Raw genomic sequence first — 133,706 nt, forward strand, 5'->3', positions numbered from 1 at the left:
GGTCAGGAATACATGTTTGTGTTCCTGACCCTATATTGCTCCTCTAAGGGTTACTGGCAAAGAACACCCAAATATGTATTCAGCAACTTCTCCTGAGTACAGTGATACCCCACATGTATAGGTGTGTCGGGTTCTCTGGGGGCTAAAAGACCTTATTTGGACGGTGCGCATTCCAGTTTTTCAACTTGGAATTTTCACAGCTGGTCATCATGCACCCATGTTCTATTTGGGAAATTTTTGAAGCCGTCCAATGTAATTTACCCCATCGAACCATATATTTTTTTAAAGTAGACACCCTAAGGTATTTCAAATGGTGGTATTTTAACACTTTACATCCACTAATTCTTCCACAAGTCTTTGTCAAACATTTTAGGTAGCCATATTTTTTGTGTTATTTTTCTCTCACATTGTACTTTAGGCATGGATTCTAAGTTCCTGTTATGTGTTACTGGCAAAGTAGACCCCAATATGTGTTCAGTAACATCTCCTGAGTACAGTGATACCACCCATGTATAGGTGTGTAGGGTTCTTTGGCGGCTAAAATACCTTATTTGGACGGTGCGCATTCCAGTTTTCCAATTTTCACAGCTGGTCATCATGCACCCATGTCCCCAGTTAGGGTATTTTTGAAGCCAGCCAATGTGATCTACCCCATCAACCCATATATCTTTGAAAAGTAGATATCCTTTTTTTGTGTTATTTTTCGCTCACAGCTGGGTGAGGGTGGATAACCAGGTTTGTTTAAAAGTGCCATTTGTAAAATTATATAAGACACACTCTTCACATATACAGCAGCTCAGCAAGCTAATGTGCTTTAGGTGTTTGGAGTGTTTATTTAAAAAACAAGCAGTTGCTTGCCCAAGAGCTGTTTCACACTTGACATGAGTGGAGTTGAACTCTAACCTGATCGTAACTATATCAAGACTGTTTATAGTTTTCATTTTGGGCAGCTCTTAACAGAGCCACAATCTACAACTCAGCTCTGTCTTCTGGTAGGAAATAGCTCAGTCTCAACTGTGCATGCTGAATGCAATGGCAACCCGAAAATCTTCCTCTGTACTACCTGATTGACTGCTCTAAGGAGAAGGCTTAGAGCTACAGACATTTTCTTTAAGCTGTTGAGCTGAGAGGTAGATTTGAATGTTCTCTGTACCATCAACTTTGAATTTTGGAAAGTTGTGAGGGCACTTCAATGTATAAACTACTCTACATTTGAGATTTTGGAATCTCTCCTGACTTGCTCTTTCAGCAGCACTACAAACAATTTGGGACTTGGGCATACTTTGACAAAGTTGAGAGGTCAGAGTTTACTTGATGTTTGCCACCAGTCGACATCTGGTAGGCAGCAGGGAAGCAAATCATGGATGACAGTGACTACGGGGTCAGTGCCCACACAAACATTCACACTGGTGATCAATGCCATGCATTTATGCAGTGAGCAAAATCCAACCATTTGTTGGCAAGATAAAATCTAAATGTAGAAAAGGGCATGCACCAGCAAAATTCATAAAAGTTTCACAATAAAGACATATATATTGGACACACAATACTCTGGTCAAGAAAATAATTATAAATCTTATTTACATAAGTGATTTACTTGAATTTAAAAAGCATGTAATTTTGTCGCCTAAATCGCAGCCAGAGTGTATATGCAAGAGTTAAGTGAAGTCATGAGAAATTATTTTTACTTCTATTACTTTCCATCATTGGTTGGCAAATAATTTATTGTCATTTCTTTTTTTTTATGTCTTCTCTTTTACAGATTCTCCTCCTTCTCCTTCCATCTTCCTCAACCCATTGTATCCTGTGTATGTGAAGGGGGAGTATGTCAGTATCACATGTACCTTTTCTCAAAAGAATTCTGTCGCAATTCAGTTTTACAAAAAGGAAAGAGAAGTCTACATGCAGGAAACACCTGATAATGTACAAAGTTATGACATTTTGAATATGGCTCTTCAGGATTCTGGGCAATATTCCTGCATGTACTCTGTCAACATATATGGTAGAAATATAACATCGCAAAGAAGCCCTTATGTTATCATTGATGTCATTGGTGAGTTTTTATTTAAAAAAAATATAGGCCCAATCACTCCTTAAAGACCAAGTGTTTTTTGAGAGACTGTTTGCTAGTGTCCAAAACATTTTGGCACTTTCTCTATGTGTTCATGCCATCATTATGTAACACTTTTGTTCATAAGTGCACCAACATACGAGGTCTGTCTGGAAAAAGTCCAGTTGTGTGACAGTTATGTAACCTGGCAGTCAAGGAAAATGTACTGGAATGAAAATAGAGGCATGTTTTTTGTAGTGTAAGGAATACTCACAGCACAGACTGCACTGCAAAGACAAGGTTGGAGACCATATGTGCTCCTCTCTCTCCCTCCCTGTAATGCAAATAATACATTTTCTGTCAACCACCCTCCCTATCCACTGTTAAACCCTTCCCTGTCAGCCAGCCTCAATACCCACTGTTAATCCCTTCCCCATCAGCCAACCTCACTACCCATTGTTAACTCCTTCCCTGCCAGTCATTGTCAGACAATCTCACTACCTACTGTTAATCCCTGTACTGCCAGCCAATCTCACTATCCACTCTTAACCCCTTCCCTTCTAGTCCCTGTCATCCAACAGCCCTACCCACTATTAACCCCTTCCCTGTCAGCCAACCTCCATACCCACTGTTAACCCCTTCCTTGCCAGTCCCTGTCAGTCAACCTCCATACCCACTGTTAACCCCTTCCTTGCCAGTCCCTGTCAGCCAACCTCCATACCCACTGTTAACCCCTTCCTTGCCAGTCCCTGTCAGCCAACCTCACAACCAAGTGTTAACCCCTTTCCTGCTTGTCCTTGTCAGCCAACCTCCCTACCCACTGTAAAGCCCTTATCTGCCAGTTCCTGTCACTGCCACTGTTAACCCCTTACCCTCCAGTCCTTGTTAATCAACCTCCCTAGATGATAGATAGATAGAGATATATAACAAAAATATATAACAAAAAGCAAAGCTCTGTAGGTATTTGTGAGTTTATCTGTCTCTTTATACGTATTTATAATACACATATGACACTACATGATACCTTATGTGGTAACAAAATGTTTGTTTGTGTGTGTATGTATGCATGTGTGTGTGCATGTGCATGGGTGTGTGTAAGTTCTAGTGTCTGAATGCTGTAATTGTAGTGTAACTTAGGTTGAGTACTTCTTGGGCAGGCATTGTGGGCGTGTCATAACAGATTCTCATAGAGAATCACTGGAGCATGGCCATTCACGGACAGTCTGGCTGACATACAGGAAGCAGGAAGAAAGCAAAGGGACAAAATTACATGCAATCACATGCAGAGGCGTGCCTAGGGTCTCCAGCACCCTTGGCGAGGAACTGTATCGGTGCTCCCCCCTCCCCACCCCATCATGAAAAAACCATGTAAAGAGAAGCTAAAGAAATAAATCTAGCATTATATTTTGTTTACTCATCCTCCCTGTCCCATAAAAAAGGAACTGAAGGTTACTGAGGTTTCTGAGTCTTGCCTGTCACCCAAAGCCCTACATACTACATGAAACCACTACAAGGAGAACTCCATCAGCTAGTGCACATGAAATCGCAAATCTTCTTATACAATGCTTTCCCAATAATGCCAATGATAGGGTTTGCTCTAATGAATCTTGTGATCAGCCTCAAATAAAACATATATATTTACACTTTTGTGATGACGGTGATGTGCCAGTGGAATGCTTGTCACCTTATTGCAAATACAACATAGGTAAATCACACCTTTTTACAAGCATAACACAGAGACATCACACTCTATCAGTGCCGGACTAGGGATAAAAACCAGCCCTGAATATAAACGCAGACCCATAGCATTGTGTCATCACACCAGCCCCATCTTATAACATTATCAGATGCGTGCGCACGAGGTGTGCCGGGTGTGCCTGGGCACACCCTAATCACACCTCCGTGCTGCACTACCTTTGGGCAGACTAACATGTCGGGTCCTCGGTCTATGACCGAGGACCCGACACAGGAGGGGGCCGGCGGCGTGCACACAATGCCGCCGGGTGAGAGGCCCCTCCTGTCCGTCTGCCCTGATCCTCAGTCTGCAGCGCCGCCGGGAGTGAGCTGCAGACTGAAGTATCTCGCGATCTCCAGCCTGTCAGAGCGTTGCCACGGCAACGCTCTGCCTGGAGATCGCGAGACTCACCATGTGGTCTGCAGCTCACTCCCGGCGGAGCTGCAGACTGAAGAGAGAGGGCGCCCACTGGACCACCAGGGCAGGTATTTAAACCCCCCTCTGCCCCCTGTCACTCACTGCCCCCCCACCCTGCCTCTGCACCCATACCCCCCCAACCCCTGTCCCTAGCCCTCTAACCCCCTAACCCCTGTCACTCACTGCCCCCCACCCCCCCAACCCCTGTCCCTACCCCTCTAACCCATGTCCCTAACCCCTGTCACTACCCCCCAACCCCTGTCACTACCCCTCTAACCCCCTAACCCCTGTCACTACCCCCTTAACCCCTGTCACTACCCCCTTAACCCCTGTCACTACCCCTCTAACCCCTTTCACTACCCCTCTACCTCCCTAACCCCTGCCACTACCCCCCTAACCCCTGTCACTACCCCTCTAACCCCCTAACCCCTGTCACTACCCCCCTAACCCCGTCACTACCCCCTCTAACCCCTGTCACTACCCCCTCTAACCCCTGTCACTACCCCCAACCCCTGTCACTACCCCCAACCCCTGTCACTACCCCCAACCCCTGTCACTACCCCCAACCCCTGTCACTACCCCCCAACCCCTGTCACTACCCCCCAACCCCTGTCACTACCCCTCTAACCCCCTAACCCTTGTCACTACCCCCCTAACCCCTGTCACTACCCCCTAACTCCTGTCACTATCCCCCCTAACTCCTGTCACTACCCCTAACCCCTGTCACTTTCCCTCTACCCCCCTAACCCATGTCACTGCCTCTCCACCCCCAACCCCTGTCACTGCCCCTCTACCCCCCTAACTCCTGTCTCTATCCCCCCAACCCCTGTCACTACCCCTCTACCCCAACCGCGTTCACTGCCCCTCTAACCCCTAACCCCTGTCACTACCCCCAACCCCTGTCACTACCCCTCTACCCCAACCCCTGTCACACCACTCTACCCCCCTAACCCCTGTCACTGCCCCTTTACCCCCCTAACCCATGTCACTGCCTCTCCACCCCCCAACCCCTGTCACTGCCCCTCTACCCCCCTAACTCCTGTCTCTATCCCCCCAACCCCTGTCACTACCCCTCTACCCCAACCGCGTTCACTGCCCCTCTAACCCCTAACCCCTAACCCCTGTCACTACCCCCAACCCCTGTCACTACCCCTCTACCCCAACCCCTGTCACACCACTCTACCCCCTAACCCCTGTCACTGCCCCTTTACCCCCCTAACCCATGTCACTGCCTCTCCAACCCCCTTAACCCCTGTTACTGCCCATCCACTCCCCCACCCCCTGTCACTGCTCCTCTACCCCAACCCCTGTCATTACCCCTCTATCCCCAACCCCTGTCACTACCCCTCTACCACCCCTAACCCGTCACTACCCCTCTACCACCCCTAACCCCTGTCACTAACCGTCTACCCCGCTACCTCCTGTCACTGCCCCTCCACCCCCCCACCTCCTGTCCCTCTACCCCCCCAACCCCTGTTGCTGCCCCTCCACCCTCCTAACCCCTGTCGCCCACTCAGTGCACCCCTCACAATCATACACACTGTACCCCACACACACACTGAATCCCTCACAATTACACAAACTGTACCCATTACAATTACATACACTGTACCCCTCACAATCACACACACTGCACCCTTCACAATTACACCACACTGTACCCCTCGCAATCACACACACTGCACCCCTTACACGCTGCACCGCTCACAATCACACACACTGCACAGCTCAGCTCACAATCACACATACACTGCACCTACGTATACTTGTATTTGTGTGTGTGTGTGTGTGTATATATATATATATATATATATATACACACACACACACACACACACACACACATATATATATATATATTTGTGTTAAGGGCTCATGATAGTACAGAAGATACAAACACTGATAAGTGTAGGATGGTATTAAAAGAGCAAGTCGGTTGTGGTGTGCCGGAACCGACGATGAGGTAGGCCTGTAAATAAAGAGGGCCCACCAAGAAGAAATGTAAAGAGAAAAGGAGTTAATAATGAGGAGTGGGTGGGAGGGTGATGCAGCGCTGACCTCGAACGATATGGAGCCAGGTAAGGGGTGTCCCTTAAGTAGGGAAGAGGTGTGTCATACGCCCCTCCCACAATTACAGGCCAAAAGGCCTTAATACTTGTGTTAAGGGCTCATGATAGTACAGAAGATACAAACACTGATAAGTGTAGGATGGTATTAAAAGAGCAAGTCGGTTGTGGTGTGCCGGAACCGACGATGAGGTAGGCCTGTAAATAAAGAGGGCAAAAGTAGAAAATCAAATTTATTACATACCAGCAATATACATACTTTAACCAGACATGTCTTGAAAGGCATTTCTTACTTCTTGTACCGGGTTAGGTATGTATCTAGAGTAAGACGATGATTTCCAGCGCCCTAGTGACTTGATAACATGAACTGGAATGTTTGCACTGGATGCTGTGGAGGCCGCTCCTATGCGGAAGGAGTGGCCCGAATAGTTAGCTGATTTGAGGCCCAGCTGTGTAAGTAAAGACCTGACGTGTGTCATAAAGGTGGTGGTAGTGAGTACTGAACCTTGTAGACTGAAAGTGGTTGAGATGGTGGTTCGTTGTTATGCTGGGTATATGAGTCCAGTAGTTTGACGGGGCTCCACCTGTTGTGAGTAGGATAGTACTTAACCTCTACTGAAAGTGCATGTTGACTGGTTTTGGAGTGAGGCAGAGTCAAGATATAATAGTCCATGTGTTTTGTTAAGTGTGAATGAAGTAGGATGTGAGTGGACTGTGTTGTGCTGATGGCGGTAAATTCTCTTGGTCTCAAGACACCATAAACAAGGCTACGTATATGGCGGTTTTAACGATGAGGTTTGTGTTGTTGGCAAAGGGTTTAAATCTAGTGAATTGTATAAGTCTTTAAAAATATGGAAATCTATGGGTAGCCTCTGGGCCGTACGTGGGGGTTCGGATCTCTGAATACCCCTAAGGATGTTCTTAATTGGTAGGAGGACACTTGATTTGTCTGGTTGTAAAGTTAGCATGTGATGTTGGATGCCTGTCAGATATGGTTTGATTGTGTTGTATGATAGTTTGAGGTGGCAAAAAGAAGCAAAGCCCAACCAGGATGTCACGATGAAAGGTTGTAAGATGTTGTGTTCAGAAAGGAATCTTTAAATCAAATGAAAGCTCTATCGTAAGTTTCCCGGGTATTAGTAGACAGTGCTAATTGGGACAATGTTCTGCTATGTTGCATAATAGCATCTAGTCCATTACTAGATGGTGGAATAGTGGGGTGTTCGTGGCTGTGAGTGCGGCTAACGGGAGTATTTGACGAAAAGCCTGGAAATTAAAGCGAGACAAATTGTCAGCAGCAGTGTTACATACACCTGGAACATGAATACAAAACATGAGAAAATTATGACATGCAGCCAGCCAAGTGAGTTTCCTCAAGAATCTCATAATAGTCAGTGATTTGGATCGGCCTTGTTTATAATGTGACAAGTTACTTGGTTGTCTGAGTAGCAACGTACAGACGAACCTGCCCATAAATGCACCCATGCCACGGCAACCGTCACGATGGGATATATCTCAAACAGAGCTGAGGTAGTGGAAAAACCCTCCAGGTCCTGAACTTCTGGAGGCCAGCTGCCCCAAAGCCATTCGTTCCTGAAAAATTGCTGCAAAGCCTGTGGTAGACGCCGCGTCTGACCAAATGGTAGGTGAGGAGTCAGACAATTTTGGAAGGAACATGCTTTTACCATTCAAGGTGGTTTAAAATTTTCTCCACATAATTACGCCTGCCGTGGCTTGGGTATCCAGGGGTGACCTGTGTCCATCATGTCTAAAAGTGGAAAACATGTAAAGGAGTTGTGAGATGAAAGCCCGGCCTTGAGGTATGATGCGAATGGCAAAATTCAGTGACCCAAGCAGAGACTGTAATTCTTGCGGTTGCAAGTACCGAGTTGTATGTAGAGATTATGTTGATCAGAATGTTTTCTACCTTGGGCGTGGCAGGCTAGCTTGCATGGTGGCTGAGTCTAGTATGATACCCAGGAATGTGATGAAGGTATCTGGTCCTTCAGTCTTGGTGGAGGAGACTGGGACACCCACCTGTTCGAATAGACTGATGGTTTCTTTTAGGCTACTGGGAGGGGAAATATTCTCCTCGACCAGTAAGAAATCATCCAGATAATGTATAACTGTAGGGCATTTGGCTATATTTAATAAAACCAGCATAGGGTTTCGGCGAATACGTCGAAAATGGCCGGACTACTTTGGAACCTAAATGTTAAACGTGAGCAAAATAGTAGTTCCCTGCCCACTTGATACCATGCAGGTGACACAGTGTAGGGTGGATAGGCAGTAACTTGAAAGCATTGTGATATCAGTCTTACTGAGCCATGCTCCGGCCCCTGCCTGCATGATAGCCGTAATGGCGTGATCTATGGTGGAATATTGCAGTGAAAATTCCTCAGAGGGTATGAGGGAGTTCAGACTAGGAGTGGCAGAGGTGTGAGGTGTTGATAGATCAATGATAAGTCTCTGTTTGTGAGAAGATTTCCCCGTGACAATACCGATGGGGTTTGTCCGCCATGTGGTGAACGGAGGGGACTGGAAGGGCCCCCATAGGAAGTCCTCTGCCCCTTCCTGGCTATGAGTGTCTCCACCGCTGTAGGGTTTGTTGTGCGGATTGTAAATTAGGACATTCCAGGATTCCGGAAGGCATGTGTATGAGGCCTGTGTGAATCCTTCTGATAGACCCAAGATAATGAATTCCACCAAATGTCTAGATGGATGATGTGGCAGTAATGTCGTAAGTACAGAAATGTTTATTGATGTTAAGTATAGTTTTGGGATACATTTTATTTGGACACAGATTTAGCATGTGCCCTGAAACAGATGGCTGGAGAAAGTGATTGCAACTCAACCAGTGCTGGAGGGGTCGCAGCGGCCGACCCAGCCATGGTAAGGGGTGTAGTGACCGATTCCCCAGGGGTGATACTGGCAGGCTAACTAGGCCTGAAAGGCGAAAAATGTATCTTGTTTTGTGACAGGTGAGGCCCTGCTAGTTGCCAAGTGGCTATGAGAGGCTCTGTCTATGAGTTGGCGCGAGGGGTTATTGAGGCCACACGTCGTAGTGGCAGGAATCGTAGGCCTCTCGGTGATAGTAAAAGAAAACAGGGGGAGGGAGTGACAGGTGAGGCCCTCTCTATAATATTGCGAGGCGGCTAACTCACGTGTGGCCCGAAACGTTGAGGCGGGGTGTTGGCCTCGCGGACCACTAAACGATAGGCAGAAATGCCAAGAAGGGAGGTACCTATTTGGGCCTATACCCCTAACTTGCCAGTACTCTATGGCCTAGAAGAATGAAACGTATGTGAACTACAACGTGAGCAGGCTTACGTACCTGGTAGTATGTATGAAGTTTTGAGATTCGACAGGTATGAAAACCTGGATAAACCTAAAAAGGGATAGAGTGAGAATGGATCCTGTGAGACCTGTGTAATCTGTATAGGCTGGGATTAGGGCTTCTAGCAGTATGTGTGGGAGGTGTAAAATCTATGAGTATGATAGTGACATGACTGCCCATGCTTGGTGACAAGCGTTACGCTGAGTCCGATACCTGGCAGCAGGGGATTGGCCGTGTAATGTGTATATATGGAAGGTGATCAGATGATATGCATGTCACTAAACTGATTTGGGAATGCAAGGGACTTTTTAATGTGAAGTGACAATATGCAGAATCATAAATGTTGCTGTAAAGTGACGTATGAACCAGAACGTGTGATTCAAAAACCGAAAGTCTTGTGAGACGTATATGCCGTGTTCTTGAATACTCGTGTTACGTCGTCTGAGTGTGTCAAGAAAAGGCCTGAGTTTGTAAATGCCATGTGAAATTATGTGAAATGACAATCTATGCAGAAAATGTTGTAACGTGACGTATGAGTGGTTGAACCAATGCGTGTGATTCAACCCGAAACCCTCTGTGGAAGGTAGGACCGTGTTCTTATATACTCGTGGTATATCGTATGAGTATGATAAGAAATGGCCTGAATAGTTAGTGCCATGTAATCGTAATGTACATGGTTGTAATAACATCATATCTCCATTATACTCTTTGAAAATAGGACCGTGTCCTTGAACTCGTGGTATGTCGTACGAGCATGACAGAAAAAGGAGCCGTAATGTAGGCTAACCATAACAGTAATATACATGTAATATCTGCATTGTAAAATAAAATAACTATTATTATTAAAACCATATATATATATATATATATATATATATATATATAAATAATAAGCAAACTGAAACAAAATAGACAACCTAAGATCGTGTAAAATAAGTATTTGAAAGTTTAACCGATTACTGTGCAGGAAACGTATGATTGGTTGGATCCGTACGTGTGATTCAACCCGAGTATGCATGAAAAGGAATTAAATCCTTGTGTCATGGTTAACAACAAAGAAATGAGGCCTGTAACGTAGGCTGATTTAATTGTAATGAAATGGAAAACTCCAGTAAGCGTGGGAGTCCAATGGTCTATACAGAAATGTTAGCTGGTTTCATACCCTGATGTAATAAGTGATACCTTAAAAATAGCATGAAAATGATCTGTCTATTTAACCAAGCAACTTTTTAACCAAATGTAAATACATGAAATGATGAAATGTAACTCACGAAAAAGATCTATGTGAATACATAGCAGAATAACCGAATCTTAGTATGAAGGGAAACAGAAGTTAGCATGAATAGCTTAACCGTATGCATTTTAATGCGAACAGCAATTGTGCATAGAATATACTATGAATAAGTGCCGACCAGAAAACACAAACCGAAATGACAATCGTTTAAATGAAGCAAGGTTGGTTTTTACATGAAATGCAATAATGTCTGAGAAGCCTGTAGTACACTGAATGACCGGTAGGGGTCAGTGTGTAGGCGAAAATGCAGTGGTTCGATGGTTTGTACATGAAATGCAATAATGTCTGAGAAGCCTGTAGTACACCGAATGACCGGTAGGGGTCAGTGTGTAGGCGAAAATGCAGTGGTTCGTTGGTTTGTACATGAAATGCGATAATGTCTAAGAAGCCTGTAGTACACCCAAAGACCGGTAGGGGGTTTAAACGAATTATATGCATGAACATGCAATGGTTTTAGAACAGACTTAGACAAAATGCAGCCGTAAAGTGAGGACCTGACCCGTGCATGGTGCCGTGGGACTGATGCCTGGCATAACGGGTAGGTTGACTTACAGTTTGTGAGTCACTTGGACACCATCCACGGCGATGGATTGAAGAAAGAAGGTGGTAGGCCGGAAAAGCCTTTGGCTGGATTCCTGACACAGCTCTGCTTAAAAAACCTCATGGAGTAATCAGGTAAAATGGCGTCTGGATGACCCGGAAGTGGAAATGATGCAGCGCTGACCTCGAACGATATGGAGCCAGGTAAGGGGTGTCCCTTAAGTAGGGAAGAGGTGTGTCATACGCCCCTCCCACAATTACAGGCCAAAAGGCCTTAATACATATATATATATATATATATATATATATATGTGTGTGTGTGTATATAAAAATACATATACACGCGGCGTGTGTGTTTGTGCTTTAGGGTGCACACCCTAATGCAACAGGCTGCGCACGCCTATGAACATTATATTCTTGTTCACAAATGGGTAACCATCCATTTTAAAGTACATTTGAAGAGTGTATTATTATTTATACATACGACTGATATATATACTCCTTCCCAGGGCAATATATATATCACCAGTATTTACACAAAGTTATTGCCCTCATATATACTCATATATACAGGGCAATATATAGGCCACAGTATGTACACAAGGTTATTTGAATTGCCCTGTGCATGGGTATATATCAGGGCAGTGTGTGAGACATAACCTTGTGTATATACTAGGGGCATATATTGACTTACCTGAGCACACAAATTGCACTCCCAGGACTTACTAGAGCAACCAGGACTTACCCAAGCACTGAGATTGCACTCACAGGACTTGTCTCAGTACCCACCTCAGCACCCAGGACTTACCCCACTGAGATTGCACTCATGGTACTTGCTCCAGCACCCAGGACTTACCCCGGCATTTAGATTGCACTTACAGGACTTGCCCCAGGACTTCAAACAGCCTCTTGCAGAAACCATGCAGGAGGGAGAAGATGCTGGATGAGATTTCCAGTGGCAAGAAAGACATTACATTGGCCGCGAGAGTGCTCTCTCACACTCTTGGTGACTCATCTGCATCCTGCCACAGCTGAATTCTTAAAGGCCGCATCACACAGCGACCCTAGGGCACTACGGCCCTGCACCATATTACAAGCTGGAGTCTTCACTGGTGTTATTTTTTTTCTCCCCCTCCCATGTCTCTCTCCCCCCCATGCCCCCATGTCCCCATCCCACGTCTCTCTCCCCCCATGTCCCCCTCCCATGTCTCTCTTCCCCCATTCCCCCCTCCATTGTCTCTCTCTCTCCTCCATGCCCCGTCCAATGTCTCTCTATCCCCTCCAGCTCCCCTTCAATGTCACTCTCTCCCCCCTGCCCCTCCCCATGTCTCTCCCCCATGCCCCCCTTCACATTTATCTTTCTTCCCATGCACCCCTACCCTCCATGCACTCACCCCCCCTGTCCATGTGTCCACCTCTCTCCTTCCCCAGCATCACAGAGCCAACGGCCTAGGTGTAGCTAGAGCCGGCGGCCTAGGTGTAGGTAGCGCCAGCTCGCTGACGGTGCGCTCTCACACTGAGCTCTCACGTGACACCCGGCGTTCCTACGCAGAAAGGAAGGAAGGGGGAGGAGGTCCCCCTCCTTGTGTGTATCATGCGTGCGGTTCCCTTATGGAGCCACACGCTTCCCTGTCACACTGACATTTGATTTCTGCGCCCCCCCCCTCGGTCTGCGCCCCTGGTGGGTGCCGGTTTCGCCACCCCATGGTACGCCCCTGATCAAATGAGGAGAAGAAAATCTGATTGACTGGCGGTTCCATGTTGAAACCAAGTTTTGGCCTGTGGACGGCTGAGACATGGAGAGGCGGCAGCTCGGGTGGATGTCAGGACCAAGCATGCTCCCACCCCCCCTGGACTGGAGGGTGTAATCCCAGCCCCAATGAGGTGCTGCCCCACTCACCTCGATCAAATCTGTCTGATCCTGCTGAGCTGATTCCATGCCTTCAGCAGGCCAAGATGGACGCCAAAAAGATAACTATAGCTCTCAAAATTCCCACGTCTTGGGTCTTATGGTCGCAATTCTGGAGTAGGTTCCAGAAAAGAGCGAGGAGGTCTGCAGCAACAGCTATACTCCTGCCTGATCCCCGGCAAAGCAGAGCCAAGCCACGACCCATTAGGCGAGACCCTGACACAGTCTCGCTAGCAAAGAAGTGGAGGCATGTACCTCGGAAAGCTGGACTTCAATGACTCGGTCCAGCTTCAGGCTGCTACCTTCCTAGGCATTACATGGGACATTCCCATACCCATCACTCACAGTCTTGGATGACCCTTCTTCATCGAGGGATGAAGAAACCTGGCGGAGGGCCCCGAGGTTGAGCTCAGCTTACACTGCAACATAGGACTTGTGAGACTGGAGTACCTAACTCTATCTCGGCTCAGGGCCGGTGGGGTTTAGGTAGGAGGGACTTTAAAGCACACTAGCTGTGTCTTTAGCAACCATGTGAAGGGTGTAGGCAAGGCTTCTAGACAGCCAAGACAGATTAGTTACTTGTCGAATTTTAGCACACTACTTGAGTTTACTTCACGTCCCCTCTCTCTGGGCTTGGCACCCAGTGGCACCTTTATACGTTTTTTGTTCTTTCATTTGTCACTCACTAGGCACCTACTGTTTAACATCTAACTACATGACATGAAAGTTTAGCTTTTAATACCTACAACGAAAGAAAGAACACGTTTTATCGAATGCTTAGACAAGTATGCCAAGCGTATTATTTATATTTAATTAATGAGGCAACTTTTACCAAGAGTGAGATCTTCTATACTTATGTTTTACTCAAGTCATTTCTCGTGTAATGCTTATTTACATATCCGTTTGTATGCTGTTACTCTGCTTTCATTGTATTGCATTTTTTTCCAATGCCTTAAATAAAAAAATGATTGACAAAAAAAAAAACAGGTACTTCAAAAGCTCTTATTTACACTGTATGGGGGGGGGGGGGGGGGGCATTTAGTGACAGTAGGTTTACTGTTGAGGGTAGGGGAGATATGCATGTTTTACTTATACAGTTCATGTAACCATTTTATCACCACACTCTGAAAAATCTGCTGGTTATATTTCATTTTTGTGTGTTTTTTCATGCATATTTTTTTTCATGGAAAATATAAATGACTGTGAGAGGTGCTCAATTAAATATAGCCCCAGCTGACAGAGGCATTACCTAGGCCAAAAGGAATTTAGCTCAGGTGGTACAGAAAAGACATAATATTTCACATCATCCATGAGCTTAAAAGGCCTGAAAAGCTGGATGGTGGTATGGCCATTAGAACTAGGAAGTTTCATGATGAAATCCATGGACAAATGGGACCACAGAACACTAGGTACGGGAAGTGGGTGTAACAATCCACATGGAAGCTTATGAGGTACCTTAGAAACTGCACAAACAGAACAGGCCTTCACATATTCTTTAACATCTTTCCTGAAAGAATTCCACCAAAATGATCTCATGATCACGGATATGGATTTATTAATGCCCGGGTGTCCAGCAGTCACTTTGTTGTGGAACACCCTCATGACATTTTCCCTTTCACCCAATGGAACAAATAATTTCTCCAGTGATTTATTGCATGGCGCCAAGCAGAGAAGATTACAAGGAAAGGACAGTGGAAGCAATGATACACTCAGATGGAATAATAGGGAATGTGTCTTGTTCCTCTACTGATTCAGTATCAAACTGTCTAGATAAGGCATCCACCTTCACATTTTTGGGACCAGGTCTGTAAGTTATCAGAAAGTTAAAGCGAGAAAGGACATCTAGCCTGTCTAGAAGATAGTCGTTTAGCATCCCCTATATAAGCCAAATTCTTGTGGTCATTAATGATCTAAAGGGGGTCCTTGGAACCCTCTAGAAGATGTTGCCACTCTTTAAGCGCTAGTATAATGGGAAACAATTCTCTGTTGCCAATATCATAATTACGCTCAGCAGGAGACAACTTTCTAGAGAAGTATCCACATGGATGCAAAGGGGCATCCTTACTCTCCCTCTGAGAGAGAACAGCCCCTACCCCAGTTTCGGAGGCATCAACCTCCAGTATGAAGGGTTTGCTGGTGTCGGGATGTATCAATGTATCAGCAGAAGCAAACCTTTGAGAAGTTCAAAAGCTTCTCTAGCCTCCTTAGACCATATCGTACTGCTAGCCCCCTTGCGTGTTATATTGGTGATAGGGGCTATCACAGAAGAGAACCCTTTGATAAATCTCCTGGAATAATTGGCAAACCCAATAAACCTTTGAATGGCTTTTAGTCCATTGGGCGATGACTAATGTAGAACAGCATCTAGTTTATGAGGGTCTATCTGAAAACCAGAGGCAGAAATGTTATACCCCAAAAACTGTACTTCAGTCTGATAAAGATGCATTTTTCCAGTTCACAATAAAGTTGATTTTTGAGTAAAGTTTGCAATACTTGTTTGACATGTTTGTGGTGAGTCTGAAGGTCAGGGGAATAGATAAGGATATCATCCAGATAGACTAGGACAGGTTAATAAATGTAGTCCCTGAGTACATCATTAACCCCTTAAGGACTGGACTTTTTTTGCGATGTTGTACATTTGCGACCAGGCATCTTTTTGACACTTTTGTGGTGTTTGTGTTTAGCTGTAATTTTCCGCTCTCTCATTTACTGTTCCCATACAAATTATATATTGTTTTTTTCAGGACAAAAGGGGCTTTCTTTACATACCATTATTTATATAATCTCATCTAATTTAATTTAAAAAAAATGAAAAAATATGATGAAAAATTGAAAAAAATACACGTTTTTTGAATTTTATGTGAAAAATCTTTTACTCATCTACAAAAGCGAATGAAAAAAACTGCTAAATAGATTCAAAATGTTGTCCTGAGTTCAAAAATACCCAGTGTTTACATGCTTTTTGCTTTTTTTTTGCATGTTATAGGGCTATAAGTACAAGTAGGATATTGCGGTTTCAAAACATACATTTTTAAAATGTATCAATAGTGACATTGTAACACTGTTATCTGTCATAAATTGCTAAATAACACCCCACATGTACATATTTTTTTAAAAGTAGACAACCCAGGGTATTCAATATGGGGTATGTCCAGACTTTTTTAGTAGCCACTTAGTCGCAAACACTGGCCAAAGTTAGCGTTCATATTTGTTTGTGTGTGAAAAAAGTAAAAAACTAAATTGAACGCTAATTTTGGCCAGTGTTTGTGACTAAGTGGTTACTAAAAACGACTGGACTTACCCCATTTGCAATACCTTGGGTTGTCTTCTTTTGCAAATGGTATGCCATCATGGGGGTAATTCTCATTCCTGGGCTACCATATGCTCTCAAAGGCAACGTAACCAACCTGGCCATTTTCAATGTAAAAATATTTGACCTATATATTTGACCCTGTAACTTTCAAAAACGCTATAAAACCTGTACATGGGGGTACTGTTATACTCGGGAGACTTTGCTGAACACAAATATTAGTGTTTCAAAACTGGAAAATGTATCACAACAATTATATCATCAGTAAAAGTGCTGTTTGTGTGTGAAAAATGCAAAAAAAGTCACTTTCACTGACAATATCATCGCTGTGATAGGTTTTACTGTTTTGAATCACTAATATTTGTGTTCAGCGAAGTCTCCCGAGTAAAACAGTACCCCCCATGTACATGTTTTAGGGTGTCGTAGAACGTTACAGGGTAAAATACAGTGATAGCAAATTAAATTCTCTGGTCTTTCGGCCTGGGTTGGCAGGCAGGTCCCTTAAATTGCAATCAATAAAATAACTTAATTATGTAAAAATATTACATAAATAAGCACGTAGAATTTAAATATGTATGCATATTTATATATTTGAAGTCTACGTGTATATTTATATAATTATTTATGTAATTTTGTATATCGACATATGAATAGTTCGCATTCTTTTTATTTATTTAAATATACATAGATATATATACAATTTCATTCTAAGTGTATTTTGATATAAATATATATATATTAATATCAAAATACAGTTAGAATAAAATTTCGTATAGATATATAATTTTTTTTCAATTTTTTATTATTATTTTTAATTTTTTTAATTTAATTAAAATTAATTATTATTCGTATTTTATAATAATATATATATACAATATATATAGTTATTATATATATTATATATATACGTGTGCAAATTAATTATAAGTGTATTTTTATATTAATATATGTACATATTAATATAAAAATACACTTAGCATGACATTATATATATGATATATAGACATATATTATATAGGTATAATATATGTCTATATATCATATATATACACATATATAATAATATTTTTTTTTTTTATTAACTATAACTTTAAATTTTTTTATGATTTTACAGTTGCAGGGAGACTGCCTGTCAGCACAGACAGTCCCCCTGCAGGCAGAGTCTAGGACACCTATTGTGACCATGTGGTCGCCCTGTTGGGCGATCACATGGCCCCAGGGGTCCTAAACCGCCATGGGGAGACTGTCTGGGCTGCAGGCAGTCTCCCCACACCGGGAGCACCGCCGATCGCCGCCGGGGGAACGACGGCGATCGGGTAAGTACATTTTAAATTTAGGACGGTTCAGGACCGTCGTCGGTCGGCAACGCAAAAATGCCGATGACGGTCCTGAACCGTCCTGCGTCCTCAAGGGGTTAATAAAGTCCTGGAACACGGCCGGAGCATTGTATAACCCGAAGGGCATCACAAGGTACTTATAGTGACTTCTGGTGTTAAATGCCATTTTCCACTCATGATTTTACTTAATCCTTACCAAACTGTATGCACCTGAGGTCAAGTTTAGCTAAGACTTTAGCACCCTGGAGTCTGTCAAACAATTCGGAAATGAGGGGAATGAGAAAGGCATTTTTAATGGTGATTTTGTTTAATGCTCTGTAGTCAAAGCATGGACGCAATTCACCATCTTTTTTAGATACAAAAAAGAACCCTGCACCAGCAGGCGAGGATGATTTACATATGTGGCCCTTATTTAGGGAGTCTGTGGAGATAAAGCATATACTGCTCCCTTGGGTGGCATAGCGCCGGGTAGCAGATTTATGGAACAGTCATAGCGCCGGGTAGCATAGCGCCGGGTAGCAGATTTATGGAACAGTCATATGATCTGTCAGGAGGTAGAATATTGGTCTGACTCTTACTGAATACCTCCTTAACATCCCAGTATTGTATGGGAACTTCGGAGGTCTGAGGCGTAGTAGTGGGTAATGTAATTATGCCCACTCTTTTGGTAATGTGCAACATACATCTCTTATTAAGCCATATTAGGCTTAATAAGCCAAGGAAAGCCTAATATGATGGGGCAAGAAGGAGAAGCAATTATTTGAAATGGTATGTCTTCTTTGTGTAAGGCACCAATGGAAATGTTAATGGGCAACGTTTCGTGGGTAATTAAGGATTGAGAGAGAGGTCTCCCGTCAATAGCCTCAACGGCCAGAGGTGATAATCTCTCCTTGATAGGTATAGCATTTTTTTTTTTTATAAAATGTACATCAATGAAGTTTCCTGCTGCACCTGAGTCCATCAGGGCTTTGCAGGAAAAGTTATTTTTGTTACATTTAATCGTAAAATCAAGGAGGAATCGATTTTTGTTATTCCCAGAGGACGTATCCATTACACCTAAGACCTGTCCCCTTGATGTGCTTAAGTGCTGAAGTTTTCCGGACGTATGGGACAAACACTCCTCATATGTCCTTTTCTACTGCAGTATAGGCATAGACCCTCTTTTCTCCTATATTGTCTTTCTGCCTCTGACAGTCTCGTGACCCCCAACTGCATAGGTTCGGGTTTGGACTGTACAGGGAGGTCAGGGACAATAGGTCTGGAAAAACAAGGTGCTAATGACATAGCCATATGTCTGGTTCTATTTCTGGTAGTTTCTCTGATTCTTAGTCTTCTATCAATTTGCATGACAAATGTGATAAACTCATTTTAATTTTTTTAGGTAGATCTTTGGCAGCAATTTCGTCCACAATTGCTTCGATAATCCTTTTTTTAAATGCAGAGATTAACCCGCTATTAGTCCAGTCTACTTCAGAAGCCAAGATGCGAAATTAGGTGGAGGTGACATAGTCAGAGAAACCTCAGGCTGTATATGCGCTGTTCGAGTGAGAAGCATACTGAAAGCCTGGGCAAATTAATCCATACGGTGATCATTCTCCTCTAGCTTTCTCTCGCAAGCTGCGATGTGCTGACACAAATCTACATGACATATGCACCGTCGTTATTCGGCAGGTGCTACTTTTAGTTTTACCTTAAATAAAACAGACACCAAATTTATCTGTTGGATTATAACGTCCACAGCTTTATTAATTATTACAATATATAAATAAATAAATTAACATTTAGGGTCATTGTCCAGCTAACATTATATTACTATCCCCCCGCACAATACCCCTGACAATGACCCTATCTTTTGAACAATAATTGACATTCACTTAACATTTAACTAGTAACACACGGCCTACCAGAGAGGCCCCAAAACCATACTGTTAACTGTAGGGGTGCACCCAGACACCCCTACCCCCTAGGTTCGTAGCCACCGAAGAGCTTGAACCTACCAACACTCTAATCCATCTGGCCTACTCCAGCCTAGGCCTTGGCCTGTCCATTCCCAATTCCAGCTAAATCCTGCCTTTAACACGCCCGGTTCCGCCATAGCACATGACTTGATCCCTTAAGGACATGTGCGCCCCCCACCACCCTGAAACAGGGCCAAGCTAATCCCTTCCTGAAAACCTAGATTGAGTAAGTCACAACCTACGTCGGACAAGTGTACCCCGTCTCTCCTAAAGTATCCTGGTAACATATCTTCCAGTTCCCGATGCCGAACTACAATGCCCCCCACTCGCCGAATAAAGCCCGCCATTGCCCTGTTAACCTTGCCCCTACATCGAGCCACTGCAGCCGGATCCCTGGCGTGCCGCCACGTGAAACGGGGGACCATTTCCGACCAGACCACCATCAACATCTCTCTTCATCCGCCTAACCAACTCCCTTTGCGGAATTAGTCCCAAATCATTCCCTCCCCCGTGTACTAAAACTATGTCTGGTAAGGACCCTTCGGCCAACCTGTGAAACAAAGTGCTACTAAGGCTTTGCCAGCTAAACCCGAACCATGAAATCGACACTTCTCCCTGAAGAAAGCCCAGCTGTGCCCCACTTCTCCGAACAGCAGCTCTCTTCTGAGCCCAATAGACATACGAGTGCCCCCAGATCCACACCTTCCATCCTGCAAAGAAAAGATACGTTAATACCCAATAAGACGGGTTACCCGTCCTTTACAGCATAACACTGCCCCTCTCACACCAACCTATCCGGTCTAACGTATGATCGGAAACGCAAGGATTCCCACCTCCCAATGCGTTTAATCCTCTCGTCCCCCAGTCCCAACCGCGCGGCCTCAGTCGCCGCCCCAATCCTAAAGGAGTGTGTCCCGAATTGCCCAGGCTCCAGGCCAAGCCTCTTTACTCCCATTCGGAACACCCTCACGAACTGGAAACGCGACAGGGCCGAGCTGTCCCCGTGCAGAAAGAAGCAACCGTCACCCACCGGGCGCAACGCCCGGTACTCCGCCCCTCTCTCCACCGGGCACACCCCTGAACCCGGAAACCCAAACAGCACAACAGAACAACCTTTACCAAAAATGTCCGTCTTCGAGCGGCGCAACCGAAGTCGCACCCTGTCCCCACGGACATCCACGTCCGCGAGCTGTAGCCCCCCGACACCCATCTTGTTCGCGCTGACCAACTCCCCAATCCGAAATGCTCCGAAAAAGGCCCACACAAATGCCACTGTGAACAACGTTACCTCGAATGTGGAGCTGCAAATTCCCGGAAGAACACCCACCAGCTCACGCAACAAATCAAAGGAGACCGGCCTACGCGTGTCCACCGATTTCTTCCCCCTCTTGAATCCTTTCACTGCTTGACGGACCAGGAAGTGTTTGGTGTCATCAACCCAGCCATTGAACTTAAACAGGAAAGCCAAGGCGGACAGGTGTCTGTCAACCATGGCAGGCGACGCCTGAGCTGCAAACAATCGACAAAGCAACCACAAAAGCGCATCCAAGCGTTGCCCCTCCGTAGGACTGCTACCAACCTGAGCCACCGTCTCGTCCCACAGCTTCCAAACCTTCACGTAAGATGACCATGTGCTCGGCGCCAGTGACCTCCTTATGCAGTCTCCAAGCAGGCCATCCCGAGTTGCCACATCACACCCGGGCACTCCTGCCCCTGGGCCTGTGCGTCCGGCGCTGCCTCCCGGAAGCGTTCCCACTGAAAACGAGACAGCGCGTCAGCCACCACATTCTGGAGCCCCGGGATGTGCCTAGCCCTGAACATGCGTACTACCGGAGGTGACGATGCGGTCAAACTATTGATCGCTTGTACCACCGCCATGTTATCGGAGTGAAATACCACCTTTTTGTTTGCTAGCTCCGTACCCCATAACACCACCGCGACGACGATGGGAAACAACTCCAAGAATGCCAAGTTCCTCATCAGAGGACTTCAATGGCTCCGGCCACGCCTCCGCACACCACTTACCTGCCAAGTAAGCTCCAAAGCCAATGCTGCTGGAGGCGTCTGTAAACAACTCTATCGCGGCCGACGACACCGTTGGTTCCCGAAAGAACACTTTCCCGTTAAAGTTGACCAAAAACTGTTCCCAAACCCCCAAATCGTCTTTCATCTCGGCAGACACCCGAATGTAGTGAGACGGCCGCCGCACACCACTGGTCGCTTGGGCCAACCTCCGACAGAAAACCCTCCCCATGGGGATCACCCTGCACGCAAAATTAAGGCTCCCCACGAGAGACTGGAGCCCCTGTAAGGTCACTTTCCTCGCCCCCTTGACCATTTCCACCAACTGTCGCAGATGCCGCAGCTTGTCACTAGGCAACCTGCTCTCCCCGTGCTCGGAATCAATCTCAAGCCCCAAGAAGCTAAGGCACGTGGTGGGGCCCACCATCTTGTCCTCAGCCAACGGCACCCCGAAAGCATGTGCCACCCGTTGGAACACCCTCAGTACCTGAGCGCACCGCTCAGAGTCCCGTGGGCCGACACACAGAAAATCGTCCAAGTAGTGCACTATGGCACCCCCCGCCGATTCCATGCGCACCACCTACTCCAAGAAGGTACTAAACCTCTCGAAGTAGGCACAAGAGATGGAACAACCCATAGGCAGACACAAGTCCACGAAAATTTCTCCCTCAAAGTGACACCCCAGCAGGTGGTGACAATCCGGGTGTATGGGCAGCAGCCGAAAAGCCGCCTCCACGTCCACCTTGGCCATCAGCGCCCCGCGCCCCGATCTCCTAACCAGCTCAACGGCTTTGTCGAATGATGTGTAGGAGACCGAGCACAGGCCGGCATCGATGTCATCATTCACCGAAGACCCTTTCGGGTGCGATAAATGATGAATCAAACGGAACTTGCCCGCCTCCTTCTTAGGGACCACCCCCAATGGTGACAACCTCAAGTTCGCCAAGGGTGGGGCCGGAAATGGCCCCGCCATCCTCCCTAATTGGACTTCTTTGGCCAATTTTTCCCGCACAATCCCCGGGTGTTCCCTGACCGATCTGAGGTTATCACAAGGCGCACCCGGCCCTGTAGCTTTGAAGGGGATTTTAAAACCCCCCGCAAAGCTAGCCCGAAGGAATTCTGCTACTGCTTGATCAGCATATTGCCTTAGCCAAGGCAACATCGCGCCTACCTTCACCGGCGACAACCCCAGCAGGAGCTGAGGGGGCAATTGCCCCTGTTGCTCCTCCCCCCGCGGCCGGCTTACTCTTCTTGAAACACCTGTTGACCCCGTGGTTCCCGCCGCACCCCGAACATTCATGCCGGAATCTACATGCGGTTCCCCACTTACACTGTCCCTCGTTGTAAGCCCAGCAGCTTCCTTTCTTTTGACCTGCCGCCACTGCCCCGCCGGTAGCGGTGCCGGCAGTCCCTGGAAAGGGCGCATTCTTCTGCGCCATCATTAGCCGCATCCACAACGGCAGGTCCATTTGGTCCCAGCACATAGGTGCGGTACGCATCCCCAATACCGTCAAGGTAACAGAACTCCGGGCGCTTCTCCCCAATAACACTAGCTAATATACAAAAGGCCCGCAGCCAATTGCCGAAGGTCTTCGGTATCTTCCGATGCCTCTGCCTTTTCTCCTCCTCCTCTTTTTTGGCATCCTTCTTGTCTTCCTCCTTTAAATCCAAAAATTCCTCCAGGGGAAGAAGGGAAAATATTTCCACGAATTCCCCCTTCGCAATCTTTTCCTTAACCTCCCCTTTCAAATGGCAACCCAACGGCCCCGCGAGCGACACATGTACATTTTGACGCGCGGCTTCCGTAATGTCCCCGCCCGCCACGTCAAGTACCCCGTCCCCTGCTGATGACCCATCGGGCTTAGCCATGCTCCTTGTCTCCTCCCCACTACCACCTGTCACTCCTGAGGTCACCCTCTCTAACCCAGGCCCGTTGTCGTCCCCAGATGACCAGACCCTATCGAACCTAAGTGGGTCCCCTTCCCCTGCCCACGAATCTATGAATGACTTCAAACAATGTATGAATGTCCCAGGGTGTGGTGTAGAGGAAGACTCACCGCTAATGCCCCTGGCCGCTGCAGGCCGCGGGGTTGCTGTCCCTCCATCCGCCTTTTCAGACACTGGAGCTTCCAATAGCCGCCGACTCCTGCCCGCCTGGTCCCGCCTCGGAACCGCCGGTGAGTTACTCCGTGACCTGTAAGGAGAAGACAACCTGGGTAGTCTGCTCGAGTAGCTCCCTACCCGCCCTTCCTCCCTACGCTCTTCTCCGGCTGCCCGGGTTCCTCTCCTCTGAGCCATCCGACTTCCCTTGCTGTGTCCTCCCCGCCGCTGCTCCCTGAAGCTCCTCTCGGAAGATCCTGATGCACTTCGCCTCCTGCTCCTCCTCCCCTCCTCTGAACCGGACCTCCTCCTCCTCTCCCTGCCACTGAACCTTGACTCGCTGCGGCCCAGCCGTGAATGGCTCCTGTCCCTGCTTTCCTGTCTTCTTGACCAGCTCCTGTCACTGCTGTACCTGGCGCCGCTATTGCGCCGCTCGCCGCCACGGTCCCTCACTGCCGCTTCCTTGTCGATTGGCCGCACCTGGGGGCAGCCGGATGGGCCCCCCGCTCTATACTGCCACCCCTTGCTTCCCTGGACCGCGCCGATCCCACTGGCTCTCTTACAGCCGCAGCGCCTGGCCTCTCTCCGGCCGCCCTGTCTGACTCCGCCACAACCCCAGGGGCTAGGCCGCCTTTCCCCTTCCTAGCTCCAGATACCCTCTGAGCTGTCTGACCCGCTCCGCTGCCCTCTCCTACCCTTCCACTGTGCGCCGCTCTGGCCTTCCCTACGGCCGCCCCCTCGGATCCCCTGCTGACCTGGTCCCCCCTTACTGCCTGGGGGACCGCTTGTGCTGTGGGGGCCCCGCTAGCGTTCCCCCTTAGCCCCTCAGTGGTACCCCTGGAGGTTGACTCACCGGGACGCTCTTTCTGTTGCCCACTGGCCACGTGGGTGATGCCATCCGCGGCCGCATAGTCCGCTGGTGCTGCAGCACTTCCCCTTCCTGCTGTCCCGCCGGCCGCCATTACGCGGGGCGCCCTCAGACCTCGTGGGCTCCGCTTTGCGCTCGCTGTCGCCTGCCCGGCAGGTCCGCCCGACGGCACCTGCCGCACTCCTTCCTCCGCCGCAGTACCCGGTCCGGCAGCCGACCCGCCGACCGCGGAAGGGCTCCTCCGCTGCCGGGCCGCAGGGGCCTCCCCCGGGCTCAACCTCTGCGGCGGTCTGGTCCTCCGCGCCGACCTCCTCTCCGGTCCCTCCGCATGGGTGGCAGCTGCACCGAGCTGCTCATGGAGCCACGCCAGTCCCCTGTCACAAACCGCCGCCCGAACTCCGTCCAGAATCTCCTCCAGCGACGCCATTACCTGCAGAGGGAGAAAAAGGAAAAGAACTCCGCTGACCAGCCACAAGTAACAGGTCAGTGAAATTCATATTAATTGGCCCCTCTCTTAAGATGGCCGCCTATTTAAACTACCTATCTCCTCCCCTTCTTAGCCCTGCCCTAACCCATCCCATAATTTTTCCACCTGCCCACTTCCTAGCCTTGTCAAGGCCCACTCCCCTGTTTCACTGTTCCATGGGCTTCAGGATCTATGGCCATGTCATAATGTCAGGATTACTAGTTGATCCAGCACATAGAATTGTATCACACCTAGGACTAAAAGGTAACGTCTTACCGGGCCTTAGAATGGCCGGACTTAACATACCAAAGAATACTTGCCGAGGTCGGGGACACAGAATTGGACACAACGATAAGGGAAAGCTAAAAGTCAGGGATACCAGAATACAGGGAAGTCAAAATGAAGTGAAAATTAAAGGGACACTCCAGGCACCCAGACCACTTCTGCTCATTGGAGTGGTCTGGGTGCAAACTCCCACTACCCTTAACCCTGCAAGTGTAATTATTGCAGTTTTTCATAAACTGCAATAATTACATTGCAGGGTTAACTCCACCTCTAGTGGCTGTCTACTAGACAGCCACTAGAGGTCACTTCCTAGTTTCTAGAGCGTCGCTCAAAACCCCATAGGAAAGCATTGAAATGATTTTTCAATGCTTTCCTATGGGGAGACGTAATGCGCATGCGCGGCATTTCCGCGCATGCGCATTAGGTCTCCTCGGCCGGTGGGCGAGATAAGTCTCACCCACCGGCCGACGTAATCACAAGGAGGAGCGTCGCGGAGGCGGAGACAGCGGCGAGGGACATCGCCGCTGTCCCAGGTAAGTCACTGAAGGGGTTTTCACCCCTTCAGTAACCGGGGATTGGGGGGTGGGAGGGAGAGGGACCCTCCAGTGCCAGAAAAACTGATCGTTTTTCTGGCACTGGAGTTTCCCATTAATAACCAGAAATAAACGCTCAGGAACACACTTTCGGACAACCACTAAGGGAAACCACGACAGGATAATGAAGAGATGTAAAAATGCATTTAAATAACCCCTTTATAAATCTGATTGGCCTTTGATCCTAGAACATGTGCGCGTGTCTCTAGCGTGACGTCACACGCACACCGAGGTCGTCATCAACGTGGGCGGACATGGGGCTATAATTTGGCGTGGATCCACGGTGGCCGACATCCATCAACATGTTGCAGGAGTCAGGTAAACTGACGCACGGCTGCTGAGTGCAGATACCACGAGGTGAGGATGAATATGTTACATTCGGATAACCAATTAAAAGGGTGAGGGTGTGTGTGTAATGCTTTTATGAATGAATGAAATACAAGTTAGTCCATCATAGGGAAAAGACTATACATACTTAGAGTATTTAGTGGTATACCTTTGATTCCATCTAACAATGAAAGTATGTCTTGATGTGAATATGTATGCTATCTGTAGTGGTATAATGGGAAATACCACATAAACCTGCACAAAGAGTTACAATGGGGGATCAATCAGCTTGTTGTAATTACGATTTTAAATTAGACCTCAAGCAAATCGCGATATACCAGAAACTAGTTTGAAGGACATCAGATTTAATCTGATAGAGGGATGATCTTCCCATAATTGATCTAGGGCATCTAAAGGATGTGATTACTAACTCCTCTATCTGTCATCCGTGATAGGCAGCTAGTCATGTGGGTCGATCTACTACTTAAAAAATAATAGGGATCTGCGAAAAATCGATACATCATATAGTGGAGAAATCAACTTCTACAAGAATATTAAGAATCTACAGTCAACACCCCACCGATTCTTCCATATTAAATATCAAGGTGGTAGTGGTACATACATATACTCTGTAGACAGGTATCAAAGGACAGTTAGGAGAGGGGTATATATCACCCGAGTCCAGGGAGGTCCAGAGGGTTGCAGGTTCTCCTGGTGAGTATCTTGGGGTCCTGGCTGTGCCTTGTGCTGATCGGTGTTGTCGCTGGCCTTTGCCGGTTCGCTGTGGCAGTGTAGTGGTATCTGCTAGTTTAGGCTCGGCAACCAACCGTCTACCCGGACTGTCTGGATGGGCCTTACCCCTCCTGAGTCTGCTTTGGGTTGTTGCTTTCCGGCGGGGCTGCCTGTGATGTTGTGCCACGGGAGTCCCCTCATTTTTATGAGCTTTGTGCAGACCTTGTGCAGTCGCAGCGTTGCTCCGTGTGGGCACTGTTGGGTTGGGCCGTGTCTTATAAGTGTCCATACGGGGAGGGGGGTTTATCCCATCCTTCGCTTTGCCTTTATGCTGAGATCCCTGCAGCACACTGCCGGTTGAAGATTCTGCTTGTGGGAGCCACAGTAGAGCCTTTAGCTTCTTCCAGGCAGCCCTGAATATGCGGTCGTACCTGAGTTCCGTTTCCATCTCGATTGTGTGCACGGCATTGGAGCATGGGTCGAACGCCATCTTGTGGGCTCCGCCCGTGGCCCCTGGGCTTTGTGGTCTTGTCGCTTGGGCCTTGCGTGGCTGGTTAGTCACATGAGCTAGGACCGGGATATCCCCCGCCGGTCCAGAGGGGGGGAGGGGGCGGGGGCTCCGAGTCTGTGTTCTCCTATTGTGATACTATTCTGCGTGCTGGACCAATGTAATCCTGACAGGTATCCCTTGGCTTTAAATTGTTGCCAGAGAACTTTGGCTTTAGATTTAAAGTCATCAGACGATGAGTAGTTCTGCCTAAGGTGGAGGTACTGCCCAACTGGTATCCCTTTCTTCAGTGCCAGTGGGTGGTGGCTTTCCCAGTTAAGGAAATTATTAGCGGCCGTGGGTCTACGGGAAAGGGTGGTTGCTAGTTTTTCATCCTTTGTCACACTGATGGTGGCGTCAAGGAAGTGACGTTTTTTGTCCTCAATTTCGGACATATGTTTGAGATTGATGTCATTGCAATTCAGTGTATCTATGAATTCCTGAAATGTTTCCTCGGTACCTGTCCAGATCACCAAAATATTGTCTATAGCGTTTCCACATAAATTTAGTGTATCTCTCAAGTCTTCCATCAAATACAGTCAATTTTTCCCACCAACCCAGGTGGAGGTTGGCATATGAGGGGGCACAAGCCATCCTCGTTCCTCTCACTTGGTGGTAATACTTTCTTTGAAAGAGAAAGTAATTGTATGTCAGAATAAAGTATAGTAATTTTCTGACAAACTCGTTATGTGCAGCCAATGAAAGGTTATGTGTTTGTAAGAAGGACATTACATGTGTGAGGCCTGCATGATGTGGGATTGAACTATAGAGATGTGTCTATAGCTGTATACTTCCTACCACTGACTCTCTTTTTCTTTCTTGTTTGTATTACCCCCTCCCTCACCGTATTACCCCCTCCCTCACACCCTCACTCCCTTCTCTCACAGTATTACCCCCTCCATTACCACCTCCCACACAACATTACCCTACTCCCTCACACCATCATCCCCCTCCTTCACAGTATTACCCCCTCCCACACACCATCACACCCCTCTCACACTCCATCACTCACAGTATTAACCCCCTCTCTCACAGTATCACCCCCTCCCTTACAGTATTATCCCTCTCACACACCATCACCCCCCTCCTTCACAGTATCACCAGCTCACTCATAATATCAGCCCACTCATATATAGAAACAGGGCCGGACTGGGAAAAAAATTAGGCCCGGGCATTTTTCAATCAGAGCGGCCCCCTAAGAAGGGGGCGGGGCCAGAGAGGGTTTGTTTTGTCATCACTAATGACAAGCACGCCCCCTCTCAAAGTAAGCATGTTAGTTCAATGTGCAGAGCCCCGCTGAAGAGCTCTGGCATTAGAAAAAAGCCCTGAATTTGTTCTGCGCAGCGCAAGCAAATTTAATAACATGCTTGCGCTGTGTTTGCTTTTAAATTGCCTCTGGTGTCTCCACAAGTGGGATACCAGAGGACAAAAGGGCCAGGAAAGTGCATGGTGCATATGTTTGGAGCCTGCTTGTGGGATTGCGTGTCTGTAGAGTGTGGTGTGGTATTGTGTAAATAGGTCAATTTCATTTGTGTTTGTGGTGTAATATGTGTGGCTAGGGGCTGTAGAGAGTGTGTGTATATGGGGCATAGTGTTATAGGGGATGTAGCGAGTGTGTGCATACGGGCTGTAGTGTGTGTGTATAGGTGACGTAGTGTGTGTAGGGGTTGTAGAGAGGGTGTGTAGGAGATCTACTGTGTAAAGGACCCAGAGTGTGTATAGGAGATTGTGTGTGTGTGTGTGTGTGTAGAGGATTAAGAGTGCATATAGGGTAAGGGATCTTGTGTCTGAGGGTGCTGTGTGTGTTTGGGTGCTGTGTGTGTCTGAGGGTGCTGTGTGTGTTTGGGTGCTGTGTGTGTCTGGGTGCTGTGTGTGTATGAGGGTGCTGTGTGTGTTTGGGTGCTGTGTGTGTCTGAGGGTGCTGTGTGTGTGAGTGTGAATATATATTTTATTTAAATATATTTTTTATTAATTAAAAAAAAAGTTATATCCCCCCCTCCCTTATTACCTTTAGCCTGGGTGGAGGGGGGGGGGGGGCGTTCTGCCTGGGGGGAGGCGGGGTGCCGTGCTGTCATCCTTCCCTAGTGGTTCTACAGGGAGTGCAGAATTATTAGGCAAATGAGTATTTTGACCACATCATCCTCTTTATGCATGTTGTCTTACTCCAAGCTGTATAGGCTCGAAAGCCTACTACCAATTATGCATATTAGGTGATGTGCATCTCTGTAATGAGAAGGGGTGTGGTCTAATGACATTGACACCCTATATCAGGTGTGCATAATTATTAGGCAACTTCCTTTCCTTTGGCAAAATGGGTCAAAAGAAGGACTTGACAGGCTCAGAAAAGTCAAAAATAGTGAGATATCTTGCAGAGGGATGCAGCACTCTTAAAATTGCAAAGCTTCTGAAGCGTGATCATCGAACAATCAAGCGTTTCATTCAAAATAGTCAACAGGGTCGCAAGAAGCGTGTGGAGAAACCAAGGCGCAAAATAACTGCCCATGAACTGAGAAAAGTCAAGCGTGCAGCTGCCAAGATGCCACTTGCCACCAGTTTGGCCATATTTCAGAGCTGAAACATCACTGGAGTGCCCAAAAGCACAAGGTATGCAATACTCAGAGACATGGCCAAGGTAAGAAAGGCTGAAAGACGACCACCACTGAACAAGACAAGCTGAAACGTCAAGACTGGGCCAAGAAATATCTTAAGACTGATTTTTCTAAGGTTTTATGGACTGATGAAATGAGAGTGAGTCTTGATGGGCCAGATGGATGGGCCCGTGGCTGGATTGGTAAAGGGCAGAGAGCTCCAGTCCGACTCAGACGCCAGCAAGGTGGCGGTGGAGTACTGGTTTGGGCTGGTATCATCAAAGATGAGCTTGTGGGGCCTTTTCGGGTTGAGGATGGAGTCAAGCTCAACTCCCAGTCCTACTGCCAGTTTCTGGAAGACACCTTCTTCAAGCAGTGGTACAGGAAGAAGTCTGCATCCTTCAAGAAAAACATAATTTTCATGCAGGACAATGCTCCATCACACGCGTCCAAGTACTCCACAGCGTGGCTGGCAAGAAAGTGTATAAAAGAAGAAAATCTAATGACATGGCCTCCTTGTTCACCTGATCTGAACCCCATTGAGAACCTGTGGTCCATCATCAAATGTGAGATTTACAAGGAGGGAAAACAGTACACCTCTCTGAACAGTGTATGGGAGGCTGTGGTTGCTGCTGCACGCAATGTTGATGGTGAACAGATCAAAACACTGACAGAATCCATGGATGGCAGGCTTTTGAGTGTCCTTGCAAAGAAAGGTGGCTATATTGGTCACTGATTTGTTTTTGTTATGTTTTTGAATGTCAGAAATGTATATTTGTGAATGTTGAGATGTTATATTGGTTTCACTGGTAAAAATAAATAATTGAAATGGGTATATATTTGTTTTTTGTTAAGTTGCCTAATAATTATGCACAGTAATAGTCACCTGCACACACAGATATCCCCCTAAAATAGCTATAACTAAAAACAAACTAAAAACTACTTCCAAAAATATTCAGCTTTGATATTAATGCGTTTTTTGGGTTCATTGAGAACATGGTTGTTGTTCAATAATAAAATTAATCCTCAAAAATACAACTTGCCTAATAATTCTGCACTCCCTGTAGTGGTTCTAGTGAACTCTAACCTGCAGGCTAGAGTTCACTCTCGCGAGAACTGAGCGTTGCCGCGCTTATCGCAGCAACGCTCAGACCTCGCGAGAGGATCTGGCGGAGCTGCTGGCTAGAGCTCCACCGGTCCTCTCTCCTGCCTCCCTCCCTCACACCCTCTCCAGCTGGCGGCCGCCTGGAAGTGTCTCTGGGCCGATAAGGGAGATCTTTGATCTCCCCACCGGCCCATGGAGGCACTATGCAGGGCCGGCGCTCGGATAGCGCTGGCCCTGCAGGGGCTGGCAGGGGAGATCTGTTCATTTCAATTTATTTATGTAAATGCACTTCAAACTATTAGCTCTGACACTGTACCATAATATGATAAACTCTGGTAGTGTACTTTCACGCCATGACCTTAATCACTTCACTCTTATTCCATAAATTCTGCTACTGCACCTCCATACTATGAGCTCTGTCATTGTAACTATACTCATTGTACTCAGTACTATGAACTCTATTACTGTACATCAATAATATATGCTTTGATTATGTCACTATCTCAATACTATCAGCTTTGTCACTACATATAAATACATTACAAACTCTGAAAACTACCTTTCACACCAACCTCTTAGTGATCTAATTACATGAGGCTCAACTAAATTGTTGCATCATAGGCTCACATTAGCAGCAAATACAGGTTTTAATATTACGTCACATATCCAGGACACATGCCACAGAAGCACAGACATCATGCTACCTTCCAATTCCATCAGGGATTTGGCGTAATGGAGATTGATGTAATGATAATGTTTTATCTTGCCTTTGCAGGATTAAAAATGCTTGTCAGTATACATAACAATGCATAAGAGTCATTATAAAAATATATATAATGCTATATATGTCCCTAATTGTCCTTCTGTATAATTTTTTTTAGATCCCCCAAGTTCCCCAATTTTGTTGCCACATCCAAACCACTCGATATATATCATTGGAGAAACAATACAAATGCTGTGTAAGACTGAATCGCCTGATGTTTCATATACTTTATACAAGATCGGAAACCTACCAGTGCCCATGGAATCTAACTTACTACTAAGAATACAAAATGATTCCAATGGGTCTTATACTTGCACCTACAAGAAAAATATTAAAGGACGTCTAGTTGAGTCTGTTAGGAGTGCCCCAGTAATAATAACCGTGATCGGTAAGTGACCACCAGTATTACATCAAAATTCTGAATTTAATATAAATCTCACAATAGTCCCAAATCTAAATCTGAAAACTCCACACTGATAATAAAAGTCCACATTGATCATTGACAAACACTGTTCATAGTATGTCAGCCAACTTATATAGACTCCTGGTATTAAATAAACTGGAGTCACTATAAATGGGCTAAAGATAATCTAGTACTAAGAGACCACTCAAGATATAATAGTACAGAGGACTCCAAATATAATAATAGTACAATAGTACCTGTACTATTATATCTTGAGTGATCTCTTAGTACTAGATTATCTGTTGCCCATTCATAGTGACTCCAGTGAGTCTATATATATTGTCTGACATATGATGAATAGTGCATGTCTATTATCAACATGTACTTTTATTATTTGTGTGAAATGTTATGATTACATTTATGTTAGGGACTATAGTGAGATTTATATTGTATCCAGTTTAGTGCCAATATACCTGTTCATTGTTGGTTAGCATTTATTTGGATTTTCACTGTTACCTACTCAGATTTTGTATTTCTGATAAACATTTTTTATTTTTCCTATCCCTCTAATTACCATCTCCTGAGATACTATAGGATTGTTTACTCTATAGAGTTTTGTGAATGCAACCCAAAAATTGACACTACAAAACTATAAAAATGTGGGTCTGTGACGTAGTTATTTGTTTCATGTATATAAACCTAGGTGTTCATCTAAATAAGTGTCAGGTGTGGTCTTTGAATCTGGTCCAGTACCTATAGGTTTGACTGAGACATTGTTGGCAATTGTATTGTTGATATTGCTACATGCGAAACGAATACATTAAAATATAACATTGCTTTTTCCTTTTCATACAAAAATATAGGTTATGACTGTTAGTGTAATGTTATTTGGAAGTAGTGCAGACCAATTCTTTACGTTATCTTTTGGTCACCTTATTCACATTAAAAATCCTAGCTGTAGTTACAAGGATTCGACTGCTAGCATAATTCCAGGATCCCTTACAGACCCCACAGTTATACATCCACTCCACAGACAAGCATGCACTCACCCACATCATATACATACTCACAGAAACATATACAGATCAACACACATTCCCAGACAGGCATTTGCCAACATAACAGAAAGGTTTTCATTAAATCCTTGAAAATGAAAAATGGAAATGAAAAAAGGGAGCAAAAAAAAAAAAGGCAAATTTTAACTGTGGCTGAATTGGAGAATTTTTCCAGGGTGGCTATCATGTAATTTTTTAAATTCATATTTTTCTTTTGTGTGTGCGTGTATTTTGGTAATTACCTGGGTGGGAATGTGTTTTGGGTTTGTTTTTTGAGTATGTATCTGTATGTGAGTGTATGTTTGTTGTGATGGGAGAACCTGATGTAACATCACATCCTCCAGGCACAGGCACACGAATGTTCAAAGGGAGCAGATACTGCAGTTAAGTAAAGCACCCAACTCCATAGGAGATCCACAGTGCAGTTCATACTTTTATTTCACCAATGAGATCGGTAAGCTCCCATGCTGGAATAAGCCACTTATTTCACTGCTGCATGTAAATCCCTGATGACAGACATGGCTTACAGGACATATAGCATATCCCGTTGCGTTGCTTGGGGGGGGGGCAGAGGGGGCCATGCCCCCCCCCCCCCCCCCACATCATGCAGTGCCACCCCCTTGTGCCTCCCAAATTGAAATTGAAGTCGGGAGCACGGAGTCTCCCTTCACAAGCTGCACAGTACTGTCACTGTGGAACTGTGTTTCACCCTTTTCCCACAAGCGGCCAGAGGGTGCACTGTGCTGGGAGGATGTCCTCCTGGGTAATAGAGAGCAGCGCTGGGGAGAGATAGGGAGAGGAAGCTCAGCTCTGCACAGAGGCATCCAGACAGCTAATGGTTAGTGTGAATCAGTGTGTGTGGTTCAGTCTGTGTGTGTGTTTGGGGGAGGGAGGTCAGTGTGTGTGTGTGTGGTCAGTCTGTGTGTGTTTGTGTGTGGGGGACTCAGCTTGTGTGGGTGTGGGTGAGGGTCAGTCTGTGAGTGGGGGTGGGATTCAGTTTGTGTGGGGTGGGTCAGTCTGTGTGTGTGTGGGGTGAGTCAGTCCGTGTGTGTGTGGCGGGGGGGGGGGGGGTCAGTCTGCATGTGTGTGTGTATGGGTCAGTATGTGTGTTTATGGATCAGTCTGTTTGTGTTGGGGGGTCAGTCTGTATGTGTGTGGGTCAGTTTGCATGTGTGTGTATGGGTCACTCTGTGTGTGTGTATAGGCCAGTCTGCGTGGGGTGAGTCAGTCTGTGTGTTGGGGGGGGGGGTCAGTATGTGTCAGCCTGTGTGTGGGGGGGCAGTCTGTGTATGTATGAGTCAGTCTGTGTGGAGTAGCATTCTGTATGTGTGTGTATGGTTCCATCTGTGTGGGGAGGTAGTCTGTGTGTGTGTATGGGTCAGTCTGTGTAAGAGCTTGAGCTCCAAGAGAGATACCTCTCATCTCGTGACCTCCCTTATACCCGATGGATAGGCAGCCTTCTCAGCCACCACGGATCTGATTGTGCCACCCCCTCCCTGCAAGGTTTAAAAAAAATAAAAAGTTATTAAAGTAAAAATTGTAAAGCTCTTCCCTATCCCACTCTCTACACACAATTAATATATTTGCGGCCCGGCGAGGTGTAAGTGTGCCATGATTACTAAGGCAGAGTAGGCACCTGCTCTCTTACATTGCAGGTGCCTACTCTGCTCAAATTTACCCGGTACCGGCTTCCTGCTTCTCACTGCTCCCTTGTGCGCCCTCTGAAGTGATGCCGGGTACCAGAATATAATGTCATTTCGGCACCCGGCATTACTAAACTGCGTGAGGAGCAGGAAGATTGAGCTCCCAAGTGAAGAGGCCCCACACAAGCTCCCAAAGGTAGTAAGCAATAAATCAAATGATGTTAGTGTGTGCAAGAATGAGGAAATGTGTGTGTGTGTGTCTCTCTGTCTGTCTGTCTGTCTGTCTGTCAGTTTGTGTGTGTCTGTCAGTGAGTGTTTCTGTCAGTGAGTGTTTCTGTCATTGAGTGTGTCTGTTAGTGTGTGTGCCTGTCTATCAGAGAGTGTGCGTGTGTGTGTGTTTGTCAGAGAGTGTGTGTGTGTTTGTGTGTGTGTCTGTCTGAGAATGTGTGTGTCTATCTGTCAGAGTGAGTGTGTGTGTGTCGGTGTGTGTGTGTGTCAGTCTGTGTGTGGGGGGGCAGTCTGTCTATGTATGAGTCAGTCTGTGTGGGGTAGCATTCTGTATGTGTGTGTATCTGTGTGGGGAGGCAGTCTGTGTGTGTTTGTCAGAGAGCGTGTGTGTGTGTGTGTGTGTCTGTCGTAGTGTGTGTCTGTCTGAGAATGTGTGTGTCTGTCTCTCTGTCTGTCAGAGTGAGTGTGCATGTGTCAGTCTGTGTGTGGGGGGAGCAGTCTGTCTATGTATGAGTCAGTCTGTGTGGGGTAGCATTCTGTATGTGTGTGTATGGTTCCGTCCGTGTGGGAAGACAGTCTGTGTGTGTGTGTATGGGTCAGTCTGTGTAAGTGCTTGAGCTCCAAGAGAGATACCTCTCATCTCGTGACCTCCCCTGTACCCGATGGATAGGCAGCCTTCTCAACCACCACGGATCTGATTGTGCAACCCCTTCCCTGCAAGGTTTTTTTTAAAAAACAATTATTAAAGTAAAAATTGTAAAGCTCTTCCCTATCCCACTCTCTACACACAATGAATATATTTGCGGCCCGGCGAGCTGCAAGTTTGCCATGATTACTAAGGCAGAGTAGGCACCTGCTCTATTTACATTGCAGGTGCCTACTCTGTTCAAATTTACATGGTACTGGCCTCCTGCTTCTCACTGCTCTCTCGTGCGCCCTCTGTAGTGATACCGGGTGCCAGAATATGATGTCATTTCGGCACCCGGCATTACTAAACTGTGTGTGAGAGAGCAGTGAGGAGCAGGAAGATTGAGCTCCCGAGTGAAGAGGCCCCAAACAAGCTTCAAAAGGTAGGAAGCAATAAATCAGATGAATGAGGAAAGAATGAGGAAATGTGCGTGTGTGTATGTCTGTCTGTCTGTCAGTTTGTGTGTGTCTGTCAGTGCAGTGGCGTACACACAACCCATGGGGCCCCGGTGCGAAAACTGATCCGTGGGCCCCCCCGCGCGCGCGCTTACGCTGCACGGGCAGGGGCCGCAACACATGGCGGCGGGCACCGGGTCGCAGGGCTGCGACCTGTGTGACCGCGGTATGTACGCCAGTGCATGCATAAACACATACACTTTAAGGACCACTACAGACACCCAGATCACATCAGCTCAATGAAGTGGTCTGGGTGCCAGGTCTCTAGTTTTAACCCTGCAGCTGAAAACATAGCCGTTTCAGAGAAACGGCTATGTTTCACTGAGGGTTAATCCAGCCTCTAGTGGCTGTCTCATTGACAGCCGCTAGAGGATTTTCTGCGATTCTCACAGTGAGAAGACGCTGAACGTCCATAGGAAAGCATTGAATAATGCTTTCCTATGGGCGGTTTGAATGCGCGCGTGGCTCTTGCCACGCATGCGTATTCGGAGCTGAGAGGCGGAGAGATTCCCAGCGCCAAGGGAGTCCGGCGCTGGAGAAAGGTAAGTGCTTAAGACACACACACACAGACTCTCATGAACAGACGCACACATTTACTGACAGACACACACTCAGTGACAGACATACATACACACTCACTAACAGATGCACACAAACATACTCAGTAACAGACACACACACTAACACACACTCTAACACACACACACACACACACACTAACATACACTCACACACACACTCTAAGACTAACACACACGCTAACACACACTCACACACACTAACATACACTCACACACACTAACATACACTCACACACACTAACATACACTCACAAACACACACTCGCTAACACTAACATACACTCACACTCACAAACACACACTAACATACACTCACTAACACTAACATACACTCACAAACACACACTCACTAACATACACTCACACTCACAAACACACACACACTCACACTCTAACACACACTCACTAACACTAACATAAACTCACACTCACAAACACACACTCACACCCTAACACACACTCACTAACACTAACACACTCTAACACACACTCACACTCTAACACATACTCACTAACACTAACATACACTCACACTCACAAACACACACTCACACTCTAACACACACTCACTAACACTAACATACACTCACAAACACACACTAACATACACTCACACTCTAACACACACTCACTAACACTAACACTCACAAACACATTTTTTTTAAAATCCCCCCAGCCTCCTTACCAGGGGAGGGCTGGCAGCCTTTGGCCTGGGGGGCAAATCCAGTCAAGTGGCCCATTGCACCAAGAGGAGAGTAAAAACACCTTTCACATGTGATTGAAAGGGGGGCCGGGGGGGAGCAGTCACCTAAACAGACACTCAATGACAAGCACACACACACTTGCTGATTTGGCGCACACTAAAAAACACAAACTCACTGACAGGCACACGCACACACTCACTGACAGGCACACAGACACACACAGAAAGACACACTGACACACACACACACAGGCATACTGGCTGACATACACACACACAAACTGGCGCACACACACACACAGACATACTGACACACACATACACCCAAACTTTACACGTTTAAAACCAGTAGACAGTGTCTGAGTAAAGGGACAGGGCTGTAGTGGGGGGTATAAACTGTAATTGGGGGGTTTAGGAAATGTAGGGGGGGATAGGGGCTTAAGTAGGTTGATGGCTACAATTTGGGAAAGGGGTTGTGGTGTGGGTGATATGGGTTGCAATTGGGGGAAGAGGAGCTGTAGTGGGGATGTTATGGGGCTGTAGTGGGAGGCATGGGGCTGAGAAAGGGGGCAGGAGCTGATAGGGGGGGAAAAAGGAGCAGGGAAAGGGTGGGACAGAGCCTTACTAAGGGACCAGAGCCTGACTAAGGGACAGGGGATTGCTGAGGAGGGGGACAGGGATTGAGGAGGGGGGGAAGGGGCTGAGGAGGGGGACTGGGGCTGAGTTGGGGGACAGGGGCTGAGGAGGGGATGGGGGGCAGGGCTGAGGGGGGGACAGGGGGCTGAGGAGGGGGAGTAGGGGCTGAGGAGGGGACAGGGGCTGAGGAGGGGGCGTAGGGGCTGAGGAGGGGACAGGGGCTGAGGAGGGTGGGCAGGGCTGAGGAGGGAGGAAGAGAGGGGGCAGGGCTGAGGAGGGAGGAAGAGAGGGGGCAGGGCTGAGGAGGGGGGAAGAGAGGGGGCAGGGCTGAGGAGGGGACAGGGGCTGAGGAGGGGGGAAGAGAAGGGGCAGGGCTGAGGAGGGGACAGGGGCTTAGGAGGGGTGGCAGGGCTGAGGAGGGGGGAAGAGAGGGGGCAGGGCTGAGGAGGGGACAGGGGCTGAGGAGGGGGGAGAGAGGGGACAGGGGCTGAGGGGGGGGGCAGGGCTGAGGAGGGGGGGAGAGAGGGGGAGGGGACAGGGGCTGAGGAGGGGGGAAGAGAGGGGGCAGGGCTGAGGAGGGGACAGGGGCTGAGGAGGGGGGAAGAGAGGGGGCAGGGCTGAGGAGGGGACAGGGGCTGAGGAGGGGGGAAGAGAGGGGGCAGGGCTGAGGAGGGGACAGGGGCTGAGGAGGGGGGAAGAGAGGGGGCAGGGCTGAGGAGGGGACAGGGGCTGAGGAGGGGGGAAGAGAGGGGGCAGGGCTGAGGAGGGGGGAAGAGAGGGGGCAGGGCTGAGGAGGGCTAAGAGAGGGGGCAGGGCTGAGGAGGGGACAGGGGCTGAGGAGGGGGGAGGTAGGGCTGAGGAGGGGAATAAAAAAAAAACCTAAAGTGTATTTCCCCCTCCCTGAGTCTTACCTTAGGCCAGGGAGGGGTGGGCAGCAGCCAGCATACAGCAACAGTCAGTGAAGTCTGGAGCCTGCAGTCAGTGGAGTCGGCCCGCCTCTCCTGATGATGTCAGGATGAGGGGGCGTGGCTTCCTCTGCTCTTCTCCTAGACTCCCCAGCGGTCCTGGGAGAAGAGCAGTGAAAGTCACGCCCCCTCCTCCTGACATCATCAGGAGAGGCCGGCCGACTTCACTGACTGCAGGCTGCAGGGAGAGTGAGGTAAGTTCAAAAATCTGAGTCCTCAGCCAGAGGCAGGGGATTCAGATTTTCCTTTTTTTGCTGGATGTGGGCAGCCCTGGCCCCTGGGTGTAGGGCGGCCTGGGGGGCAATTGCCTCCCTGCCCCCCTTCCCAGCCCGCCCCTGCTCCTTACCTGTGGGAGAGCTGAGGGGATTCCCTGGGGTCCAGTGGTGCTGCTGGGCTCCTGGGGGGCCGGTCACCCGGTGGGCAGGCAGGCTGGCGGGCGCGCGAGGGAGCACTGTCTCCTGAGTGCTTCCTCTTCAGCTCCCTCGCGCGCCGCGTACTGATGCCGGAGCCGGAAGATGACGTCATCTTCCGGCTCCGGTATCAGTGCGGTGCGCGAGGGAGCTGAAGAGGAAGCACCCAGGAGACAGTGCTCCCTCGCGTGCCCGCAGTACCGGCCAGCCGGATGACAGCAGGGCCAGCCTCGGGGGGCCCTGAGGTGGCCGGCTCCTGGGCCCCCCAGGAGAAGAGGCTGGCCCAGTGACATACATACCGGGTCGCAGGGCGGTCGGGCCCCCTGGTGGGCCGGGCCCGGTCGCAGCCGCGACCCCTGCGACCCCGGTATGTACGCCACTGTGTCAGTGTGTGTGCCTGTCAGTGTGTGTGCCTGTCTATCAGAGAGTGTGCGTGTGTGTGTCTGTCAGAGAGAGTGTGTGTGTGTGTGGTCAGAGTTGTGGCAACTGACATTTAATGTGGATAAGTGCAAGACAATGCATCTTGGACATACAAACCCAAGCAGAGTACAGAATATTTTATAGAATCCTAAACTCAACATCTAAGGAAAGGGATTTAGGGGTGATTATTTCTGATGACTTAAAGGTAGGCAGACAATGTAATAGAGCAGCAGGAAATGCTAGCAGAATGCTTGGTTGTATAGGGAGAGGTATTAGCAGTAGAAAGAGGGAAGTGCTCATGCCGTTGTACAGAACAATGCTGAGCCCTCACTTGGAGTATTGTACGCAGGAGACCGTATCTCTAGAAGGATATTGATACTTTAGAGAGAGTTCAGAGAAGGGCTTCTAAACTGGTTCATGGATTGCAGGATAAAACTTACAAGGAAAGGTTAAAGGAACTTAATATGTATAGCTTGGAGGAAAGACGAGACAGGGGGAATATGGTAGAAACATTTAAATACACTAGAAAAGCTAAAATTTCTGGGGAAATTGTGTGAAGTGTTCTTATACTGTTATTATATATTTATATAGCACATTTAATTGCAACGTTGTTGCCCAAAGTGCTTCACAGTTAGATTAAAACATACATTTATAAAAGCATTAGCAGGTGTACAAAAGGCCCTGTCTATGACATCACTTGCTCCTCCAGCCTGGCACAGGTCAGAGTATTTCAGCGGTTGCCATCTTCAAACGGTCATATTTTAAAAAACTATACATTCTTATATTGTGAGAATCACAGACCTACATTTTGATGCATAGTATGTCTCTGAAATATTATAAATGAAGGCACAGTCGCAGTTTAGAAATTGCCCTTCAAATTTGAGCGGTCTAGAGTGGAGTTTCAATGAATGTCAATGGACGGCTTGAGTTGCAAACAAATGGTCATATTGTGAAAACTATCAGGACTATGGCTTAGCCGTGGACATTTTTAGTGACAGCAGAGATAGCTGAACGTTTTGATATTAAATTTGTGTAGGTGGGCTTGAAAATGTTTTGATATGAGATTTGTGTAGGTGGGCTTGAAAATGAGGGAGTGGTGGCAGTTTAGAAATCATGTCCTGATTTTTCAGCTTTTGCCAGCTCCCACTCTAGTTTTGAACATTTTGCCATTCATTCCTATGGGACCAATTTCACCACAAGAACAACGATATTCTGTGAACCATTCGGCAAAACGTTCCACAAAGTAATAGCAATCCAATCGGGAACAATCCGCACGTTTCGTTATATTCCTGTTTATGTAGTGTAAAAACTGTGGGAGGAGTTAGGGTGGTAAATTTAGCTATAATAATAATAATAATAATAATATACATGTGAGATAGGAAGTATTACTTGTCAGGATTACAGTATGATCCAGCACGTAGAATTGTGTAACACAGAGGACTGATAGGTAACGTATACCGGACCTTAGAATGGCTGGACTAACATACCAAAGAATAGTCAGGAATAGCCAAGGTCAAGGGACACAGAAAGAGACACAGTGAGAAGGAGAAGCCAGGGGTCAGGGATGCCAGAAAACAGGGAAGTCAAAATCAATGCCAAAGTCAAATTACCAGAATAACCAGAATCAGTAACGCGCTCTCGGACAACCACAAGGGAAACCACGACAGGGCACTTATCAGGATGAGAACTGGGCCTGAATACCCCTCCTCTAGATCTGGAAGGGTGTAATCTGCCTTTGACCCCAAATGCAGTTACCAGGTTCCCATTTGCATAATTGCTGCTCAGCACAAACCATGCTGTGGATTTGATTGCTGATCGGCACAACTTTTCCAGTCAAGACAGTAATGTTGTTTGGCACAACTTTTCCTGTCTGAACAGTAAATTCCATTAATCACATTTTTCTAAGCGGATGAATATGTGACATTACTTTACTGAGAGGGTTGTGGATGCATGGAATAGCCTTCCAACTGAAGTGGTAGAGGTTAACACAGTAAAGGAGTTTAAGCATGCATATTGTAAGGCTATCCTAACAATAAGATAAGGCCAGGGACTAATGAAAGTATTTAGAAAATTGGGTAGACTAGATGGGCGGAATGGTTCTTATCTGTCATCACATTCTATGTTTCCTAAAAAGGTTTTCCAGTTTACGTGAAAAGGTGTCTGTAATAAGGAAGGCGCAGCGGTGCACCTACAGGGAGTTCTGGTTTTGCGGTTGCACCGGGGCCTATCGAGTGGCCTGTGCAATTATGGCCACCCGATGGGCATGTGTCTTCAGGAGCCCAAAACAGTTTTTGCACCAGTGCCCACTCTACGTTAGTTCTGCCACTGTGCAGCAGATTCCCTGGCACACAAGCTCTGCCCCTGCATGGAAGATCGCCTCTCCATACGCAAGCTCCTCCCTCAATCTCTGACTGAGACACACACTGATGGACATACACACATTATGACAGACATATACTGACAGACACACATTCTCTGACTGAGACACACACTGACTAAGACAGACACACACACACACAGTTTTTCACACACTCACAAATTGCAATTTTTATTTTTATTTAAATCCACCCAGCCTCCCTACTTTTGGGAGAGCTGAGTGGATCTTTCCCTGGCGTCCAGTGTGTCTCGTCTCAATCTTCCTGCAGTTTCTCTCTGCTCCCCTGCTCACTCTCTGTAGTGATGCCGGGGCCAGAGTGACATCATGTCACTAAACAGTGTGCAAGGGAGCAGAGAGGAACTGCAAGAAGGTTACTGCTCTCTTGCGCGCCGCCTCCATGCTCCCCGCAGCGGCGGCTTTAATGTTTCCTGCAAGGTTTAGCAAAGGGCTGACAAATGCCAGGCGCCAGGGCTCCCCGCAGCAGCCGGCTTTAATGTTTCCTGCGCGGCTTAGCAAAGGGCTAACAAATGCCAGGCGCCAGGGCGAAATGTCTATTCGTCATGGTGACCTGGTGCCTGGAATTTGTCGAGCCCTGTGTATGTATGTATGTATGTATGTATGTGTGTGTGTGTGTGTGTGTGCATTGTCAAACTACGACATGGATAATCAAATGACAAACAATTTAGCAATAACTTTATTGATATACGCACATTAAAAAAAAGAATGTTCTTATTAACAATGCTCCCATTAGCATAACAAACAAAATTTATTTGTTGATAGGGGTGTAGAAGCCACCCCTAAATTATGTTGCAAATGTAATACATGTAACCGAATTAATCCAAACTTAGTGTACACCTCTGAATATTGCAAGAAGCAAATTACATATAGCTAAACCTTACAAACTTTAAGAGTAGTCAAAGATTTTAAAGCATATATTTTTAGAAAGTAGATTGCTCAGGGTGTTCAATAGCATTCATTTAACCATGTTATCTCTGTGCTCACACTAACATCCACACTAGTGAAGTTGATCAATGCCATACATTTATGCAGTGAGCAAAATAAAACCTTTTTTGGGGCAAAAAAAATTCTAAATGTGGTAAAGGGAATGCAGCAGCAAATCCATGGAAGTCTCACAATTAAGACACAGATAATGGAAAAACAATACTCTGGCCAAACAAATAATTTTGAATCTCCTTTATTTTACATGAGTGATTTACTTGAATTTAAAAAGCATAAATTGCTCCCAGACTTAAATCACAGCCAATGTGTATATGCAATAGCTAAGTAAAGCCATGAGAAATTATTTTACTTGCATTACTTTCCATCATTGGTTGTCTTTCTCCATTACAGATTCTCCTCCTTCTCCTTCCATCTTCCTCAACCCATTGTATCCTGTGTATGTGAAGGGGGAGTATGTCAGTATCACATGTACCTTTTCTCAAAAGAATTCTGTTGCAATTCAGTTTTACAAAAATGAAAGAGAAGTCTACATGCAGGAAACACCTGATAATGTACGAAGTTATGGCATTTTGAATATGACTCGCAAGGATTCTGGGCAATATTCCTGCATTTACTATATCAACGTTTATGGGAGAAATATAACATCGCAAAGAAGCCCTTATGTTATCATTGATGTCATTGGTGAGTTTTTATTTAAAAAATATAGGCCCAATCACTCCTTAAAGACCACGTGTTTCTTGAGAGATAATGTGCTAGTGGCTAAAAAAGAAATGCACTTTCTGGTCAGTCCATCATAATTTAACACTTTCTTTAAAAGTGCACCAACAAATTATATTGTGTACTATAGTTAATAATAATACATTATATTATTTTTTAGAAGACAGACAGTACTTTCTTCTGATACCGTATATGTATACTTAACACTATTAAGAATGAATAACATGTTAAAAAAGAAAAAAAACACAATTTACTGATTTTGCTTAAATGGACACTGTAGTCACCAGAACAACTACAGCTTACTGTATTTGTTCTGGTGAGTATAATATGACCCTTCAGGCTTTTTGCAGTAAACACTGTGTTTTCAGAGAAAAGGCAATATTTATATTACAGACTAGGGATACCTCCACTGGCCATTTCTCATATGGCTGCTAGAGGTGCTTCCTAGGGCAGTGCTGCACACTGTGCATCACTAACATTCAGTCTCTTCACCCTCTGCATGTAGACAACTTTCATCATAGAGATGCATTGATTCAGTGCATCTTTTGAGGAGATTCTGATTGGCCAGAGCTATGTTTGGATTGTGCTGGCCATGCCCTAGATCTGCCTCCTTGATAAACTCAGCCAATCCAAAGCATAGTGATTGACTTAGATTACCACTTCTGATGATGTCAGCCAAGAAGCCAGATCAGGAGCAGAGCCAGCAGCAGCAGAAACAAATACAAATAAGATTTTACTATATTTAGGAGTGCCGGGAGGGGGGGGGGACACTAGATGGTGTTTTAACACTATAGGATCAGGAATACGTTTGTGTTCCTGACTCTATAGTGTTCCTTTAAAACATTTATAAACGTCAAGTGCAACTAAAGACAAATAACTCAAAATAGATTAACTTATTAGTTCTAATTGTTAAAATGTCTAATATAGATTTGATTCATTTTTGGCTTTGAAGTTGCAACGAATATTGCGAGAAGTGAATTTGTTTTTTAAAGCAGACGTGTTGGTCTGCTGAGATGAAAACTTTAAGATTAGCCAAATAATCCAAAACTGCTACACAAAAGCATATATTTGTAGAAAGTAAACCACTGAGGGTATTAAAGAGCATTCCTTTAACCATCTTATCACCAATCTCTGACAAATCTGCTGGTTATATTTATTTATTTTTTTGTATTTTTCATGCACATGCTTTTTTTTCCATGGAAGATTTTATAGACTCTGTTTGACATGCCTCTTTATTTACTTCTAGAGATGCTCTTTGGTCAAGTGACACAATATGTCATCACAATAAAGAGCATTAAACCATATCGCCATCCATAACATCAACCTTACTCCAACATAAGCTTCAACCCTAACCATATATCCACTTTACCTTTACACTGACCCTGTCTCTAACACTGCATGGTTAGAACTAATACCAGCCCTAACCCTAATGCCAACCTTAAAGCAGACGGATTACCCCAGCTGATGTCACTGCTGACAGTGATCCCCCTACTTACACAGAACAGAGAGCTCTATGAGTATTCTTTACTGTGTGATCACAGCATAGGTGAGAAAGATCTCTCTCAGCATATACAGCCAAGCACTGAAGCATGTACAGTGACCTTATCAAGGTCCTTTCAAAGCCCATGGGTCTTCCTATCTCTCACGGATATAGGAATTCCTCTGGATACTGAGAGCATTACTGTGGCTGTTCAGTCATGTGATTTTAAAGGGCTGTGAGAGGTGGTCAATATGAGCACTGGACACAACTCATCAGTTAGTGTGGGCCTACCTGGTACCAAAAGGGATTTAGCTCAGCTGGTACCTGAAAGACATGATATTTCATGACGTCATCCATGGGCGTAAAAGCTCTGAACAGCATGACAAAACAGGATTAAAGGATCACTATAGGTTCAGGAACACAAACATGTATTCCTGACCCTATAGTGTTAAAACCACCATCTAGCCCCCCTGGGCCCCTCATGCCTCCATAAATATAGCCAAATCTTACTGTATTCAAGCCAGAAGCTGTAGATCTGCATGTTGTTTGCCTAAAAATAAAACAAGCAGTCTGCAGACATCATCAGAAGTGGTAGCCTGATACAATCACAATGCTTCCACATAGGATTGGCTGAGACTGACAAGGATCAGGGGCAGAGCCAGCATGATTCAAACACAGCCCTGACCAATCAGCATCTCCTCATAGAGATGAATTGAATCAATGCATCTCTATGAGGAAAGTTCAGTGTCTGCATACAGAGGGAGGAGCAGAGGCGGCTCTCTAATTAGGCGGTTTAGGCGGCCGCCTAAGGCCTCGCGCTGGCGGGGGCCTCGCGGCCGCCTAAACCGCCTGTTGGCAGAGTGTGTCAGGTCCTCGGTCAGTGACCGAGGACCTGACACCAGGAGGGGGCCCGGCGGCTTGCCCGGTATGCCGCCGGGTGCGAGGCCCCTCCTGGCTGCCCGGCCAGCCACCGCAGACACTGGTCTGCAGCTCCGCAGTGTGCAGAGCTGCAGACCATGTGACTCGCGAGAATTGGCCAATCAGAGCTTTGCCGCGGGTTACCACGGCAACGCTCTGAAATCTCGCGAGATTACACAGTCTGCAGCTCTGAGGAGCTGCAGACCGTGAGCAGTGGCCACCGGACCACCAGGGAGCCCACTGGACCACCAGGGAAAGGTAGGCTCTCCCTCCCCATCATCCCCCACCCCCCTCAGGCTCACCCCCACCACCCTAAGCATCACCCCCCACCACCATCACCCCCACCACCCTCAGCCTCACCCCCACCACCCCTCCCCACCCTCACCATCACCCCCACCACCCTCAGCCTCACCCCCCACCACCACCATCACCCCCACCACCCTCAGCTTCACCCCCCACCACCATCACCCCCACCACCCTCAGCCTCACCCCCCACCACCACCATCACCCCCACCACCCTCAGCCTCACCACCCACCACCATCACCCCCCCACCATCCTCAGCCTCACCACCCACCACCACCATCACCCCCCACCACCCTCAGCCTCACCCCCACCACCACCATCACCCCCACCACCCTCAGCCTCACCCCCACCACCACCATCACCCCCACCACCCTCAGCCTCACCACCCACCACCATCACCCCCCCACCATCCTCAGCCTCACCACCCACCACCACCATCACCCCCCACCACCCTCAGCTTCACCCCCACCACCATCACCCCCAACCACCCTCAGCCTCACCACCCACCACCATCACCCCCACCATCCTCAGCCTCACCACCCACCAGCACCATCACCCCCACCACCCTCAGCCTCACCCCCACTACCACCATCACCCCCCACCACCATCACCCCCACCACCCTCAGCCTCACCCCCACCACCCCTCCCCACCCTCACCATCACCCCCACCACCCTCAGCCTCACCCCCCACCACCACCATCACCCCCACCACCCTCAGCTTCACCCCCCACCACCATCACCCCCACCACCCTCAGCCTCACCCCCCACCACCACCATCACCCCCACCACCCTCAGCCTCACCACCATCACCCCCCACCACCCTCAGCTTCACCCCCACCACCATCACCCCTCCCCACCCTCAGCCTCACCCCCACCACCCTCACCATTACCCCTTCACCCTCAGCCTCACCCCCACCACCCTCAGCCTCACCATCCCCCATAAACCCCCGCCACCCTCAGCCTCACCTCCCACCACCCTCAGCATCACCCCTCACCACCCTCAGCTTCACCACCCACCACCACCCTCAACATCACCCCCCTCAGCCTCACCACCCACCACCCTCAGCCTCACCACCCACCACCCTCAGCGTCGCCCCTCACCACCCTCAGCGTCGCCCCTCACCACCCTCAGCGTCGCCCCTCACCACCCTCAGCGTCGCCCCTCACCACCCTCAGCATCGCCCCTCACCACCCTCAGCATCGCCCCTCACCACCCTCAGCATCGCCCCTCACCACCCTCAGCATCGCCCCTCACCACCCTCAGCATCGCCCCTCACCACCCTCAGCATCGCCCCTCACCACCCTCAGCATCGCCCCTCACCACCCTCAGCATCGCCCCTCACCACCCTCAGCATCGCCCCTCACCACCCTCAGCATCGCCCCTCACCAGCATCGCCCCTCACCACCCTCAGCATCGCCCCTCACCACCCTCAGCATCGCCCCTCACCACCCTCAGCATCGCCCCTCACCACCCTCAGCATCGCCCCTCACCACCCTCAGCATCGCCCCTCACCACCCTCAGCATTACCCCCCACCACCCTCATCATCACCACCCTCAGCATAACCCTCCGTCACCACCCTCAGCCTCCCCCACTCACATTACCCCCCCACTCTCACATTATCCCCAACCTCACATTAGCCCCCCACCCCACTCTCACATTAGCCCCCCACTCTCGCATTAGCCCCCCACTCTCGCATTAGCCCCCCACTCTCGCATTAGCCCCCCACTCTCGCATTAGCCCCTCACTCTCGCATTAGCCCCTCTCACTCTCGCATTACCCCCTCTCACTCTCGCATTACCCCCTCTCACTCTCGCATTACCCCCTCTCACTCTCGCATTACCCCCTCTCACTCTCGCATTACCCCCTCTCACTCTCGCATTACCCCCTCTCACTCTCGCATTACCCCCTCTCACTCTCGCATTACCCCCTCTCACTCTCGCATTACCTCCTCACTCTCACATTACCATCACCCCCGCTCCCGCTCACATTACCATCACCCCCCTGCTCCCTTTCACCATCACCCCCCTGCTCCCTTTCACCATCACCCCCCTGCTCCCTTTCACCATCACCCCCCTGCTCCCTTTCACCATCACCCCCCTGCTCCCTTTCACCATCACCCCCGCTCCCTTTCACCATCACACCCCCCGCTCCCTTTCACCATCACACCCCCCGCTCCCTTTCACCATCACACCCCCCGCTCCCTCTCACCATCACACCCCCCGCTCCCTCTCACCATCACACCCCCCGCTCCCTCTCACCATCACACCCCCCGCTCCCTCTCACCATCACACCCCCCGCTCCCTCTCACCATCACACCCCCCGCTCCCTCTCACCATCACACCCCCCGCTCCCTCTCACCATCACACCCCCCGCTCCCTCTCACCATCAGCTACCCCATACACATACGGTCTCAGACAAAAACGCAAACATGCTCACAGAGACATACATTCGCACACACAAGGATACTCTCTGTCAGACACACTCTCAGGCACATACACAGGTAGACAGTGCATCAATGTGTATATGTGACACTTTTTTGTTAGTGGGGCCTCATGTTTGTGTTTCGCCTAAGGCCTCATAAAGTCTAGAGCCGCCTCTGGGGAGGAGACTGAATGTTTGGATGTATTTTAGGCAGCCATGACCCAGGAAGGATCTCTAACAGCCATCTGAGGAGTGGCCAGTGAAGTTATCCCTAGGCTGTAATGTAAACACAGCATTTTCTCTGAAAAGACAGTGTTTACAGCAAAAAGCATAAAGGGTATGATTCTACTCACCAGAACAAATGCAATAAGCTGTAGTTGTTCTGGTGACTATAATGTCCCTTTAAGAAGTTTAACAAGTAGCAATAGGATTTTGAAATGCTGCATGAAAACAGGTGATTGACAATTGCTTTAGTGAATAGTTACAACAGTTTGTTGTTTCCCACAATTTACTGTAAAATGAATGGAATGTTTTCTTATCACTTGTGAGCTAGGCTCCATAGTGAAAGGAACATACATACATATATATATATATATATATATATATATATATATATATATATATATATATATATATATATAATTTTTAATTACACTGCAATCAAAATCATATAATTAAGTGTTCTTGCATAGCAAGACCACTTAATGTTATCTCACATATATATTTAAGTGTTCTTGCATAGCAAGACCACTTAATGTTATCTCACATATATATTATTATTATTATTCTTATTATTCTTATTATAGCCAAATTTGCCACCCTAACTCCTCCCACAGTTTTTACACTACATAGACAAAAATATACCAAAACGTGCAGATTGTTCCCGATCGGATTGCTATTACTTTGTGGAATGTTTCGCCGAATGGTTCACGGAATATCGTCGTTCTTGTGGCGAAATTTGTCCCATAGGAATGAATGGCAAAGCTAGAGTGGGAGCTGGCAAAAGCTGAAAAATCAGGACATGATTTCTAAACTGCCACCACTCCCTCATTTTCAGGCCCACCTACACAAATCTTATATCAAAACGTTCAGCTATCCCTGCTGCCACTAGAAATGTCCACGGCTAAGCCATAGTCCTGATAGTTTTCACAATATGACCATTTGTTTGGAACTCACGCCTTCCATTGACATTCATTGAAACTCCACTCTGCAAAGCTCACATTTGAAGGGCAATTTCTAAACTGCGACTGTGCCTTCATTGTTAATATCTCAGAGACATACTATACATCAAAATGTAGGTTTGGGTCTTGTGATTCTCACAATATAAAGCTCTTCACTGTAGGATTTATAGTTTTTAAAATACGACCGTTTGAAGATGGCAACCGCCAAAATACTCTGACCTGTGCAAGGCTGCAGCAGCAAGTGATGTCATAGACAAAGCCTTTTACACCTGCTAATTTTTTATAACTGTATGTTTTAATGTAACTGTGAAGCACTTTGGGCAACAACATTGCAATTAAATGTGCTATATAAATAAATACTAACAGTTACTCCGCCCACTCTAGTTGTAGACTACTGATGGAGGCAAGAACACTTCACACAATTTCCCCAGAAATTGTAGCTTTTCTAGTATTAAGTGTTCTTGCATAGCAAGACCACTTAATGTTATCTCACATATATATTATTATAGCCAAATTTGCCACCCTAACTCCTCCCACAGTTTTTACACTACATAGACAAAAATTTACCAAAACGTGCAGATTGTTCCCGATCGGATTGCTATTACTTTGTGGAACGTTTCGCCGAATGGTTCACGGAATATCGTCGTTCTTGTGGTGAAATTTGTCCCATAGGAATTTGAATGGCAAAGCTAGAGTGGGAGCTGGCAAAAGCTGAAAAATCAGGACATGATTTCTAAACTGCCACCACTCCCTCATTTTCAGGCCCACCTACACAAATCTTATATCAAAACGTTCAGCTATCCCTGCTGCCACTAGAAATGTCCACGGCTAAGCCATAGTCCTGATAGTTTTCACAATATGACCATTTGTTTGGAACTCACGCCTTCCATTGACATTCATTGAAACTCCACTCTGCAAAGCTCACATTTGAAGGGCAATTTCTAAACTGCGACTGTGCCTTCATTGTTAATATCTCAGAGACATACTATACATCAAAATGTAGGTTTGGGTCTTGTGATTCTCACAATATAAAGCTCTTCACTGTAGGATTTATAGTTTTTAAAATACGACCGTTTGAAGATGGCAACCGCCAAAATACTCTGACCTGTGCAAGGCTGCAGCAGCAAGTGATGTCATAGACAAAGCCTTTTACACCTGCTAATTTTTTATAACTGTATGTTTTAATGTAACTGTGAAGCACTTTGGGCAACAACATTGCAATTAAATGTGCTATATAAATAAATACTAACAGTTACTCCGCCCACTCTAGTTGTAGACTACTGATGGAGGCAAGAACACTTCACACAATTTCCCCAGAAATTGTAGCTTTTCTAGTATTAAGTGTTCTTGCATAGCAAGACCACTTAATGTTATCTCACATATATATTATTATAGCCAAATTTGCCACCCTAACTCCTCCCACAGTTTTTACACTACATAGACAAAAATTTACCAAAACGTGCAGATTGTTCCCGATCGGATTGCTATTACTTTGTGGAACGTTTCGCCGAATGGTTCACGGAATATCGTCGTTCTTGTGGTGAAATTTGTCCCATAGGAATTTGAATGGCAAAGCTAGAGTGGGAGCTGGCAAAAGCTGAAAAATCAGGACATGATTTCTAAACTGCCACCACTCCCTCATTTTCAGGCCCACCTACACAAATCGTATATCAAAACGTTCAGCTATCCCTGCTGCCACTAAAAATGTCCACAGCTAAGCCATAGTCCTGATAGTTTTCACAATATGACCATTTGTTTGCAACTCACACCGTCCACTGACATTCATTGAAACTCCACTCTGCAAAGCTCACATTTGAAGGGCAATTTCTAAACTGCGACTGTGCCTTCATTGTTAATATCTCAGAGACATACTATACATCAAAATGTAGGTCTGGGTCTTGTGATTCTCACAATATAAAGCTCTTCGCTGTAGGATTTATAGTTTTTAAAATACGACCGTTTGATGATGGCAACCGCAAAAATACTCTAACCTGTGCCAGGCTGCAGCAGCAAGTGATGTCATAGACAGGGCCTTTTGCACCTGCTAATGTTTTTATAACTGTATGTTTTAATGTAACTGTGAAGCACTTTGGGCAACAACGTTGCAATTAAAGGTGCTATATAAATAAATACTAACAGTTACTCCGCCCACTCCAGTTGTAGACTACTGGTGGAGGCAAGAACACTTCACACAATTTCCCCAGAAATTGTAGCTTTTCTAGTTACTCTTACAATTATAGTTTAATATAGTTCATATCTTTACATGAAGCCCTCTTGGTGAAACTTGACTTTTGGAAAGCCACTTCTGAAAAAGTAGCACAGGTTGCATGTATTGTGTAATATTTTAACCTAGTGATCGAATAACTGTTGCGTGCCTAGGGTATTGCTGGTATGGCATGTGCCCCGGGCATCACTGAGCAGTGACTAGGCAGACAGCTTGCCTTGGTTAGAGGGGAATGTGAAGTTGGCAGTGTGAAGCTGGTACTCTCTTTATGGTGCATCGCTCTCTAGTGAGTCCGAACTACAAAATGTTCCCAGGTTGCACTTTGATTGGCTGAGTGCTAAACTGCAAAGGAGCAAATACTAAGATCTCTGCATCCAGGGTATTGAAAACCTTACCCTCCCACACTGGTCCAAGAGGAACTCAGGATTAGAGTTGAGCGAACCGGAACTGGAAAGTTCGCTTTCGTACCGAACATTACGATTTTTGGACCCCGGACCCGAACACGGACATTTCAGTGTATGTTTGGGTTCGAGTTCGGTGTTCAGCGATTTTTTGCGGGGCAGCCAATCAACAAGCGTTTGACTCGTGTGCCCTTAGAAGCCATTGGCCAGTGAAGCATGTGACCCAGCCTCTATATAAGCTGGTTACTTAGAATTGGTAAATTATGCCCCTACTCGCTATACCGTGAGTAGCAGCATGTCTATTAAACAGCCTGTGGCTGCTCACTGTTAAAAAAAAAAAACACATTAAAAAAATTCCCCACGTCGCGGGGTGGGGGCTTTTAAACCTGAGCGGCGGGTAGGGGCCCTAAATATCAATAGGGGGGGACCTATTGTCCTCCCCCCGCCCCCACCCCTGAGCGGCAGGTGGGGGCCCTATATATCAATAAGGGAGGACACACCTATTGTCCTCCCCCCTGGCCCCCACCCCTGAGTGGCGGGTGGGGGCCCTAAATACCTATTGTCCTCCCCCCGGCCCCCACCCTTGAGCGGTGGGTGGGGGCCCTAAATAAATATGTAACTCCCTCCCCAGGTGACTAAGGGTCCCCAACTTAGTGAATTAATTACATTACCTGATCTTGTTATATAACCCTTCCTTATTTTGTAATGAGATGTGTACTTTTTTTTAGTTAGTATATGTACCCCTTTTCCTGAATGGGACCAACGTTTTTTTAAGTTTTTTTTTCTTCCTTCATTCAGAAACCTATAGATTCTTTCCTAAATAGGACTTATCTTCCTAATTTATGATTCTACTTCTATTTTTGGAATAAGATATTTTTTTCCCCTTTAATTAGGATTGGATTGATCATTAGGTCTTTAAGGAGTTCATTTTAAAGATTGTTAACTCATATATTCTTGAGTTATATTTGTAGGTTAAAGGTATATTCATGTGCGTATAAATACCTTCTTGTGAGGGAATTTTTTCATGATTTATATCTGATAGTATAAGGTCTATTCAAAGTTTACTTCAACCTAGTTTCAACTAACATTAGTTAATATTACCATTAAATAAAAGGATAGTTTATGCAACTGTAGCCCAATTATTTGGTGCTTATTTGCAATTGATTTGACCACTTTTAGACCTTATTTATTCAAATAGTTCAAATAACCATTGCTCTCTAATAGTTTAGCCCTTTGTAGATGGAATAATTAAAGTTAATCCCTTGACTATAAATCCCATTAGGGGAGTCTAGTTTACCCTTCTAACTATATATCAATGGATACAAGCATATGGGGAAATTATTTATCCTTTTAATTTTTCAATTGATCTAGTGATCCACACACAGCTCATTTGTCTGAGTCACAGATTTTTAATGGATAATCAAGTTTACACGTTTTAATTAGTGAAGGTCTATAACTATTGCTTCCCTTTGAGGTAATATTGGTTTATTTTGTTTGGAATAAGATGCATTTATCTTAGAGTTACCCCTTGATACCCACCCTATACGACCATATCAGGACTCCTCTATATTTTAGTGGTTATGGTCAATTATTTTTCAATCTCGATTGAAATGCTGCCAACCCATTACTCTCCAATACAGATGATATTGATGGCTCCCTAAGTAATGAGTAGTGAGTGTAAACTTGGAAAACATAATACTCCTTTAGAAATGTTCTCCTTTATCAATTTTAGATATCCAGTTGTACACTTGAATTACCCTTAACAAGGAATGGGTAATATCTAACATGTACTGTTTCACTTTGTGTGTGCTTTCACATTCTCTGGACCAATCAGATAAGGTTAGTGTATCCGACAAGGTTACATGTAGGCTGATGAGGATGCCACACCTCTAACTGAGTGGGCTCTGAAGACTTTATGAATTCTGGCTAGAGCCAGAAGACAGTCATGGAGATGACACTGCATTATGAAGACAAGCATAGGAAATCAGATGTTGGAGTACTTGTCCCATGCGTCCGTTGGTAACAACCAAAATAGATTTCTCCTCGATGTTATGGTCCTGTGTAACAAAAATAACTTTTCATGCAAAGCCCTGATGGTGCGGCAGGAAACTTCATTGACATACATTTTGTTAAAAAACAATTAATACCTGTCAAGGAGAGATCATCACCTCTGGCCGTTGAGGCTATTGACGGGAGACCTCTCTCTCAACCCTTGATTACCCACAAAACCTTCCTATTAACATTTCCATTGGAGCTTTACACAAGGAAGACATAACATTCCAGGTAATAGCTTCTCCTTCTTGTCCCATCATATTAGGATTTCCTTGGCTCATTAAGCACAATCCTCATATTGACTGGGCAAAGGGAGAAATAGTGGAGTTGGCTAAAGACTGTACAGAGAGATGTGTATTACTCATTACCAAAAAAGTGGGCATTGTTACTTTACCCACTACTATGCCTCAGGCCCCACGAAGTTCCCATACAATACTGGGAGGTTTAGGAGGTATTCAGTAAGAGACAGACCAATATTCTACCTCCTCCCAGATCATATGACTGCTCCATAAATCTGCTACCCGGCGCTATGCCACCCAAGGGAAGGTATGCTTTATCGCCACAGGAGAGTAGAATAATGGAAGAGTACGTCACAGATTCCCTAAGTAAGGGCCACATACGTAAATCGTCCTCGCCTGCTGGTGCATTATATGGTGAATTACGCCCATGCATTGATTACAGAGCATTAAACAAGATCACCATAAAGAATGCCTATCCCATTCCTAGCGCTTAAAGAATGGCGACACCTTTTAGAGGGTTCCAAGAATCCCCTTTTGATTATCACTGATCACAAAAATTTGCCATATATTGGTGATGCTAAATGACTGTCTTCTAGACAGGCTAGATGGTATTTGTTCTTATCCCGCTTTAACTTTATTATCACTTACAGACCTGGTCCCAAAAACATTAAAGCTGATGCCCTCTCTGACAGTTTGATATTGAATCAGAACGAGAACAAGAAACGTCCCCTATTGTTCCTCCTGAATGAATCATTGCTTCCACTGTTCTCTCCTTGTCATCTCCTTTGCTTTGTGCTATCATGGAGGCTCAATCCCAGGCACCCTGCAATCAACCTCTGAATAAATTGTTTATTCCATTGTCTGACAGAAAGGAAGTAATGATGGTATTCCACAACAATGTGACTGCGGGGCTTCCGGGTATTAAAAAGACCATTTCCGCTGTCTCTAGATCGTTTTGGTGGAATTCACTCAGGAGTGATATCAAGGAATATGTGGAGGCCTGTTCTGTGTGTGCAGTCTCTAAGGTTCCTCATAAACTTCAATGTGGATTGTTACAGCCACTTCCTGTACCTAGTGTTCCATGGTCCCACTTATCCATGGATTTCATTGCGTAACTTCTAAGTTCTAATGGCTATGTGGCGAAAATGACATCGCCACTGGTTTTTGGAGGGGCCTGTTTGCCAGCCTCCTGCAAAAAGACATGTTAAAAAGTGACTTCCATGGGAAAATGTGCCTCTTCCCCTCCCCCTGTTTCCTGTCCTATTATTTCCCCAGCAAGGCATTGTCCCAGGGACACTGCCAGACCAGTTTAAACTGGCTGCTTTGTCCCTCCTCAATCTCCCATCAGCCCTTGCTATTGTCTGACCCCACCCTTCCTTGTACTATAGTGCTCTATGTAACCTATTGCATTAACAATTCCTGTTTTACCCTCAACATGGAGTCTCTGTCTCATGTGTGGGGGAAAAGGCTGCAGCTACTCAGGGGATTGCTATATCACTATACTCCCCTGGGATTATAATCACTTAGCTCTTTTAAGAGCTGTTCCTGTTACAATCTCTTGGAGGAGAGGTTCACCCACTGGAAGTTGGATCCTGGTCTTGGGTCCAGGGTGGGTGGAGGACAGCAAGTTCCCAGCCAAGCTGTAACGCTGGACGTGGGGACTGCGGTGCTGATGGTGTCTGGGGGAGTGCTTGGAGGCCTCAGGCGAGCACTAGGAGCATCTGTCAGTGTAGGTACCCAACTTCGGTACAGGAAGCTCTGTTACAGGCTATACCACCATCCTTATGGTGGTTGAGTGCTTTTCCTAGATGGCTCACTTTGTTCTGCTAAAATAAATGCCCTCCTCACAAGACCTGGTTCTTATTTTTATATGGGAAATTGTCAGACTACATGGCATTCCTCAAAATATTGTTTCTGACAGAGGTTCTCAGTTTGTGTCTCGGTTTTGGAGAGCTTTCAATAAACAGTTGGGCATTGAATTGTCATTTTCTTTAACATCCCCAAACCAATGGCACGGCTGAAAGGGCTAACCAGTCTTTGGAATTGTATTTGCGTTGTTTTGTTAATAGCACACAAGATAACTGGTCCGTACTACTATCCTGGGCCGAGTTTGCTTCTTTGTTAATAACAGTCGTCATCCTTCTGTGCTGCCCGCTGTTTTCTCTGGCACAGCTATCCCTGCTCTGGATGGTCCCCTCGCTGCTATTCGTGAAACTTGGACCAAAGTTCAGTCTGCTCTCGAAACTGTGGCTGCTCGTTTCAAATTTCATGCTGATAAAAGGCGGGGTGCCAACCTTGTTTACCAAGTAGGTGAGAGGGTATGGTTATCATCGCGCAACGTTAAACTGATTTACAATAGCTATACTGTCTCCAGTATTCCCCCTCCCCCATTGGTTGTTTCTGTACAGGAGGAGTATGAGGTCTCTTCAATAATTGATTCCAGGTTTTCTCGTGGTTCCTTGCAATATTTGGTTGATTGGAGGGGGTATGGGCCTGTTGATCGTTCTTGGGTTCCAGCTTCTGACATTCATACTGGCCGCAAAATTTGCTCTTTCCATGCCAGTTTCCTCTCAAATCTGGCCAAGCCCGCCCGGTGGGCTGTCTTCAGATGGGGGGTAATCCAACATATTCATCCTCACCTTGCGGTATCTGCAATAATTGCCTTCCGGACAAATGCGGAAGTGCCGTTCAGCAGCCATGCGGCAATGTATCTGACTCCTGCAGCATTTTGGTGGACGCCGGACACTGAGGATCCACACCAATTTGTAACACCCCGTCCGCCCATGGTATTGACGATACGCACGTTCTGGGGTCAAAGGCCGGGTACGGCCAATCGGATCTGAAGGAGGTTTATTTAAACTCCTTTTTTCCTTTTCCTCATTGCCCTGTCGTGGTTTCCCTTAGTGGTTGTCCGGCGAGAGTGTGTTCCTGAGTGTTTATTTCTGGATATTGACTTTGGCTTCATTTTGACTTCCCTGTATTATGGTATCCCTGACTTTTGGCTTTCCCTCATCATTGTGTCTCATTCTGTGTCCCCGACCTCGGCAAGTATTCTGACTATTCTGTGGTACGTTAAGTCTGGCCAATCTAAGACCCGATAAGACATTATCTTTAGTCTTAGGTGTGATACAGTTCTGTGTGCTGGATCAACTAGTAATCATGACAGTGAGCAGGAGTCATGGAGCACTGTAGTCAAAAAAGAGGAGGGGAGGTACTGAATGCTAACACACAACCTCACCCAAAGCCAAAATGGCCAGTTAAACTCATGGAAAACACAAGTCTTACAGCCAAGCAATGAAAAGATCAACAACTTAGTGGCAGGGGAGGAGTGGGAGGGACCAAAACACCCTAAGAGAGGAGGGAAAAGCTAAACAAGTGGAGCAGGTGAGAGGCTGGCTTCTGACGCAAGGCCAACATTGAAGTGGTCAGGACTGGCGCCACCGTTAGGCGAACTAGGCATTCGCTGGGATTCCCCCCCCGTGATGTTGCCTGATGGGCTGCCCCGTCTTGGGCAGCAGTGCTGGGCAAGCAGCTCTTGAACCACCCTCAGCACCGGGCAGAGCCACAAGGCACCCGAAAGTGGGGGCGCCCAGAGGAGCCCTGTAACAGGGGGCCCTCAGGGTACCCCTGATTATGTTCTTCTTCAATATGGCAGAGCAGGCACCTGCTTACCTTGATGGCAGGTGCCTGCTCTCTTGAGAAATACCAGAGGAGAGGGGGACAAGAGGCAGGCTGCTGTATTGTGGGCAGCGAAGGAGGCTGTTGTTGCAACTTCTCACTCCTCTCTCTCGCGCCCTCTGTGATGCCGGGAGCCGGAATATGACGTTAGTCCAGCCCCGGCATACTAAACAGTGTGCTGAAGGAGGGAGAAGCTGCCCCACACTGGACCCTAGGGAGGTAGGGAGGCTGAATTTGCCTCAAAAAATAAAATTGTGTGAGTGTGTGTGTTTTGTTAGTGAGTATATGTCTGCCAGTGACAGTGACAGAGTGTATGTCTGTGTGTGTCACTGAGTGTGTGTCTATGAGTTTTGTGTCTGGCAGTGACTGAGTATGTGTCTGACAGTGAGTGAATGTGTGTGTGGGTGTGTCTGTCAGTGAGTGTATGTCAGTGAGTGTGCTCATCTGTCAGTGTGTGTGCTCGTCTGTGCTACAAATGCATTGAATACATAATTTAGCACAGCGGTAAATTATGTATTCAATGTATGTATTAGGCAGGGTGTGTGTATGGATGCATGTGTAAGGCAGTATTTGTATATGGATGTACGCATTAAGCAGTATGTGTGTATGGATGCATGTATTAGGCAGTGTGTGTGTGTGTGTGTGTATGGATGTAGGGATTAAGCAGTGTGTGTTCATGGATGTACGCATTAAGCAGTATGGGTGTATGGATGCATGTATTAGGCAGTGTGTGTGTGTGTGTGTGTGTATGGATGTAGGTATTAAGCAGTGTGTGTTCATGGATGTACGCATTAAGCAGTATGTGTGTATTAGACAGAACTAACTGAAAACAATATGGCAAAATTTAGGCCAAAATAACTGATCTAGAATAATTCTCCAATTTGGCTACAGTCACAGTTCAGCTGTTTTTGCTTAAACTTTGCAATTTGGTTTTCAACTCACTGCAATTCAGAGTTTAGTGAATAAACCTCTGTCAGATTGTATTTGCTTTCATAAGGGGGCGGCAAAATGGATCTTTGCCTAGGGCGGCAGAAATCCTTGCACCAGCCCTGGAAGTGGTGTAGAGGAGTAAAAAAAGGAATAAACAGTGGGGGGAAAACGAGAGAAAACACCAGAAGCAGATATATAATAATGTCCTTGTAGTTTTATATCTTGCTTACTGCTGAAAAGATTTGTTTGTTTGCTACTGGGATGTTTCACTAAAGCAGGATTAAGCAAATATGGATATAAAGTAGGGTTACCATTGGTGACATCAGTACACATACATTTTGCAATATTGACATACATAAATATATTAGCTGAATATGCAGTCAAACTGTGTGACCTTTCATTAACATCATATATTTGATTTCTTCATTCTTGCACTGCACCTCAATACTATAAGCTCTGTCACTGCACCTTCATACCATCTTTGATCTATGTCACTGCATTTGTCACTGTACCTTAATTCCATTCATCTCATTTTTATCACACTAAATGTTGACTAAGCAAATCACAATGACCATAAAAAACACCTTTGTCATGACATGACATCTTGTGTTTGCAGGATTTAAAATGCTTGTCAGTATACACAACAATGCTTAAGATACATTATAAAAAGATTTATTATGAGATATATGTCCCTAATTCTCATTCTGTATACCGGTAATTTATTTTAGATCCTCCAAGTTCTCCAATTTTGTTGCCATATCCAAACCACTCGATATATATCATTGGAGAAACAATACAAATGCTGTGTAAGACTGAATCGCCTGATGTTTCATATACTTTATACAAGATCGGAAACCTACCAGTGCCCATGGAATCTAAATTACCACTGAGAATACAAAATAATTCCAATGGGTCTTATACTTGCACCTACAAGAAAAATATTAAAGGACGTCCAGTTGAGTCTGTTAGGAGTGCTCCAGTAATATTAACCGCGATCGGTAAGTAAACACCAGTATTATATGAAAAATTCAGTTAATGCAACTGTGATGGTACAATCGTTTACTCCGTCAAGCATTCCCTTCTTCCCATAAAATAAAATCACCAAGAGGGGGCGGAGCCAGCACTCAGCCCGAGAGGTCGCATGCCCGCAACGCTCCGGCAATCGGCGGCGTTAAAACAGCGACTACCGCTCGAAACCGGAGACCAACAGCCTCAGACCATCACCAGAGCACCCCAACAACAATGGGGAAAAAAAACAAAAAACTGCGCCCGGATCAGCCGCGGCAATCCGCCGATATCGGCGACCTACTGAGGAGAACGCATGGCGCAACTGGGCCCAAGATGGCGGCCGACTCAGAGGAATTCTCGGATAGCTCGGACGGCTTCCACCAACACTGCCTGGAGACTCTTAGCTCTCAAACGCTGACAAGGCAAGTACAGCCGACAGGGGGCCAACCGGTGACCACAGAGATACTCACCTCCCTCCTAACAGGCCTGCGCCAGTCACTCTCAACGGAGATCTCCCAAGTGAGGGAAGATGTTAGGGAGTTTACCGTCCGCTTAACCACCGTGGAGCAGCTCACTCAAACACAGGCAACCCAGGTGACAGCCCTCCAGACACAGGTGAGGGAACTCACTACAGCCCACACTGCACTGTCCCACCAACTGGCTGCCATGGAAGATAAGCGCAGATGGAAGCACATAAAAATCCGGGGTATCCCTGACACGGTGACCCCAGCAGAGCTACCCCATCTCCTCCGCAGGCTTTTTGCATCCTTGCTACCACTTAGACCAGCAAAAGGGGTTCAGCTAGATGGCATGTTTCGCCTACCCAAACCACCGCAGCTCACTGGCACCACTACCGGGGACCTCCTGGTCAAGCTTCAAAATGGGCAGGACAAAGCGGCACTCATGAGTGCTATCAAAGGGAAGAACCCCTACAGATTTGAGGACATGGACATATCATTTTATTCGGACCTGTCCCGCACTACCCTACAATGGCGGAAATCCCTTCGTCCACTGACGACTCTACTGGCGGCCAGAGGGGTGACGTACCGCTGGGGACCGGCTCACGTGCTCACGATACAACACCAGGACACTAAACACCAAGTGTCTGATATCACAGAGATGGACACTGTACTGGCTAAACTGGGCCTCACAAACCCCCCTCCAACTACAACTACTTGGGACCCAGCAAATGTCGTTCCGTTTATCCCGGACCAGGGGGCGCTTCGGAGAAGACACCCCCAAGAACCGCCACCTCCAGTTTAACATGGACAATAAGTTACATGTCTTTATTTTCTCACACGTTTCAATTTTATGTTCGTAGGGCCCGCGGGCTTATACTATAGACACCGGGTTAGACCCGGGACGCTGGCTCCAGTATACCACCCAACCCCCCCCCAACTCCAATTGGCTCCCAGCCTATCTTAGTTTAACGACCAGGAGTTGTATCACACGCCATTTAAATGCTATGCAACTCTCTACATAATTTACTTACTGACCCCTTTGACGGTCAACCCAAGTTGTGTCCCCAACTCCCCAACGACATACGCACATCTACGCTACTCCTATGGAGGGGACCTTGTTAACACAGTAAAGAACAGCGTAGTAGTGGCATGCGCTAGGCATCCGCCTAGGTACCTGCAGCACCCCCAGTGCCACTACCCTCGTTAACGCCACCGACCAAGTGGAAACTAATCTCTTTTCTACATATTTACAAGCTACTGCATTACCCTAGATTTAGCTAACTTCACTTAGCAAAATGCAACATCTATAACTGCCGTACCGACGCTTTACTAACACACGTTATACTTGTTATAGCTGCCGAGGTTTCGTATAATTGCAAACGGTGGTTATCTTCTATGCTTCACTATTACCAAAAAAAAAAAAATGTGCAGTAAACACAATTGCCATAATGTTGTTATATATGTTACGCATGCGCTTGACCTAGCTGTTGTGGCTAACCAAGCAAAATGTACAACTCGCACAACTAAAATAAAGAATTTAAAAAAATAAAAAATAAAAAAAATAAAAAATCACCAAGTAATCCACAGAGTAATAAATCGCTGGTATCGCCAAATAATCCACACAAGAGCCAAAGCTTAATGCTGGAACAAGACTGATTTTTAATGACACACACACTGCTTTTATGCAATTCTCCCATGCAAGGGAGACGCCCACAGACAATTATACATTAGCCAATCACACACTGGTTACATCCCACACATCTCCTCCCCTTAGCCTGAGAGGTAACCCAATTAGCCGTACAGTTTAAAACATACTTTTTACCCAACTTTCATAACTCTAAAACTATACATCAAATGTTAATAAAAGTCACATATTCTTAATCAGCACATTCCAAATACAAACATACTCAAAAATATTGATATTGCTACATGTGAACGGAATACATGAAACTAAAACATTGCTTTTTCCTTTTAATACAAAAATATAAATTGTGATTGTAAAGTGTAATGTTATTTGGAAGAAGCGCAGACCAATTCTACATGTTCTCTTTTGGTAACCGTTGTAACGAACCGTTTTGCTCACCAGAGGTTAAAAACCGTTTAGGCGATAATCCCCTTCCAGATAGACAAGCAGCTACTGCAATCACCAAACTCCCGAACTGTAAAGGGCACGAATTCACCAACTCCCGAACAAGAGACACACGAACACTGGAAGCAGCCGAACAGGAAAAGCCCTATGAACAGCTTACACTCCTGGCAATCGGCATACAATCAAATTCCCCCCCAAGAATGAGACGACACTTCACTTTGAGGGTTAAGCAGGAACTTATTTACTGGGGCTACTTACCTGGCTTTTATGCAGGTTTCCCACCTGGTGGACACTCCCCTAGGGGACCAGATGGGAAACTGGGAAACATATAGGACACTGACCAATCACATACATACACCTTTAAACAATCCCACAATGCATCACAATCCCTCCTCCCTGGCCTGGAGATAATTGGAGAAGTACCGTATATACTCGAGTATAAGCCGAGTTTTTCAGCACTTTTTTTGTGCTGAAAAACCCCAACTCGGCTTATACTCGAGTCAGTGTCTGTATTATGGCAATTTACATTGCCATAATACAGACAATGGGGCTAGCAGCGTTTACTTACCTCTCCTGCAGCTCCTGCAGCTCCTGTCAGCTCCCTTCTCCTCCGCGCCGGTCCTTTCAGCACCTCGGTCAGCTCCCAGTGTAAGTCTCGCGAGAGCCGTGGGGTCATAGTGCGGCTCTCGCGAGACTTACACTGGGAGCTGACAGAGGAGCTGCACGGACCGGCGCGGAGGAGAAGGCAGCTGACAGGAGCTGCAGGAGAGGTAAGTGCTTCCTGCCAGCCCCCTTCTTCCCCCCACTGAACTGCCAATGCCACTGGACCACCAGGGAAGGAGAGCCCTCCTCCCTGCCATGTATCAAGCAGGGAGGGGGGACGAAAAAAAAATTAAATAATAAAATAATAATATTAAAAAAAAAATAATAATGAAAAATAAAATAATATAACAAAAATAAAAATAAAATAATAATAAAAAAATATATTCAAAATTCCCACCCCCCACCAAGGCTCTGCATCACACACATACACACTGCACTCATACACATGCACACTGCATTCACACACACACACTGCATTCATACACATACTGCACTCATACACACACTGCACTCATACACACACACACACACTGCATTCATACACACACACACTGCACTCATACATACACACTGCACACACTGCACTCATACACACGCACTGCACTCATATACACACACACTGCATGCATGTACACACACACTGCATTCATTGTATACACACACTGTAAATAAATATTCAATTAATATAATTTTTTTAGGATCTACCGTATATACTCGAGTACAAGCCGAGTTTTTTAGCACATTTTTTGTGCTAAAAAACCCCAACTCGGCTTATACTCGAGTCAATAGTCTGTATTATGGCAATTTGCATTGCCATAATACAGACAGGGGCTGTGGGGGCTGTCAGAGCTGTAACTTACCTGTCCTGCAGCTCCTGTCAGCTCCCTCCTCCTCCGCGCCGTCCGTTCAGCACCTCGGTCAGCTCCCAGTGTAAGTCTCGCGAGAGCCCCGGCCCCAGCCCCCCCTTCCCCCCACTGAACTGCCAATGCTGGACCACCAGGGAAGGAGAGCCCCCCTCCCTGCCATGTATCAAGCAGGGAGGGGGGACGGAAAAAAAATAATTAGTAATAATAAAAAAATAAATAATAATACAAAAATAATAATAATTAAATTAAATAAATAAAAATAATAATAAATAATAATAAAAAAAATTAAAATAATAAAAAAAAAATTGCCCACCCCCCACCAAGGCTCTGCAACACATACACACACACTGCACTCATACAAACACTGCACTCATACACACACACTGCACTCATACACACACTGCATTCATATACACACACTGCATTCATATACACACGCTGAACTCATACACACGCTGCACTCATACACACATGCTGCACTCATACACACACGCTGCATTCATACACTCACACTGCATTCATACACTCACTGCATTCATACACTCACTGCATTCATACACACACACTGCATTCATACACACACACTGCATTCATACACACACACTGCATTCATACACACACACTGCATTCACACACACACTGCATTCATACACACACACTGCATTCATTATACACACACTGTAAATAAATATTCAATGAATATATTTTTTTTAGGATCTAATTTTATTTAGAAATTTACCAGTAGCTGCTGCATTTCTCACCCTAGTCTTATACTCGAGTCAATACGTTTTCCTAGTTTTTTTTGGTAAAATTAGGGGCTTCGGCTTATATTCGGGTCGGCTTATACTCGAGTATATATGGTAATTTTATTTAGAAATTTACCAGTAGCTGCTGCATTTCCCACCCTAGTCTTATACTCAAGTCAATAAGTTTTCCCAGTTTTTTGGGGTAAAATTAGGGGCCTTGGCTTATATTCGGGTCGGCTTATACTCGAGTATATACGGTAATCCAATTATCTCCAAGGACAGAGGCAAAACTCCATTACCCACATGGCAGGCAAAAGGACAGTAAAAGACTCAAAATTACCCACTGACACATTTAGTACACAAAACACATACATGCAACATATCCCCAGATAGCTTAGATCTGAACGCACATTATTACCGAATGGCCCTCAGATCACATACATATAGTTCAATCGCCATGGAGCCAAAGTCTTTCACATAGTCTTTTGTTACACGAATAGGCTCCATGGCATGGCTATCTGGGGTGAAGCTGTTCATACGGTCAAACTACCGAATGAACAGCCAGTTGGTTCCACTACCGAATGCCGAGGTAAGGAGGCTGGCGGCTCAGCGGTGTTTGCGCAATAAAGTGTCCGCTGCCACGTGTTCGGCAAACGAACAAAGGCCACCCAGCGTTCATCAATTAAGCTGCGGTTAACCGCAGCTTCTGGGCGGTCAATTGACGGCACACTCCAGCTCCTAGGTGGTCCCTCGTACGGTAGTCCAAAGGGAGCAGGCGAGCAACCAGGCTCCTCCAGTGCACAGTGGTGAGGTTGGTTTCGCCACAACCGTATTCACATTAAAAATCCTATCTTCAATTACAAGGATTCCATTGCTAGCAAAATTCCAGGGTGCCTTTCAGGTCCTGCAGTTATACAACAATAGACAAGCATGCACACACCCACAGATACATACTCACAGAAACATATACAGATTACAACACATTCCCTAACAGGCAATTGCCAACATAACACAGAGCTATTCATTAAATTCCAAAGTTTCGCAAATGAAATCCTGGAAAATGAAAATGGAAAACTGGAGCAAAAATAGCCAAATTTTAACTGTGGCTGAATTTGAGAATTTTCCTGGAGTGGCTATTGCCTCAATTTTTCTATTGAGATTTAATTTGGGAATAGTTCAGTGGATAACCATGTGTGTGGTTTTTTTTTGAGTACCTGGTATCTTCCTGTTTTTTGAGTACCGTATTTATTCGAGTATAACGCGCACCCCTAATTTTCGATTAAAAATCAGTATAAAATTTTATACCGATTTTTAATCTAAAATTAGGGTGCTTGTTATACTCGAATAAATATTCGAGTGGGTGCTCGATAATACCGACCGCCGGGCTCATTACAAGCCCGGCGGTCCTGGGGGGGTGGGCAGCAAGCGTTTACTCACCTCCGTGCAGCTCCTCCAGCTTCCCAGTGTACATCTCGCGAGACCCGCGGCCAGCTCTGACGACGTCAGAGCGTCAGAGCTGGCCGCGGGTCTCGCGAGATTTACACTGGGAAGCTGGAGGAGCTGCACGGAGGGGAGTAAACGCTTGCTGCCCACCCCCCCAGGACCGCCGGGCTTGTAATGAGCCCGGCGGTCCTGGAAGGTATATTTATTCGAGTATAACGCGCACCCTTAATTTTAAATTAAAAATCGGTTAAAAAAAATGCGCGTTATACTCGAATAAATATGGTATGTATTTGTATGTGAGTGTATGTTTGTTGTGTTGGGAGGAACTGATATACCACCACATCATCCAGGCACTGACACACACATGTTTAAAGGGAGCAAATAGTGCAGTTAAGTATTGCACCCTACTCCATAGGAGATCCGCAATGCAGTTCATACTTTTATTTGACCAAGTAGACCACATGCCTTCACAGGCTCCCCTGTTTGAATAGGCAGCTTATTTTGGTGCTGCCTGTACATCCCTGATGACAGGCATGGCTGATAGAACAAATAGCATTTCAAACCACCACATGGATAATCAAATGACAACAAATTTAGCAATTAGACTATGGACCAGCAATACAGGTGTATGTATACTGTGTATGGATAATGGCATAAATAAATAACTTTATTGATATATGCATATTCACAAAAAAATAACTCTTTAATAAACAATGCTCCCATCAGCATAATTAACACAAATTTGATTGCTAGGTGTGTAATAGCCAACCCTAAATTATGTTGCAAATGTAACACATGTGACTGAATTAATCCAAACGTATTGCACACCTCTGAATATTGCAAGAAGCCAATTGCAGTTTTTATAGCTAAACCTTGCAAATTTTGGTCTGCTGAGCAAAAACTTTAAGAGTAGTCAAAGAATCCAAAACTGCTACAAAAAAGCACACATTTGGATAAAGTAGACTGCCCAGGGTGTTCAAGAGCCTGTATTTAACCACTGTATTGCTGTCCTCACACTAACATCCACACTGGAGCAATACACAGTTGAGCAATGCCATGCATTAACGCAGGGGGCAAAATCAAACCTTTTGTGGGGAAAAAAACTCTAAATGTGGCAAAGGGCATGCAGTAGCAAAGTCCAGGAAACCTTCTAATTAAGACACAGATATTGGACACACAATACTCTAGTCAAGAAAATAATTGTGAATCTCCTTTGTTTTACATGAGTGATTTACTTGAATTTAAAAAATTGCATGTAAAATTGCCCTCAAGCCTAAGTCGCAGACAATGTGTATATGTAACAGTTAAGTGAAGCCATGAGGAATAATTTTTACTTCCATTACTTTCAATCATTGGTTGATAAGTAATTTATTGTAATTTCTATATCTCATGTCTTTCTCTATTACAGATTCTCCTCCGTTTCCTTCCATCTTTCTAAACCCACTGTGTCCTGTGTATGTGAAGGGAGAGAATGTCAGTATCACATGCGCCTTTTCTCAAAAGAATTATGTTGCAAGTCAGTTTTACAAAAATAAAAAAGAAGTCTACATGCAGGAAACAGCTGATAATGTTAGAAGTTATGGCATTTTGAATATGACTCGCGAGGATTCTGGCCAATATTCCTGTATGTACTCTATCAACGTATATGGGAGAAATATAACATCACAAAGGAGCCCTTATGTTATCGTTGATGTCATTGGTGAGTTTTTATTTGAAAAAAAAGTAGGCCCAATCACTCCTTAAAGATCAAGTGTTTCTTGAGAGATAATGTGCTAATGGCTAAAAAGAAAAAAATCACTTTCTGGTCAGTCAATCTTAATTTAACACTTTCTTTAAAAGTGCACCAACAAATTATATTGTGTACTATAGTTAATAATAATGCTTTATATTATTTTTCAGAAGACAGATAGGACTTTCTTCTGATACCGTATATGTATACATAACACTATTGTGAATAATATGTTAAAAAAAGAAAAAAACACAATTTACTGATTTTGCTTAAATGGACACTGTAGTCACCAGAACAACTACAGCGTATTGTATTTGTTTTATTATTATTATTATTTTATTATTTATATAGCGCCATCAGATTCCGTAGCACTGTACAATAGGTGGACTAACAGACATGTAATTGTAACCAGACAACTGGACGTACACGAACAGAGAGGTGGAGGGCCCTGCTCTACATTCTAGAGGGAGTGGGGTATAGTGACACAAAGGGTAAAAGTAGGGGTACGAAGTAGGTTGTTAGAAAAGTATTCACTGAGGGCTTAGTAGGTAATTTTTGACAGTTGCAGGAGAGGAGTCATGGGGGGTGGGGGATAAAAACCTGCTAACAGTTTAATTGATATGTTTTCTTCAAGAAAAGAGTTTTCAATGATTTTTTTGAATGAGTGGAGACTTGGTGAAATTCTTGCGGAGAAGAGGTACAGCTCTGGAAAAGTCTTAGAGGCGAGCGTTCGAGGTGGGAGTACGAACAGAGGATTTACGTAGGTCTTTGGCAGAGCATAGGGGCCTCGACGGGACATACTTGTGTGTTAGGGAGGATAGGTAGGTTGGAGCAGCATTATGTAGCGACTTGTAAGCAATCACTAGAATTTTAAATTGAGCCCCATATCTAACTGGAAGCCAATGCAGGGACTGACAGACGGGGAGGCGTGGAAGGGGCGAGCGGACAGGAAAATGATCCTTGCCGTTACATTCATTATAGAGTGCAACGGTGCAATCTGGGAACATGTAAGACCACTGAGAAGAGTACTGCAATAGTCCAGGCGAGAGAGAACAAGAGCATGGACCAGCACCTTAGCCGCATCAGGGATTAAATAGGGGCAGAGGCGCGCTATGTTTTTGAGATGGAAGCGACAGAATTTGGCGATTGATTGGACATGAGGAGTGAAGGAGAGGTTGGAGTCGAAAAGAACACCTAGGCAGCGAGCCTGCGAGGTAGAGGTGATGGTAGGGCTGTTGACTTGGAGGGAGACAGACATGGGAGTAGTAACACTTGAGGGAGGAAAGACCAGAAGTTCTGTTTTAGACAAGTTGAGTTTAAGGAAGTGAGCAGCCATCCATTTGGAAAAAGTTTGTGGTGGACAAGGTGGTAGAAGGAGGGGGATTAGAAGGGCGAAGAAGAGCATCAAAAGTCAAAGTCGAATAACCAGAATAAGGAACGCACTCTAGGACAACCACTAGGGAAACCACGACAGGGCAATGAGGGAAGGTATTTTTAGATTTAAATACCTGCTTTACTATTCTGATTGGCTGAGATCGCTCTTTGACCCCAAAACGTGCATGCACGCCGACATCATCAATCACGTGAGCGGACGTGGGGTATATTTTGCCGTGGATCTGCAGCAGAGACTGCAAGGTGAGGAAGAATATGTTACATCTACTCCGCTACAGTACTATCATTTAATGAGCTCTGTACTTTCATGCCATGACCTTCATCACATCACTCTCATACCTTAAACTCTGCCACAGCACCTCCATGCTATGTGCTCTGTCATTGTAACTATATTATGAGTTCTGAAACTGTACCTCAGTACTCAGAACTCTATTACTGTATCTAAACAATATAAGCTTTGATTCTGTCACTATCTCAATACTAGCAGTTTTGTCACTACATACGAATGCATTGCAGATTCTGAAAAATAAAGAGGACCATCACCTTTCGTGATCTAAGTATATGAGACTCAACTAAATCGTTGTGTCAAAGGTTCAAACTAGCAGCAAGTAAGGGCTCAGATATTATGTCACATCTCCAGGACACATGCCCCAGAAACACAGATTTCATTCTGCCTTCCCATTTCGTTAGCAATTTAGTGTAGTGGGGAAAGGGGCGCCATCAGAAACACTGACTAGGCCCATCAACACACACTACCAGACACACATACATGCACACACACAAATATGCCTTCTCAGACACATACACACATACTAATACATGCACATACACACTGATACACATTGCTAGATGGACAATGCCAAACAGAAGCACACTGCCACTCACATTCAGCCACACATTGACATTTTTGCAGCCAAAGTGATGGGTTCCATGGCGTCCTGTGGGGACTGAACTATGTACAGAGTAAGCGTTGCAGTACATCCTGTGTGGCTTTCTCTACATGCTGGAAGGAAGGGATATCATATTACTTCCTCTCAGTACATCCATGTAGTAGGTTAATGAGGCAGACAGTACTTTGCAATAAGTGACCTAGTCCACTACCAATCTACAATCCAATCAGGTTATGAAGACATTTATATCTCCACAACCAGACCACACAGTATTATAGGGCTCTATGTGGGCCCCAGAGCTCGACCACTTAATGCAGTTCCAGGTAGACCCCCTGATGGTGGCACTAAATGTGGACTAAGCACATCACAAGGACCATAAAAAAACACTCCTGTCATCCTTACATCACATGCTAAGAGAATATTAAATGGAATAACTGTATTTTAATTATTGTTTCTGTGCCTTAATGCGTGTAGCTATATTTCTACATCAGCCAGTTTCTGTACATAAAAAAACTGGCTGTAATGCTGCCTGCAATTTTGGATGACAAATTTGCTCTTTTTAATGATAATGTTTTATCTTGTGTTTGCAGGATTTACTTGTAAGATGTATTAGGTAATATATGTCCCTAATTCTCATTCTGTATAATTTATTTTAGATCCTCCAAGTTCTCCAATTTTGTTGCCACATCCAAACCACTTGGTATATATCATTGGAGAAACAATACAAATGCTGTGTAAGACTGAATCGCCTGATGTTTCATATACTTTATACAAGATTGGAAACCTACCAGTGCCCATGGAATCTAACTTACTACTGAGAATACAAAATAATTCCAATGGGTCTTATACTTGCACCTACAAGAAAAATATTAAAGGACGTCTAGTGGAGTCTGTTAAGAGTGCTCCAGTAATATTCACTGTGATTGGTAAGACACCACTATGCGGTTAATGCAACCCAAAAGTTGATACTAAAAAAAATATAAAAGTATGAGTAGTTATATGTTTTATGTATACAGGCTTAGTATTCATTTAAATAAGTACCAAGTGTGATCTCTGAAACTGGCCCAGAACCCGTAGGTTTAACTGAGGCATTGTTGCAAATGTTATTGATGGTATTGCTACTTGTGAAAGGAATACATGAAAATGTAACTTTGCTTTTTACTTTTAATACAGGTTATGATTATACGCTCACCAACAGATGCATACTCACAGAAACATATAGAGAAACACACACATATCAAGACAGGCATAGGCCAACATAACACATACTGACGACGGAGCCGGAAGATGACGTCATCTTCCGGCTCCGGTATCAGTACGCGGTGCGTGAGGGAGCTAAGGAGGAAGCACTCAGGGGAGAGTGCTCCCTCGCGCGTGCGCCGGACCAGCCAGCCGGGTGACAGCAGGGCCAGCCTCGGGGGGCCCTGCGGTGGCCGGCTCCTGGGTCCCCCAGGAGAAGAGGCTGGCCCAGTGACATAAATACCTGGGTCGCAGGGCGGCCGGGCCCCCTGGTGGGCCGGGCCCAGTCGCAGTCGCGACCCCGGTATGTACGCCACTGATTGTGTTCAGTAATTACCGTATATACTCGAGTATAAGCCGAGTTTTTCAGCAAATTTTTTGTGCTGAAAAACCCCAACCCGGCTTATACTCGAGTCAATAGTCTGTATTATGGCAATTTGCATTGCCATAATACAGACAGGGGCTGTGGGGGCTGTGAGAGAGCGTTACTTACCTCTCCTGCAGCTCCTGTCAGCTCTCTCCTCCTCCGCGCCGTCCGTTCAGCACCTCGGTCAGCTCCCAGTGTAAATCTCGCGAGAGCCACGGCTCTCGCGAGACTTACACTGTGAGCTGACAGAAGAGCTGAACGGACCGGCGGAGGAGGAGAGAGCTGACAGGAGCTGCAGGAAAGGTAAGTAACATCTCTGCAGCCCCCACAGCCCCCTCCTACACAGTGCCCATCCACTGGACCACCAGGGAAGGAGCCCCCCTCCCTGGCCAGCTAGCAAGCAGGGAGGGGGGACGAAACAAAAATAAATTAATAATAAAATAATAATTAAAAAAAAATAACATTACAAATAATAAATAATAATAATAATAATAAAATATGAAAATAATTAAAAAAAAGAATAAGTAAATAAAAAAAATGAAAAAAAATATTAAAATAATGTAAAAAAAAATAATAAAATTGCCCCCCCCAAGGCTCTGCAACACACACATACACACACACACACACACACTGCACTCATACACACTGCACTCATACACACACACACACTGCATTCATGCACACACTGCACTCATACACACACTGCACTCATACACACACTCACTGCATTCATACACACTGCACTCATACACACTGCACTCATACACACTGCACTCATACACACACACTGCATTCATACACACTGCATTCATACACACTGCATTCATACACACTGCACTCATACACACACACACACACTGCATTCATACACACAGCATTCATACACACACTGCACTCATACACACACTGCACTCATACACACTACACTCATACACACTGCACTCATACACACACACACACACACACTGCATTCATACACACACTGCATTCATACACACACACTGCACTCATACACACACGCTGCACTCATACACACACGCTGCACTCATACACACGCTGCACTCATACACACGCTGCACTCATACACACGCTGCACTCATACACACGCTGCACTCATACACACGCTGCACTCATACACACGCTACACTCATATACACACACACTGCATTCATACACACACACTGCATTCATACACACACACACTGCACTCATACACACACACTGCATTCATACACACGCTGCACTCATACACACACTGCATTCATACACACACACACTGCATTCATACACACACACTGCATTCATTATATACACACACTGGAAATAAATATTCAATTAATATAATTTTTTTAGGATCTAATTTTATTTAGAAATTTACCAGTAGCTGCTGCATTTCCCACCCTAGTCTTATACTCGAGTCAATAAGTGTGGCGAAACCGAACTCGCCACGTGTCCTTGGAGGGGGCTGCTTGCCCGCCTCTTGCCTTTGGACTATGGACCAGACTTTATGGGAATGTGATACCCCAGATAGCCATACCATGGAGCCTATCTATATAATGAAAGACTATGGGAAAGACTTTAGCTCCATGGCAATTGTACTGTGTGAGTAGGATCTGCGCGCTATTCGGTAGTTTTGTGCGTGCAGATCCCAGCTATCTGGGGATAGGTGAAATGTCTGTGTGTTATGTGTAAATGTGACTTTATGTATTTTAAAGTGTTTTATGTTGTTTTGCAACCATGTGGTTAATGGAGTCTGCCTTTAGTCCTGGGTAATTGGATTACTTCTCCAATTAACTCCAGGGCAGAAGGGAGGAAACCAGGGTGCATTGTGGGGATGTTTTTTCTGCCAGCCAGAAAGGAACAAAAGATACTTTTAGTAACTTTTTAACCCCTGGTCGGATTCATGCCATTTTTTAATATGTTGTTCCCCTGAATGGATTGATTGTGGATATGTATTTTTATGTGAATATGATGTATGGTTTTAAAGTTATGAAAGTTGTGTAAAAGTATATGTTACACTGTATGCATAATGGGATTATGTGTCACACTAAGGGGAGGGGATGTGTGGGAGGTAACATCTATGTCCTTGGTTCTTTTATGCCTCCCCCTGGGTGTGGCCTGTATGTGTGAGTTGGAAATAAAAGCCAGGCTGGATGAGCCAGTCCAGAGTTCCTGTTTTACCCTCAAAGTGATGTGTCGTCTCATTATTGGGGGAAGGATTTATTGTATGCTGTTCCAGTTGACTGCTAGGAGTGCAAGCCTATTCGTATGGTTCCTATTCAACGGTCTACAGCATTCATATGCTTGGGAGAATTTAAAAGGTTTCTCGGATTCGGTGATTGTGGTGTCTGCCAGAGTGCTTGGAGTCCTCAGGAAGCACTAGGAGCATCCATTAACGGAGGTACCAAGTCGGGGTGCCAGGTGATCCGTTACATTGGTGGCAGCGGTGGGATGGCGTCCTAGTGTGAGGTAAAGCAGCTCGGAGACACAGTTCGTTTGGATTACAAAGGGAGGGCAACGCTAGTACCCGTACAGCGCCCCTATCTACAAAACAAGCAACGTCGGCAGGGCAAGCATGGCGCCCAGTTACAGTCAACAGGAGTTTGACGCTATGATGAAAATGCTGCTGGCTTTCTTTGGACCAGAACCCCCGGAGGAGAAATACATACAGAGCACAAGGAAAGTAGCGGCAGCGTATCTGCAGGGTCTAGCAGACAAAAAAGCAGCTGAAGGTGTCGTCCTTCCTCCCCAGCGGCAGCTTAGCACACCAAGGGGAGATAGTAAGCCCCTCACCAACGCAGATGGGACCGTGGTCTCTGCGGCCAAGCTACAGGGAGCTGAAGTGGCCGTCCTTGCTCCCCAGCGGCAGTCTACGGTTCAGGGAGAGGAGCCTCTTATCCCCTCTCCCCAGCGGCAGCTTAGCACACCAAGGGGAGACAGTAAGCCCCACACCAGCGCAGATGGGACCGTGGTCTCTGTGCCCAAGTTACAGGGAGCTGAAGGGGCCATCCTTGCTCCCCAGCGGCAGGTTACAGTTCAGAGAGAGGAGCTTGTTACACCCTCTCTCCAGCGGCAGCCTAATCCACCAAGGGGAGACCATAAGCCCCACACCAGCGCAGATGGGACCGTGGTCTCTGTGCCCAAGTTACAGGGAGCTGAAGGGGCCATCCTCGCTCCCCAGCGGCAGTGTGATTTGTTGGGAATTGGGAGCCCAGTCTCCATTCCCCAGCGGCAGAGTATCCAGCAGGGAATGGAGAGCCCAGCCTCCTTTCCCCCTCAGCAGGACTCTGTGCTGGGAGGAGAGACAGTCGGTCTCCCTCCGCAGAGACGGGAAGTATGTATGGGAGAGGAGATTGTTACCATCTCTCCCCAGCGGCGGATCATTAATGTACAGGGAATAGAGAGCCCAGTCTCCATTCCCCAGCGGCAGAGTGTTCTAATGGGAGAGGAGCTGGTTACCACCTCTCCCCAGCGGCAGCTTAATGTACCAGGGGGAGACTGTAAGCCCCACACCTGTGCAGACGGGACAGTGGTCTCTGCACTTCCAGCACAGGGGGTAGGGACGGTCGGTCCTGCCCCCCCACGACAGGGCTGTTTAGCCAAAGGGGAGACAGTCTGTCTCCAGCAGCAGAGCTGTGTACCCAGAGGGGAGACGGTCGGTCTCCCCCTCCCACAACCAGGCTCCAATCAGGCTACTTCAGTGGTAGCGCTGGCACCAGGGCAGAGTACCGCTGGTCTCTGCCCACTCAGCAACCCACCAAGGCAGACTACCAGTCCCCCACACAGCCGTGGTGAGGCACCTGGACCTGGACAAAGTTCTCCTCTACCCAGGTGTAGTAACCAGTTATTGTGGGTGGGAGGTACTGCTGTTTGTGCTTCATGGGTGGGTTGCTGGACTAACCAGGGCACGGACCGGCAGGAGGTCAGATACCCTGTTAGTCTGGGGGGTAAAGGGGAGAAGTGTGGCGAAACCGAACTCGCCACGTGTCCTTGGAGGGGGCTGCTTGCCCGCCTCTTGCCTTTGGACTATGGACCAGACTTTATGGGAATGTGATACCCCAGATAGCCATACCATGGAGCCTATCTATATAATGAAAGACTATGGGAAAGACTTTAGCTCCATGGCAATTGTACTGTGTGAGTAGGATCTGCGCGCTATTCGGTAGTTTTGTGCGTGCAGATCCCAGCTATCTGGGGATAGGTGAAATGTCTGTGTGTTATGTGTAAATGTGACTTTATGTATTTTAAAGTGTTTTATGTTGTTTTGCAACCATGTGGTTAATGGAGTCTGCCTTTAGTCCTGGGTAATTGGATTACTTCTCCAATTAACTCCAGGGCAGAAGGGAGGAAACCAGGGTGCATTGTGGGGATGTTTTTTCTGCCAGCCAGAAAGGAACAAAAGATACTTTTAGTAACTTTTTAACCCCTGGTCGGATTCATGCCATTTTTTAATATGTTGTTCCCCTGAATGGATTGATTGTGGATATGTATTTTTATGTGAATATGATGTATGGTTTTAAAGTTATGAAAGTTGTGTAAAAGTATATGTTACACTGTATGCATAATGGGATTATGTGTCACACTAAGGGGAGGGGATGTGTGGGAGGTAACATCTATGTCCTTGGTTCTTTTATGCCTCCCCCTGGGTGTGGCCTGTATGTGTGAGTTGGAAATAAAAGCCAGGCTGGATGAGCCAGTCCAGAGTTCCTGTTTTACCCTCAAAGTGATGTGTCGTCTCATTATTGGGGGAAGGATTTATTGTATGCTGTTCCAGTTGACTGCTAGGAGTGCAAGCCTATTCGTATGGTTTCTATTCAACGGTCTACAGCATTCATATGCTTGGGAGAATTTAAAAGGTTTCTCGGATTCGGTGATTGTGGTGTCTGCCAGAGTGCTTGGAGTCCTCAGGAAGCACTAGGAGCATCCATTAACGGAGGTACCAAGTCGGGGTGCCAGGTGATCCGTTACAATAAGTTTTGCCAGTTTTTTTGGGTAAAATTAGGGGCCTCGGCTTATATTCGGGTCGGCTTATACTCGAGTATATACGGTATATCACAGGCAGAGGGGAGGATTTGTGTGTCATTGATGGGTGTGTTTTTACTGTATGTTACGTGTTTATTGGTTGTTCTGCAAAACCCTGTGGGCGGCCCTGTATGTGTAAGACCTTCATAAAAGAAGGCCCTTTGGTGCCAATTAAAGAGAACTACTTGGCCCTCTAACTTGCAGCCTCGACTCATGTTTGTAGGGGACAGCTATAATCACTACAGGGATTGCTATGCTCTTCATACTCCCTTAGCTACTGAGCTCTTGTAAGAGCTCTTGTTCCTGATCCTGCTTCGCTCTACAGAAGGAAGAGGTTCACCTTCTGGAACCTGGAGCCTGGTCGTAGGTCCAGGGTGGATAGCAGACGGCGAGATCCCAGCCCAGCAACGGTGGTTTGTGGAGTCTGCAGTGCTTATAGTGTCTACAGTGCGGATTGTCCTTTGGTGAGCGCTATGAGCATCCTTTCTACTGTCCAACTTCCAGCCAGCGTGGAGGCAACCATAACAGTAGTCTTCACGGCATTTTCAGATCTGCCTTTTCTTGCCTGTCACAGTTTTTATACACGCCTATGTGGACGTGCTATTCTCCTTCCGTCTATACAATCTCTTAATTATGCAAGTGTATATATAAAGGTAATTACAATCTAATCAGCTTTATTTATACATACATTTTATTTACAAAAAAAAACAGTTGTTATTATAAACCCTATTACACACTTTTATTAATCTTAAAATTTGCAAAGGAAATAGATAACTATTACATGATAACATATATAAAAGAAATTAAAATAATAAAATAAAAAAATCTTAAAACAACCTACTACAAGGAGAGAAAGAGGAAAATATGAATACTCAAAAAACACTCAAAAGTCCAGTATTAATAGAAAACGTAATAAGTGAACTTATAAAAATGTGTAAAAAATTAAATAAATCAAATTCTATATTTAATCCTTTTGGTTTTAAAGTTGTTAGCCTATATACCCATTTCATCTCTTCTTTACAATATCAATAATATGATTAGGGATTATTCTAGCCTCGGTGAGGGAATAATCTAAATTTTATTAAAGACAGGAGGCGAATATTTCCCCCCTGAGGCTAGAATAATCCCTAATTTTATGGCAGGACAGGAGGCTTCATATTTGCAATTTTAACGCCCAAATAGTAGAACCAGAAGCAATATGAGAGAGGACTGAAATAAAAGGAGAATGGAAAAACCCATTCCCTAAACCAAGCAGCGGTGTAGAGACAATGCAGAAGGGACCCAACGGCTTCCAAAGTTGTTGAGGTGACAGCACCCCAAACCAAAAAGTGTCCCAGAGGAACTCTCAAGGTCAGCCAATGAGAGGATCCACCAAATCCGAAGGGCGAGCGAAGATGCAGAAACAGTCCAAAACGGCCGTACGCAGAAATCAACAGCTGTCCATGAGTAGACGGATGAAAGAACCAGATCCTGGATCTACATGGTCGTGTACAACCTGTCAGAACTGTGGCCTATTCGGAGAATAGGGGTACAACACAGAGGACTCATAGAAATGAAATATGTGTGGAGCGGAAGCCGATGTTCTGAACGGCAAGAAGGAAGAAGACACTACGTCTATACCATGTCAGAACGGCATGAAATACAAGATGTACTGGGGAAAACCGTAAGCGGAAAAACTGGCGCAAGGCAAGTCCTTGTCATCAGGTCATTCCTCAAGGAAATGCAGAACACACGATACCACTAGAATTGAGGAATAGTGAGAGATAGGGCTCCCGTAAGGTATACTCCTCTTGGTAGACTGCAGACCAAGAGATCCTTACCAATGCCAGAATCTTGAGAAAACGCACATGAGTCGTCCACTAGCTGACATAGGACATGAATAGCCCCATACGATCCTACCCTGAGAGGGCAACTCAGCCAGACAATGGGGACAGCCATAATAAGGACAGCCATCGGGACCCAAACATCTCTCCAGACACCAGTCGTGGCAGGCTACCCCTGTGGAACCCACACAGGACATTAAGAGACAGGGAGTCGTAGATTGCCTTCCCATGGCAAACTCCAGCAAAAAGGGGAAAGCACAGAGGACTCCTCCGAAGTGGTGTGGCCAGGCGAAACGACACTCCCAGGAATTCGGTCTGAAGCAAAGCCCGAAGTATCCTGGAGGTAAACGGGATGCATACGCCACGAAGGAGACCAAGCTTGGAAAACGCGTCCCTCGCTGAGGGTTCGGCAGCCAGCTGGAGAACCGCTCCGTATGGCGGTTCACACAGAATGTAATCATGCCAGTACTCAAGACTCCGGAGGGTGAGGCAACCAATCATTGGGGTCTCTCCATGGTCGGGTGAAGCCGTCCGCCACATGAGTGTCTCGTCCCGCAGACATTCTGTCACAAATGACGAATACTTGTCCAGACGCTATAGATAGCGATCCGACTGCAGTCCGTAGTGGGCAACCAGTGATAAGTCCACCCCGGAAGGTAGCGAGCAGTACTACTTCCCCTGGGAAAGCTGTGAATGTTGAACAAACCTGCAGGTAGTTCCATGCAGTTGGCACGAAGAGGCCCCTCCTCTGGACTCCAGAGTCCAGGCCGAAGTTGGTTGGGGTCTGAAACTCCTAGGTAGGCCAGGTCCCCCTATGTCTGAGTCATCAATTAAGTTATAGATGAGCTTCGTCCGAGGTCACATGATTCGGTCATACTAGGCCGAAGACCCGAGAAAGCGTCATGTTGGAGCGGCTGATAGTACCGGATCCTGGAGGTATGGCCTCGATGGCGAATAACAACCGGTCAATCGACCGGGTTGGGCCCCTGAGTGTGACCCACGGGTTGCAGAGCATATGCCCGGTATTTTCCTTGAAGATGGACATCTTGGTCCTCAAGAGGCGGAGCACCGCCTGGACCAAATATTCTATGAAAGACCAGAAACTGGGTTGCCTGGGAGTGAGTCAGATTCAATATGTCCATGTTGATGGCGAAATCCATGCGGGTTTCTCTCATGTCTAGTTGAGGGAGAGAACCAATCGTCCACACCGAGCAGCTCTCTGAGGGGATGAGTGCCATCCGTCTAGAAGTGTCCACAGGCGACATGTGCATTGGGAGCATGTAGCGTGGGGATGGGGCGGGAGTTCACTCCGCCACACCCTTCGCCCAGCATGGCAACTTCGGAATGAGTCGGAATGGACGCCTCTTTGGTCATGCGTATCGCTCATGGAACGATCCAGGGTTCCGCAACCTTGATCCTGAGTCCGGGCACGGTCCGAGAGACCTCTGGGGCTAGTTAAGGGGAACCCTATGAATAGAGACGTGTCAGCTCAATTTGTACTTGAGGGTAACTCCGGAGAGCAGGCCCAGCACTTGGATGCCAAATCCATCAGTTTGATGTCCAGTTTGGACAGGGGCCGTTTTTTGCGGTTCTCAGGGGTAGAAACCAACTAGGCGATACCTATAAGTCATATCGGTCCATTCAAAAAAGGGAATTTAGTCTTCTCCGCTTTCCAAGCTGTAACGCGCCGTTTGTCCTGAGGAAACATCTGTGTCCGCGTGTCATCGACATCCAGTGGTTAGTCCCAGATAGAGTGCAAACCCTGTATCAGGTGTTTGCGGGGTCCTTTCCGGACTCGGTCATGAAGACTGATCCTCTTGATGAATACCAGGGGTGCTTGGTGCAGCGTCTAGGGTGGCCGGTGGAGTGTCCCCTGTAGGGTACCGAAGGTTTCTGGCAGTGGGGTCAGCGGGGCGGCATGAGGACAGGCCAAGTGACCTTCTGGACACGGGAGATTTGTCCTTCGGTCTTGATTGCATAACTGCCATAGAGGTAACACTGTCGTAGTGATACCTGGTGCAGCCAGCTGGGGGTCACCCAGCGTGCAAGAGGGGGTCACCCAACAAGCACAAGCATACCATGCAGTATAGGCCAGCAGGGGAGGGGGTCACCCTCAGTCTGAACATAATCGGACACTGTAGGTACAGTAGTGCCGTAGTGGTTAGCCGTATAATAAAGTAACCAGACATTGCCGGTCCAGCAGTGCAGACGGCAGGAGGGAGTCACCCTCATATAACCATAACCGGGCATTGCAGATCCAGCAGTGCTGTAGGTAAGAGGGGTCACCCTCAGTGTGGTATCATAGAGGTCTGTACACCCAGTAGTGCAGTCAGCGAGAGGGGGTCACCCTCATTATGGTTATAACGGGACCCTGTAGGTCCAGCAGAATAGTCCACAGGAGGGGGTCACCCTCAGTATCTGCGTATAGCAGGGAACCGTAAAAACAGTAGCTCAATCAGTGGGAGGGGTACCCTCTTTTACGGGTATACCCGGACGCTGCAGGTCAAGCAGTGCAGACTGTAGGAGGGGTTTCCCCTCGGTATGATAATAACAGGACATTGCCGGAGCATTAGTGTAGGAAGCAGGAGGGGGTCACCCTCAGCATTAATCCTACAGGACACCGTAGAGCTAGCAGGATACTCATTGGTTGTCATGTTGCCAGAGGGAGTGGTCACCCAGCCCACAATGGGGTCATACATCCATTATTATGGTCCAGTAGCGGGTAGAGCCCCAGAAATATGGACGGGGGGGGGGGGGTGGTCACCCCCCGTAATAACAGGGCTGTATGTGGGGCCAGTTAGCTAGAAGCTGACTCACATTTACAGACCACTCAGGTATTATATAAGTCCCTTGCAGGAAGGGCAGCAAATCCTAGGCAGGGGAGCTAGGTGCTGAAAAACAGGCCATTTAATTTTTATGAGAAAAGACTGAGCCTTAAGAGAAAGATTTGATTAGCATATCTCACATGTGGCATAGCCTTGCTAAACAATGATTTTTTTAAACAATGATTTTTATTTGAGCAGTAACATGCCCCTTTAAATCTGAGGTTCACATTTAATTAGTAAAATAAAAACGTGACAAGTCTACTGCTAAGATAGAGAACATAGTCACATTGCATCAGACATCATAGTAAGCTGCAGTTGTGAGAGTGCCTGGGACAGATCCTGCTATCCAGGATCTGTTATATATGCAGCATGTGAGACAGGCACAGTAAATAGGGGGATAGCTGAAAAACTGGGCTATCTCCCCTGATAGAGGCAGCAGGGCAGCTCGGTGGGTGAGACCGGGCTCAGGGCCGGTGGAAGGATTTTTGGCTACACAGGCGAAGATGCATTTTGCTGCCCCCCTCCCTCCCCCCAAACAAAAAAATGCATCTTCACCTTTGAGTCTCGTAGCCCCCTTTTGAATTTCTTACCCTCTTTAGTGCTTCATATCCCCTCTCTTTAATGTCTTGCCCTTTTGTTTCTTACACCCCCTTTAGTGTGTCTCTTACCACCCCTCGTTTATTTCTTACTTCCCCACCAGCCACATTCTATGTCTATTTCTTCCCCAAGCCCCTTTCTGTCTCCCATACAAACATAGATAAATGGGCAAAAATACATATATGCACAAAGACACAAAAATAGAAACACACAATCATACAGACCGTTATTTAGGCACACGGTGACAAAGATATACAGACACACAATCAAACAAACACATGCATACAGACACAGTCAAACAATCTACACTTACAGGTAAATTGTCATATAAATGCAGACAGACTGTCATACAGAGACATACAGACACAGTCATACAGAGACATACAGACACAGACATACAGTCAGAAAGACATAAAGACACAAGCAGTCACACATGCAGTCACAAGTACATATTTACATCTCAGGCCAGCGTTTATGTATTTAAATGTAAGCATGTCTATGTATACAGTATGGAGTATGTTTATGTGAATGTAGGGGTATGTAGTGTTGGCGTTTTACTGCTGAGATGTATGCACATTTACACAAACATTGCCACAAACACTGCGATACACATACACACACTATATATATATATATATATATATATATATATATATATATATAAACTGGTACATATACAGATACACAGATTGACAACATACACACACACACACACACTGACACACACAGACACAGTGACAGACATACACAAACACATACACACAGACAGACATACAGATGCACACAAAGACACACATACAGATACACACACTGACAGACATAAAAATACAGACACACGCACTGACAGACATACAGATAAAGACACACACACAGTCACACACTGACAGACATACAGATACACACAGTCACACACTGACAGACATACCGATACACACACAGTCACACACTGACAGACATACAGATACACACACAGTCACACACTGACAGACATACAGATACACACACAGTCACACACTGACAGACATACAGATACACACACAGTCACACACTGACAGACATACAGATACACACACATACACATGCTAATCATATATACTTTTATAGCCACCCTCCTGTTTCCTACCTTTTGGGTGCAGGAGGGTGGCTTCCCTGGAATCCAATGTGAAGATCTGGCTGAGGTAGTTGGGAGTTATGGGCTGAGCTCCTCTCCCAGCCCCTCCTCTCTGCTCTTCCACGCAGCTCCAACCATGCAGATCCGGAGGGGGCGGTATTTCCAGCTCCTACAAGGAGCCAGCCGGGCTGTGTGCTACGCGGGGAGCAGGGATATGACGTGTTCATATCCCCGCCCCCTGCACACAGTCCACAGCATGATGCAGTAAGGAAGGCTGGTCTGTGGGGATGCTGCCGCCGCCGCTCAGTCAGGCTAAAAGAAGTGACCGGCAGGAGAGGAGTGCTGTGTGCTTCTCTCCTGCCGGTCACCCAGACATTTGCGCCCCTGGGCCGGCCGCCTGTGACACCTTATGGTAGCGCCGGCCCTGACCGGGTTGTTCGCAACGCACGGAGCCGATGCGGCTCAAACAAAATGCCCGCCGCGGCTCCAACAAAATGGCCGCTGCAAAAAACGAGCACGGCACTGCCACAGTTGAAAAAGCTGCTCAGCAAGCGGCCAGGGGCCGCGGGGAGCAGGTGGGGAATAAGGGAGAAAGGGTATGGGCGACAGAGCCCAAGGAGGGAACCTGGGGAGGGGAAACAGATTACAGGCAGAGCCAAAAGCATCATAGCAGGCACACCCATTTCCCATACAGCAGAGAGAGAAAAACTGCATGAAGTAACCCAGAATAACAATAAGTCAATGAGCAGTATCCAGAATCTATCAGATAAATAGCCTGAATACAGCAACAGATGTTAACAAGTGATACAGCAGCTACATAGCATGAAGTGGTATAGGAAATAACACAGAATAACCTGCCTAGATAAACACAGCAATAGACTGCCTAGATCAGGGGTAGGCAACCTTTTAGCAGCACTGTGCCGATATAGGATTGTGATGTCCTGTAGCGTGCCCGTCCTATTTTTTTTATAAATCGAGGTGTGTGTGCTGCCGTATTCTGCTTGTGTTTGTACTGTAATTGCTTTGTATCATTGTATTTGTGCGTATATATGCAGGGCTGTCTTTAATAATGACTGGACCCTGGGCAAAGCATTTGCTTAGGGCCCCCTGGACCTTGTCCCCCCCTTCCCAGGCATGCAATCACGTCCTACACCTCAACACAGTGGTGGACCTAAAGTAGAGAGGTGCAAGAATTCTTGGCGGTCTCCCTGTTGCACGGGTGATTAAAAGGTAGATTCCCATCTGTCGTGCAACTCCAGAAATGCATTGACAGCTGGGGCTCTACCATTTACTCATGTTTGCAGGTCTGTATTTAGCACTAAGCAGTTTTTGTGTGTTTTTGTGGAATATGTTTGTATGTGGTGTTGGCGTGATTGCAAGCACACACACACACACACAGAGACATACTGACATACACACAGACATGCTGTCATACAAACATACTGACACACACACACAGATATACTGACACAGATATACTGACACATAAATAGACATGCTGACATACAAACATATTGACACACACACAGATATACTGACACACACACAGACATACTGACACACACACAGACATAGTGACACATACACATGCTGACACACAAACATACTGACACACACAGATATGACACACACACACACTGACAGACATACTGACACAGACATACACTTTAAAACTCACCCTCCAGTTTCCTACCTTTCCTGTTGGTGGCTGAAGGCGTTGGGAGTTGGGGTCTAGAGCTCTTGGCCAGCCCCCCTCCAATCTGCCTACTCTTCTTTCCTGCGCGCTCCTCTCTTTGTGGGAGGAAGTGATGCGTGGCCGTCATTTCCTCCCAGCCTGCTGCCGAAAAGCAAGGGGCCCACTCGCACTGTTAAAGCACCTCAGCGTGTGCCGGGTCCCTGCTGACCTTTGTGCATGGGCCACCCGGTGGGCCTCCTTAGTGTGCAGATTACCAGCCAGAGGGTTAGAAATAGTTGAGGCCAGCAGGGCTCACGGTGCAGCTGCCCAGTTTGCCCCGCATTAAAGAAGGCCCTGCGTATATGAGCTATTATATTGTTGATGTTCATGAGTAGTTTATGGTATTGTGTATGATACATATGAATGTAAGCTGTGTATGGGTGCTGCTTGTGGTATTGTGTGTGTGTGTGGATGGATATGTGAAAGTGTGCATTTGGTAGTGTGTGGGGGCTGTTTGGGGTATTGCATGTGGGGTTGTGTGCATGTATGTGGATTGTTAGTGGTGTTTCGTTTGTGCGGATTGTGTGTATGTTTGTGTGTGGGCTGTCCGTATTATTTGTATGAGGGGAGGGTTATTCTGCATTTCTGTGTATATCTAGCAGTGTGGGTGGCTTCCCTGGGTTCCAGTAGGGACTAGTCCGGCCAGGTACATGTCAAGGACAGGAGCTGCAACAGCAACTGCGAGCTGCTCTACTGCAGTGTGGCTTCCTATTCACAAGTGCTGGGAGGAAGTGATCTGAGATCACTACCTCTACGTGCTGCAATGCATAAATTGAGGATTGTCCTTCACCACCTTTTCGGATTAGCAGATATCTGAAGTTTTACTGGGACTCCTGATAGGCCAGAGCCTGTTTGACTCTAGCAGCCTTGAGTGCCGTGCAAAGACACCTCGAGTGCCGTGCATGGCACTAGTGCCGTAGGTTGCCTACCCCTGGCCTAGATAAACCCAGCAATAGACTGCCTAGCTAAACCCAGCAATAGGCTGCCTAGATAAACCCAGCAATAGACTGCCTAGATAAACCCAGCAATAGACTGCCTAGATAAACACAGCAGACAAACTGTTAAAACAAATCCAGCAAGAAACCTGCCTAAATAAATCCAGCAATTTAAGCTGCCTAAACAAACCTAGTAAATAGACTGATTAAATAGACTGTTTAAATAAACAAGCAGCATGTAGGATAAAAAACAACCCAGAGCAGAGACAACTCTGAGTTGGTGAGTGCTCACCTGGAGGCAGCAGCAAAGAAAGAGGAAGTGGAAGAGCCTGCTTAGGGGTTTTATACTACTGTTGCTCTGTTCCGATTGGTTGTTTTGAAAAGTTCTGTTAACTGTTTCTTTGCTGCTGGAGGTTTCAGTAAAGAAGGTAAAGCAAATATGAAGCCTCCTGTCCTGCCATAAAATTACCCCAAAACCATGATTTTTTTTACTGTTTCAGTTCCTAAAAATGTAAGACCTCTTGAGTCTTTATTAGTATATTTCTAAAAATGTGCAGAGACACTGTGTTGTTCATATCCCTTAACAATATTGTCCAAATGCAAACAAAGAGAAAATGGGGAAAAAAGACAAAAAGCAGTTCACCTTAAGATTGGAGCGATAAAGTTATAGATTGGACACCTACCCTAAATAACGGTTGTCTGGTCTTATCTTACAATAACACTGATAATTTGGTCCAGTTGGTCTCAATACATATATAAAATGAAACACATAGTATAAATCTGTGTGGTTGACTTATATCATGAGATAATCTTATAAAGTGACAACTAACATGTAAAAGAGCCTAGAATAGGACAGGCTCAAATCTCTTCCGTGATTGCTCACCTTGTCCAGAGCCTAAGTTCCTGGCTCTGGGTTGAATAACTTAGGTGTCTGTATAGAGGACACCACCCTTCTTGGAGCAGTTCGAGAGGACCAGGAATGGACTTAGATGTATAAGAAATGCATTAATACTTTTAAATTTAAAAAACAGCAAATAAAAATACAAATAAATAAGTATAAAATGCCAAGCAGGATTCCTCTCTCCGAGACGCTTTTCACCCTTCTCGAGGGCTTTCTCAATAGGTATGATCTGCTCTGTCTAGTTTCCTGTTTTAAATATGCCAGTCTGGCTTGTCATTGGTGGTTCTTCATCATTGCTAGCCAATCCGGCTCTTTACTATCGTTAAGTCCATACCAAAAGTGACCTCACACACCATGCCGCGACACTTCCGATTTTGAAATCGCCATGTTGTATACGGCAGCTACCTCTTTTGCAGGAAATGACATAGCACCACTAGATGTGCTCGTCATTGCCATGTCGCCTGATATCACCATATTTAAATGGAATTCTGCCAGGTTCATTGAAAGCTGATAGTGTAAATAAATCAATGTTGATTGGTAGCATATTTCATAAATGCTCCAGAAAAGGAGAAAAGGAAATTGTAGATTATGCTAACGTAGTGTACCTATAATCTTAATTTTAATAATGACAGGAGGCGAGTATTTTGCATAACTTTCTTTACCTATGCCTCCAGCAGCACAAGTCAATCATTAAACTTTTAACCATTCATAACAATGCATCATATCCATATATAAAGCCCTGACTGTCACATGACTTCCTCTTTCTTTGGTGTGAAACTAGTCTACATAATGTCAGGGAAAAAAACAGAGTTCGTAATAATATAACAATTCAAACTTGCTCCATGGAGGTCCCAACTTCAATTTAGTCCAACTTCAAACGAAGATCAGAAATGAAACTTGATCCGTAAGATCCAATATCCAATGTGTCCAATCCGGAGCCAATAACAGCAATCACACTGAAAGAACAGAAACAAGTGTAAGAGGATGGAAATGGACTTATGTCTACATGATATCAGTGATACTATATATATCCATATTCTATACAAATAATAACCTATCGTTTATATACTAGCATTAAACAATAATATCACTAAGTACATCATATTCATATATAATCTAGATAAACTATTCAAATTATAATTGAGCAAAACGAAACAGTGAAATAAGATAACCCATAGAAACGGGAGGGAAGGGAGGGGAAATACTCGCCTCCTGTCATACGTTAGCATAATCTACAATTTTATCACATGACAGGAGGCTTCCTATTTTGCAATTTTAAAGCTGAGGTAATAACGAGAAAGATGCGTGTGTGTGGTCTGACGAAAATAATATAATCGGAAAGTGTCTTCTCGTGTCCAGTCTGCGGAACGTAAGATATCAGCTAGAGAAGCTCCCGCCGAGAACGCTCGCGAAGCGGCCGCACCCCAAACCAAGTGAGCCCCGAAACACGTCTCCACTCCTGCTAAGGATAAGATCCAGCGAACCCATCTAGCCAGAGTAGTAGTGGTAACCGGCTTGTAGGGTTTGGTATAAGACACCAGCAGTTGTCCCCTACTAGAAGCTCGAAGGTTTGCAGTGGCCTCTACATATCGATTAAGTGTGGAAACTACACATAAACGGGGAACCGTAGGGAAAAAAGGGTAAGATATAGATGCTGAATTCGTTTTAGTTCTACAAGACACTGTGAAGGTAACTCCTTCTGGTGAAATCGAGTAACCGTCCACGTCGAACGCTCGCACGCCCGAAACTCTTCAAGAGGACACTAAACATAGAAGCAAGGTGAGTTTGGCCGACAGCTGGCGCAGAGACAAATCTGAGTTGTCCGGCCAATTCCGAAGAAAACGGAGGACCACCTCTACGTCCCACAAACGATTATACTTAGGTTCCGGTGGTCTGGACAATTTGATACCTCGTAGCAGGCGACAAACCAAAGGGTCCTGACCGACCGGAGAGCCTTGTACTGGAAAGTGTGCCGCCGAAATCACAGAGCGTGACACATTGATGGAACGATAGGATCTTCCTTCCGTGAAAAGGTGGGACAAAAAATTTACCACCATGGTGATAGGTGCTGTAAAGGGATCACAATTCCTTCCCACACACCAGCGGTTCCATGATTTCCATGCTGATAAGTAACTCCGTCGGGTACCCGGTGCCCATGAATCCCATAAAAGGTCGGTTGCAATAGTCCCTCGACGGACCAGGCTCCCCTGAAAGATTCCAGACCACAAGTTCCAGATTCTCCTGTACCTCTAGGGGATGTGGTTCCCCTTTCAGGTCTGTCAGTAGGAAGGGAAATGATGGAAGAAGTAGAGGACGGTATTGTGTTAGAGCCAATAAATCTGGAAACCGCGCCTGACTTTTCCACAACGGTGTAACGAGAATCATCGAAATCTTGGTAGTTCTGATGCGATGGAATACTCTCGCTATCATCGAGAATGGTGGGAATGCGTACGCTCCCTTCGGAGGCCACGGTTGTAGAAAGGCATCTATCGCCTCGCATTGAGGGTCTGGAAGCCAGCTGTAATATTTTGGTAATTGCGTGTTCGTCCGAGACGCAAACAGGTCCACGACCAATGGGCTCCTGAGGTCCTTCACCACTGAGAATTCTGATGTGTCCCGTCACTGCCATCTCGCCAGTGTCGGGAAAACCAATCCGCCGTGAGGTTGTTGATTCCCGGTAAATATTCCGCCTTGATCGTAATGTTGCGGGGGATACAGAATTGATGTCCCTCATCGCCTCTGTCAAGGCTCTTGATCAGGCTCCTCCCAAGCGATTTATGTATTGGACCGCGGAAATATTGTCCATGCGCAGAAGGATGCAGCAGTTCGACATGTCCTTGGCTAGACTGCGAATCACAAATGATCCAGCAATCAGTTCCAGACAGTTGATGTGGACACCCTGTTCCTCTTCTGACCATGGACCTCCCGTGGATGCGTGGGTGCAGTGAGCTCCCCAGCCCTACAGGCTCGCGTCCAACTCCAATACAAAATCCGGGTTCGTCACGAAAATGGCCTTGCCGTTCCAGGCTTCCATGTGAAGTAGCCACCATCGAAGTTCCGTCCGTGCTTCTGCGGAGACAGGAATCCAGTGGTCGTACGTGTGTCCGGCTAGTAGGTATTGAGCTTTCAATCTCTGCATCGCCTGTATTGATGAGGAGAGCAGACCTACTATCCTCGCTAGTAGTCGGAGAGGTATGGTGTCTCTCCTGAGTATCCATCGAATTTCCTTCCGAGTGGCCGCTAAAATTTGATGCGGGGAGACGTAGTACGCAAGAGTTGGAGTCTTTACTCTCAAACCCGAGGAATTGAACTATTCTGGATGGATTCAACGATGATTTTTCTCTGTTCACTACGAACCCCAATGATTCCAGAAAGTGAATGATAAATCTTGTTTGAGATCGAATTCATGAGTTGGAATCGCAGAAAATCAACAAATCGTCTAGATACACGAGACAGCATATTCCCTTTTCTCTCAGATGGGCCATGACTGGTTTGAGGAGTTTCGTAAAACACCATGGGGCCGAGCTGAGGCCGAATGGCAGACATGTGAATTGGCAGGAGCGATCCTTCCAAGTGAAACGAAGGAAGGATCGGCTTTCTTGTGCCATGGGGACCGACAGGTATGCGTCTTTTAAGTCTAGACGTGTGAACCAGTCGCGTTCGTTCAGTAAGTCTCTCAGAAGGTGAATACCTTCCATCTTGAAATGGCGATAAGCCACAAATCCATTGAGTTCTCATAAATTGATGACCGGACGGTAGTCTCCCGTCTTTTTTCTGACGACGAACATGTTGCTAAAGTAACCTTGATCGTCTGGGGTGAATTCCACCACTCCCTTTGCGAACAGAGCTCGTATCTCCTTGTTTATGAGGCGTATATGGCTCTTTGCCGCCCGGAGAGGCGGTGGTCACGTGGTCTGAATTGGTGTATGGGCAAACTCTATCACGTACCCTCGCACAGTCTGTGGAGATGCGTTCCCACTCCTGTGGAAAAAGTGACAGTCTGCCAGCAGTTATACTTGAGTGACATAACGGAAGACATAACGGAAGACAGTTCATGCTTACCTGAGTTGAATCGTCCTCGTCCTCTGCCTCGAGTGCCCCTTGTACGGAAGGATCCCCTTGTGAAGGAGGCTCTTGCGGATGGGAAGAACTGTTGTGGAGCATATGGACGTCTGGGGCCTGATGGCCAGAAGCGGCTGGTGGCCCGACCCCTCTGCTGCTGGAGGCATAAGTAAAGAAAGTTATGCAAAATAGGAAGCCTCCTGTCATGTGATAAAATTATATTCATCAGCATTAGAGCGAAAAATACACTGAACAGAATTAAGATTTAAAAACTTGAAAAGGGAAAATAATAACTATTGCACAAAAATATTAAAGTATTAAAACTAATTGCATTCCCAGTCTTGAAAATAGTCTAATAAGTACATTATGTTTCTACACAGTATAACATTCTCTATATATTTTGTAGCTAATATTAACATTAAAAGCAAGTGATATAAAAAGGCCTGCTTATGGCTGAACTCTGAAAAAAAAAATCTATACATATCCAATGCAAATGTTGTAGAGAGTGTATTAAAAGTACTAAAATGTATTATAAAAAGTGGCAAATCTCATGTTGCCACCTCTTTTTAATTGGGTCATCTCCTCTCCAGTTTATATGTACTAATTGGATACCCATAAATATAAATTGGGTTGGGTCACAGTTATGATGGTGTTTAAAGTGTGCCGAAAGGCTGTGTTTCTCGAAGGCTTTCCTAATCTTGCAAATGTGTTCTTGTATTCGTACCTGCAAAGTCCTAGTGGTCTGACCTACATATCCCAACCCACATTTGCAAATAATCAAATAAATTACTCTTTTAGAGTGGCAATTTATAAGTTGTTTTATCTTGTTGAGGAATAGAGAATGTAGTAATATGTCTTTTTTTTAACCACTAATTTTGCATGTACCACACATGCCACATCCATAAAAGCCATTTGTTTAATTAAAAGCATTATTTGTACCTACTGGATCTTTAATGTGGTTTCGTACCAAATTGACTTTCAGACTAGGTATTCCCCTATAGGTAATCAGGTGTTTTACTGGTGAAATTTTGTTCAAAAGAGCGTCATTCTGTAGAATGGGCCAATATTTCTTTTAAATTCTCTTTAGTTTATAATATTGACAGTTAAAATTACATATAAAAGCGAAATTATGACCCTCTACCGGGTTCATGGGAGTTTTATACTTTAATAACGAGTTACAATCTTGTAAAGTGACTTCATGCTGGGCTTGATCTAGCAACTGATCTTTGTACCCTTTTTGTTTAAAATCATAAATAATTTTGCAAGACTGCACTTTAAAAACTTCATCATCCGTACAATTCCTTTTTATCCTCATCAATTGTGCTTTAGGGGCATTTGACAACCACGGGGAGAAATGGCAACTTGTCTCTTCAATGCAGCTATTAACGTCTGCTTGTTTAAAGTACGTTTTAGTTTTAATTAGGTCTTCCTCAATGTATACTTGTAAATCTAAAAAAATGACAGAGGTATGACTATAATTACTTTCAAGTTTAATGCCCTATAGGTGTTGTGCAAACCTAGCCACTTCAGATTATATGGCTGTGACTTTAAAGGTTGTCGGGAAAACCGCTGTAATACTATGTTTAAATGTATTCTGCTCACTGTGTTGAAATGTATGCTTGTCTGTGTAACATAGAGCATTCGTATGCTAGCAGCCGAAAGCCGCTAGCATTCACAGGGTCGTTTCACAAACAGCAACTCTACCGGCTGTTCGTGAAACTAACCAAGTACCGAACAAGAGCCCACACACAGAGGGTCGTGTGGCTCCAATTAACGGATTGCAACATTGTGCAACGGCACGAACACCGCTGGACTTCCAGGCCGTTCGGGAGCTCCGGTCTTTTAGCGTTGGGTTCCCCAATCGGTGTTCGGTACTTTTAGGTGAATGTAAGCTACCCCCCCAGCTATCTACCAAACGGTCATTCATAATAATCTCACAAATAAAACAAAAGTTATGGATTTTTATGTTAAAACCCGGTTCTGCTGTACGGAGGGATAACCCAATTGACAGGATATTCTAGTGGGAGTATCCCTCTCGTACAGCAGTGCATGGTGGGAGAAATGCTCTGTAAATTAAGTTTCCCATGTAGTCCACTACTGTAATACCCCTGTAATGTGACTCAGGAAACCCCTTGCATGGGGAATTGCATAAATACTGGAGCATGCGAATAAAGACCTCAGTTGACTCCCAGAACTCTGTTTCTGGGGGATTTGGGATATTGCTTTCCTTTCCAGCGCTTACTTTGGATTACTTTCTTAAGCAGCAGAGATATTGGGATTTCATATTGCAGCTCCGCTACAATTGGTGGCAAGCGACGGGATCCAACCGTACAGCCGAAAAGCGTGGTTCGTGCAATTGAAACCGCTGAACGGGAAAGGGAATGGCAATTCCAATGCAACAAAAGAACCGAACCCAGAAGTGAATGGAGACGGATTATACTACAATAAAACGGCAGACGTTAAAGGAACTGCTGCAAGCCAGGGGTAAGATAGCCAGCAATAAGTCAAAAGCTGTGCTGATTGCCGAACTGATGGAGGGAGACAGAGCTCGCAGCGTTACACCCCCACCAGCCATGGGAGAGACCCCCTTCCAAAAGTAAATGAGGACCCGGATGGAATTTTTTCCCCAGCCGGTACCACTGGAAATAATGACCGTATTAATGGCGGATGTGCAGGAGTATGTGATGGCACACGGACCGCAGGATGCACCCAGAGCAGAACCTAATACGACATCAGTCAGCAACCAGGTAAAGCCTAAGATCCCATACCATGCTTTTAAAATGTTTTGCAAGGATAAAGACGAAATTGATGGGTATCTGCAAGACTTTGAGAGGCTATGTGACTTACATGATTTGGAGCAGACAGTATGGGTGCCGTTACTAGCAGACAAACTGTCAGGTCGGGCAGCAGAGGCCTATCTGGCTGTACCCAGGGAGGACAGCAAAGATTATGCCAGGGTAAAGCAGGCTATACTAGAACGATACGTCATTACCCCGGAGGCATACCAGCGCAGGTTTCGCGGATTGCGCAAACCCAAGAGACTCCCACGCCGAGTGGGCACACAAATTAGACCAAGCCTCCAAGGGGTGGATAGAAGCCAACCAGGCGACCACTATGGAGGAGTTGCGACAATTGATGTTGTTGGAACAATTTTTCAATGGCCTGTCCCCAGAGGCACAGGAATGGGTGAGAGACAGAAAACCCCTCACCCTAACAGAAGCGGCACGATTAGCCGACCAACCCTATGACACCAGGAGGCAGCACGGTAATCTCAACCGATGATATTCCCAACCCAACACTTCACCTCATACCGCTACCCCTACTGCACCCACAGCGGCCCCATTCCGACCAAACCCAGTGGCCCACAATCCACCATCCAGATATAATGGCCGAGCTAATATCCAGTGCCATACATGCAAGCAGTGGGGCCACATGGCGAGAGAGTGCACCCTGAATCGGAGCCGGCAAGCATGGAACCAAGTACGCCAAATCCCGGCACCCAGAGCAGCTGCCCACCACTTCCAAGCGGAGCCAGCAATCCAGGAGATTCTCTTTAATCAGACTGAAGAGCCCCTGGGAATACTACACGATGTGATGTCGGTACAAGCCACAGAAAACAGGCAACATCACCGCCAGCTGGTAACTCTGGAAGGGAAAGAGGTACAAGGGCTCCGGGATTCGGGGGCCACTCTGACTTTGGTAGCCCCTCATTTGGTTCCAGGCTCAGCGCACACCGGAGGATCCGTAGCAGTGCGGGTAGCAGGGGGAGCAGTATACAGATTACCCACTGCCAAAGTACATTTGAATTGGGGCGTTGGGGAGGGGATGGTAGTGGTGGGGATGATGCAGAAACTACCGGCGGATGTTGTATTGGGGAATGACCTGGGTCGGATGACTTCCACCTTTATACCCCAGGCACCCCTCCAAGAGGCCCACCCAGTGACCACCCGGCAACAGGCTCGTACCACGGCTCCATCCGCGCAATCTGAGGCTCAGGCTAGAGACAGTGACATTCATACGACACGTGTTACCTGGGATACCCCGACTGAGTTTGAGGCCGAGGTTAAGATAGATCCCACGTTAAAAGTGTACAGGGTGATAGGGTGATTGCTGACCAGGCCGGATTAGAGGGGGAGCGGTATCTCTGGGAAAAGGGGTTGTTATACCGGATTGCTGAAAGGATAGGGGGGGGGTCTGTAAATGTGACTACGAGGCAGCTGGTAGTACCCCAGAAATATAGACAAGAACTTCTTTGGATCGCTCACGACACCCCCTTGTCTGGGCATCTGGGGATGACGCGCACTCGATACCGCTTGACCCACGCCTTTTTCTGGCCGGGTATGTGGCAAATCCAGCCACTCAGAGATCTTAATTGTAGTTTAAAATGACTGGTGTAATTTCCCTGCTATGTGTTATATTCTGCAATGTATGCGGCATTCGTGTGTTACAGCACACGAATACCGCTAATGTTAAACCTGAACATCCACGAACCACCCATAGACGGTCGTGTGTCTCCAATTAGGTACTTTGCAACATTGTATCGAAGCTAATTGCGGTTTGTTGCGGGTGACCGCCATTCGTGTACTGACCACGAGGATGCGGCCATCTTTGCTCGCGGAAAGCCAGCGGGGTTTTGTCCTCGAGTGCCTGGAACTAAACTCGGCTACTCAAAAACAAAAACCCCGCTGGACTTCCGAGCCGTTCGGGAGTTTACCGTTTTCGGGACTTTCATTCCCTCAGTTCAGGCAATCATTTAAACAAATTGGTCCTGATAAGGAAAACTGAACAGCGTTCATTTATTTGTGCTGGGATCTGGGCGCAAGTTCACTTAACTGTGCATCCAGGTCCCAGCTATGTAATAAATGGTTAAACAGCTGTATTGCATAAGAATTATGTTAGTTACGGATTTTAATATAAAAACTGTATTCCTCTGTACCAAGAGATACTCCCATTAGCAATGCATTCTGGGATAAGTATATCCTTGGTACAGCAATGTATGATGGGTAATGTATGTGTAAAACCCAGTCCCCCATGTAGTCCCCTACTGGACAAACCCTGCATTGGGACTTGGGAAACCCTGTACATCTGTAACCACATAAATACTGTGTCTGTAATTAAAAACCTCAGTTGACCTCCAAGCTATGTGTCGTCTAGTTCTTGGGAGGAAGGGATTGTAACTACGCTACCTGCATTTTGCCTGTTTTGGATCTGTTTATCCTGTCTACCAGCGGAGATACCGTGGATAATACTACTACTCCGCTACAGGGTGTATCCAGAGATGTGCGGCATTACTGTCAGACATGCAACATCTGTCAGCGAGTAGGCAAGAGGGGTGACCGCCACAAGGCCAAATTATGCCCCCTGCCCATTATTGAAGAACCATTTAGTAGAGTGGCCGTGGATATAGTAGGACCCTTACCAAAACCCAGTCCCTCAGGCAAGAGAAATATCTTGACCATAGTAGACTACGCCACTCGGTATCCCGAAGCAGTAGCCCTCTCCAATATTCAGGCTGAAACGGTGGCCAAGGCCTTAATGAAAGTATTTTCCCGGGTAGGGTTCTCACAGGAGATCATATCGGATAGGGGTACGCAGTTCACGGCCGAAGTGACCCACCAGCTATGGAGAATATGTGGCATTAAGCCTATCGTGAACTCCGCATACCACCCTCAGTCTAACGGGTTGTGTGAGAAATTTAATGGTACTTTAAAACAGATGCTCTGTACCTTTGGAGAGGCCCATAAGGACTGGGAGCGATTCCTTCCCCATCTGCTATTCGCCTAGCGAGAGGTACCCCAAGAATCTACGAGGTTTTCCCCATTTGAACTATTGTTTTGGAGAAGGGTGCGAAGACCTTTAGATTTAATTAGGGAACACTGGGAGGGAGAGAGTAGTGGGACACCCATTGTACCATATGTGCTGGAGTTCAGGGATCGCCCGGAGGCACTGACCCAGACCGTACGGGTCAATCTCCAGGCGGCTCAACAACGACAGCGCAGATGGTATGACAGGGGAGCCAGGGACGGCAGCTTTCAAGTGGAACAGAAAGTTTTAATTTTAAAACCTGTTCGCAATGACAAGCTGCAGGCCATCTGGCAAGGCCCATACCACGTGGTGGAACAGAGATATGACACCACCTATGTCATTGGCCCCTGCTCAGGGACAGGGAAGAGATGCATGCTCCATGTGAATATGCTCAAACCCTACCATGAGAGGATAGAGGACGTGGCGGCGATATGCGCCTCAGCCTTTGAGGATCAGGAGAATCTTCCGCTACCTGACTTGTTAGAGCGGGAAGATCAGGCAGAGCCCTCTACGGGTGTTCAGCTGGGGGAGCGGCTAAGCCCCCAGGAGCATGCCAAGGTACAGGTGTTAATCGCGGCCAAGGGGGCCACTTTCTCCAATTTACCAGGGTACACTCCACTAGCCACTCACCGAGTCGAAACCCCAGGACAGCTACCTATGCAGCAGACCCCATATCGCATTCCTGAAGCAGTCAGGGAACATATGAGGAAGGAAATTGAGGAAATGTTGCAGCTAGGGGTTATTGAACATTCCGATAGCCCCTGGGCATCGCCGGTAGTGTTGGTACCCAAGAAGGATGGCACAACATGCTTTTGTGTAGACTACCGGAGGCTAAATGACAAAACAGTGTCTGATGCCTACCCGATGCCCCGGATAGACGAGCTGCTAGACAAGATGGCACGAGGCCAGTACCTCACTACAATAGATTTATGCAAAGGGTACTGGCAGATTCCACTAACCGAGGATGCCATTCCTAAGTCGGCGTTTTTCACCCCGTTTGGCCTGTACCAATTTCGAGTCATGCCATTCGGGATGAAAAACGCTCCGGCTACCTTTCAAAGGATGGTAGATCGGCTACTGGACGGGTTACAGGATGATATCGCCATATATAGCCAGACGTGGTCAGACCACCTGAAACACATTGGGGCGGTCATTGACCGTATTGGAGAGGCAGGGTTGACGCTAAAACCCAGCAAGTGTCATATAGGGATGGCAGAGGTACAGTACCTTGGACACCGGGTAGGGAGGGGACAGCAAAAGCCCGAACCAGCAAAAATCTAAGCAGTCGCTAAGTGGCCTACCCCCCCCCGGACCAAAACCCAAGTGCTAGCCTTCCTTGGGACGGCGGGGTACTACCGAAAATTTTTACCCAATTATAGTGCCCTGGCCAAACCCCTGACTGACTTGACACGCAAAAACCTTCCTCGACAGGTCATCTGTGCCCCAGAGTGTGATCAGGCATTCCAGCAACTAAAGACTGCTTTAACTAATGCACCTGTACTTGCTGCTCCTGATCCAACTAAAAGATTTCTTGTCCACACAGACACTTCAATGTTTGGATTGGGAGCAGTGCTGAGCCAAGTTGGAGCAGATGGCGGAGAACATCCGGTAGCTTACTTAAGCTGAAAGTTATTGCCTCGTGAAGTAAGCCACGCCGCCATTGAGAATTAATGCCTGGCCGTGGTGTGGGCCCTCAAAAAGTTACAGCAGTATTTGTATGGACAACCTTTTTCCTTACTCACAGATCACAACACGTTGGTGTGGCTGAACCGTGTGGCTGGGGACAATGCCAGGCCGCTGCACTGGAGTTTGGCGCTGCAGCCTTTTGACTTCACTATTCATTACCGCCCAGGGAAGCAAAATGGTAACGCCAACGGGTTGTCCAGACAAACTGAACTTGAAAAATGATCTGTGAGTACTCCTCCGGACATTCCCAAGCCTATCCGTTAGGATGAGACTGTGTATGCCGGCTTGGTTCTGGGGGAGCATTGTGGTAAACCTAGCCACTTCAGATTATATGGCTGTGACTTTAAAAGTTGTCGGGAAAACCGCTGTAATACTATGTTTACACGCTGTTGGCCTGACACACAGACGCTTGCAGACAACTAACTGCTAATTAATCTATTACAGTGAAAACATTTTTTTATTTTTAAATGCAAGCTATTGTGACACCTGATATGAGTGGTGGCACTGGGCAAGTAGGCACAGTATCCACTGTGAGCCTGACACACAGACGCTTGCAGACAACTAACTGCTAATTCATCTATTACAGTGAAAAAAAATGTTTTGTTTTTAAATACAAGCTATTGTGACACCAGATATGAGTGGTGGCACTGGGCAAGTGGGCACAGTATCCACTGTGAGCCTGACACAGAAGCTGGCAGGCAGGCAGGCAACTGAAATTAGATTACACAAAAAAAAAAGCAGACTGATGTTCTAGCCCTAAAAAGGGCTTTTTGGGGTGCTGTCCTTACAGCAGAGATCAGATGAGTACTTCAGGACTGTAGTGGACACTAAATACACTAGCCTAGCTATACATTTCCCTATCAAATGAGCAGCAGCTACACTTTCCCTCCTCTATCTAAGAATGCAGCTTCAGAATGAATCTAAAATGGATACTGGGAGGGAGGTGGGAGGGTCTGGATTGGAATGTGTCTGCTGACTGTGAGGCACAGGGTCAAAGTTTAGTCAATGATGACGAATAGGGGGCGGATCGAACCGCGCATGTGTTCACCCGCCGTGGCGAACGCAAACACGCTATGTTCGCCAGGAACTATTCGTCAGCGAACAGTTCGGTACATCACTATCGACGATAAAGCACCAGGCTCGCATCCCAGTCCCGCCTTACATATATATGCTTGTGTTCCCACAAAGTGGGAAGGGAACCTGGTGCCCATCACCGCCCTACAAATCTGAAGGTAAAAGTCCTCACCGAACCAGAAGTAATTGTCAGTAAGGATCCATTGGATACCCTCAATACCGAAATCAATCTGGTCTTTAGGGAATTCCTTAAATTCTTACAGGAAGAATCTAGTTTCCATACAGCTACGTTCATGAGAGATGATGGCATAGAATGAACTGACATCGGCTGTAACCAGATAGTAACCATCTTTCCATATTTGATCTTTTAAAATATTTAGGATGCTCATTGTGTCTTTAAGATAACTAGGGCATCGTTGAACCGCAGATTGCAAGCATATTGTTCACATGTTGAAATATTCTTTTATGCAGGGGTCGAATTGTCCACCCTACATATTGAAGTCCACATGGACAAATTAAGATATATTACATTTTTGCTAAAACATGTGATAAAATCTTTTATAAAAAAATCCTTGTCGCTAAATTTAGTTTTAAACTTATTTACACCTTTTAGAGATACATTTTTGCTGCATTTGCCCCCTGCACTTTTATTACAGGAATAAAACCTTAGTGAGTGTTTTTTTGAGAATTTTTATCACAGTTTTGCAAATTTTTTGCACATTGCATAAATTATGGATTTGAGCGGACACCTGGATGTTCGGGTCGGCCGTGTTCGGCCGAACTTTGAAAAAAGTCCGGGTACGGGCTCGAACTTGACCCCGAACTCCATTGAAGTCAATGGGGACCCGAATTTTTTGGCATAAAAATGGCTCTAAAAAACTCTTGGAAAGGGCTAAAGGGCTGCAAAAGGAAGTAAAATGGGGGTAGGACAAGTGCCCTGCAAACAAATGTGGATAGGGAAATCACTTGAAAATCACATAAAATAAGCAGCCGCTTAGTAGATAACTCCCTAATTCCCACGGTATTAGGTAGCTATCTACCAAAAGGCTGAAAGACCTAAATTGTGTCTTTCAGACACATTTACTAATACTAAGTAAAGATTACTTAGTATTAGTAAAATCAGCCCCTACTCGCTATACCGCGAGTAGGGGCGTGTCTAGTAAACTGTGGCTGCTCACTGCAAAAAAAAAAAAAAAAAAACTATTGCCCCCACCCCTGTGCGATGGGTGGGGGCCCTAAATAAGAATGTGGAGGGTGGGACATACTGTCCTCCCCCCGGCCCCCACCCCTGAGCGGTGGGTGGGGGCCATAAATAAAAATTTGGGGGGACCTAATGTCCTCCCCCTGGCCCCCACCCCTGAATGGTGGGTGGGAGACATAAAGAAAAATTGGGGGGGGGGACTTAATGTCCTCCCCCCGGCCCCCACCCCTGAACGGTGGGTGGGCACCATAAATAAAAATTGGGGGGGACCTAATGTCCTCCCCCCCGGCCCCCACCCCTGAGCGGTGGGTGGGGGCCCTAAATAACAATTAGGGGGGACCTACTGCCCTCCCCCTGGGCCCCACCCCTGAGCAGTGGGTGGGTGCCATAAATAAAAATCCCCCCCCCCCGGGTGAGAGGTGGGTGGGAGCCATAAATAAAAATCCCCCCTCCCAGGTAACTAGGGTTCCCCAAACCCCTAGTCACCCACCTCCCCCCAAAAAATTAACCTTAGACCCCTCATCCTAAAAATAATTGTCTAAATACCTGTTTAAAAAAAATAGACTTACCATTTGATGTCTTCTTTCTTCTAAAATTTTCTCTTTTTCAGCCCCCAAAAAGGCCAAATAAAAATCCAGAATAACCGACGCACTTTGAAAAATAAACAAAAAAACGAGCGACAAAAAAATAATCCTTCTTCACACATGGAGGGCTCCGCGCAGACGGAGCTCTGTAGGGCGGGGAAAGGCTTATAAAGCCTTGCTCCGCCCTGCAATTAGGCTCAGAGCACTCTGATTGGTGGGTTTAAGACATCCAATCAAAGTGCTCTGACAGGTAAATGAAGAGACAGACAGGTAAGTCTCTACATTTACCTGTCACAGCACTCTGATTGGTTGGCTTGATCCACCAATCAGTGATCTGTGTCATTTTACACAGCGTGAGAAAGTTCTTTGGAATTTTCCCACGCTGTGTAATTTGAGTCATAACACTCTGATTGGTTACTTAATCCACCAATCAGAGTGCTCTGTGTCATTTTACACAGCGTGGGAAAATTCCAAATAACTTTTCCACGCTGTGTAAAATGACACAGAGCACTCTGATTGGTGGATTTCAAGCCACGGGTTGGGGCTCAGGAAGGGGAAAATTTTTTTTAACAGTGAGCAGCCACAGGCCCCTTAAGTTTAAAAGCCCCCACTCGCGCATCGCGGGTGGGGGCTCAGGAAGGGGGAAATTATTTTTCCCCCCACAGGATGCTCACTGTTTAATGGACATGCCCCTACTAGCTGGAGCATATGCTGCACTGGAAAATCACAGCCATGCCATTAGTAGGCATGGCTGTGATGGCTTCTAAGGGCACACGAGTCAAACACTTGTTGATTGGCTGCCCTGCAGCCTTTAAAAAAGCGTAATTAAATCGCTGAACACCAAACTCCAACCCGAACATACTTTGATATGTCCGTGTTCGGGTAACTTAATGTTCAGTACGAACCCGAACTTTTCAGTTCGTGTTCGTTCAACTCTAATAAATGATATGGAGTTTTATGCACTGTAATGTAAATTGCACCTTTGCACACTATAACACTTGCTGCACTTTAAAATAGTTTTTTGTCTTAAAGACACAGCGCACCTATATATTTTTCTTGTATTGATGAAAAATGGCCTGGTCTGATGCTGCAGCACTTTCAAAGAGCAACTGAGACCCTTTTTCATCGGTGATGCTGGGAGGAATTGAGTTGAGATCACTTCCTCCCAGATACAAGAACAGCCATACGGGAGAGAGATAAGGCACAAGAGGAGTGGGAGGAGTTAGCAAAGAAAGAGGGGAAGACACCCAGCTCCAGACCCACAATTATATCAGATTGAGCCAGAAGCAGGACCCCAGGCAAGCCACCCTCCTGCACGTAAAAGGTATGTTAACAGGAGTGTGACTAAAGATTCTGACATATATTTGTATATGTTTCTATGTGTCAGTGTGTTTGTATGTGTCAATGTGTGTATATGTGTGTCAAGGGGTTTGTATGCATCAGTATGTGTATCTGTGTGTCAGGGTGTTTGTATGTGGCAGTGTGGATATCTGTGTGTCAGAGTGTGTATGTGTATTTTAGTGTGTATTTGAATGTGTGTGTGTCAGTGTGTTTATCTATATAAGTATGTATGTAAATGGCAGTGTATGTGTGTATATGTATACATCCAAGTAATCAAACATCAACACAAAATGCAAACACACACCTGCAAATGAAAACATTACATACAAACACGCCCATGCATTAAAACACCAAAATGTTATGCCCCTTTATTCACCCCTTTATTCACATACCAACAGTACACACAAATGTACACCTGCATTTAAAATTCAACACTACATACAAACACACCACTGCATTCACATGCAAACACTACACACAAGTACACACAAACTCACAAACATTAGTCACAAATGAAACCCCGCAAGGATGGACAAATGGTAGATCTCCAGCTGGCATAGCATTCTGAGAGTTGTACGACAGATGGCCATCCTTACGCTTTTTTTGGCCACCCTTACGCTATAGGGGAGCCCAAAAGAATTTCTTGCACCAGGGCTCTCTCTACATATGTTCCCATTTCGTTTGTAATTGGTGTCCACAGTATGTTTTGGCCCTGTGGCATACAGGGATGGCACTGTGGGGTGCGCTGCCACTGTTTGGGACAGTGATATTTCCTAAAGATCTCCTCACTAGCTTTCTGCCCTCCCAACTGCAAGGGAACTGAAGGTATGCAGCTCCTCCTTGATCACTGCCAATACATCCTCGTGATCATAGACTAGAAAAGAGCATTCTCTGCATGAGGTGAAGGTGCTAACCAGCATCACTGGACCACTAGGGACAGATCTAGCATACCCACTGTACCAATAGGCACCCTCTCTGGACCACCAGGAAACATAGCCCTCTCCTTACTTAAAAAGTACTTTAGAGGGGGGACTACAATAAAACACATTTATATATATACTTGTGGGGAGGTTGGACATGTAAACACAACTTCCCCATACACAGTCACTCTCCACACTTACCTCACCACCCATGCAAACAGTCAGCCCATCAAATATAAACAGTCACCCTGATTCACACGCAGTCAACCCCATACACATAGTGAACCTCATACACTCAGTCACCCCCATACATATACAGTCACCCTCTGACACACAGAACCACACACAACTCACAGCTGTGCCATAAACACTACACACACATCAATACCACAAGCAGCCCCTCAAGGAGTGAGTGGGTTGTCAAATGCCCATGACCATTAAGTTTTAATTTGAGGACGAAAGTAGAAGAAAGTGTTCCTGCACATCCAGTCTGTGGCATCAGTGACTGTTCTTCAATCTATTAAAAATAAACTGTGCCATATCAGCTTCCCACAACTGCATCTGCAGAGACCACAGGTATAGTCACATCACACAGACTCAGCCAGGCAGGTCATAAAACAAACCAATACAAAGAAAGGCATTTGAATACATTAATTTGATTTTGCTGAATGATATCCCATTAAAGAATAAATTTTGCTCAGTATATGCTAGAGACATAGCATTACATCCTCTAATTCTTCTAGGAAGACAAGCTGTGTGTATGATTCCTCTACAGGCATTTTCTTGAAAGTGGGGGTGAAGTTTGCTGATTTGTGATTATTTGGCTGGACTAACCAGTCTCACCACATACTACGTAACATAAAGGTTCAATAAAACAGAGCTTTTATCTTTAAATGTTAATCAGGCTGTGGTGTTCCTTGGAACATAATCAGTTTAAACAAATGTTCTGTGGTGTGAATAACTGTCATGTTTCCCATCACAATCAACCTATTTTGAGTCCTCATTCTGGTTTATTCTTTTATCAGATCCCCTATCACCTCCCTCTCTCATCTTGGGGAACCCGGTGCAAAAGGTTGGAAATCATTTTCAGGTGACATTGAACTGTTCAGTACCCGACTCTAACCTTAACAGAACCTTCCACTACTTCAGGATAAATGCAGAAAATGACAACAGAAATGCAACTGGTGTGTCTGTCTCTATCGTTTGGCAGTTGGAGCCTATTGATAATGTTGTCTTCTACTGTGAATATGAAGAAGACATACATGGGAGAAACGTCAAATCTGGGAAGAGCAAATATCTCCCTGTCACACTCAAAGGTAAATAATTTACCTATGTAAAGTAATATCAACTATGTTGTCTAATATCCACTTCTAAGCTATCTGTTTGCTTGCATCATTTATCTTCATTCTTTGTATCTTTATCAACCACTAAGGAGTTATTTTGATTTTTTGTTTGATTTTTCACATATTTCCTCTATGTCCATCTAAAAGCAATATGCTTTATATTTTCTGCATAGAGAAAGATTGAAAGATGAGAAAAAAAAACACCCAATAAGGACAAAACCACCCCTAATAGGCTACAGCATACCATTTCAACCAACATTTCAACTGTACTATAAAAGGGCACGTTAGGGTTGTGGGTGGGGAGTGTGGCTAGGGGCGGGGCTGATCTGAGATATTTTAGGGAACTTATTAATAATTTATGCAACTCAAATGTAATTTAAAAAAATATATTATTATAAAAGACTGCAATAGTCCTTTTTGGTTAAATTATTAGTTTTAGACAATATTACAGTTTTGGATATTGGTTTTTATTAACCTATTTTCCACTGCTGCTTTTGTTCATTTTTAAATATAAATAAGTGTTTATTCTGTCTATATTTAATAAATTGTCAATCAATGTTAGATCTTTATTTTGTTCATTTTTCTGTTTTTGCTATGAAGAAAGACACTTCACTAATTCTAATCTGAACATTTGTGTTTTCTATGCCATTATATCTTACAGAACCCTCTTTCTTTTCTCCGCCTTTGATTGCTGGTATAATTGGAGGACTAGCTCTTATCATCTGCCTGACTTTAATACTTTGGTTCTATATAAGGAATAAAAAATGTAAGTGTGCATAGGAACAGATAGATAAGCAAGATCAAAACACATGTAACCAAGGTCAAAACTGTCACGATTACTGTGTGACCCAACACGCAAAACTATATTAACACAAACAACGTATACTGGACCTTAGAATGGCCGGACTTAACGTAAAAGAGAATGATCAACTAACAAGCCAAGGTCAGAATGAGACAATACGAATAAACTAGCCAAGAGTCAGGATACCAGAAGTAGGGAAAGTTAAAAACATAAGTCAAAATCAAAAACCCGAATATATACCAAGAATGCGCTCTCTGACAACCAACAAGTGGAAACCCCTGACAGGGCACTGAGAAAAGGCATTACAGGGTTTAAATAAGCCGCTCAGTGCTATGATTAGTTAGTACATGGCCTTCGATATCGTTAAATCACACGCACACCAGCGCCATCTTTAATGTGGGCTGTGTGCCCTTTAACAGTAAGAATGGGACAGCAGCGGCCAGCGGCCTACAGAATGCCCCACCAGCTGGGACCAGTCTTCTGGGAGGATCTCAGCCACGATCCAGGTAAGCTAAACTCTCCCTTTTCGGTGCGATCACCCTGCTTATGTGCGGCTGCATTGATCAGGGACTTCCTTTTATCTGAAGTATTGTAAATACAATCCCCCTGTGCCGTAACAAAAATTTGCTTAAGTTTCAAAACAAAACAATTGAAATGGACATATCCAAAAAGGCTGCAGTCAGAGTCCTCAAGCTCATATTTACACGTCTGAGTAGTTAGATAAATCTGAAGTTACTGATCCACTAAAGTTACCAAGTTCCCTTAGGATGTATGCATACAGCTCAAGTCTGGATGCAAAATATCATTCCTTTAGTGAAGATTCGAATGGAATGGTAGAATGAATGTTATTAATTATAGGAGCATACAATAAGGCTTAATTAATCAAACATCAAGTTTGTTTTACATCCATTCCATAGAGTCATGGGATGAGAAATAATAAACGTCTACATTTTTTTTTTTTAAGTTACTTAATAACCAGGGGTGAGCCTGATGTGGCCCTTCTACCCTTCCTTCACTACATGAAAATAAACTGCAGTCTGGGTATAGATATAATTCCCTAAAAGCAGTGAAGGTTGGCGTAGGCATGACACAATGTCTAGAATACACCCTTTTCAAAGTTGACGGTTTACTGTTCAGCAGATGGGATCAGCAACAGGGGAGGCCATAGGATCACCATTTGATTACAATAATCACTGCCTTCCACAACATGTGAGAATATAAAAAGACAGATGCACAGTTGCTGGAAGAATGAGGGGCATAAAGTACACACTTGTTTACTAAGAGAGGATCTCATAGAACTCCTATTATTGGATTAGAAAATGTTATTTAAATGGTATTCTTTACCATAATGGCAAGGTTGATGGGGAGAAATGGCTCAGAAGCTTGTGACTCTATCTAGCTATTACTAGGGTCTTCAAGATTCCTGCAGGTTATTTTACATTTTTACCTAACACATGGGTTAAAAAAAAGAAAACAGTTATAATCCTTTCTCTGTTAATATTCCTGTCCTGGATATTGCTGCTAAGGTTTTCTTTTAAACACATTGTGGAGATTTATAAAGGCAAAATAGATGTTATTCTGGGGCAAAGTTATCACTATGGAAACTCTTTTTCTTTACCTAATACATACATCTCGCACGTTACTTATTGTTGCACCACCTTACATGTTTGCATCCTACAAATTTGGAAACTGAAATCCTGAAATCCGGCCCTGAAATAGAAGAGTCTGGTGGAGAAAACTAGCCCTTCCCCTCGAATATTTAAAGTAGTCCATTGAATGGGAGTCCACTGGGAGCACAGGGGCGCTATGGGATTGGGCCTTTTTTTTTAACAACTGGAAAACTATTGACTGCCAATGGTTTATTTGCCGGATGGTTGCTAGTGCTGCAGCTGGCAAATAATTCTTCCAATTATTATTCATGTGCAAAAAGCAAGTAAATGGTAATTTTGTGAATGTATCCCACTGGATGCATTTTGTTTATCTTGATGTGCTATTAATTGGTTTGAAAGCGAATATTTGTGATTTTGACGAATGCTTCCAAGCTTATTTTACAGAATTGGTTGGACCAACTAAATCCTGACTGCATTTGGCTTTAGTAAATATGCAAATTACCAATGTGGTTGGGATGCAGTCATAAACTAACATCAGACTGGCTGTTCTGTGGGCCCTATAGTTAATGCATGTATGAGAATTTGCCTATGCGTTTATCATGTAGTAGCATAAATAAAGCAGTCACTGTATGGGGACTTTTTAACTTGCAAATATCCCTGACGATGACACCATTGATGGTGTTCCAGTGGCCTGCAGGGCAGGCAAAGGTGAGTTTAGCTTACCTGAACCTATCCCTTGTGGTCACCGCTGTAACCATCCAGCGTGTACACTTCTTCTCCTGGCATTTCATTTGCCAGGAGCTGACCTCAATGCTGTACTCTTGTACAGACAGAGAGATCTATGGAGGAGCTCACGAGACCACAAGATCCTTAATAGATAGAGCCATTCCCTGCAGCTGACACTTCTTCCAACACAGTCAATGTGAGTGTTTCATAAATATTTTTTCTTTCTGAAATACTCTTTTTGCAAAGGGAGGGGGGGTGGGGCTGGCACTGCTGTTTTAAGATTGGTAACCACTGGATTTTGGAATTAGTAACAACTCCAAAAATATTTAAAGAATTAGAACATGTTCCTTTGCTGTAAATCCCTGGAAATTAATATAGTTTTATCTTCAATGCAGACAACAGAAGACAAACATTCCGTCTGAGGTATGTAAAATTCTAAAGTTCTAAATGTGGGGCTGATACCACAGATTACAATAGGATGTCCCTGCTTATTGTTCTACTATATGACTTGAGAATGAATCATAACCCCTCAGCTTGCTTCGTACAATATTTAATGTAACATGCCCTTTTGAGGTTAACATGCATTCTAGAGTACCGATGTGCTATGTTTATATCCTGTGAATACTGATGTGGTCTGGCTTCCTAATCATGATGTCGATATCTTGTTGCCCAGGCATTGCTTTGATACATATTGTATGTAATGTTAGTTATGAAAGCCAGTGCTTGGTTGCCACCTGTATTGACCTTGCACATTATGTGATTACTGGGAAGCAATTCATTGTGTATATTACAATTTAAACGACTTGCTCGACCCCTAGAGTAAGATCTGCAAAGGCTGAGTTATGCTCAGCCATTGTTCCTAGATGAACTGTTAAACTGCCTCTGCATTTTATTCATAGCGGAATAAGGGCAAATCCACAGTTCCATTTCAGGGGGTTACTAAGAAATATTTTGTTGCAATAGTTAAAAAACTTTATGTAGCTGTCAATGTTGTAATTAAGATAAAAAACAAAATGCTTAATAAATATACATACATACACACTAAGGCCTCAATGTAATCTTTTTGGATAAACTTTTAAAATGATTTATTATAAAAAAATATTTTCCTATTTTCCCTAAGATTCTTATACACCCTTATACAAACACATATAAAAGTGAGAAAGTATAGAATCCCACTTAGGGAGACTAAAAAGGGAGCTCCGACCAACACAGAAGAGGGAAGGAGACCCTACCTTAAATAAATCTAAGGATATGCGTAAATACTAGCAGTAGAAGATTGCAATAAAAGGAAGACAGAGGGAGATATACTAAATGGTGCTAAGGGGGTAAAGCAATCTAAATTCCAGAAATAGAGGACCAGAGGAAAGATACAAAGAACCTCCACAATGTAATATAATAATGTTAATATTATAATTTTAAAAGCACCTAATACCCCCTAGCATCCAGCTGAGTGGGTGGGTAGGTAGGTGCAGAACAGTAAAGAGGTAAAGGGAGGTAATTGAAAAAAAGTGTTTAAGAGGTCAGCCTCAATAAATAAAGCCTCAATGGTCTCTCCCTTTTGGTTACCTTGGCACCGTGGTACTGCTACACTATACACAGGTTCTGTGTTCTGTTCTTTGATACATTGCACTTAATATTTGCTTCTTCATTGCTCAATAAAAACTCTTTTGTTCTCTAATAATATGACAATCGGCAAGTTTAATTATTGTGCTGTTTTCTGAATCTATATGATTTTATTGTCTATACATAGCTGGTACTGGAAGGAAAGCAAGTTGCCAAAGAAGACTCCTTCTCCATGGTACGTTGCAAACACATGCTAAATTAATCAAAATCATCACAAAGTTACCATGACAATAAATAAATACAATATGGATTTCTAGGGTACAAAGTAACAAGATCCTCCAGACTTTATTAGCAACGTGCATGATGACTTGTATGGGTCTATGCATAAGCAGAGTCACGGTTGTGGGCTGAATGTGTCATCAAGTGACACACATGGTTATTCAGTAAAGTGTGAATTGCTATGTACAAATATTAGGTGCAAGTAAAAAAACTTAATTTGTAGATTTTTTTGTAGCAAGAGATATATAACCGGTTAAGCTTACTTGTCTTATTGGACAGTATAAGTCAAGATTCCTTCAGGCAGGGCATCATAGACAAGGGGAGTGTTAGGTAAGTGTGAAATTAGTGAACATGCTAGTCAAAACAATACTTTTCACATAAAAAGAAAAAACACAACGCTTAGCTTGAAGTGAAGACCACTGGTTCCTGGGACGCTAGGACATTACTGCATTCAACACAACAGAAAAATGCGATTATAATAATGAAAAATAAGATAAGATGCTCTCAACAGATTTAGGCATTCCTTAGTTGGGGGGGCTGAAATAAAGCAACAGAGACGATTTAATGATAAATTTGTACATCATCAGATTGCAAAAACAGATATAGAAATGTAGTGTGTTAGTCTGGAAATTACAAGGGGGTCTGGAAACCCTGACGCTTCCATGGACATATGCACTAACACGTTTCTGCTTTCCTTTGTCTCTGTAATCAACTGCTGGGAATACTCAAAGAAGTCACGCCATTTCAGATGGATTATCAAAAAGCATTACAATGCGTAGTACATTGTATATATAAAACACAGTTTGTCTATGGGTGTATACACTAACGGCAACATTAACCAATCATAGGAGTCTCAGAACACAACGTATAATTTTTCATAATTCTGTTAGTTCGTTTCTTGTTAATGGATACAAGTGACAGTATGAGATTAGAAACCTAGCTACAATTTGCAGGTGCTAGAAAGACTGCTATTTTTTTCCAAGTGCAGAATGTTTATAACAGATAGCAAAAGTTAGTGTCAGGCTCAAGGACACAAGAACAGAAGAATATTGAATGTTTAAAAAAAATGCGAGTTTAACCCTTTCAAAGCATGAGTATCTTGTATTATAATTAGGCATATTGACCATTTGGTCTTTCAAGCTAAGTATACAGTAATACTTTAGCTACATAATAAGAAATACAGAAGTAGAGAGCAGGATATGAGATTGTCATCCTGTACATTAAATATATATGTAGCTCTGTATGTTTTCTCTAGGGGAATATTCATTAAGCATTGCAAAGGTAAAAAAAAAAAATGTTTCCATCATAGTGGTGTTTATTGTCCTTTTAATAGAGTGAAATATTAGGTAAAGGTATTAACTTTTAGAAACCATATTATTTTAATATTCCTTAGTAAGTTAACAGTAGAGAGTCAATGCTTATTAATGCTCTCAAAAGTTACCTAATTTGCTGTTGATATTACACTTTCAATTATTACATTTTAACTTTATGGCCCAATTTAAAACAGTTCATAGATGTTAAATCCATTATTATAGAGCCTGTCGCCAGTTACCTGTTTTCTTGAGGTGAATACACCTTATCTCAATGTATCCTTCCTTTTAAAATATTTTATAAATATCTATTTCAGCCCACTAAGCAAACTAAGAGAAGAGCCCCTCGAAGATAATGGAATCTCCAAACGAAGTAAGTTAGAATCAGATCAACTTTTAGCAGCAAATTGCCGCTAAGTTGTAACCAGTTACTCACTTAAGAAAAACTGTCTCTGAGTTTTAAGTTATTGAGTTTAACAAGACCTTTCAGTACTGGCCAATTTTTGTTTTTTTGCAGTTATAAATTTTCTAAGGTACGGTACTTAAATATCAAAAAAGAAAGTTTTCAGAATTGTTTCACCAATTTCAGCCTCATTGTATCTATTTGATAGTAATAAAGCATAATAATATATATACCTTTGCCACGGGTTGCAGGGTCTCTTAGTATCACTTGGTCGCCACTTCTCTAATCCTCCGCTGGTCCTGGATCCAGCTACAGCATACTGTGATTCTATCCCTCTGAAACCTCTATAGTGGACAAGACCAGTCGTATTGGGTAAAACATGAAAACTGTTTATTTCAGAGAAAAACACATGCATTTTTCCCCTCTACACACAACAGGGGGTCTCCATACAATTGCACACAAACGTCTCCCCTGTGCCAGGGAGATAATTGAGTCAGGAACTGTACAAACTCAGTTATCTTCCGGGTGCAGAAAAGCATACAATTTTACATATTTTACATGACAGCATCGTAACCCCACAAAAATATATTCCTGAATAGCCCCGGTCTGAGCACACAACATATCCAAAGGGCGCTCAGAACGGTTCGGTAAAACAAAAGTTAAGTTCGTGCATAAATGAACTGGCTGCCTGGTAGAGGTGGTATTGTCAATTTCAAAAGAGGTTAATTTGATTGTAAGGGATGTGAGAGCTTACAACCTAAATTTCTCCGAAGCTACTCCGTAAGGTGTGAGAAGTCACACATAAGTGGCCTGGAAGTGTAGTTTCATTTGCCATATGTCTTGATTCCCTCCCAGATAAGGAGTCATTTGATATGAACAAGCCCTGTATTCCAATATTATATCTTATAAGAGACATTAATACCCATCCACAGATTAATACTCAAGCCTCATTTTTATCATATTTAGAATGGGACAAGCACAATCTTCCAATTAAGTCTAAACATGATAACTTAATTTCCTGCTGGACACCAAGACACATAGCACAATAGCTTTTACATAATAGAATTAACGCAATAACTTTCATCCAGCTCAACATTTTACAAAATAACTCAACATTAACACAATGTATATATCATTTTAAAATCTGTGACCAGGCGCATAGTATGGGCAGGAGGCTAGCTGTTATGCCTCTCCAGCAGGCTGTGGCACGGGAGCTTCTGTGAAAACTTTCAGATAACTGATGAAATTGAACTCTGATGGCAATGTACAGTAAGTCAATTATTTGTAAAAAAAGTTAAAGTTAAAAAAACAGAGAACTTGTAAGTTTCAGGAGGCAAATAATCATCTCCAAATGTGTTGGTCTGAAATATATCTAGCTACATTTTGTTACCACACTTAGAATCATAAAAATAAAAATATATGCTTAATAGTGATATCCCGAACGGTTCGCTGGCGAATAGTTCCTGGCGAACATAGCATGTTTGCGTTCACCTCCGTGGGCGAACACATGCGATGTTTGGTCCGCCCCCTATTCTTTATCATTGAGTAAACTTTGACCCTGTACCTCACAGTCAGCAGACACATTCCAGCCAATCAGCAGCACACCCTCCCTAGCAGACCCTCCCACCTACTGGACAGCATCCATTTTAGATTCATTCGGAAGCTGCAACCATTTTATTTTTTCAATTTATTATTTTTTATTTTTTATTCTTTTTAGTGCATATAAATGTTACAAGCAGATACTCCCCCCAGACATTCTGTATTACTGCAGATACTCCCCCAGACACTCTGTGTTACTGCAGATACTCCCTCCAGACACTGTGTTACTGCAGATACTCCCTCCAGACACCCTGTGTTACTGCAGATACTCCCTCCAGACACTCTGTGTTGCTGCAGATACTCCCTCCAGACACCCTGTGTTACTGCAGATACTCCCTCCAGACACTCTGTGTTACTGCAGATACTCCCTCCAGACACCCTGCGTTACTGCAGATACTCCCTCCATACACTCTGTGTTACTGCAGATACTCCCTCCAGACACTCTGTGTTACTGCAGATACTCCCTCCAGACACTCTGTGTTACTGCAGATACTCCCTCCAGACACTCTGTGTTACTGCAGATACTCCCCCCCAGACACTCTGTGTTACTGCAGATACTCCCCTCCAGACACTCTGTGTTACTGCAGATACTCCCTCCAGACACCCTGTGTTACTGCAGATACTCCCTCCAGACACCCTGTGTTACTGCAGATACTCCCTCCAGACACCCTGTGTTACTGCAGATACTCCCTCCAGACACCCTGTGTTACTGCAGATACTCCCTCCAGACACCCTGTGTTACTGCAGATACTCCCTCCAGACACTATGTGTTACTGCAGATACTCCCTCCGGACACCCTGTGTTACTGCAGATACTCCATCCAGACACCCTGTGTTACTGCAGATACTCCCCCCAGACACCCTGTGTTACTGCAGATACTCCCCCCAGACACCCTGTGTTACTGCAGATACTCCCTCCAGACACCCTGTGTTACTGCAGATACTCCCTCCAGACACCCTGTGTTACTGCAGATACTCCCTCCAGACACCCTGTGTTACTGCAGATACTCCCTCCAGACACCCTGTGTTACTGCAGATACTCCCCCCAGACACCCTGTGTTACTGCAGATACTCCCCCCAGACACCCTGTGTTACTGCAGATACTCCCTCCAGACACTGTGTTACTGCAGATACTCCCTCCAGACACCCTGTGTTACTGCAGATACTCCCTCCAGACACCCTGTGTTACTGCAGATACTCCCTCCAGAGACCCTGTGTTACTGCAGATACTCCCTCCAGACACCCTGTGTTACTGCAGATAATCCCTCCAGACACTCTGTATTACTGCAGATACTCCCCCCAGACACTGACACAGAGCAGAATAGGGACTGTTCCCCCTACATAGGGTCACTTGGCAGATATGGATTGACACCTATCCTAAGGATCCCTGATACACACCTACTGTCCTCCCCCCCACCCCCACCCCTGCGCGGTGGGTGGGGGCCATAAATCACAATGTGGGGGAACCTACTGTCCTCCCCCCGCCCCCACCCCTGAGCGGTGCGTGGGGGCCATAACAATAATGAGGGTGGTGACACCTACTGTCCTCCCCCCGGCCCCCACCCCTGCGCTGTGGGTGGGGGCCATAAATCACAATGGGGGGAGGACCTACTGTCCTCCCCCCGCCCCCACCCCTGCGCAGTGGGTGGGGGGCCATAAAAATAATGAGGGGGGGGACCTACTGTCCTCCTCCCGCCCCCACCCCTGCGCGGTGGGTGGGGGCCATAAAAATAATGAGGGGGGGACCTACTGTCCTCCCCCCTGGCCTCCACCCCTGCGCAGTGGGTGGGGGCCATAAAAATAATGAGGGGGGACCTAAAATTCAACTTACCATTTGACGTCTTTTTTTTCTAAAATCTTCTTTTTTCAGCCCCCCAAAAAAGACAAAATAAAAAGCCATAAGAACCGACGCAATTTAAAAAAACAAAAACAAACGAGCGCCAAAAAAAATAATCCATCTTCACCCATGGAGGGCTCCGTCAGACTGAGCTCTGCAGGGCGGGGAAGGCTTATAAAGCCTTGCCACGCCCTGCAATTTGGCTAAGAACACTCTGATTGGCTGGTTTAAGCCAATCAGAGTGCTCTTTGTCATTTTACACAGCGTGGGAAAATTCCAAAGAACTTTCCCACGCTGTGTAAAATGACACAGAGCACTCTGATTGGTTAGATTCCAAGCCCACCAATCAGAGTGCTCTTTGTCCCCCCCCCACCTCATTATTTTTATGTCCCCCACCCACCATGCAGGGGTGGGGGCTGGGGGGAGGACAGTAGGTCCCCCCCTCATTATTTTTATGGCCCCCACCCACCACGCAGGGGTGGGGGCGGGGGGAGGACAGTAGGTCCTCCCCCCCTCATTATTTTTATGGCCTCCACCCACCGCGCAGGGGTGTGGGCAGGGGGAGGACAGTAGGTCCCCCCCTCATTATTTTTATGGCCCCCACCCACCACGCAGGGGTGGGGGCGGGGGGAGGACAGTAGGTCCTCCCCCCATTGTGTTTTATGGCCCCCACCCACCGCGCAGGGGTGGGGGCCGGGGGGAGGACAGTAGGTCCCCCCCCTCATTATTTTTATGGCCCCCACCCACCACGCAGGGGTGGGGGCGGGGGGAGGACAATAGGTCCCCCCCCAGTGTGTATCAGGGTCCCTGAGGACAGGTGTCAATCCATATCTGCCAAGTGACCCTATGTAGGGGGAACAGTCACTATTCTGCTCTGTGTCAGTGTGTATCAGGGATCCTTAGGATACGTGTCAATCCATATCTGCCAAGTGACCCTATGTAGGGGGAACAGTCCCTATTCTGCTCTGTGTCAGTGTGTATCAGGGTCTCTGAGGACAGGTGTCAATCCATATCTGCCAAGTGACCCTATGTAGGGGGAACAGTCCCTATTCTGCTCTGTGTCAGTGTGTATCAGGGATCCTTAGGATATGTGTCAATCCATATCTGCCAAGTGACCCTATGTAGGGGGAACAGTCCCTATTCTGCTCTGTGTCAGTGTGTATCAGGGATCCTTAGGATAGGTGTCAATCCATATCTGCCAAGTGACCCTATGTAGGAGGAACAGTCCCTATTCTGCTCTGTGTCAGTGTGTATCAGGGATCCTTAGGATAGGTCTCAATCCATATCTGCCAAGTGCCAAGAATAGGGACTATGTAGGGGGAACAGTCCCTATTCTGCTCTGTGTCAGTGTGTATCAGGGATCCTTAGGATAGGTGTCAATCCATATCTGCCAAGTGACCCTATGTAGGGGGAACAGTCCCTATTCTGCTCTATGTCAGTGTGTATCAGGGATCCTTAGGATAGGTGTCAATCCATATCTGCCAAGTGACCCTATGTAGGAGGAACAGTCCCTATTCTGCTCTGTGTCAGTGTGTATCAGGGATCCTTAGGATAGGTCTCAATCCATATCTGCCAAGTGACCCTATGTAGGGGAAACAGTCCCTATTCTGCTCTGTGTCAGTGTGTATCAGGGATCCTTAGGATAGGTGTCAATCCATATCTGCCAAGTGACCCTATGTAGGGGGAACAGTCCCTATTCTGCTCTGTGTCAGTGTGTATCAGGGATCCTTCGTATAGGTGTCAATCCATATCTGCCAAGTCACCCTATGTAGGGGGAACAGTCCCTATTCTGCTCTGTGTCAGTGTGTATCAGGGTCTCTGAGGACAGGTGTCAATCCATATGTCAAGGTGTCAATATGTCATATGTCAGGTGTCAATCCATAACCATTGTGATTTTGGAATGTTAGGTGATTTATGCCCTTTATGGATTAAAACCAGACTCTGCATCAACTGTGTAATTTTCCATGGGAGTTTTGCCATGGATCCCCCTCCGGCATGCCACAGTCCAGGTGTTAGTCCCCTTGAAACAACTTTTCCATCACTATTGTGGCCAGAAAGAGTCCCTGTGGGTTTTAAAATTCGCCTGCCCATTGAAGTCTATGGCGGTTCGGAAGTTCGCGTTCGCCGACCAAAAATTTTATGTTCGCGACATCACTAATGCTTAAATATAGGTGTCACGTTACCTGGTAGGACCCTTACGGCCATGTGTTATGTTGCCATCCATTCCAGCAACCCCCATCATTCTGGCATCTCTTTAGACACTGATTACTGCAAACACATTATTTTGCTGAGGTATTTTGAATGGATATCAATACACTCATACCTTCATCAACTGTGTGCAGAAATTATGCCAGCCTAACATTTATTGTCTAGGACTAGGTCTATATAAAAAATATATAAAAATGTTACTAAATAAAATTTGGAAAAAAGCATTAAATAATAGTAATATGGTGCTGGAAGATGCCAGTATCACATTGTTGAATGATGACTTCATTACTATAAGATACAGATCCCTGAAGAAGTCACTTAAAGTGATGAAACGACTTGTGAGGAGAGTATTGGTGACCTCATGATTGATGGCATTGAGTATATGCTTTTTTTTAACCTGTTGCTAACCCTTCTGTGGCTCAATCTGAGGGCTCCAGTCATCAAACAAGATGTGGCAGGGAGTGTCTGAGAAGCCACTCAAGCAAGTAGGCAATCAAAACCCTCAAGGTGGGAGAACTCTGAGAATGAAAACTCTACGAAAGAAGGATATGGTAGAGGTTATGTGATTAGACAAGAAGAAGATTATTCTGCTAAGTAGGATTTTCCTCATTTAGGAGGCTTTGATGAAAAGACAACAGTGGCCCTTTTTGAGGTGGTCAGATGACCCTTAGCTTGGAGGAAGCTACTCCAGAGCCTTTTTGCAGCAAGCATCTAGCTAGTCTGAGGAAACAAGAGACTCCTTTTCCACTACATGAACTTCCTCCAGCATCTGTCTCATGAGCCCTTAAACGATGGGCTGAGAATCTTGAAGCAGATATGGTGTGAGTTGGTCACGTCTTATCAGTTCAGTGGAAATTATTATTCTGGCATCAGAATTATTCTCTGATGCTTCTGTGGATGTGGTTTGTTCTATTTCTAGATCCATAGTACTCAATGTGGCTTGCTCTTTAGCTTAAAGCTTGGGGAGTAGACATGGCTTCCAAGAATAGTCTCTGCCCCTTACCCTTTCAATGGGATATGGACATCAGCTGGATGAATGTATTAGTAAAGCAGCAAAAGGCAGTGAGGCCTTGTTACAGAGTTGAGAAGAGCAGACATTCTTCTAACACTGATAAGTGTTCCTTTAGAGATGCAAGACAGTATAGACCGTGGAGGCAATCCTTTCAGAATCAACCATGGAAAGGTGGTCAATCTTCCTGCAGAGGAGGTTGTGGTAGAGTTACATCTACACAGCAGAACAAAAGATTCTGACAGTCTACCAGCCCAGTCTCCAGAGGTTGGCACCAGGCTACTTCTTTTCTCAGGAGCCTGGAGCCATTCAATCAGTGATTTATGAGTAAGGAACATGCTTACCCTTCCTCCTCCAAGAAAATTCTTCTGGTCTACTTTTCAATAAGACCAAGAGAAAATAAATTCTCTTTTGGAATTCATGGATACCTTCCTGCATCAAAAGTGCCTGGAGAAAAATGGTTTCAAGAATTCTATTCAAAAATGTTCATGGCTCCAAAAGGCAAGAATGGATGGAGACCAATCCTAGACTTGTTGATCCCCATTAACTATCTGTGTGCCAAGCGATTTAGGATGGAATCCTTAACCCCCAAGGTGGTTTCTCTAGGCGATTAGTTCATATATATATATATAGATCTCAAAGATACCTTGTTCCACATCCCAAACAGATTTTGCCTAAACAACAGACACTTACAGTTCAACCTAAGCTCAGCTCCCAGAGTGTTTTCAAATGTCCTAGTTTCACTCATTGAGACAGCGAGAATGATCCTGGAAGAGTATGGATGGGTTCTAAACCTGAGGAAAAAATAGCTTCTTCCAAGCTAGCAAATGGTTTATCTGGGAGGCTTACTTTGTTTATCCGGTGACAAAGGGTGTCGGTGAAGAGTACATGTGTTCTGGACACTACAACTCCACAAAATCCCTGCCAAATCCTACATGAGTCTTCTGGAGTCCACTATAAGTCTTACAATGTTTGTGTAAGGTGCAGTGTCCATATGGTGTTTCAAGTTTCATGAAGAAGATCTGTGAGCTAGGTCTGTACAATATATAACATTTAAAGAGATTCATGTATTAATGTATTTTGGAATATCAAGAACAGGGCCAGACTGGCCCAACAGTACCCCCGGAAATTTGCATACTGGCCATGCAGAACCGGCCTTACCATTTTCTCAGGCCAGGGGGAGATCAACGCTCTGTCTCTTCCTGATGTCTCTTCCTGATGCCTGCATGAGAGGAGGGAGGTAGGACTCAGGAGGCTGCAGGACAGGGGGAAGGGAGGAACTGTGAGGCTGTGTATTCCTCCTGGGTGGAGAAGAGAAAAGAAAGCCTGTAGCCAGAGAAGCTGCAGGCTAAGCTCTGTACTCTCCACTGGACCACGATGGGTGAAAATGTCATCCCCTCCCTGGCAGAACACACACTGCACCCCTCACACACACTGCACCCATTACACACACACTGCACTCCTCACATACACTGCACAAATCATACAATGTACCCCTTACACACACTGCGCCTTTCATACAATGCACTCCTCACACACATATTGCATCCCTCATACACTGCACCCTCACACACATACAATGCACACCTCACACACACTGCACTTCTCATACAATGCACACCTCACACCAGCTGTCAAGTCCTGGGAAAAAAAAGTGTGGGATCTCACCCAAGATCCCCCCCCCATAAAACAAATTATACACTCATATGCATATATAAACACGTGCACACACACACTGACAGGTGCGCAGACACACACACACACTCAGGCACACACACATACACTCACACACACACAGACACAGACATACACTCACAGACGCACACACATACTCAGACACTCACAGACACACACAAATTATTAATATTTTTAACATTTATAAATGTCCACCCAGCCTCCCTACATGGAGAATTGTCGTGGACCTGTCTTTGGGGTCCAGTGGGGCTTCAGTGAGGCGGGCAGCTGTCTACCTGCCAGACGTGGCGAGGGAGCTGTGTTCTCTCTGATCAGCTCCCTCGTGCCGCGCGGGCTGTCTACTGATGACGGGAGCCGGAATATGATGTCATATTCTGGCTCCTGGCCTCAGCAAACGGCGTGTGAGGGAGCAGAGCTGGAACAATTAATCTCCCTCTCCACGTCTGACAGGTGACACAGGGCATTTGGGGGCGTTTTTTGCCGCCGCCTGGTTAGTGCCTGCAGGAGCAATGGGAATGGTGTTCCTGCTTTGAAAAAAGTGCAAGAACGCCGTTCCCATGTGTACCTGCAGGACTCAAGCCCTGCCTCACACACACATTGCATCCCTCATACATTACACCCCTCGTACACTGCCCCTATAACACACAGTGCTCCCCTCACACACATTGCACCCCACATGCAATGCACCCCTCACATACACTGTATCCCTCATACACTGCACCTCTCTCACACACTGTACGCCTCACACACACACACTGCACCCCTCACACACATTGCATCCCTCATAAACACTGCACACCTCACAAACTGCATTGTTCACTGCAGTGTGTATGTGTATTCAGCAGTCTGTGTGTGTATTCACCAGTGTGTGTATTCAGCAGTCTGTTTGTATTGATCAGTCTGTGTGTGTATGTATTCAGCAGTGTGTGTGTATTCAGCAGTGTGTGTATTCAGCAGTGTGCGTATTCAGCAGTGTGCGTATTCAGCAGTCTGTATATATTCAGCAGTCTGCCTGTGTGCATTCAGCTGTGTGTGTATTAAGCAGTCTATATGTATTGATCAGTCTGTGTGTTTATGTATTCAGCAGTCAGTGTGTATTCAGCAGTGTGTGCGTGTCTGTGTATTCAGCAGTCTGCATGTATTCAGCTGTGTTTATTTATGTATTAAGCAGTGTGTATTCAGCAGTCTCTGTGTATGTATTCAGCAGTCTCTGTGTATGTATTCAGCAGTCTGTGTGTGTGTATTCAGCCATCTGTGTGTGTGTATTCAGCAGTGTGTGTGTGTGTGTATACAGCAGTGTGTGTGTGTGTGTATACTGCAGTCTCTGTGTGTGCATTCAGAAATCTGCGTGTATGTATTCAGCAGTCTGTGTGTATTCAGCATTCTTTATATATTCAGCAGTATCTGTGTGTGTGTGTTCAGCAAACGTCTGTGTTTATTTAGCAGTCTGTGCATTCAGCAGTGCTTGTATTCAGCAGTGTGTGTTTACAGCAGTGTGTATTTACCACAGTCTGTGTGTGTATTCAGCAATCTGTGAATGTATTCAACAGTCTGTATGTGTGTGTTTATTCAGCCGTTTGTGTGTGTATTCAGTAGTGTGAGTTTTTATTCAATAGTGTGTGTGTGCATTCAACAGTCTGTGTGTATTCAGCAGTCTCTGCCTGTGTGTCTTCAGCAGTCTGTCTGTGTGTGTATTCAGCAGTCTGTCTGTGTGTGTGTGTGTGTTCAGCAGTGCGTGTATTCAGCAGTATCTGTGTGTGTATTAAGCAGTATCTGTGTGTGCATATTCAGCTGTCTGTGTGTATTCAGTAGTGTGTGTATGTATTCAGATGTGTGTGTGTGTGTGTGTGTGTTCAGCTTTCTGTATGTATTTAGCAGTGAGTGTATTCAGCAGTATCTGTGTGTGTGTATTTAGCAGTATCTGTGTGTGTATTCAGCAGTCCGTGTGTGTGTGTGTGCGTGCGTGTGTGCGTGTGTATTAAGCAGTCTGTGGGTATGTAACAGTTTTTGTGTGAATGTGTTCAGCAGTCTGTGTGTATGTATTGTATGTATGTACTGTATTGCATTTGTTGTAGGTACCAATAAATATAAGCTTAATTTTATCGATAACTACTTATAAAATAATTTTATTTCTGTGAAGAGTTGTGTACTGCTATGCCTGTGGGCATACAATACTGTTAAGATGACACTGCCCTTATGTTGGGTTTTTATATTCCTGGATACCAAATTAGGGCTCTATTTAGCAGATTGCTATCTTATTTGCTATCCTTAAATAGAGCAATGCCACATAAAGATAGCAAACATGGAAATTATCTACCAAACAGTTGAAAGCTCAATGTGAATGTGTCATTAGCCAGTACATAACAATAATTCTGGCCCATTACCCCACCCTCTAGTGGAAATTATTAGTGCCTCACCCCCACCCCCCTTTCCCCACACACACACACACACACAATTCTGACTGTGATGTCTTATGTGTTTATATCCACTCTTAGTGTTTCTGTTTCTGACTTAAACTGTATTGAGATTTGAAGGCTGTATTTTAGTACAAAGCTCTAGGACATTTGTTAAAAACTAAAATATATATGTTTTTTTTAATTCCATTTCCACAGCATCAATAAACCTGTCCCATTTATCGATTACATCTGAGAAGGTACGTCACTCAGAAAGGCTCTTTGTATATGTGTATTAAACAAAGAATCTTATGGAAATGTATCATATTTGTATTATGTTTCTTGTTCTTGATGTTGTATCCACCTAATTTCTCCTTGTTAAATTAGGTGAATGGAACATCAAGAACAAAAAACATAAAGATAGAGCCATATGAGTGACAACAACTTTACTGCATATCACTTTAAGAGACACACCAGCCTGGAGATGACTCATTGATTTTTCTGCATTATAGAGAGTATTCAAAATAATCCATTATAGGTACACTATAGGTACCCAGACTACTTCATCTAATTGAAGTGGTCTAGATGCAGTGTCCCTTTTCCCTTAATATAGAAGTCAGCTTTGAAAAAGCATAAAGAGAGAAGATTAAAGGAGAACTATCACCACAATAAAATCAGGGTTATTCACCAAAGTCAGATTTTAAAGGTAATTTCAAATAAGGCCAGAAAAGCTAACTCAGAGGATTTTTAGGCTATTTTGACCTTTAATTCGAAATTCTCTTTGCATTCACCTTAAATTCTCACTTTATATAATAACAATGTATTTATTAATACCATAAACATTTCAATTTTTTTTTAAAAGAAATAGATTCTTTGTTATATGAAGTATATGTAAAAAAAAATGTGAAAAACTCACTCCAACCTTTAGTATATGTCGGGATACTTTGGCCATATACATGCACCTTCAGTCAGACAGTGTTTTAATGTGACATTTAATCATTGTGATAATGGTGATGCATTGAGCAGGGAGTGAAGAAGGGAACACCATAGAGACTAACTATCAATTTTCAAATGCTGCCTAAACCAAGGAAACCATAGAAAAGAAGTAGGAGACTAGTGTGCATTGATGTGCCAATCAGATTGTCCCCTGACCTAGCAGTTACACTCTGGTTGCCTATAGTGTTCATTCCACTACAACTCTCATAATCCTGTCTCAGTGTGATAAGATATGATCTAAAGCAGGGGTGCCCAAAAGGTAGATCCCCAGATGTTGTAAAACTACAACTCCCATGATGCTTTGCATGCTCTTATAATGCCTTTAGAATAGCAAAGCATCGTGGAAGCTGTAGTTTGAAAAAAATCTGGGGATCTACCTGCTGGGCAGCCCTGATCTAGAGTTTCCTAGACTGTCTCGCATTGCATGTACCTTTCAGCAATCTTTTTCAAATGCTTACTAATGCTCGTTCAGCATGCCGATCACATGAGGCTATTTATTAATACTTAATTACATGTATGGAAGAAAGTGCAGTTTTTACATTTGGTAGCTTATGTGTGCTGTCATCATTACAGGATGAAGATTTGACAAACTCAATGAACTTCTCCACATTTCAGTTGCATGACAATGTCTATGAAGAAATAGAACCTCATCAGTCTCTTCCTGATGTCTATTTTTGATTTTTTTGTTTATTAGGAACCTTTTCTGCAGCATAATGTATACTCAGACTAACATCATGTGAGTTAGGTATAGGCAACAAGTAGCACTACAGCTGCTGTAATTAAGGAGTAAGTGATCAACTTAGAGAAATTAGGTTGGCATAGTGCATCTATTTCCCAACATCACACACGTACCTTAGTAAATATTTCAATTTATAGCACGCATTTACATATTGCAAGAACAATAGTTCTAGTACCAAGGAATTCTTTAGAAACATATAGATTCCCATTTTTTGTAATGTAATTTCTATTAACCTTTATCGTGAGTTGTAAATCTTATATTGCAATAACATCATATTTCAAGGTGACTACATATTCCTTTGCACAGTATCTTTTTAATGTGAATATCTGTGAGGAGATACTATTTCATGTCATTACAGTGATTTTCATTTTTACCACATGTTTAAGGCTAGTAAAAGAAAGTATATTGTTACATGTGCATTACATTTACACATGCTAGAGAATGAATGCATGAGATTTTCCCTACTTACACCCTGGTTTTACACCATCGGACATCAACACAGCATATAGAACAGTGACTGCTAAACTTGGAATGCCAGGAACCGTAAAAACTTAAAGGAACACTGGCATCAAACATGTTTAATATCTTAATATAATATTTATGTTGTTTATGTCATCCAAATAATGCTTCTCAATCCATAAATATTGAAATTTCTGAACAAATCACTTGCCTGCTTTTCCATTCCCCTTTCTGATTTTTTCTTCTTTTAATGCACCCTGGTTCAAACTGTCAGTAATCCTTTTTTCTTGTCAGTTACACCCGCCCAGCAATCCAGAGCTCAATTTTGGGAGGGGTACTGACATATTATATTGTTATGGTGTATGTAAAATGTATTAAATTCATATACATTGCACATGTTTGTGGATCTCTGTGATACTTCTGCTCCTCTGTGTTGATTATGACTTATTTCCCTTAGTGCACACCCCCAGATCCACATTCCAAGACCCATATACAGGTACACATGCACAGATTCCTACTTCTAGACTCACATCTATGTACATACGCACAGGTCCCCACTCCTAGACCAACATGAAGGTACACTTGCACAGGTCTCCACTCCCAGATCCACAGATCTCTACTCCTAGATCACAATTTGTACACGTGCACAGATCCCCACTCCTAGACCCACATGCAAGAGCACACAGATTTCCATTCCTAGACCCATATACAGGTACATGAGCAAAGATCCCCACTCCTAGACCAACATGCAGGTACACTAGGACACATCTCCACTGCTAGACTTACATGTAGGCATGCACGCACAGATCTCCATGTGCAGATACACAAGCAGAAATTCTCAATCCTAGACCCACATGCAGGTACACACACAGACTCCCACTGATAGACCCAAATGCAGGTACACACACAGATCCCTACTCCTAGGCCCATATGTAGGTACACACAGAGATTCCCACTTGTAGACCCACATGCAGTTACACACACAGACCCTCACTTGTAGATCCAAATGCAAGTACACACACAGACCCCCACTTGTAGACCCACATGGAGGTACACGCTGTGATAGAGTGCAAGGCATTGTTATGGATAGAGTGTATATTTCTCCAAAAGTATTGGAATATTTAAATTAACCCCTTAAGACCGCAGAGCGTTCTATGCCGTCCTTATTTAGATGGCTCTAAACGCCGCAGGGCGGCATAGAACGCCTTGCGATCTTTTGTACTTAACCGGTCGCCGGTGATCCCACGGAGTCCCCCTCCGTCCTCTTCGGCCCCCCTGGGCCATGTGATCACGAGGTCCTTGCGAGGACCTCGCGATCACATGGACGGCATAGCCGTCCAAGGTAATGCCAGCAGGGGGAGTGCCTGTAATGACAGGTACTCCCCCTGCTGCCTGAAAATAAAATCAAAACATGTTAAAACAGTGTAAAATTAAATTATATCTGTCAATGTGTCACCCCCTCCCTCTGTCACTGTCACCCCCTCCCTCTGTCACTAGTCACCCCCTCTCTCTGTCACTGTCACCCCTCCCTCCCTCTGTCACTAGTCACCCCCCCACTGTGTCACTACTCACCCCCTTTCTCTGTCACTAGTCACCCCCTCCCTCTGTCACTAGTCACCCCTCCCTCCCTCTGTCACTGTGTCACCCCCTCCCTCTGTCACTAGTCACCCCCTCCCTCTGTCAATGTGTCACCCCCTCCCTCTGTCACCCCCCTCCCTCTGTCAATGTGTCTGTCACCCCCTCCCTCTGCCACTAGTCACCCCCTCCCTCTGCCACTAGTCACCCCCTCCCTCTGCCACTAGTCACCCCCTCACTCTGTCAATGTGTCACCCCATCCCTCTGTCAATGTGTCCCCCCCTCCCTCTGTCAATGTGTCACCACCTCCCTCTGTCACTGTCACCCCCTCCCTCTGTCACTGTCACCCCCTCCCTATGTCACTAGTCAACCCCTCTCTCTGTCACTGTCACCCCCACCCTCCCTCTGTCACTGTGTCACTAGTCACCCCTCCCTGTGTCACTAGTCACCCCCTCCCTGTGTCACTAGTCACCTCCTCCCTCTGTCACTGTGTCACCCCCACCATCCCTCTGTCACTAGTCAGCCCTCCATCCCTCTGTCACTAGTCACCCCCTCTCTCTGTCACTGTCTCCCTTCCCTCCCTCTGTCACTAGTCACCCCCCTCCCTCGGTCAATAGTCACCCCTCCCTCCCTCTGTCACTGTGTCACCCCCTCCCTCTGTCACTAGTCACCCCCTCCCTCTGTAACTAGTCACCCCTTCTCTCTGTCACCCCTCCCTCCCTCTGTCACTAGTCACCCCTCCCTCCCTCTGTCACTAGTCACCCCCTCCCTCTGTCACTAGTCACCCCTCCCTCTGTCACTGTGTCACCCTCCCCCTCACTGCCACTAGTCACCCCCTCCCTCCGTCACTGTGTCACTAATCACTCCTTGTGTCACTGTGTCACCCCCACCCTCCCTCTGTCACAAGTCACCCCTCCCTGTGTCACCCCCTCCCTCCCTCTGTCATTGTGTCACCCCCTCCCTCTGTAATTGTGTTACCCCCTCCCTCTGTCATTAGTCACCCCTCCCTCCCTCTGTCACTAGTCACCCCATCCCTCCCTTTGTCACTGTGTCACTCCCTCACTCTGTCACTAGTCACCCCCTCCCTCACTCTGTCACTAGTCACCCCCTCACTCTAGTGACAGAGTGAGGGAGGGGGTGACTAGTGACAGAGAGATGGAGGATGTGACTAGCCACGGGAGGGGGACCCTAAGGGTGGGGGCACCCTTAGGGCACTATAGTGTCAGGAAAACCGCTTTGTTTTCCTGACACTATAGTGATCCTTTAACATTTATTTAATGCACATATATTTGTGCATTCAAAGGGCCTGGGATCTAATTTTGCCCGGGGGCCCCAAAGGCTCTCAGTCCGCCCCTGTAGACATTCATATACACATATAAAGGTAAACATTTATTTTTTTAAGATTCAAATCATGTGCACACCCATAGACAGTCTTTACTACAAAGACATTTAAAAAACACTCAGATACATGCAGATCGTCATTTAAATACAGGCACACGTGGAGAGAGACAAACAAGACACACCCTGGGAAGACACCAACAGTGAGATGGTACGCTTAACAAATATTTGAAAACCTTCTGCCTTTCTCTACACAAAGTGAGCAGCAGGGCCAGGTTTTACATTAGGCAGAGTAGGCACCTACCTACAAGTGCCTGTCCACATTCATGATCATATATGTATATGTGTGTGTGTGTGTGTATATATACATATATATATGTGTGTTTGTATTTATAATATACTAAACAAAATTATAAATGCAACACTTTTGTTTTTGACCCCATTTTTCATGATCTGAACTCAAAGATCTAAGACTTTTTTGTATTTACACAAAAGGCCTATTTCTCTCAAATATTGTTCACAAATCTGTCTAAATCTGTCTAAATCTGTGTTAGTGAGCACTTCTCCTTTGTCGAGATAATCCATCCACCTCACAGGTGTGGCATATCAAGATGCTGATTAGACAGCATGATTATTGCACAGGCGTGCCTTAGGCTGGAAACTCACTGTTTGGTGCACTTACCCCTCCATTTTAGGTCACTTCTTTGGTCAACAAAAATAAATGTATTACTCTTAATTTTTTTTAGGGGAAAGAGGGATCCTTAGAGTTGTGTGCCAAAGGCCGGCCCTGGTGAGCAGTATGACTCATCTCTGTAGTTAGAATAGAGAGCAGACACATTCTAAGGAAATTTGCTGTCTGGAAAAGCTTGGAGTCTACCTGCAACGATAACCTCTGCAGAACTTGTCTACGTTCTGCTGTAAATCTTGAATTGCAATCTCAGATGACTGATGGGAAAATAGAAGACAGTTACTTGCATATCAAAGAGAGATGTGGCCCAGGAACTCACCATGATGATGGATGATGAGCATTGTTAAAAATATAAAACAAAACAGAGATGAGATTTATTTTTGAAAATGCCCATCATCATCAATTTTTAAATACTTAAATCCATTTAGTCAGATTACTGTCTCCCCATGCAGACCACACTACCCATATTAAAAAGTTCATATAAGTGTCAATTCAAATACACACGTTTTATTATTGTCCCCCTACTTTTGTCACTGGCCCCCCTTAAATATGAATGCTGGAGGCGCAACTGTTCACTCGGTAGGAGCATGATGGTAGTCAACTAGCTTGATAGCAGACATCGATTTCTCACATCCTACCAGAGGGTACTAGACTCTGTGCAGTTGTGGGAGGTGAGGGAAGTGTTTGTCAGTAATAACCTCTTATTCAATGGACTGGTCAGTGGGATGTTCCATGCTGGATGGGAGTATCTACCTTGGTTCTTCATCTCAGGATCTCTCCAAGACACTTTTTTGCAACCATCCTTTATCTTTCAAAATAACCTGACAGAAAACTCTACAGGCATAAAAATTTAAATGAAATAGTGAGCATTGGGTCCAGTAAATGACAATGTGCGACCATAGGTACATAAAGACGGCTGTCAGAAAGAGGGAGTAGGAAAGGAATCCTGACCCAGCACCGATGTCACACCCCTTTAACCCCTTCAGCACTGCGGGAGAGGGGCCCCTATGGGGGGGGGGGGTACTCCAGGAGCCTATAGTGCCAGAAAAACGGGTTCGTTTTCCTGGCACTATAGAATCCCTTTAAATATATATTTAATTTTTTTTAAATGGAGTATATCACAAAAGAAAGGTTAACTAAAATTATGAGTGATTTTCAATGTTTTATTCAATTGTGTAAATTCCTGGGAATCGACAGTTCCCTTTTCAATGTAAATAAAAATATACAATAGATGAAATATGACACAAAACTCTGTAAAGTAAGACAATGTGAGCAAGATATTACTTTGCTGCAGAGGGATTTAGATAGGCTGGGGGACTGGGCACTTAAATGGCAGATTAAGTTTTATGTTGAAAAATGCACTTCGGCGTAAATGCACAAGCATCGTATACCCTTAATGGAAGCGAATTAGGGATAAAAACACACGAAAAGGACTTGGGAATTGTTATAGAAAACAAACTATGCAACAATGTGCAATGTCAATCAGCAGTGGCTAATTCCATTAAGGTATTGTCATGTATGAAAAAGGGCATTCATTCTTGGGATAAAAATATCATTTTGCCTCTTTATAAATCACTGGTAAGACCACATATCGAATATGCTGCGCAATTGTGGGCACCTGTTCTAAAGAAGGATATTATGGCACTAGAAAATGTGCAGAGGCGGGCTACAAAATTAATAAAAGCAATGTAACATATCAGCTATGAAGAAAGGTTTACACATTTAAACCTCTTTAGTTTAGAAAAACGTCGCTTGAGAGGGGATATGATAACATTATACAAATATATTCGGGGGCCAATACAAACCATTGTGTGGAAAACTATTCACAAACCGGACTTTACATAGGACGAGGTCATGCGTTTAGACTGGATTAAAGAAGATTTCGTCTAAGGCAAAGAAAAGTTTTTTTTACTGTAAGGACAATAAGGATGTTGAATTCTCTGCCTGAAGAAGTGGTTTTATCAGAGTCCATACAGATGTTCAAACAGCTACTAGATGCATACTTGCAAGAACTGAATATTCAAGGATATAATTTTTCGATGTAGGGTAATAACTGCTTGATCCAAGGATAAATCTCACTGGGGTCAAGAAGGAATTTTTTTCCTAGCTTGTTGTAAAATTAGAAGTACTTAAAACTATATATTTTTTTGCCTTCTTTTGGATCAACAGCAGAAAGCAAATGTGAGGAAGGCTGCACTTGATGGACGCAAGTCTCTTTTCAAATATGTAACTATGTAACAATAAAGAAACTGTTGGGGGGTTTGGAATTAGCTCATCTATGCACTTGCTTTGCTACATAGTGTTTTTAGAATAACTTTTTTTATTTGTTGTGTTCTTTTGTTCTCTTCTTTCTTTTTGTATAGCAAATAATATCTTAAAGCGTCTTTGTTAATTTATGATTCTAGGGGTGAAATCTATTCTAAAACTTGTCATTATAAGAAAAAGTTAAGTTACACAAGGAGAGAAATTTACCATATTTTATTTAGTTAATAACGTCAAACATCAAAGGATAGGAAAATATTTAAGTTTTTATTTTTATTTTGTTTTTAATCAGAGAAGTACATTGATGGTTTAATACCCAACATCCTGTAGCACAAATGTCAAACCAGATCAACACTTAATATGTGCATGCAGTACATACAATACAGCAGCAGACAGGAAACATTTTTTTTTTGTAAAGACATGGCCATTGTGTACTTTGCATTGACAAATATAATCCAGCATTGAAATTTAGAAAAGAGCATGTGCTCAGTTTATATATATATATATATATATATATATATATATATATATATATTTATATATATATATATATATATATATATATATATATATATATATATATATATATATATATAAAATATAGAAAAAAATCCCAAGCACTCACGCTTTATGGTTCCTCATGTGCCGGGTGCCAAAGCCTGGACTCCAAAGATACATAGAATGCCAAATAATAGCTGCTCACCGGTCATGTTAAAATCCAAAAGTTTTATTAAATCATATTAAAATCTGTGACCAGGTCACAGATTTTAATATGATTTAATAAAACTTTTGGATTTTAACAAGACCGGTGAGCAGCTATTATTTGGCATTCTATATATATATATATATATATATATATATATATATATATATATATATATATATATGAAACATGGGGGGATGGTTGCACTCACCTAAACATGCTTAAATGGGGTGCTGCTGGGGGCCATATTATACAATAAACAATACACAAGATCCAGCGCACTCTCCTATCCACTAAACAGCTACTTCAATGTTGACAGATTTTATTAGTTTGTAAAAGTTTTTTTTTTAAAAACACCTAACCTAGGCAAAAAAATGGGGATTTAGTTACATTATATGATCATACATTGCATAAGCCTGCCACAACGTCATAATATATATATATTATAGTTGTAATCAAAATCTTTCAACCCCCTTTGAAAATCAGGTTTATTGTCAAAATTTACAGACTTTCAGCTGTTTGCAATGAACAAATCAAACAAAAGCAATTGAAATAGCTCAACACAGCGAATGCTTCAAGTGGGTTCCCTAAATTCAGCTGAACATAAACTGTGTGTCATGATAAATGGCATGGTAATGACACTATGTTTTAATGAATGCAGTGCTATTACAGTCCACGTATTTCAGTTTTCAGTGCCACTCAAATGAAGCATATTTGTGAACATGTCATTATGATGACAGTACTTTGAAAAGCCTCCTCCATCCCTTCCTTGTCAATAACACTTTCAAGCAGCCTACCATTCACCTGTGCTAAATCAGCAGTTCACTCAACTTATCCTTGATTTTATTTCCAAGCAAAAACTATTCAATCTTAAATGGGGAGTCCAGTGTATGAAAATACCAACTATCACATCCATGTACTAATTTGCAAGCAAAGCAACACAAACTAATATGTTTCTAAGTTTCTACCTTGTGTTTTAAAATGAGAGACGTTTTGCACCTAGTGTACCTGCTTCAGTCTTCCCCTGTCTTTTGCCACAAAACAGAATAAACAAACTCATTAACACTATATTATTTTAAAAATGGAACATCAACAATACCTTGCATCAAAAACAAACCAATGAAATAATATATGCTTTATGTTGTCATCAATTTGTATACATTCTTATATCCAGTGGTGTATTTAGGATTTGTGCGGCCCTAGGCAGGACGGTGCTCGGGCACATTCCCCCCCTCCCCAATTTAAATTTTCCCCACCCCTTCCTGTCAAAGCCGCACTTTGACTGACAGATGCAC

The 133,706-nt window shown here is 45.2% G+C and overlaps 1 protein-coding gene across 1 annotated transcript; it reads left to right on the forward strand.

Moving 5' to 3' along the window:
* Window positions 1-32,538: 32,538 nt before the first annotated feature.
* Window positions 32,539-106,402, forward strand: LOC134612128 (uncharacterized). Its single transcript, XM_063456505.1, has 8 exons — window positions 32,539-32,737; window positions 44,264-44,554; window positions 57,985-58,122; window positions 61,149-61,418; window positions 69,045-69,335; window positions 72,304-72,573; window positions 105,901-106,191; window positions 106,392-106,402. Exons 1-8 carry the CDS (start codon window positions 32,539-32,541, stop codon window positions 106,400-106,402), a joined length of 1,761 nt encoding a protein of 586 aa, XP_063312575.1.
* Window positions 106,403-133,706: the final 27,304 nt, after the last annotated feature.

The sequence above is a fragment of the Pelobates fuscus genome, chromosome 5 (genome assembly GCF_036172605.1).
Source record: "Pelobates fuscus isolate aPelFus1 chromosome 5, aPelFus1.pri, whole genome shotgun sequence".
In the NCBI taxonomy this organism is placed as follows: domain Eukaryota; kingdom Metazoa; phylum Chordata; class Amphibia; order Anura; family Pelobatidae; genus Pelobates; species Pelobates fuscus.

What these genes read in the sequence shown, in the direction of transcription:
- LOC134612128 (XM_063456505.1), top strand. Translation starts at nt 32,539, where the DNA reads ATGCTGTGTAAGACTGAATCGCCTGATGTTTCATATACTTTATACAAG. An exon ending in CAACCTTGTTTACCAAGTAG is followed by an intron (nt 58,123 to 61,148) that starts GTGAGAGGGTAT and finishes AATTTATTTTAG; the next exon opens with ATCCTCCAAGTTCTCCAATT. An exon ending in TGTTATCGTTGATGTCATTG is followed by an intron (nt 69,336 to 72,303) that starts GTGAGTTTTTAT and finishes AATTTATTTTAG; the next exon opens with ATCCTCCAAGTTCTCCAATT.